We start from the raw sequence: 144,179 nt of genomic DNA on the forward strand, positions 1-144,179 counted from the left end.
AAAAACAATATTTCTATTATCTTATGTACATTTAAACTTTTCCTTCAGGGTTCTTAACCATTCATGTCTTAGATGAGCAATTCTGAGTATTTTATCCTCCTGGGCTCAGAAACTGTTCCTTGGATAAGGCAAACACACAATTCCCACCTGTAGGACTCACTAAAAATACCTTAGCCTCCACAAAAATTTTTAAGTCATTTACATGACTCCCCAACTCCTCCTCTTACCCAACCCCTGTTCTGGGAATCATTGTCTAAGACCACTTTTTATCTTTCCTTTGCTTCTTGCTGCTTTTATTCTGGTTTGAAGAGGTAATTACCCATTTCCATTTTTCTATTCTGTCAATTGAAAAAACAAATGTACAACCTTAAAGTTGAGAGTTATGTTTTATTTGAGGACATTAGGGCTTCCCTGGTGGCACAAATGGTAAAGCATCTGCCTGCAATGCAGGAGACCTGGGTTCGATTCCTGGATTGGGAAGGTCCCCTGGAGAAGGAAATGGCAATCCACTCCAGCACTCTTGCCTGGAAAATCCCATGGACGGACGAGCCTGATAGGCTACAGTCCATGCGGTCGAAAAGAGTCGGACATGACTGAGCGACTTCACTTTACTGAAGACTATACCTTGGGAAGACAGCCTCTCAGATGACTCTGAGGAAACTGCTCCAAAGAGGTAAAGAAGGAACCAAGATATATAAGAGTTTTTGTTGGAAAAAAATATATGTAGTTTAACATCAAATGACACTGCTAATTACCAAAACAACAACAACAACAAACAGCCTCAAGTGAATGATTTTAGTGCTTTTCCATATCATGGAAAGATACAAGAGTCTGGGCTTATTGAAATATTCCTTTGATATGCTTCTTAACTATGTAGGGCCAGTATCCTGTTTTTCTCCATCCTGAGTTTCACTCAGAGTGCATCATCGGGCACGACTGTAGTGACTGATGGCTTGATGGATGGCAATATCCCTTGTTTACCTGAACGGCAGACAACATTCTTTGTAATGATCCTATCTATGCTTGGAATATACTGTGCAATATTCCAAGGAATCCAATAATTCCCTTTAATACCCTTTCTTTTCTAACATTCCAACAGATTAAATTCAGACTTGTGCTTTTCTTCTAGATTGTATCTTTGAATGTGACAATTACTGTCCTTGCCATCTCAAAATCTTAGTGATTTGATGAAGCCACAGGCCACAGTTGGTCTCACAGTTCTTTTCCAAATGTTGATTTAAGGAAGCTCCACTCTCAGAATTCTTTGCGTACAGTCTTGGGGAAATGAAAAGAGTGCGTAAAATTTTTTGAAGAGACATTTAAGGCGCTAGGTCTGGAAGTGGCAAAATGACTTCAGTCCACATCATAGTTCAGTTCAATTCAGTTCAGTTCAGTCTCTCAGTCGTGTCCGACTCTTTGCGACCCCGTGAATCGAAGCACATCCTAGTTACTAGTCTGCAAACCTAAACGAACCTAGGAAACAATAATCAAGCAAAAAATGTTTGTCTGGGATCAAAGGATTGCAATTCTGGGCACACAGATACATAGATACACTGACTCAATCCAAAGAGTGTCCACTAGGGAACAAAAGTCAGGAGCTTTTAAAGGCAAAGAAGGGAGATTTGCATTACAAAGAATTTTAATTGGAGTTAGAGGTAGCAACTAGTCATGACTGAGTGCTAAGGCTATCCTTCTGTACATGCTTAAACACTTCAGTCACATCTGACTCTGTGCGACCCTATGGACTGTAGCTTGCCAGGATCCTCTGTCCATGGGATTCTCCATGCAAGATTACTGGAGGAGGTTGTCGTGCCCTCCTCCAGGGGATCTTCCTGACCCAGAGATTGAACCCAAGTCTCTTTTATCTAACCTGCTTTGGCAGGCAGTTTCTTTACCACTAGGAAGATGGAAAAGTTTATTATTGTGACAAGTTGTAGGCATTCTTGCAGAGTCCTTGCAATATTAGTAGATTGGCTCAGTTCAGAATTCCATGGCTCCATCCAATGGGACATGTATAAAGTCTACCTTATTTATGGCCTCCAAATTCCATTTTAAAACCCCTTGACATAAGTGACTCCGTTTTGTTTCATATTTCACAAGTTACATTGTAAGTGAAAGTAGGGTCTGGGTGCCAGGTTAGTAGAAAGGAAGGTTTGCTTTACTTTGGATGCCAGCAATCTCAAGGGAGGGCAGATTCCTGTTCAAAGACTGACTCCCTCCACTGACAATTGTGAGCTAGAGGCTGGGGGAGGGGCTTACGTGCAGAAACAGCACAGTCAGCTCTGACAGTTATCTTGAAATTGGTCTTTGGTGGTCTGACTAGCATCATCTTGATTGTTTAAGTACAGTTAATCTTCAATTCCAACATCAGTTTGTTTCCAGTTTTTGAGGCCAGTTCTTAGAATTGTAGTGGCCAATGACATGGCTACAGTCTGGACATCATGGAGTTAACCTCTCCACCTAGTAGGGGTTTCAGTCTCCATAAGACAGCTCACAGCATATGGCTCAGAATATTACCTATAGACCCTGAGAAGGAACTAGAGGTCCTTGACTATGCTTAATGACTAAACTATTATTATTTGGTCTCCTTTGAGTGTTTTCACCTTTGTTTCTGCATGTTCTCACTTCTCTGATTAAACTTATTCTTTGGCTGAAGTTTTTCCGCAGCTAAAAGGCAGGTAGAGGACATGGGGGATGAGGACCATAGAGTCTTGGTCCATTTCATTTTGAAAGCAAATCCTAAGGGGCATTCTTAGTTACACTGCTTATTGTGGTAATGAACCAGGGAGTTTGTAACTTAACCTATCTCATAGGGAGGGATCAAAATTAGGAGTGGAGGAGCCAAGTCTCACAAATCCTGCTTTTGGGGGGAACAAATCATGAGGAATGATAATCAGCAACTAGAAGGCAAATGCTGAGAAAAATAAGCAAGACCTTATAGTTCCAACATGATCAGACAACAAGAGTTAGCTTGTTCATCTGTCTTCAGTCATTTTTGCAACTGTAGAATCGTTTTGAAATACAGTGTATCTAGACATTCACTTGAAATAACCAGAGAAAATAAGCATAATTATGATGAAAATAAAAAGGAAAGCAGCATCATATTCATTTATAGAGTGAATATAAATCAATTTACCATAATTATCCATCTTCCTAGGTAATCTTTCTGAACCTATTCCTTCTCAATTCAATTAGTCAAAGAAATAAGTAACCTACCCTTCACTATTTAGAAGATGAAAAAAAAAGATGACAGTTGAATTGTAATCGTCATCTCTGAGTAATACAATAGCTTTTCCTTCCTCAAATGGTAATGTCTATCATTCCTCACCACACACACACAAAAACCCCACACACTCCTCTTTTAAAATTTTTTGAAGCATTTTAATCAGCAGCTGAAGACATTCTTCAGATTCCCTGAGATGTAAAGTTGGCAGTTTTCCATATGACAAACTTTCATTACACCATCAACTAAGAAGCAGTCAGTGATGTTAAAACACATTAAATATAATTAGATGTTCTACAGGGAAGCATAATATCCTCTTAATATTCACATGCAACAGTTAAGAAAATATTATTTCATCTATTTTCTCTAATAGGCTATGCTATAGACTCCATTGCAATCTTTTCCTCTTGTGATTTTTCAAAGGAACCAAGACAAAAGAATGTAGAGGAGAAGGTAAATCCAAGACAAAAAATTTTGAGAGGCACTGATTTCCAAAGATAATCCTCATTCAGGATCATGGATGATAGTTAAAGAAAGATAAAATGAAAGCTTCAATTGAAGTAATTTCTAATGATAACATATTAAAATCCATGAATGCAATTTAAGCCCCACGTTACACCAATTAACAAGATAATTGCAAAGGAATTCCCACTATGAGAAAATCATCATGTTTGTCACATGGAAATGTGAAGTTTTCAATGAACATAATACATTATGTTCTTTTTAAAAGTATTTTTTTTACATTTGTTTACTGATATATGTAGATGTGTCAGAGGTTTATAGCTTATCTTATCATTTGCTAAACTAAAACAGAATTAAAATATAGCTACTATGATACTTATTATCTTCCACTTATCCCAGGAAGACTTTATAAGAGAAGGGGTCTTCAGAAGCCTGAGAATTCCACATGCTCATGCTCAGATAGCACTGGTTTTCTTATGCTCTCAAATTACCCCAGGTCCCATACCTCAGCTTCTATAATTTATTATCCCTTTTTGATGATTAAGTGCACAAAATTGAATTAATCATCTTCTCCTAACTTTCATTTTACATTATCAGCAAGTGTCTCTTATTTTTCCTACTTTTGTTTCACTATTTTTCCATTCATCATGGATTACTGTCCTCATCTCTCTTCTACCCTTGTATGTAATATTAAAATATATGCTTTTCCATGTTTATTTAGATAGACATGTATCCTTAAAAAGAAATACAGTTTTGCTTTCTGAGTATGTGCATTTAATCTCCTTGAAAGGTATTCTTTTGTAAATTTTATAGTTTGTTTTTTTCTACTTGCCATGATATTTTAAGATCCACTGACCTATAAACTAATTTAGAACATTAATTCTGGATACTGTTATATGTACATGATATACATAATAACTATATTATGTAATTATCTCTCACTTCTCATTTCATAGGCATCTAGGCTTCTTCCATTCTGATTATTACACCCAGTGCTATAAAAAATATTCTTAGGGACATGTGCAAGGGATCTAGGATATAATTGCTATGCATCTGCCTGCAATGCAGGAGACCCAGGTTCGATCCCTGGGTCGGGAAGATCCCCTGGAGAAGGAAATGGCAACCCACCCCAGTACCGTTGCCTAGAAAATTCCATGGATGGAGGAGCCTGGTGGGCTATAGTCCATGGGGTCGCAAAGAGTCGGACACGACTGAGCGACTTCACTTTCACTTTCATAGAGAGTATAAGCAATATGATGTACCAAGGACTTGCAGGTTGCTCTCTGGAATGGTTGCACCAGCTTACTTTCTTTCAGGCTTTATGGGATAATTCTTGTTTCTCAACATCCTCACTTTTACTTGATCTTATCAGGTTTCTGACTGATGTTTCAATTTGCATCTCTCTTATTACTTGCAAGGTGAAATAACTCATTTGCTTATCAGCCATATGTATTTCCAAGTTTGTTTCTCTGTTTATTTTCTATTTCAATAGCAGAACTTCATGGGTGGTGTTATTTATTGCATCCTTTCCTTTTTCCCTGATTAGTTTTTAAAAATATTTGTTTATTTGGCTCTGCTAGGTATTAGCTTCTGCATGCAGGTTCTTTCGTTGTGGCATGTGAATTCTTAGTTTTGGCATGTGGGATCTAGTTTCCTTACCAGGGACTGAACCCGGGCCCCTTGCATTGGGAACATGGATCTTAGCCACTGAACCACCAGGGAAGTTTCTCCTGATTAGTTTTATCAGAAACTGGTCTAATCAACCTTTTACAGGAAAAAAAAAGAAAACAGCAATTCGGATTTTTACAGTAATGCCTAGCACACAGATGTGCAATATATATCATATGAATGATGAATATATTAATAAGTGAGAAAGGAATGTCTTTTGCTACATAACAAACAACTGAAAAATTCAATGAATAAAAGTTAATTTCTCACTCATGGGTATGCAGACTGTTCTGAAGGAAGTTGTGGCTCTGCTCACATCTACTGGGCCTGATAGCAGCCTGCAGTCTGCAATAAGAAGAAACTATCCTTAAAGGTTTTGTTGTTGTTGTTTTAACTTTGCTTAATAGGTTTCATGTTTTAAACCACCTTTCCTTAAAACATAGGAAACAAAATGATACATGATATTCATAACCCCCAAAACTTAGTAAAAACCTTTGTAAGATGACTAGTCAGGAAAATATCTTGAGTAAGATATTTTTGATTATTCTCTCTCCTTTATTACAACTTAATGTCCCCTATGTAATTTTTCTGACTTGCAATATCAGAAGATAAGGCTCTCCAACATGTCAAATTGTTTTACTACAGACACAGTTTCCACCTCTCAGGAAAATAACATCTACCCAAGGTTTGCTTTAAAAAACAAGTTAAGCATGGTTAAGAAAATTGCATAGCATTATCAGACTTGAAGGAACATCTGCCAGGGTACACGATCATACTGACTGTTAAAATTTTGAACTATGTGGTATCTGCTGGGAAATAGAAGCTGCCCTGAGCCCCATTCCCATGCCTCCCCACTGCCCCAGCCCGCCCCACGTGTACTCCTAATCTCCAAGTGAAGAGCGAGGTAGGAGCCTCCTGGAATCTGCTCCAGCCCTTTGATGTCTGCTCTGAGTGGTCAGTGCTTCATGCTGTACCAGATGCTTGGTTTTCTTTTTATATAATTTATTTATTTGGCCGGTCCAGGTCTTAGCTGAGGCTCACAGTTTCTTCGTTCTTTGTTGTGGCATTCAGGATCTTTGGTTGCAGTGTGTGGGATCTAGTTTCCTGATGAGGGATGGAACCTGGGCCCCCTGCATTGGAAGTGTGGACTCTTAGACACTGGACCACCAGAAAAGTTCCCGTACTGGATGCTATATATTTTAAATATAATTTGTGATTATGGGAAATTGTACATATTTACATGTACAACCTGTAAATAAATTCATGGGCGGTTTTTTTGGCCTCTGTTCCTCCAGCAAATGCACACATATACAAACGACATGTGTCACACGTCTGTATACTCTATAAAATCTCTGAGGTAAAGAAAGAAGTCCAATCTTGTCTATCCCTCTTGTTTTAAAGACCCTCTGGAGGCTTCTGATCCAAGTGTAAGTGCTTCTCCCATACTTTCCGCATTGACTACATTACCTCTTGGAGTCATTCTTTTTCTTGCCCAGACACTTCCTCCCACAATGCTTTCAAACAGGATCTTTCTGTGGCAGCCTTCTCAAGTTTTGTGTACCTTTCAATAACGTATTTCAGATTCATTCTTACATAAAATTAATTAGATTAAAAAATGCTAACTTGATATTTTCCTGTTTCAGCACTTTCTCTGACTGCTTTCCATTTAGATAGTAATATCATTCTTAATTTTTGCAAAAATCTGTCAGTATGTCTTAACCTTTTTCTCATTTTTTAAAAAGGTATTTATTTTATTTATTTTTTGGCTACTGGGTCTTACTTGTGACATGTAGGATCTTTACTTGTGGCATGGGAACTCTTAGTATTGGCATGTGGGATGTAGTTCCCTGACCAGGGATCAAACCTGGGCCCCTGGCATTGGGAGCGAGAGTCTCAGCCATGGGACCACCAGGAAAGTCCTTTCTTTCAGTTGTTTAGTACCACTTCATCTTTACCCAATTCCTTCAGAAATGTTCATTGACCTGATCTTTCATTTACTAATTTATTTTTCAAATTAGTAAATTATTGAGATAAATAGTATCCACAAAACAGTAGTAAGGTGTTTCTGATACAGTTCTTACTACACAATTTCATCTGGTAGATTTTTCATATTCAATGAATCCAATTGGTCCTTCATACCTGATTTTCCTGATTCATGCTTCCAATTTCTTCCATTACCTTTCTAATGTTATTTAGTATGTTTTTTTTTTTTAAATTTCTTGTTTGGCCTGGTCCATTCATTTGACTTCCACTAAAGATCTCTCAGCTTGCTTACTTTCTTCTCATAGTACTTGCATTCTTTCTACTTTGTTATTTTCTCTTACGTCCCTTAGGATCTGGAGTAATGCCCAAATGATTTAATAAGCAGACTGCATGGACTAATCTTAATAGAATGTTGAACTCATTTGAGCAGATGGATTCCCACTGCAATGACCCTATATGGGCTCAATACTGAATGTCAGCTTAATCTGAGACTATCAGCTACCTTTGCTAGTTATAAGTGCTACTATATTCCTGGTTAATAGCCCCAGATTACAAAGTTCTTGTACGAAAAATATCCTGCCTAGTGTCCCAATGCTGATTTTGATTTTCTTTAAAATTGCTTGGTAGCATATTTTCTAAACCTCCTTGCAACAGTTAAAATATAATTTGGCATTTTCTTAAGAACAATAAGATTTTTAAGGTCATAAAATATTTAAGATGTTAAGAAGAAATGCTTTCAAGATAAGGCCTGTATTTACAAATATTCTGTTTATCATCCCCAAAGAATTTTCATTTCCAAATTAGATGACTTGGCACAATATCAAATTACAGTCATGGATTATTTTACATAGCATTTTAATTTATACCAAAATTTAATAGAACAGTGGTCAGGTTTATTTGATGCTGTAAATACTAACTGTTCTCTTTTTTTAATATAAATTTATTTATTTTAATTGGAGGCTAATTACTTTACAATATTGTATTGGTTTTACCATACATTGACATGAATCCGCCACGGGTATACATGTGTTCCCCATCCTGAACCCCCTTCCCACCTCCCTCCCCATACCATCCCTCTGCGTCATCCCAGTGCACCAGCCCCGAGCATCCTGTATCATGCATCTAACCTGGACTCTTTTTAAAATAATATTTCACTTTAGCATTCAAGTGTCAGAATATTTCTTGCTTTCAATTAACCTATCTTGCCACTAGGTGGAGAGTAATGACCGTTTAGGGACTTGTGGTAAACAGCTTTTGTGTTAAGTTGCTCAGTCATATCTGACTCTGTGCAACCCCATGGACCGTAACCCACCAGGCTCCCCTGTCCATGAGGATTCTCCAGGCAAGAATACTGGAGTGGGTTGCCATGCCCTTCTCCAGGGGATCTTCCTGACCCAGGAAACCAGGGTCTCGATTACATTGCAGGCAGATTCTTTACCAGCTGAACTACCAGGGAAGCCCTCAAACAACTTTTATGATAGCTATTTAATGCCTTTGTACAGAGTCTTGTCTTAATCTGGTGAAAAGTTAATATTCTAGTTTCAAAGGTGAATTTATAACAAGTTCTTCCCCTTCTAATTCACTAAATATTAATAAAACAAGCCATATCTTTAATGCCTTCACTAAATATCCCTATGTTTATTTTGGGAAGAAAAGAGAGGCTCTTTAACCTCAAGAACAGTAAGAAATCAATCAGTCAATCATTCAATCTCTTACCAATAGGGACAGAATAAAGGAACAAAGTGGGTGATTAGAGTTAATCCCACTAGGGGATTGTAAGTACAAAAAATATGGGAGACTCTGTAAGTTAATGATTGCTCAAGAAAGCAGGTTTGCTTAACTGCAAAACCAAGTAAGTAGCCTTGCTTAGCAACAAAACCAAGCAACAGAAGCATGAGACATGCCCCCAACCAATAAAACAATGGTGGCATGAGACACACAGCCTGTCCAGTGAGCTCAGTAGGTTAATGATCCCTGGGACATGCTCTCTGCACACACAAAAAACAATAATCTGTGGACCTAGCTTGACCACACAGGGACAAGAAAATTCCCCTGCCCAATCTGGAGGAGGAGCTGATGCTGGAAGCATGATGACTACTCCAGAAAAAGAAGCTCTTCTTCTCTTCCCTGCTTTTCCTTTCCTTATAAAATTATAGCCCAGGAAATTCTCAAGGTATGGCACTCTCTCGCTTGCCCACTTGAAAGCCTCATAAGCGTCCTCTTCTGATGAATCACTTCTTATCTATTGCTTTGTCTCTTGCTCAATTATTTTCTGTGCTGAGACATAAAGGACTCTGGTACCAGGAGCTCTTTGGAGCCCCCAGAAACGACACCAAAATTTTCACTACCATTTCAGAGTGCATGCTGTACATGCTACCTGCTGGAAGAAACTGACATGGGAACTTGTGTCCTGACAGCCCAAGGGTTCCCAGGGAATTCATCAAGCCACAATAAATCACAGAAGGGTAGTCACTCTGTCAGTGGATTCTAGCTGATGGAATGACCTTGGGCCTTTCAGACCTCCCTGAGCTATACAGTGCTTCCTCACAGAGCTTCCCTCCTTCCATGGTTCTTACTGTAAATGGCAAGAATTGCAGAGCCTGGACATGTAACCCACAGATTTCATAAAATTCTGAGATATATATACTCATAATTATACTTATATATATATATGTATATATGGCAGTCGAGTGGTTGAGACCCCATACTCCCAATGCAGGGGGCCCAGCTTCAATCCCTGGTCACAACCTGCAACCAAGAGTTTGCATGCTGCAGGTAAAAGACCCTGCATGCTGCAACAAAGATCAAAGATTCAGCATGCTACAACTAAGACCCCACACAGCCAAATAAATAAATATTAAAGCGAAAAAATCATATTGATAGATACTCAGTTCAGTTCAGTTCAGTTCAGTTCAGTTCAGTCGCTCAGTCGTGTCCGACTCTCTGCGACCCCATGAATCACAGCACGCCAGGCCTCCCTGTCCAGCACCATCTTCCGGAGTTCACTCAGACTCACGTCCATTGAGTCCGTGATGCCATCCAGCCATCTCATCCTGGGTCGTCCCCTTCTCCTCCTGCCCCCAATCTCTCCCAGCATCAGAGTCTTTTCCAGTGAGTCAGCTCTTCGCATGAGGTGGCCAAAGTACTGGAGCTTCAGCTTTAGCATCATTCCTTCCAAAGAAATCCCAGGGTTGATCTCCTTCAGAATGGACTGGTTGGATCTCCTTGCAGTCCAAGGGACTCTCAAGAGTCTTCTCCAACACCACAGTTCAAAAACATCAATTCTTCGGCACTCAGCCTTCTTCACAGTCCAACTCCCACATCCATACATGACCACTGGAAAAACCATAGACTTGCCTAGATGGCTCAGAGGTTAAAAGCGTCTGCCTGCAAGGTGGGAGACACGGGTTCAATCCCTGGGTCGGGAAGATCCCCTGGAGAAGGAAATGGCAACCCACTCCAGTATTCTTGCCTGGAGAATCCCATGGACAGAGGAGCCTGGTAGGTTACAGTCCATGGGGTCGCAAAGAGTCAGACATGACTGAGCGACTTCACTTCACTTTTCTCTTGACTAGATGGACCTTAGTCGGCAAAGTAATGTCTCTGCTTTTGAATATGCTATGTAGGTTGGTCATAACTTCTCTTCCAATGAGTAAACGTCTTTTAATTTCATGGCTGCAGTGATTTTGGAGCCTCCAAAAATAAAGTCTGACACTGTTTCCACTGTTTCCCCATCTATTTCCCATGAAGTGATGGAACCAGATGCCATGATCTTTGTTTTCTGAATGTTGAGCTTTAAGCCAACTTTTTCGCTCTCCTCTTTCACTTTCATCAAGAGGCTTTTTAGCTCCTCTTCACTTTCTGCCTTAAGGGTGGTGTCATCTGCATATCTGAGGTTATTGCTATTTCTCCTGGCAATCTTGATTCCAGCTTGTGTTTCTTCCAGTCCAGCGTTTCTCATGATGTACTCTGCATAGAAGTTAAATAAGCAGGGTGACCATATACAGCCTTGACGTACTCCTTTTCCTATCTGGAACCAGTTTGTTGTTCCATGCCCTGTTCTAACTGTTGCTTCCTGACCTGCATACAGATTTCTCAAGAGCCAGGTAAGGTGGTCTGGTATTTCCATCTCTTTTAGAATTTTCCACAGTTTATTGTGATCCACACAGTCAAAGGCTTTGGCATAGTCAATAAAGCAGAAATAGATGTACTTCTGGAACTCTCTTGCTTTTTCCATGATCTAGTGGATGTTGGCAATTTAATCTCTGGTTCCTCTGCCTTTTCTAAAACCAGCTTGAACATCAGGGAGTTCACGGTTCACATATTGCTGAAGCCTGGCTTGGAGAATTTTGAGCATTACTTTACTAGCATGTGAGATGAGTGCAATTGTGCTGTAGTTCGAGCATTCTTTGGCATTGCCTTTCTTTGGGATTGGAATGAAAACTGACCTTTTGCAGTCCTGTGGCCACTGCTGAGTTTTCCAAATTTGCTGGCATCTTGAGTGCAGCACTTTCACAGCATCATCTTTCAGGATTTGAAATAGCTCAACTGGAATGCCATCACCTCCACTAGCTTTGTTTGTAGTGATGCTTTCTAAGGCCCACTTGACTTCACATTCCAAGATGTCTGGTTCTAGATTAGTGATCACATCATCATGGTTATCTGGGTCGTGAAGATCTTTTTTATACAGTTCTTCCGTGTATTCTTGCCACCTCTTCTTAATATCTTCTGCTTCTGTTAGGTCCATACAATTTCTGTCCTTTATCGAGCCCATCTTGGCATGAAATGTTCCCTTGGTATCTCTAATTTTCTTGAAGAGGTCTCTAGTCTTTCCCATTTGTTCTTTTCCTCTATTTCTTTGCATTGACCTCTGAAGAAGGCTTTCTTATCTCTTCTTGCTATTCTTTGGAACTCTGCATTCAGATGCTTGTATCTTTCCTTTTCTCCTTTGCTTTTCGCCTCTCTTCTTTTCATAGCTATTTGTAAGGCCTCCCCAGACAGCCATTTTGCTTTTTTGCATTTCTTTTCCATGGGGATGGTCTTGATCCCTGTCTCCTGTACAATGTCACGAACCTCATTCCATAGTTCATCAGGCACTCTATCTATCAGATCTAGGCCCTTAAATCTGTTTCTCACTTTCACTGTATAGTCATAAGGGATCTGATTTAGTTCATACCTGAATGGTCTAGCGGTTTTCCCTACTTTCTTCAATTTGAGTCTGAATTTGGTAATAAGGAGTTCATGATCTGAGCCACAGTCAGCTCCTGGTCTTGTTTTTGTTGACTGTATAGAGCTTCTCCATCTTTGGCTGCAAAGAATATAATCAATCTGATTTCGGTGTTGACCATCTGGTGATTTCCACGTGTAGAGTCTTCTCTTGCGTTGTTGGAAGAGTGTGTTTGCTATGACCAGTGCATTTTCTTGGCAAAACTCTATTAGTCTTTGCCCTGCTTCATTCCGCATTCCAAGGCCAAATTTGCCTGTTACCCCAGGTGTTTCTTGACTTCCTACATTTGCATTCCAGTCCCCTATAATGAAAAGGACATCTTTTTTGGGTGTTAGTTCTAAAAGGTCTTGTAGGTCTTCATAAAACCATTCAACTTCAGCATAGATACTCAGATGCTTACAATTCAAGTCTATTATTTGTACCTAAAGTGGTTTTATCATAATCAAGTTGTGATCTACAGGCTTTGTGTGAAAGTCGCTCAGTCATGTCCAACTCTTTGAGACCCCATGAACTATAGAGTCCATGGAATTCTCCAGGCCAGAATACTGGAGTGAGTAGCCTCTCCCTTCTCCAGGTGATCTTCCAAACACCTGGATAGAACCCAGGTCTCCTGCATTGCAAGCGGATTCTTTACCAGATGAACCACAAGGGAAGCCCAAGAATACTGGAGTGGGTAGCCTATCCCACTGAGAAATACTGGGGTAATTGGTAGTCTAAGGACTTCATTGTGCTTCACCTACAGTAAGAACTAAAATGTTCAAACTTACTAGCAAAAAATTAGAAATTTTAAAATGATGTGTCATTTTCCTTTTTAAAGGAAATTAAATTACACTAATTGCGATTGACAATATGGAACAGGACGGTTGGAAAGAATATAAACTGGTATAAATTTTCAAGAGGGGAATTTTGCAATAATTATAAAATCTTGAAAAGTATACCATTTGAGATTCTACTTAGAGGAATTTATTTATTTACCAAAGAGAAAAATATGTAACAACCTTAAAGTCTAAAATTTCAGGAATTTAAGTAAATCATAACAAAGTTCTACTTGCATTCCTGTCTGCTTCTAGTATTCTTTCTGTGCCTTCGAAGTTGGAAAGTAAAAACTACATTTCCCAGATACCCTAGCTGTTGGCGTTGGGATGGGTTTAGGACCTGCCACTCAGAGACCAGAGATCAGTGAACGCCGGAGCGCAGTGGGAGCGCAGCCGAAGCTGGTTTTGATGCTGCGAACGCTGGCGGAGCCTGTATTGTTCTGAACCCCATACAACCTCGCGCTTTGGTGGTTTCCTAATGGCAATGCTACTTGGGAGTAAGGGTTGTAGGTGTGGTTCTGGTGAGTGGAAGTCCTTCCCGGAAGCTCCCGGATGCCAGAGTTTAAGCCACCTAACACCGGGTAATAAATTTCTCCTACTTGGGTCAGATAGAATGGTATGCAACCATGGCTAATAGCTCATTCATACGATGGAATACGACACACATCAATTTAAAAATTACGTGGTCAAAATTTGATCACATAGGAGTAAATTCTGTAATTTTATTTTTAGGGCTCAATCGTTCAGTTTTTATAGCTTAATCATTTGCCTCATAAACTGTTTACTTAAAGGCCCTCTGTTGCTGCTGCTGCTGCTAAGTCGCTTCAGTCGTGTCCGACTCTGTGCGACCCCATAGACGGCAGCCCACCATGCTCCGCCATCCCTGGGATTCTCCCTCTATAATAGCTTTAAGAGCTAACAATTGAACGTGGTTGTAGGAAAATTAAAAATGATTTTTTTTAACAAAGCACTTTAAAAGAGTTCCCTTCTGCTTTTCAGCTAAGCCACGATTCTGTTGCTGTACCACTCACTTTCCAACAAAAGCATTTGTTTTTAGGTATCTGTCTGTCCTGTATCATTCAAACAAATTTGGCTAAAATCCACATAAGTGGTAGAAATCCTGCTCTCCTCCATGTTGTTTTTGCTCATCTAATTCTTGGGAGAGAAGGAATGTGGAGGGTAGGTTTAATTTTGTTCTGAACAATTTATCGGTGTTTTTTCTGCTTGTTCTCTTGTGTTAAATTAATTAAACAAGGTGACGGTTACATGTGTTAGTGTGTGAGTCACTCAGTTGTGTCTATAACTCATTGTGACCCCATGGACTGTAGCCTACCAAGTTCCTCTGTCCATAGGATTCTCCAGGCAAGAATTCAGGAGTGGGTTGCCAGTCCCTTCTCCAGGGGATATTCCCAACCCAGGAATCAAACCTGGTTCTCGCACATTTCAGGCAGATTCTCTACCGTCTAAGCCAACAGGGAAGTATGTCCTACTCTTCTTCCCTCTAAAAAATAGCCTTTCAGAAAGGCTGGCACAATTTAAGTCCAAACTTACCCAACTGAAAACTGTCCCAGTAACTGTCATTACTACTGTCAGTAACGACAAGAACAACAACAATAAGGACTTCCATTTTTTTTAAGTGCTTACTTCTGTAAGGCCACATATGCTTTACTTGCTAAATCTGCAAGTCTTTGAGGCGGATACTGTATTCTGATTCCCATATAACCTCAACATTAGGACACAGAACAGAAAGGGGTTAATTTAATCAATAGCCACGTGGCAGAGTCTGGATTATAACAGAGAGCCTGATTCCAGAGTTTTTAAAGAGAGGAAAATTTATAGACTCATGCCTGTCGAAAACCAAATTACTAGATGCATAGAGAAGTTGATAGAGTTATCATATTTAAAATGATCCAATCATGTTATTCCTATCAGTCACTCAAGATGCCTGTTAAAATTTCAAGTTCCCAGGTTTATAACAATCCCCTGAATCTGATTTCTGGGTTCAAGGCCAGGAATCTACATTTTCAATAAATTTTCCTTATGAATCCTATGCACAGTATACTTTGAGAACTCTAGATCAAGAGGGTCAAGTTCAGACTCTGTATTTTGGGACAAAAACCAATGTCTTGGGCAGTACTTGCTGTGTAACAGATGTACAATAAATACTTTTGGGAGAAACCCAAAGGGGCAAGAAGGGGAGGAAGTAGGTTCGGCTACTTAAGTTTTGGATAAAACTAAGGCTTAAAATGGAGATAGGAAGACAGAATAGATTTCTTGCAGAAATCCTGTACATATTCCAGGATTTGTTTTCTGTCTTGTTCTTTTTTCTCCAAAAGATGGTAGCCCTTGAAAAACAAATGCATTAACTTAAGCATAAATGTAACTACTTACCTTTTAAATGCTTGTCATTCTATTCCTCTTTATCTCCCCCTTCTCTGCTTGCACTGACATGCAAACTGGTTGTTCCGGTCAAATGAGTCAGTTTGGATGGAAGCAATGATGTACAGGAGCACAGCTTGTGTTGACACCCCCGTCAGACATTTACGAAAGTAGTGACTGCAGTCACTACTAGACTGTAGTGCAGTCACTACAACGAGAACAGTAGGTCTATTCTAGTTCGTCCACGGAATTTCTAAAATGTTCCCGGAAATTTGACCTGAAAGGTGTTTCAGAAAGGCTGGCACAATTTAAGTCCAAACTTACCCAACTAAAAACTGTCCCAGCTATCTTAAGACTTTATTATTATTATTTTTTAAATATTTATTTGGCTGTACTGGGTCTTAGTTGCAGCATGTGGGATCCATTTCCCTAACCAGGGATCAAACCTGGGCCCCCTGCTTTGGCAGCATGGAGTCTTAGCCGCTGGGCCACCAGGGAAGTCCCTAAGATGACATTACTATTTTTTAGAATAGTTTTAAGGACTGCAAGGAGATCCAACCAGTCCATTCTGAAGGAGATCAGCCCTGGGATTTCTTTGGAGGGAATGATGCTGAAGCTGAAACTCCAGTACTTTGGCCACCTCATGCGAAGAGTTGACTCATTGGAAAAGACTCTGATGCTGGGAGGGATTGGGGGCAGGAGGAGAAGGGGACGACCCAGGATGAGATGGCTGGATGGCATCACGGACTCAATGGACGTGAGTCTGAGTGAACTCCGGGAGTTGGTGCTGGACAGGGAGGCCTGGTGTGCTGCGATTCATGGGGTCGCAAAGAGTTGGACACGACTGAGCGACTGAACTGACTGACTGACTGAGGTGCATAGCAAAATTGAGAGGGAGGTATAGACATTTCTGTTAACCCCTGCCCACACACATGCATAGCATTTCCCATTATTAACATTCTCCACCAGAGTGGTAATTGTTATAATTGATGAATCTATACTGAAGCATCATAATCACTCAAAGTCCAAAGTTTATCTTAAGCACATCTTCAGTGTTGTACATACTTTGGGTTTGGACAAATATATAAGGACATGTATCCATCGTTATAGTTTCAGACAGAGTAATTTCACTGCCCTAAAAATCCTCTCTGATCCACCGATTCATCCTTTCCCTGCCTTCAACCCCAGATAGCCACTGATCTTTTTATGATCTTATTGTCTCCATAGTTTTCTTTTCCATACAGTAGATAGTCTTTTCAGATTAGCTTCTTTCACTTACTAACACGCATTTAAGATTCCTCTGTATCTTTTCATGCTTAATAGCTCATCTTTTTACAGTGCTGATTAATAATATCCATTGTCTGGAGTACCATAGTTTGTTCATCCATTTACTTACTGAGGAATATCTTGTTTGCTTTCACATGTTGGCAATTATGAATAAAGTTACTATAAACATCCATGTGCAGGTTTTTCCTTGGGCATAAACTGTCAACTCCTTTGGGTAAAAGCCAAGAAGGATGATTGCTGGACCCTATAGTAAGAGTATGTTTAATTTTGTAGGAAATAGCCCAACTGCCTTCCAATGGCTGTACTCTTTTGCCTTGTCACCAATGTAAAAAGATAAACTGAGGCAAATTAAAAATCCTGTTTGTTTGAGCAAAAAATAGATTCAAACTGCAAGTAGTTAGGAGCACTTGACTGAAAAGAGTCAGGGGAAAGACTTTATATAAGAAAGCACAGAAGCAAAGAAAGGAAAATATTTGACTGGCTATAGCTTAAGGCCTAGATGGTTATTTGTGATGTGTTGCACTTAGTGGTTTGATTTCGTAGCCTTGAGACATTTACAGGTTTAGGATTTGGTTTGCTTACATCAGCCCCTATGGTGTTAGAGCCATCTAAGAATAATGGCTTCCTTATTTAATTAATTTCACAAAGGTAAGATTATCTGTCCAAATGCAAGGATAAAATGCAGCCAAGTCTCAGAAAGAATTGCAGCTGAAAACTAGAATGCTGTAAGACAACCACAATGGGTATTTTCCTTTTCTGCTTCCCCTTTGCATTTCTTCCTTACTAGAAGATCAGTCTTACCTGCTACTCAGTCCACATTGTGGTGATTAGTTCAAATATTCAAGTGTTAATTATAGCTCAGTCACACAAAGAAAATGATCCTTGGTCTTAATTCACTCCTAAATCCTGCATTACTCGCATCACCTGCGGCCAGGAGCGACCATGACATTATACAGATATAGCCACTGGGAGCTGTATATGTGAGCGCAGTGGTTTGCTGGAACTGGCTTATAATGACTTGTGTGCGTGTGCTCAGTCACTCAGTCATGGCCAACTCTTTGCAACGCTATGGACTGTAGCCTTCCAGGTTCCTCTATCCATGGAGTTTTCCAGGCAAGAAAACTACAATGGGTTGCCATTTCCCACTCCAGGGAATCTTCCTGACCCAGGGATTGAACCTGCATCCCTTGCATTGGCAGGCAGATTTTTTACCACTGAGCCACCTGGGAAGCCCTATACAAGACCTAATTGTAAATTTTCAGAAATTTTGCAAGCTGGTTGTTAATGGGATTATTTAAAATTAGATTATATATGGAGTCCATCAAGTATATTATCACCATGTTTATTTAACTTTATGCAGAGAACATCATGCGAAATGTCAGGCTGGATGAATCACAACCTGGAATCAAGATTGCTAGGAGAAATATCAACAACCTCAGATATGCAGACAATAGCACTCTCATGGCAGAAAGTGAAAGGAACTGAAGAGCCTCTTGATGAGGGTCAAAGAGGAGAGTGAAAAAGCTGGCTTAAAACTCAACATTCAAAAAACTAAGATTAGGGCATCAGGTCCCATCGCTTCATGGCAAATAGAAGGGGAAAAAGTAGAAGCAATGACAGATTTTATTTTCTTTGGCTCCAAAATCACTGTGGAAGGTGACTTCCTGCCATGAAATTAAATATACTTACTCCTTGGAAGAAAAGCTTATGACAAACCTAAACAGCATATTAAAAAGCAGAGACATCACTTCGCCGCCAAAGGTCTGTTTAGTCAAAGCTATGTTTTTCCAGTAGTCACATACAGATGTGAGAGTTGGACCATAAAGAAGACTGAGTGCCAAAGAATTGATGCTTTCGAGTTGTGCTGGAGAAGACTCTTGAGAGTCCCTTGGACAACAAGGAGATCAAACGCATCAATCCTAAAGGAAATCAACCCTAAATATTCATTTGAAGGACTGATGCTGAAGCTCCAGTACTCTGGCTACCTGATGTGAGAAACTGACTCAATGGCAAAGACCCTGATGCTGGGAAAGATTGAGGGCAGGAGGACAAGGGCCAGTAGAGGATGAGATGGTTGGATGGCATCACCAACTCAATGAACTTGAGTTTGAGCACACTCCGGGAGACAGTGAAAGGGAAGCCGCCTGGCATGCTGCAGTCCATGGGGTCACAAAGAGTTGGAGACAATTTATCAATACTGAACAAAAAAGTTGTAAATAGATTGTTTTAAAAACAAAAGTAATAAATTTCAAAACTCACCACTTTAATTCTTTCAACTAAAAGTTAATGCTGTCTCTGTTCTTGAGCTTATTTATATTTTCATCGATTGCATCTGTGTTGTGAAAATACTACACAATTGTGTTACTGCACACTTTTCAACGGAACATATCAGTTTATTCATGATATGGTCTTACTTTGGTAGCTTGAAATAGGTCATCATGGAATTATCTATACCATAGAAACTGGCAAACATTATAAAGATAGTTTTCCCTTCTGGAGAGCTGGTTGTTAAATATCTACCAGCTCACCACCAATTAAAGGAATCAAAACCCTTTATTATCTCCTTCCATTGTACTAGAAGACAAGTTCCTTCAAACTAACTGTAACACAATTGATAATACAATTTATGCTTCTACAGTTTTTTAAATTATTTTTTTAATTGAAGTATAAAGTGAAGTTGCTCAGTCATGTCCGACTCTTTGTGAACTCATGGACTGTAGCCTGCCAGAATCCTCTGTCCGTGGGATTTTCCAGGCAAGAATACTGGAGTGGGTTGCCACTTCCTTCTTCAGGGGATCTTCCTGACCCAGGAATCAAACCCAGGTCTCCTGCACTGCAGGCACTCTTTACCTTCTGAGCCAGCAAGGAAGCCCCAAAATTGAAAATAAATTGAGGTATAGTTGGTTCAAAAAATAAGATGGTAGTTTTAAGATTATTACTGCTAAGAGATGACTATGAGTTTGGATAGCTAGATAGCAGTTTGCATAGCCATGTTCACAAGTAACCACAATGAGAACAGCAAGTGTCATGGGACTACAGGGTAGACAGTGATTACCTGAGACAGGCTGGATGATATATTAAAAAAGAAAAAAAAGGAATATATAAATGTTTGTGCTCAGATGCTCAGTCATGTCCAACTCTTTGGGACCCCATGAATCATAGCCTGCCAGGCTCATCTGTTTATGGGATTCTCCAGGCAGGAATACTGGAGTGGGGTGCCATTTCTTCCCCAGGGAATCTTCCTTCCCCAGGAATTGAACCAGTGTCTCTTTTGTCTCTTGCATTAGCAGGTGGATTCTTTACCAGTAGTGCCACCTGGGAAGCCCAATATACAAATAAATACATAGTTTTCCTTTATAGAGTTACATTTCCTGGTGGCTGAGATGGTAAAGAATCTGCCTGCAATGCAGGAGACCCAGGTTTAATTCTGGGTCAGAAAGATTCCCTGCAGGAGGGCATGGCAACCCTCTCCAATATTCTTGCTTGGAGAATCCCATGGACAGAGGAGTCTGTTGGGCTACTTCAGTCATAGTTGGACATGACTGAAGCAACTTAGCACACACACATACATGTATACTATGAAATGATTCCTGCAATCAAGTTAATATACATCTCTATCCGTTTACATAGTTATAGTAACTGTTTTTCCCCCTTTGGTGTGGTGAGAATACTTAAGATCTACCCTCTAAGAAAATCACAAGCATGTGTAAAATGAACTATGAACTAGTCACCATGCTGTACATTAGATCCTAGAACTTAGTCATCTTAAAGCTGTTGTGAAAGTGAAAGTGAAGTCGCTCAGTCGTGTCCGACTCTTTTCGACCCCGTGGACTGTAGCCCACCAGACTCCTCTGTCCATGGGGTTCTCCAGGCAAGAATACTGGAATGGGTTGCGATTTCCTTCTCCAGGGGATCTTCCCAACCCAGGAATTGAACCCACGTCTCCCGCATTGCAGGCAGACACTTTAACCTCTGAGCCACCAGGCTCTCCTGATATTATATTCTCTTATTTTATTAAACTTATTTTTTAAAATATTTGTGTATGTATGTGTGTTAGTAACTCAGTTGTGTCTGACTTTTTGCTGCCTCATGGACTATTTAGCCCACCAGGCTCCTCTGCCCATGAAACTCTCTAGGCTAGAATACTGGAGTGGGTATCCATTCCCTTCTCCAGGGGATCTTCCCAACCCAGGGATTGAACCCAGGTCTCCTGCATTGCAGGCAGATTCCTAACCATCTCAGCCACCAAGGAAGTCTCTTTTTAAATAGATGTATATGTTTGTATTTAGCTGCGTCAGGTTTTAATTGCATCACGAGAGATCTTTCGATGAGGTGTACAGGTTCAGTGGTTGTGGCTCACTGGGTTTAGTTGCTCCTCATAATGTGGGATCTAGTTCCCCAACCAGGGATAGAACCCAGGTCCCCTGCACTGCAAGGAGGATTCTTAACTAGTGGGCCACTAGGGAAGTCTCTGTTATACTAAACTTTTTGATGTTATTATTTTATAAAGATACTTCATCCTTACCAGGCATAGGTGAAGATGGGAAAATAGAGAGGCAGGAGCATCACATCAGGTCCTATTAAATTAGCTCACATAGTACTTTACAGAGGCACTCAGGCTGGCAGTAAATAGAAAAGAGGGTGGAAGGTGAAGGCACGCTAGCCTTTACGCATCTGGAAGTCCAGATAAGCATTTCAGTAAAAGATACAGACTCCTATCTCTTGCTCTCCTCTCACCTACATGCACTCGCTTAGAAATAGGAAATGTCCTCGTCTGCATCAAACTCTTCAGAATGAGCAGATACAAGGCCTCTAGTGGAAAAGGCCACAGACAATGAGAGTGGGCCCTCGGCTTCTTTACTACTGCCTTGAGCAACTAGTTTAAACACAATTGCATGCTGCTCAATGTTAAGTTCAATTCAGAGATTTGCCTAAAATTCTTCATATGTAATTTTTAAAAATGAAATATTTCAAAGACACTGAAGACAGTAACATAACCCTCATATTAATGTATTAATAATTAATACTTAATGTAACATGTATTAGTGTAATTGCTTTGGCATGTATTTCACTTCTTTCTTATCTTTAAATAAAGCATATCTGATGAGCATTAACTCCTCCTTGTACCCCTTCTCAGTTCTATTCCTTCCTCACGTCCCATAATTTTGTATTTTTCATACATTATTTCTGTATAAAATAATACATTACATTTTATGTGTTTTTAACATTTAAACAATATTACGATAGCAATCTGAAAGCTCCTGTTTCAAGTAACAGAATGTTTTTGAAATTCAGCCATGTTTTAAATGTAGCTCTTGTTCATTTTTAATGCTGTATTATGTAACTGTGTATGAATATAACACAAATTATCTATACATTTAATGCTGTATTCCATGCCTAGGTATGATTATATCATACTTTCAGTTCAGTTGAATTCAGTCGCTCAGTCATGTCTGACTCTTTGCCACCCCATGAATTGCAGCATGCCAGGCCTCCCTGTCCATCACCAACTCCCGGAGTTCACTCAGACTCACATCCATCGAGTCGGTGATGCCATCCAGCCATCTCATCCTCTGTTGGCCCCTTTTCGTTCTTCCCCCAATCCCTCCCAGCATCAGAGTCTTTTTCCAATGAGTCAGCTCTGCGAATGAGGTGGCCAAAGTGCTGGAGTTTCAGCTTTAGCATCATTCCTTCTAAAGAACACCCAGGGCTGATCTCCTTTAGAATAGACTGGTTGGATCTCCTTGCAGTTCAAGGGAGTCTTCTCCAACACCACAGTTTAAAAGCATCAATTCTTCAGCTCTCAGCCTTCTTCACAGTCCAACTCTCACATCCATACTTGACCAATGGAAAAAGCATAGCCTTGACTAAACGGACCTTTGTTGGCAAAGTAAGATCTCTGCTTTTCAATATGCTATCTAGGTTGGTCGTAACTTTTCTTCCAAGGAGTAAGCGTCTTTTAATTTCATGGCTGCAATCACCATCTGCAGTGATTTTGGAGCCCCCCCAAATAAAGTCTGACACTGTTTCCACTGTTTCCCCATCTATTTCCCATGAAGTGATGGGACCAGATGCCATGATCTTCATTTTCTGAATGTTGAGCTTTAAGCCAACTTTTTCACTCTCCTCTTTCACTTTCATCAAGAGGCTTTTTAGTTCCTCTTCACTTTCTGCCATAAGGGTGGTGTCATCTGCATATCTGAGGTTATTGCTATTTCTCCTGGCAATCTTGATTCCAGCTTGTGCTTCTTCCAGCCCAGCGTTTCTCATGATGTATTCTGCATATAAGTTAAATAAGCGGGGTGACAATATACAGCCTTGACATACTCCTTTTCCTATTTGGAACCAGACTGATCTATTAATCTGTCTTACTTTACCACACTGTGTTACTGTAGTTTTATGATAAGTGTTGAAGTCAGGTAGTGCTAATCCTCCAAATTGTTCTTGTTTTCCTAAATTATTTTGACTCTTCTAGACCCTTTTCACTTCCCTACAAATTTAATTTCACCTTGTCAATTTCTTTTAAGAAACTCCACTGGGATTTTGAATGAGATTGCTTTGAATTTATAGATCAATTCATGGAGGGTTGACATCAATAGTGAGTCCTTCAATGCATGATGAGTATCTTTTCATTTATTTAGGTCTTCTTTAATTTTCTGTCTACACTGTTTTATAGTTTTCAGAATTCCTAAGTATCTTATATTTTCAATGCTATTGTAAATGTTTTTAAATTTTATTTTCCAATTGTGTGTTGCTATATTTAGAAATACAATTGATTTTAACATATGGCATTTTATATTACTTCTCTAAGTGCCATGTAACAACATACCCCCAAGTTTAGTGGTTTCAAGAACAACCTTTATTATCTTTTGTCATTTCTGTGGGTCAGGAATTTCAGAACCACTTAGCTGGGTAGTTCTGGCTCAGGAAATTGAGGTCAGATTAGGGCTGCAGTCATATGAAGGCTAATCACCTTGAACTTCTGTAGGTTGCATATTTATGTTTTTTAATCTTTTCCAATATTCAAGACTCAACTTCCACATTTTGTTTCCTCTTGTGGCTAATTCTGGGCCTTGGTTTTAGTCTTTCTGTTATACAAATTAGCAACCATCAATAACTACTGTCTTGATCTGTTATCATTCATGGTTATAAAATGATGATGTCCTAACTTCTAACATTGCTTCACCCTGGACACATATTAACTTGAATACCTCCCTAAAGAGAAACTTTCTTTCATCAACTACTTGCCTGGTAACCATGAGATACAGTTCTAATTTGAAAGACAGGTTAAATGATGACTTCTCTTGTTTACCATTTTTCAAAATAATGAACTGGTTCCCTAGCATCACCCAAAGGGAACTGATAGATTTTTTTGAACTATGATGAATTCAAGGATTTAAACATATTTGGTATATTTCGGTCCACTGCAATTTTATCTTTACAGCTGCTCAAAATGCCTCATAGTTTGATAGGGCCCTAGCATTCTCTCGCCTGGAAAATCCTATGGATGGAGGAGCCTAGTAGGCTGCAGTCCATGGCGTCACGAAGAGTCGGACACGACTGGGCAACTTCACTTTGACTTTTCACTTTCATGCATTGTAAAGGAAATGACAACCCACTCCAGTGTTCTTGCCTGGAGATTCCCAGGGACAGGAGAGCCTGGTGGGCTGCCATTTATGGGTCACACAGAGTCAGACACAACTGAAGCGACTTAGAAGCAGCAGCAGCAGCAGCATTCTCTTAATGACAAGATGTTCTAGGTTCATATTGTATATTCCCTTTATTGATATTATCTAAGACTCTGTACTGAGTTTACTTTACTCTTCACTCTATATAACCTTCCCAGGGCAACAGAATCCAACTACCTTTTTTTTTTTTTCCTGAATCCACACACTTCATTGATACACACTTCAGTCAGTAACATTGGACAAAGGTAAGGCAGTTGAGAGGGATGGTGGAGGAAGCGTCTTACTGGAAAGTGCCTGCCCCAATTAAAGGAATTAAGCTTCAGTAAAAGCACACAAACACTGATGGTTCAAGATGTCTTAGGTTAGCAGGTACCAGTTTGCAACCTGTTCTATAGGACCTGGCCCTGGTCTGATTTAATAGTAAACATTGCAGAAAATGTTTCAGAGATGTTTAAGATTTTGCTGTTTTCCTGTTAGATGTGCTGCTCATCTTGAACTTGTGTTGGCTTATTTTCACATTTTATAGGTGTGGATCTGTGGAAAGCCAAAGGTGTTTTCCATCTCCCTCCAGTGGGCTCACCCCTGAAATTATTTCTCCCTGTAGATACTGAGCTGCTTTTGTTTTCGGTTGGGTTCTGATTAGGCCCTTATTGTGGGCTGTCTCAAACATTATCTCAGCCACTTGCTCTCTCACTCATTATCTGGATGGTAGCTCAGTGAAGTTCTTTGTGGATCCTTGACCACACCAAGGTCTCTTTCCTTATCAGAGCCTTTGGGTGTGCTGGTCTCTGCTAGAAGACCCTTATCTCCACCTTTTTCTGGGTATCAGTCTCAACTTCATCTCCTCAGGACTTTATATAAAAAGCCTTCACCTATCCCCCCTGCCTTGCCATATTAGCTTTTTCTTTCATACAATTCATGATTTTTAATTTTTTACTTATGCTTTGTCTTCCTCAGTAGAACATAAACTAACTCCTTAAAGAGAGAAACCAATCAAGGTCAAAGAACAAGGCAGCATAGATCCTGTCTTTCTTTAAATTTGTCATTAGTTTGATTTTATATCTTAACAATGTTAACTTTTTTTTTTTTTTTGCGTTCAGATTTTCTTTCCCTTGTAAACTCAGTTATGGAACAGTGAAGCAGAACTACATTTTCATCCCTAAGACAATGAACTTAAAGCAAGTGTCCTCGAAGATCTTACTCTATCATATAAAATGATTTTTGGTCACTTTCGTAGTTTTCATTTCTTAAGTCTGTTTAACTCAACTGTGTACCCTAGAAGCTCGATACATGTTTAAGTCAAATTTATGTGACTTACAAAGCTATTTTAAAATACAATATAATTCCTTTCCCCAGTAAAAAACAAAACTAGTAGGCTTTTGTTACAAGTGTGCTGATCGCATCCTGAGCTGCCTTTCGGTAAGCCTTCAGCACCAAATTAGAAAGTACATCCTGTACTTAGTGGAGAAAGTGGTGGCCACACAGGGACTGGCCCAGACTTGTGCTAAATAAGCCTTCAATTTTCAGAACTGAATCAGGTGTCCCGCGGAGAGACAGGAAGCATTTTTGCCTTGAGGCTGGAAGGTACTTTAATAGGCGCTTCAGGTGACAAAACCTGGGAGTACGCAGGATAGCATGTAACTCGAAATACTTAATCACTAGAAATGAAACTCATTCCAGAGACTTCCGGGGTGCGGGGGGCGGCACGACGTGCGGACGTTACGTCACGTTCTCTTGCGTCCCGCCTCCTCGTCCCTCTCCGCACTGTGACGTTCCCAGGGAGGAACGTAGCGTAAACAGCGCAGGGCACTTCGGGAGCTGGATTGTTTCACGCAGGAAGCAGGCTCCATTTTAGCGCCGCCCGCCGTCGCCATCTGTTTCCCTCCCCCCAACCCCCCGCCTTCCCCCCCGCCTCGCGTCTTTAAGCCCCAACGGGAAGGCTGGGCCTAAGCTGCGGGTGGCTAGAGTGAAAGGAGGGAAGGGGAAAAGAGAGAAAGGGAAGAAGCGGGGAGAAAGGGTGAATCGGGAAGGCTAAGTGTAGAGGCCACGGTGCGGAGCGCGCAGCCCAGCGGACGGACTGACGGACGCGCCTGTTTTGCTGCCGCGCCTGCGGCACCCGCGCGAGTCGCCTCGAAGCGGCCCCGGCGGTAGCAGCAGCAGCGGAAACAAGAGGGGAGCAATGGCGGCCGACAGCCGAGAGGAGAAAGGTTAGTGCGGAGAAAGGTGACGAGCGGAGTCGGGGCTCTGGAGTGGGCGCCCGAACCGTGGTCGTCATTGTGAGTTGGGGGTTGAGGAGGTTAGCTTACTCCGCGCGGAGCCGGTCTCCTCAAGGACCAGGCCTGCCCTTTCGTCCTCGGTCTCCACATGACCTAACGCTTCATCTAGCCTTGGATTTTTTCTTTGATCCTAATTTTCTTCTTCACGTAACGTTTATGCGTCCTGGGCGCGGCTGAGAGAAGGCCTCTTCTGAGTTGCAGGCCCTTGGGTTTATTTCCTGGTAGTATTATGCGGAGGTAATGCGTATTTTCAGAACAATCTTTTCTGTTAGGCTGAATTTCCGAAAACCCTTAATGCCACGATTAAAGCTGGTAGTCTAGTAAGTAAAGATGTTTAAGACGTGGAATAGATAGATGATTAGTCCGGGGAAATGTCGACAAGTAATTTCTGGCTGTTCCTGTTAAGTAGGCAGTGGCAGGAATGGCCTATTTGGTTACATATTTACTTACTATGGGAAAGGTAATGTTTGAAAAGATGATTATGTGGTTCAGGCCAGGCAGAAAAAATCTTGGCCCCTCTTCTGAAAGACACACGTTTTGCGTAGTTCCTGGAGGGTAACTAGGAACAAATGTAAGTTATAGAGTCGGAGGGATACAATTTCTTTGAAATTTGGGAGGAACTGATGTTGCCAGAATGAAATATCAGGTCTTTTGAAATACTGGCCTTCCTGGCCTAGAAATGTTAATGTAGATCCAGAATCAATACAAGTCTGAAGAGTAGTCTAGATTGGGTGGTGCGTTAAGGTTTTTTACAACCCAAAGATTACTGTAATAGTTTTGGGAAGGATATAGCTGATTATTAAAAAATGTATGCATAGATGGCCAGCTGCTGCCCTGTGTTTCTCGGATCTACCCTTTTGTGTGGCTAATTAACTTGGCGAGGGGAGCAATTTGTTAAATGGACTGTAGAGTCAAGTTCCATTAGATATGTGATCTCTAATATTGCTCCTTAAAAGAAGAAAGAGTCAGTGAACTGGAAAAATCAGTGAACTGTTCTAGGGATACGGACAACCTTGGGAAATGGACTAGGTGGGAATATGTTTAAGATAACTGCTCCTGGTTTAAGCAGGAGACGGTGACTGGGTTTAGTAGTTGAATTTTCCTTCCTTAAATGAGTCCTAAAAGTCCTCTCCCCTCCTTTTTAGCAATCCAGAAGGAATGCAATCATAGGATTGATTAGGTTTTAGTAGTTGAATTTTCCTTCCTTAATGAGCCCTAAAAATCCTCTCCCCTCCTTTTGAGAAATCCAGAAGGAATGTGATCATAAGATTGCATGATGTTAGTAAATAAAACAAACTGCTTTTAATTAGAAGTATAGTAGTATTAAATAGATGATTTTAATCAGTAAGAATTAACTCAGTCAACAATTGTTTCAAGAGTGTAATCTATGAGCTATGTGTGTGGGGTGGCGGTTGTGGTATGTGAGATGAGCTAGATAAAAAATGAGTAAAACTTGGTACTTCTCAAGAGTTACTTGTCTCAAGATGAACATAGTTGTAAGTCAGTTATGGAGTAGACACAGTTGTACACGAGGAAAAAGAGTAGGTGCTATATTGAATTTTTTGCTTTAGAAATGGATTTAGAGGTGAAAATGTCTAACTACATGAATACTTAGGATAAATTGTCCAGCTTTTGAAAGGCTTCACATTTATGTAGTTTTTAAAAACTTAATTTTCATAATTGAGCTTATTTCAAAATTTATGATAAAAGTGCTTATCTTATAGTTTAAGATTGTCTATAATTTACTGGGAAAGCTAGCAGATACATACCTACTGGAGTTGCTTATTTAATTTTGAAATGGAAAGATTTCTAGAATAGCCTACTTTGCAAATAAGTAAACTGAGGCCTAGGGTGTCTTACTTTCTTGATATTTGTCAAACAGCTGGAAAATAGCTAGAATTAGAATTAATACTTGACTTTATTTTCACATTGAACAAGGAAAAATGAGCAGCTCAGTACTTACTGTCATCAGTTGTCTTGAATGAAACGTTAAGAAATTATAAAGATAAGCCCTGTAAGAATCTTAGACATGGCACAAACCTTAGGCCTTTCTTTAAAGATTCTATAAGTGGTGTAAGATCTTGATAAGAAATGAGTTTAGGTTGCAAAAATTGCTGTAAAAGAACAGTTCAACTTTTGGTCATAAACCCCTTGTATTATTGGGCTTTGTACATTTGCTACATAATAAGCAGACATTAGCTTGTATAAATGCTTCTGTAATACCTGTACCTGAAAGCTCAAGCCTGTAATTGGAGAAATTGCCCGCTTAATTCCTGTCGTGATATCCAAAGTGGAGATTTGGAAGATGTTGAAATGTTGGTGGTATTATCGAATGTTATTTGCTGCTTTTCTGTATAAACATCTTTGCATTTTATTTAAGTTCTTAAAAAGTTCTTTCTGGAGAACAGTTACACAAGTTTAATATATCTAAAATGTGGATAATGAGGTACCAGTTTAAAAAGTAACATTTTTTTTTTTGCGTGTTACCCAACTGGAAGCTCCATGAGGGCCAGGAATATGTCTGTCTTATTTACCCTATTCCTGGTGTACAGTAATTGTCTCAGTACCTTGAATAAATGATTTAGAAAATTGTAGTTAGTTAGTTCAAGGTTGGACTTCATTAAAAACTGATTAGTTATATGATATTTGTTATTTATGTCTAAAGTTGAGTTTCTCAGTTTATACATAACACACGTTCATGCAAGTACATATAAATATGTGCATTTGGTAACATACATGCACACACAAGTCCTCACTCTAGTAAGTCCTTAGGGCTAGATAGTGTTCGTTCACTTTAGTTAGGCCTTTATAAAGCATGGATTATGTTTAATATTCCAGTGTATTTGTTTTATCCATGCTAGACGTAGGACAGAAAGCTACAAATGCTCTCCGTAGACTTCAGTTGTTTGTTTTTTGAAAGACAGGAAGTTTGGATGGGATGGGAAATCCAAGTCTCTTTGAGAGGAGTGACAATTTTGAATGACAAAAAAATAACTGAGAGACTCGGCTAATCTAAAACAAAACAGAATGGGAGGCTCCAGGAAATGTTGCTCCATTGCCAAACCCCGCTATAACTATATTAACTGAATTAAAATAACAACCGTAATGTATTGGTGCCCTGTGTTAGACACAAAAAGCACAATATATTTAACTGCTCAGGTTTTTTTGATTGTTTTTCCTCCCTTTAAATACTTAAGGTCTTAGTCTGAACCTGGATCCTGAAATAAATAGTACTCTGTATCTCCTGATCCAGAAGCTTCCAGAATCCAAAAAAACAACGAACCATTTCTCAGATAAAGATTATTTTCGACACTGATATCCCTGGAGTTAAGGACTGTGGCCTTTCAGGCCAGGAATTTCAAGGTTGAGGTGTAATTCTGGTAGAGTGGAAAGAGTACTAAGTTGCAAAAATTTGCTGTAAATAACAGAACAGTTAAACTTTGGTCATAAACCCCTTGTATTATTGGGCTTTGCACATTTGCTACGTAATAAGCAGACATTACCTTGTATAAATGCTTCTGTAATACCTGTACCTGAAAGCTCAAGCCTGTAATTGGAGAAATTGCCTGCTTAATTCCTGTGGTGATTGGATTCAGAACTGTGAGATTTTATTCACAGTACTTGAATTCATTGGGCTTTTTGGAATACTTGTTCCATACATAACCTTCTAAAGGTTAAAAACTACTTTGAAAGCCAGTTAGATTTTAAAGTTCCTGTGCTTATCTTATCCAAACAAATACTCCCATCTACAGAAGACAAGCCTTGTTGACCAACACAGTTTTGAACAGGTTCTCTAAAAACAGTGATTTTTTTCTTTGTTTTGTTTGTTGTATTGTGGATCTGTATATTTATCTCAAAACTCAGTTTGTTAATAGTTTGTGATGGTAACATATGATGATGCTTGCTTAACCAGTGATGATAATGAAGTCCATGTATGAACATCATATATTGCATATGCAAAGCATTCACAGATGATTGTATTTCCATAAGGGAATCAAGCTAGCAGCAGCGTGCTTTGTTTTGTTTTAAATCAAGAAGTATTTGAAAGACAATTCAAGTAGAAATCTGAATTTGGAAATCCTCTTGAAAATTTATAAGCTCTGACAGGGTACTTGCATTTCACTTAAGACAGTGAATCCACTGGAGTTGAGTAGGGTTGTCCCCTTTAGCATTCCTACTCTTTCACAAGATATCTTGTGTACTAAAAGTGTATATGTTTGGTGTTCCTGTTACCTCAGTGTCTTGAGTTGAACCTTAAATTTTTTTGTAGTTACTTAATATCAGTGTTGCTCAAGAGTTATGGGTATATGCATTCTAGGGTCAGGCAGATAAAATGCTTTTTTAATAGAGTGTGTGTTGGCAAATAGATGGAGAAACAGTGGAAACAGTGGCAGACTTTATTTTCTTGGGCTCCAAAATCATTGCAGATGGTGATTGCAGCCATGAAATTAAAAGATTCTTGCTCCTTGGAAGAAAAGCTATGACCAGCTTACACAGTATTAAAAAGCAGAGACATTACTGATAAAGGTCAGTACAGACAAAGCTATGACTCTTTCAGTAGTCATGTATGGATGTGAGAGTTGGATTATAAAGAAAGCTGAGCGGCGACGAATTGATGCTTTTGAACTGTGGTGTTGGAGAAGACTCTTAAGAGTCCTTTGGACTCCAAGGAGATCCAACCAGTCCATCCTAAAGGAAATCAGTTCTGAATGTTCATTGGAAGGACTGATGTTGAATCTGAAACTCCAATATTTTGGCCACCTGATGAGAAGAACTGACTCACTGGAAAAGACCCTGATGCTAGGAAAGATTGAAGGCAGGAGGAGAAGGGGACGACAGAGAATGAGATGGTTGGATGGCATCACTGACTCAGTGGACATGAGTTTGAGTAAACTCCGGGAGTTGGTAATGGACAGGGAGGCCTGGCGTGCTGCAGTCCATGGGGGTCGCAGAGAGTCGGATACTACTGAGTGAGTGAACTGAACTGTGTGTGTCTTAGTCACTCAGTTGTGTCTGACTCTTTGTGACCCCATGGACTGTAGCCCACCAGCTCCTCTGTCCATGGGGATTCTCCAGGCAAGAATACTGGAGTGGATTGCCATGCCTTCCTCCAGGGGATCTTCCCAACTCTGGTCGAACCCAGGTCTTCCATATTGTTGGCAGATTCTTTACCATCTGAGCCACCAGGGAAGCCCTATGTAATACAATAGGTAATGGCAAGGGATAAGTATGGTCTATGTTCAGGAAGTATTGGTAAATACCCTGATGAAACATAAAGCTAGATTGTCTCATGCACAGCTTTGACATAAATTACCTTGTCTGTGTCTTTACCAAAGACTCTCAGGACTGCTCCATCTGGTGGTTTTCAGGTAAGAATCTGGGCCCCTAGTGATCAAATAGTCTTTTATTAAAATGTAGAATTTATGTTTTTACTTTAAACCCTTGGAGCTTTCAGAAACAAACCGTCTAAGAGCTAAATTCATTCTACAGGCTCTTACTGTATAAGTTTGAATAGATTTGAACTTTAACTATAAATGGGAATACTGTTTGTGTTTCATTTGAGTTACTTTGTTGCGTCGACACATTGTGAAAAATTCATTTTTTGCTGTGGCTTTAAAAGGGTCTTTTTTTTTTTAAAGACTTTATATAGATTTCTCAAAAAATAAAGCACTTTAAATACTGCATTTGAGGGGCTTCCTTGGTGGTCCAGTGGTTAAGAGTCCACCTTGCAATGTAAGGGACTTGGGTTCGATCCTTGGTTGGGGAAGATCCCACATGCCACAGAGCAGCTAAGCCCATGCGCCATAACTGTTGAGCCTGTGCTCTAGAGCCCAGGAGTCTCAACTGCTGAGCCCATGTGTTGCAGCTGCTGAAGCCCTCGCACCCTTCTGCTCTGCAGCAAGAGACGCTACCGCAATGAGAAGCCCATGTGCCATCACTCCTGAGCCCAAATTCTAGAGCCTGTGCAATGAGAAGCCACCACAATGAGAAACTCAAGCACCACAAAATAGCTTTTGTGCAGTGAAGACTCACCACAGCCAAAAAATAAAAATAAATATATCTTTAAATAAATAAATTCATCTAAAAATCCTATTAGGAAATGCTGCATTTGAGTTATATTTTATATAGAATTCTTAACCAGGCATCTGCTAACCTTTGTTCATTTTATTGCTAATATTCTTATGGTGCTGCTGTCAAACTACTGTGATGAAATTGAACATGTGCATATCACTGTGCAGAATAATGTTAAATTTCAGGATAAAATGAGTGATTTAAAGCATAAAATAAGTCACACTGGAGAACCAGTGGTTGTTACTTTCTCTCTTCTTCCCCAAAAGGATGTACCAGGGGTAGGTTAATCTTTCATAGTAGTAACTTCTGAGATTACTAAAATAATTCTTTATAGCTAATTCATTTTAAATTAAAAACATGAATTAAAATACATACAAAGTGTACATTTTCTGGCCAATGAATGGTCATAGGAAGCAGTTAGCTTTATAACCTAATACTCTCATTATTTTAAGAATACATCTTACATTTATAATTAAATAAGCAAAACTAAGCAAGTGGTGATAGTTTGGATAACACCTTCCAAGTATTTGGAACATTTCTTCCACAGTAGTTGGAGTCCCTGGCTCCTCTCTTTGAACCTGAGTAGACTTTTATGATTGTCTTGGAGTAAAATAACTATGGCCCTTTTTCTTTTGGGCTGTATTATCTTTAGAGCTCTAAACCACCATGAAAGAGGTTGACCTATGCTGAAGCTGTCATGGTAGAGGGTGCCATTTGAAAAGCATGGCCTAGGAGCCCCAGCTGTGTTGAATCTATCCAGCCAGTGTGAATAAGCAAGCCTTCAGATGGTTTTAGCCATCCTTTAACTACAGCCACCTGCGAGACGTTAGTTGAGCTTCAGAACCATAAGCAGTAATAATAAATAACTGTATTGTTTTAAGTCACCAAGTTTTGGGATAGCATGTTAAATTTACTGCAATAGTCAGAATATTTATATATTTGTGTTATTGAGGAAAGAAGATTTTGTTTTATATTCAGGACTATATTTTGTGTATCATGTACCCTAGTCGTTATTAATGCAAGGTTCAGGAGGGTCAAATACCTGCCCCCCCCCCCCGCCCCTCCCCATCCCCACCCCAAACAGTGATCCTTTTATTCTAAATACCTCTTATCAGAGGTGAAGAAACTGGAGCTCAGATTGGGACTTCCCCAAAGATACCTAGCTCTTGAATGATGACCTGGATTTTCTTCCTTTCAAACACAAATCTCATCTGTATCATATTTCAGCAAATAAAAGATTTCAGTGGTGGAGAAAAGTAACAAATACAATCTTTTATATCAGGGAGTCAGAAAATAATATTTTAGGCTCTGTAGGCCTCATAAGGTCTTTGTCGTATATTCTTTTCTCTTTTAAAAGCACAGTCTTAAAAATGTCGAAACCATTCTTGTCTTGCCAGTCAAAAATAGGCCGTGGGCTGAATTTTGTCCTGCAGGTCTTAGTTTTTCAATTTTGTGATAAAATCAATCACATTTTTGTTGTCCTAGAGTATAAAGTAGGTAAACATTTGTAGACATCAAATGAGGATATTATAGTTGAACTTAAAGTAAATTTAAGATGCTGCAGTGTTTGGGATACAGGGCTTTGTAATGCACTAATTTGAAATTAATTACTAGTGCACCCAACCTTTCAGTGATGCTTTGTGGTTTTTTCTTACACTTTGTTTAAGGGGACTTCTATTGTTTATGTGTAATTTAACCATATATTTAGAAAGCCTGAACTCTAGACAAGTGAGTTTTTGTAACTTCAACTTCTGAGCTTCTTATTTCTTTATCTGCAAAGTAGTCTATCTAAATATACTTTATGTGTATCATGTATGATATGTATGAAAGTGATAAAATGTTGGAAAAGCAAGTATTGGTTAGTATTTTAAAAATTTGTAAATACTTTCTAAAACTGCAACTAATCTTTGGGTTTGTCTAATACAATTATTTATTGAAGTTTTTAAAGAGTATAGTACTCTTTTTGTAGGGAAACCATAGTTTAGGCGTGTCTAAAATTTAAATTGATATAATCAGCTTCACAGTATTTTTTTCTGTGTTAGATTTAGCGTGTATAAAAGTATATAATTTCATGTGACTTCAAGCTTTTGGGTGGATATTTCTAATCAAGAACTAGCAATTTCTTGTAAAGATTTAGGTAGCACTGTATTAATTGTCTTATTTGCTTTCATGTCATAGTTTTTTTTTTTTTTTCTTTTGGTTCTACAGATGTCTTATCTTTCAGGATTTGTTGGACCCACTTTTTTACTGACTAGAGAACTTCAACCCAAAGATTGCTTAATATCTGAAAAACATGGATTTCTAAAAATCAAATTATCTTTTTATTCTTTATTTATAATATAAATGGCAACCCAGTCGAGTACTCTTGCCTGGAAAATCCCATGGACAGAGGAGCTGGGTAGGCTGCAGTCCATGGGGTCGCTAGGAGTCGCTAGGCATGACTGAGTGACTTCACTTTCACTTTTCACTTTCATGCATTGGAGAAGGAAATGGCAACCCACTCCAGTGTTCTTGCCTGCAGAATCCTGGGGATGGGGGAGCCTGGTGGGCTGCCGTCTCTGGGGTCACAGAGTTGGACACGACTGAAGCAACCTAGCAGTAGCATCCAAAGATTGTATTTGCACTGTTCAGGTTTCGAGGGGATTGTCTTCAGTGAAAATATGAACCCATAGCATGCGAGAAACCATTTTGGTTTACATATCTTGATTTTCAGTAACATTAAAAAAAAAAAGGAAGCCGTCCATATAGTATATATTCATTTTAGAAAAATAGTAAAGTACAGGGAAGCATTTTTATGGCTCAAAGAAATCAGTTACTTTGCTGTTTCAGGCATACGTAATTTTCAGTGTTCTAAGTAGCAACTGTGGCTCCAAGTACAGAAGATTTGTTTTCTGTATCCTGTGTCACCTTGCCTTTCCTCTTATTTTACCTACATTATCTGCTTTAGTTCTCTTCAGTCCCTGATTTCTATTCCTCTTTGGGGAAGTTTGAGTTATATCTAACCTGTTCAAAGACCTCAGGTTAATAAACCTTGTTACACTTTGAGTGGACTTTGCTTTTCGGCTAGAGCCATGGGTACAGTTGTCCTGTCTCATCAGTTTTTATGATTTTATACCTCTTGTTATGACACCTTAAATTTGGAAAGATATTTTTGATGCTTGTATGCTTAGTGTTTAAAACGTTAACCATTAGCTTAGTGCCTTATTTGAGGGAAAAATCAGTTTAAAGTAGTAAATACATAATTGCATATATTTCTAAGAATTTTTTTGTCCTGTTAGACAGGATGGGGGTGGTATGAAGGGGGGTGGGATGATGAAACTGAGTTGTAAGTTTTCATGGTCATTGGAAGTATCAGTTATAGTCAATGGTTCCTTTGTCTGGACAAGTTATACTTTTTATAGTCCAAACCAGCAGCCTCAAATGTTTTTGGTTATGTACCCCATCACTAATATCCTTCTTTTAACCTGCTTTGACTTTATTTCAGACAACAGGATAGCTGTAGCAATAGTACAAAGATTTTTTATGCTTTTCAACCACATTTCACATGTTAACATTTTTTTACCATATTGGTCTTTCTAATTCATTCACACTCCATCTTTTGTCTGTTGCAGACAGGATGCTTCTTTGGTCCTAAATACTTACGTATGTATTTTCTAAAAAGTAGAATTCTCTTTTACTTAACAGTAGTACTATCAAAATCAGGAAGTTAACATTGATACTTGCAGTCTGCAGACCTTACTTAGATTTCACTAGTTTTTCCAGTTAAGTCTCAGATCATGTGCTGTATCACATGTCTTTTAGTCTCCTTTAATTGCAGTGTTTTCCTACTGTTTGTATTTCATGATATTGATGTTTTGGGATGCCTCTAAATTTGGGTTGGTTTTGTATTTGTTTCTTTATGTATAGGTTTAGGTTTTGTATTTTGCATAGGAATATTGCAGAATTGTTCCATGAGTAATGTGTCATACCAGGGTCCATGATACCGCTTTGACCCACTGTGGGTGATGTTAACTTTGATTACTTGTTTAAGCTGCAGTCTAGCAGAGTTTCTGAATTGTAAAATGGTAATCAGTAAGTATTTTCCCAAAATACACAATCTTTGATAAATACGCATGCTGTCTCTTCAGTTGTGCCTGATGCTCTGTGACCCCATGGACTGTAGCCTGTCAGGCTCTTCTTCATGGGATTCTACAGGCAAGAATGCTTGAGTGGGTTGCTGTGCCCTTCCCCCAGGGATCTTCCAGACCCAGGGATCAAACACATCTCTTCACATCTCCTGCATTGGCAGGCGGGTTCTTTACCACTAGCACCACCTGGGAATCCCTTTGATAGATATGTTTATTTAAAAGTTACGCACCTGTATTGTTGTTTTTTTCATTGTGTACAGTTTAAAGCAGTTGACAAAAACTAGAGATGAAAGGATGATGCACAAATAAGTTCTCACTTTTTCTTTTTGTACTCCAGTATATCCTTTCATACCCTATGTGATATATACTCTAGGCTTTGTAGACCAGGGCTCTGTATCGTATCCTCAACTTTGTATGGTTTTATAGGAATTATTCTTGTGTCTTGATCCTGAAATAAAAGCTCCTTAAAGGTTATGTTCTCATACTTAAATAGCTTTACAGTAAGTACTCAAAAATAAATACTTAATGATTTTTCCCCATTACTTTTTAATTTCCTTGCTTTCAGATGGAGAACTTAATGTTCTAGATGATATTTTGACTGAAGTACCAGAACAGGATGATGAACTCTATAATCCAGAGAGTGAACAAGATAAAAATGAGAAAAAGGGTAAGATTTCTGTTTATTTTGTTAAAATAACAGTGTACATAGAGATAAATATCTTAAGTCTTTGCTTTTGTACTTGTTCCTTGAGGCTCTTAACACCAAAAACACAATCATAACAAGCACTGGTACCAATTCCACATGAAAGAGAGTAATAAATATTTTTTCAAACATGTGAAATGTCTCAGATAAGTGAATTTATTCCAGTATTTGAAAGCTGTGTTTTCTTTATGATTAACTTTGGAGTACAAATATTTCAGAAGGCATTTTAAAGAAATGAGGCTCTTTTTTCTCTCTGATATATTTACTTGTTGAACTTTGGTGAAATAAGTCTTAATACCCAGACTTTTTTTTTTTTTGGTATTTTCAAGGTTCAAAAAGGAAAAGTGACCGAATGGAATCTGCTGACACAAAGCGACAAAAGCCTTCTGTTCATTCAAGACAGTTGATTTCTAAGCCACTGAGCTCATCAGTTAACAACAACAAAAGAATGGTTAGTACAAAAGGAAAATCAGTCACAGAGTATAAAAATGAGGAATATCAAAGATCTGAAAGAAACAAGCGGTTAGAAGCTGATCGGAAGATTCGTTTGTCAAGCAGTGCCTCCAGAGAACCTTATAAGAGTCAACCAGACAAAACTTGTCTGCGGAAAAGGGATCCTGAAAGGAGGGTCAAATCCCCTACACCAGATGATTCTGAGGTAGTAAATATTATTGCAGATATAATAACAGAAAGCAATTCTTTCAATTCTGTTTGAGGCTAGAACTGTTTATTCATTCTGACCTTGTCTGTTGTATGACTGCTGATTCCCTTTTTCTTTAAACATCAGAGAATTGGGCTTGAAGTGGATAGACGTGCAAGCAGATCCAGCCAGTCTTCTAAGGAGGAAGTGAACTCTGAAGAATATGGCTCTGACCACGAGACTGGCAGCAGTGGTTCTTCTGATGAGCAAGGCAACAACACTGAGAATGAGGAGGAGGGGGTGGAAGATGTGGAAGAAGACGAAGAGGTAGAAGAAGATGCAGAGGAAGATGAAGAGGTGGATGAAGATGGAGAGGAGGAGGAGGAGGAAGAGGAGGAGGAGGAGGAGGAAGAAGAGGAGGAAGAGGAGGAAGAAGAATATGAACAGGATGAGAGAGACCAGAAGGAAGAGGGAAACGATTATGACACTAGAAGTGAGGCTAGCGACTCTGATTCCGAATCTGTTACCTTCACGGATGGGTCTGTCAGATCTGGTTCAGGAACAGATGGATCAGGTACTAACTTTTATATATAAAAGTTTTTTAATTGACCTGATGTTTTTCTTGAATATTTTAAAATTGAATTATGAAATTTGAGGCACTGTGGGATGTTAGTAAGACTGTCCTGTGTTTTTGTTCTTTTTTTAAAAAAATATGGTGTGTTTTGGGATGTATTATGCACTTGAATAAGATTTACATTTCTTAGTAAAGGTGTTTCTCAGCTCCAAATTGATTGTATTGCAAATGCACATTACTTTATTTGTTACTCAAATAAGGAAATACATCTGAGGTTAGATTTACATACTAGTTGACACCAGCTTTTTTAAACACTGCTCTACTTAAAGTATATTCATATGGAACCTATCTGCTAGGTATTACAGTATTTTCATGTTAAATGCCTCTAGATTTCCATAATGTGGCAACGGAAATCAAAATAACTTTGTTTTTCTCTTGGGAGCATAAAGTTTTATTTTTATACCTTTGGGTTGACTGACTGGGGCAATGCCTCCAGAGGGCTGGGTGTAAAAGGTATTAGGTGGAAAATAAGAGTATAAAATTCTTATGAGAGACTAGGAAAGAATACTAGATGCTTTGCCACTTTCTCTGACCCAGGAGACTTAAAGTAGGAATAGTAGATAGTTGTAGTCAGTAGGCTGAAGGGACCCTCTTTGGGGGAGAAATTCAGAAGGTAGAGCAAGGAGAGGTCAGGGTCCTTAAAGAACATTGGCCACTAATGATGATTTGGCTGTCTTAATGTAAAGGTGCAATCAGATCTGCTACATAGGCCAAATGTAACAAACATTGGAAGACAAGAAAAGTTCTATTCTTTTGATATATGTGATAGTTACAATGTCATTATGGAATTTTATCATTTTAGTAGTACATTGCTGGTTAATCATATTCTTAATAGTGTAAATGTTAGAGCAGATGGCCAGGTATTCTCCATTTGGCAGCTGAAGTAGTGCTAGCCTTTTACTCACCAGAGTCTAGGTTTGGGAGGTAGGTTTTTGAAGGTGGTTAAAGAGTTAAACTGAACAGATGGGTAGTTGGGTTTAATACAAAAAAAACTTGTGGAATCTGTTACTATTATTCCATCATACTTTGCATAGACTGATGGGATATGCATTTATAATTTATGATAATGGGTGGAGAACACAAATTGCATTGGAAGTATGAATGAGTGTTTTTTTATTGTGGAGAATGTGTGAAAATGTAGAAGTAGGGGACATTTTATTGTAGGAATCTTCTTTTTGGTCTCTACATTAGGAATGATATTTCTTAGACTTGAATGTTTCTTATTTAAGTTAAATAGGGGAGACTTATTTGGAGAAGGTAATGGCTGGCTACACATCCCAGTATTCTTGCCTAGAGAATCTATGGACAGTAGAGCCTGGCAGGCTACAGTCCATTGGGTTGCAATGAGTCGGACACGACTGAGCGAGTAAACACGCACACCAAGGAGATTGTATAAATAGATCAGACCTGAAATCAAGTGTATTTTTAATAAGCTCCTAGATGCTAATACTTAGCAAGATACTTATTCATACTTTTATGTTTTTTGTAGATTAGATATTTTGTATTGAATACTAGCCAATGGTTTTTAGAAAACCTGGGTATTAAAACTGTTAAAGAGATTTATTGTTAGAGATACCTGGAACTCTTACTTTCCTTATTAAAGGAAGCTTTGTGATTTTCTTTGGAAGAACTCTTACATGGAACATGTTTTAAAGACTGTTTAGTATGCAGGATATTATTATTTTTATCACGGAGCAGTTTCTATTACTGTGAAAGAAAAAGAACCTGAAACTCTTGAAAAGAATACAAAGGATGACAGTTTAGTTTCCTTGTCATGAATTTTCTAGACTCTGGTTTATTTTACCTTATTTTTTCCTCAGAACTTTAGCAACTTCCTTTTATAATAAAAGTGACACAGTTGGTGCTTGTTAAAGGTTATTTTTTAGGTGAACTGTTTTTTTGATCTGAGAATAATAGGAGAGGGGATCATAAACTTAAGATCAGTGAAAGTTAGTTGTACAAAAAAGATAAAAACTCCTTGGAGATTTTTCATGGTAATAGAATATTTAACGTTATATAAAAATTGTTGGGCAAGATCTGCTTCTCTTATTTTTCCTGCATTATCTTAGTTGAGATTCTTTTAGTACTTAGAATCATAAAGTATTATTTTTAAATAGCAATAGGAGTTGTATTATTTTTTGTGATCAATTTGTAATGTTTGGAAATGTTAGTCACTCAGTTGTGTCCAAATCTTTGCAACCCCATGGACTGTAGCACCCCAGGCTCCTCTGTCCGTGGAATTTTCCAGGAGAGAATACTGGAGTGGATCACCATTCCTTTCTCCAGAGGATCTTCCCGATCCAGGGTTGAACTTGGGTGTCCTGCATTGCAGGCAGATTCTTGACCATCTGAGCCACCAGGGAAACCCTGTAATGCTTAGATTCCCTAGCTGTTCAAATAGGAAAAAGTAAAAGAAACATGTTAGACGTTTTGAAAGAAATAATTTAGAATGATTTTTTTAAAACAAAGTTTATTTTTCTAGTCTCCTTCATGTGCATGTTAATTGATTGAATGAATTCAGTTCCTTCTGTATGCTAGACGCTATATAAGAATGTGTAGTCAGTGAACAAAACAGACATGATGAGAAAGAGATTTGGGATGTGACAAAAACTCCTGTTTCTCATCTGTTCGGTTGAGGTTTTCAGTTATTTTGTACCAAAACTTCAGTTTAATTTCTTTTGAAGTCTTAACAGTTTACCCCAAGGGAGAGGATTTTAAAACTTGAAAGTTAGGCCTCATTCAAAGCTGGCAAGCCTAGGAATACTTCTTTCTATAGCTAATTACATGAATATCATCAGTATGTTCCCTATGGGGTCGCACAGAGTCGAACATGACTGAAGCGACTTAGCAGCAGCAGCAGCAGCAGTATGTTCCCCAGTTGCTAGCTTTAAATGGGCTTGGTTTTGAAATTGTGTCAGTATGTACTGCCTTGCTTTTCCTGTTTGCCAGAGTTAGAAACATCAGCATCATTTATAAACTTCTTGTTAACAGTCTTATTTAGAGAAGGTATTAGTAGTAAATTACAAGGGGGAGAAATGCTTACTTAAAAGGAACTTATTACCTTGTAGTTTTCCCTCTTTAAACTAGCTTAAACTTAGAATCCACTTTCAAGAACAGTAGTAAAATATCTTTTCTATTCTCTTAATAAGAATAGAGCTCTGGGCTTGTACTTTCAAGTTAGAAACTAGGATCTGCCACTCAGAAACCATGGGACCCTGCCCAAGTTTCCTAACCACACCACTAAGTTGAGGTTTCCTTTTCTATAAGTGAGAATAATGGTATTATGTATCTCACGAGTTTGTTTTAAGGATTAAGGGAGATAATCTACTTAAAGCTTTTAAAATAGAAGTTTATATGAAAGATTATTGATTATCATTTCAACATTCTCTTATTTTTATAAAAATAAGTATATGTGTTTTCTCCCATCATATTTGTTTTTTTTAGCTGTAAAGGTGCTTATCATGATGCAATTAAAATACTGATAAACAGTGACAGGAAAGCCTAATTCCATTTTATGTCTTCATTTATATGCTTATAAAGTTCCAAATTAAGCTTGAAGTTGTTTTTATAAGTAATACAAACCTTTTCTATTAAAGATTCCCAGCTTTTTAACAGCACTATACAGACTATCACTGAGATTTTTAGAGATAAATTTTGAATTGAATTTGAAAATAAGCAGTAATTCAGGAAGGAAATGGTCAAAAAGAATGTATTTGAAGACACAGAAGCAAGCAGTAGCGACCCGAAGGGAGTTACTAATTTAGTGTAATTTTTTTTTTTGAACAGTTGAAAACCTTTGAGTTCTGGGGTTCATTGGACATCTCGAATCAGACTTGGAATTTTGCTGAAGAATGATAGTAAACTTTTTAAAAAGAGGACTTAAAACAGTGATACTTGGTGCATAGAAGGGAACATTGTAATTTTTTTTTTAACTTTATTTTTTATTGGGGTATAGCTGATTAGCAGTGTTGTGCTAGTTTCAGGTGAACAAGGAAGGGACTCAGCCATAAATACACATGTATCCATTCTCCCCCAAATTCCCCTCTCATCCAGGCTGCCGAATAACATTGATCAGAATACCTACTCTGCTATACAGTTGGTCCTTGTTGGTTACCCATTTTAAATACAGCAGTATGTACGTATCAATCCCAAGCTCCCTAACTATCCTTTCCGCTCATTCCCACCTCCCCACCCCCAACCATAGGTTGGTTCTTGAAGTCTGTGTGTCTGTTTCTGTTTTGTAAGTTTGTTTGTATCATTTCTTTTTAGATTCCACATATAAGGGATGTCATAAGATATTTTTCTAGGTCTGATTTCATTCAGTATGACACTCCCTAGGTCCATCCCTGTTGCTGTAAATGGCATTATCTCATTCTTTTTAATGGCTGAGTAATACTCTGTTGTATATATGTATCACATATTCTTAATTTATTCCTCTGTTGATGGACTGTATGTTGCTTCCATGGCTTGGCTGTTGTAAACAGTGCTGTGGTGAACATTGGGGTGTATGTATCTTTTTCAATCATATATATGCCCGGGAGTGGGATTCAGGGTCATACAGGCTGAATGCTCTTTAAGGAACATCCATACTGTTCTCCATAGTGGCTGTGTCAATTTGCATTCCCAACAAAAGTGTAGGAGGGTTCTTTTCTCCCCACACCCTCTCCAGCATTTATTATTTGTGGATTTTTTGATGACAGCCATTCTGGCTGGTGTGAGGAAACACCATAAATTTAATTGAAAGAAAAGTAGTGTTTGCTTTGCAGAATTTTTTTTTCCCCCCTTTCAAAACTTTTAAGACTTTCTTTTATATATAGGGTAAGTAGTTTTTAATTAATGGCTGTGCATTTTTATTTGATTCAAATTGGTAGGAGAAATAAAAAATGTGCTTAGCTTTTGAACAGTGTCTGAATTGGAACACTTTCTTCTGAGGAAGTTAAGTAGGTCAGGAGAGGTTAGTAATGAATAATACTTATGGAAAATCCAGACATGATGATACATTCTTATTTGATTAACTTACATTGTAATGTTTTTAAAAATCTTGTCTTAATTCTTTCTTAGATGAGAAAAAGAAGGAAAGAAAGAGAGCTAGAGGCATATCTCCTATTATTTTTGATAGAAGTGGAAGCTCTGCATCGGAGTCATATGCAGGTATTCTCATTTACTCTTATTTGTGATCATATCTGACTGATTCTAATGTAATCTGCTGTAAAAAGTGTGGAGGCTGTAGTTTAGCGTGAACTTGTTGATGTTCATTAGTATTGATTTCTGGCATGTTCAGTGTAATAATTCTAGAAGAAACTAAGCTTTTTCTTATTATTTTAATCCTGTTCTGTTACTGCTTAAGTGGAATTTCACTTTTTTTTTTTTTCTTGGAAGATGATGATTCAGTGACTAGTTTTCTGAGTGAGAAATTGTTCAAATATTTTTAAAAACATCCAAACAACCCAAAAAGCAAAACACTCGTACACATTGAGAAGTATTTTTTTTGTGTGTGTGGGTGCGCCAGGAAGAATAATTTGTCTTGAATGAGAACTTTATGTGACAAGACTGTAGAAATTTTGTCTTATCTCTATTAAAGCCCAATCTGAACAAATGTACTTTGGCTAAATACAGGTTCAGAAAAGAAGCATGAGAAATTATCATCTTCCGTTCGTGCTGTCCGAAAAGGTATCATTTAAATTTGAAATTGTTTTCATTGCATGCTGCTTTAAAGTCATTATTTTGCCTTATTGGTTCTCCATTAATAGTTGGTTTTAATGTAGTAATGTTCTGATATATTGCATTAAGGGGGGAAAAATAATGTCTTACACAGAGCTCCATATTCACTTTTTTCTGCCATATCTTTTAGAAAAATAGCAAACATCTTCAGCTATCTTAGTTTCTGGACAGAGTGGATGGGGTGTGTGTGTAAAATATATATATATTTTTAATAGCATAAGAATTTATTAACAATTTTAAATGATTAATGTGATAAAAATCCATAAAATTTATAGCTATTTTCACACAAAATATGGATCTGATATATCAGAACATTACTATATTAGGTTTGCCTTCTTGCAAAATGCTGGTGTCTTTTCTTAGCTTTGCTTTACTACGTGTTGTGGCTTAGCTTTTCAGGTTGAATGGGTGATTATGAATTTTAAAAGTTTAGCTGGGTTGCGGAGGGCTAATTTCAGTTAGTACAACTTAAATTCCTCTGTGTGATAATGGCCTCTGGTTAATCAGTTTGGATTTCTTTTTTTCAGATCAAACCAGTAAACTCAAATATGTTCTACAGGATGCAAGATTTTTTCTCATAAAGAGTAACAACCATGAGAATGTGTCCCTTGCCAAAGCTAAGGTATTAGCATCAGTTCTGTTGAAACTATTCTAACCTTGAAAATTTTAACTGTGAAGGTGGACTTAAGTATCACTTGAGTACATGAGATACCGTAATATTCATTAAAGCTTTAAAGCTCTTTCCCCCAGTTGCCCTGCAGGGTCTGCTTTTTTTGACTGGTTAAGCAACCCAAGTAGTAACTTTAAGTTTTCTTGTAAATTTTCTGAAGATGAGTTTAGAAGTAAAATTACTCAATATTTGAAGAATATATTTCATTATACATTGTACTGCAGAAGTGGTTCAAGTTTTGTGTTGCTTTATTCAAGTTGCTAGCTTATTATACCAACACTTTTTAAAAAGATTCTTTAGTCAGCCAGTTTTTGTTTTATGTTACTGCTTGTTTTCCACCTTGAGGTTTTCTTGGAAAGAAGGTGTTCCTCTATGGAGAATCTCAAAAGTAAGATCACTTGGATTTCAAAGAAAAGAGAAGACTCAGTTTATAGGCCTACCCTAGCCTTTACAAAAGGGATGTACCTGGTTGCTGTCAGATGTTGTAACATTAATTTTTTTCTAATGTCTTTGCTGTAAACTACATCTACTTTTTATACAAAGTATTACAGTATTTTCATATTTTTGGTTTAAGACAGTTTCCACTGACTTCAAGAAAGGTAAAACTAAACATTTTTTTTTTTTAAGACATTTCTGTCAGTATTAATGATCCTGTATTTCTGATTTGAGGTTAACCCATTAAATTTTACAGATGGAAGGAATAATATGCCAGATAACTATAATGGAAATTTATTCTGTTCCTTAGCTGAAGTGGATTTAGGCAAAAGTATTTAAGCATCTAATGTGAATGAGATCTAGTATGTATCAGCAGATCAAACTGAATTGGAGCTTTTGCTTTACTTTACCATTCTGCTTCTTAATCTTTCATGAAGAAAGAATTGATTAAAATGTTTTGGAAATGGTAGCTGTGTTCCAGCTCTACATAAAACACAAGTCTTCAAACTATTGGTATATGAAAATTTGAACTTAAATTGAAAAGAGAAATGATTCAAACTTAATAGAAATTCTTCCCTGTGGTTTACTAACATATTTTTTCATCATTAGGCAGTTTTTATTTTACTTATTTTTATTTTATTTTTTAAATTAAAATTTTTTTTTGCCCTGATGCACTGCATGTGGGATCTTAGTTCTCTGACCAGGGATTGAACCTGTGTACCCTGCAGTGGAAATGCAGAGTCCTAACCACTGGACCACTAGGAAAGTCCCTGAGCAAGTTTTGTTTTTGTTTTTTTAAATTATGAAACTAGGATAACACATTTATTGGAAAATTTCCACTACAGATTACAGTTAACTTTTTAAGGAGATGAATTAAGATTTTTTTGTTGGAGTTTCAGTATTAAACTCTAAAATTAATAGAGTGAATATACAAAAGTAGAATGGTATAGTAGACATGAAAAGCACTATGAACCAATTCAACATAATTAAGATTTATACAGTTTTCACACAATAGCAGGGTACAAATTCTATTCATGTTCCCATAGACTATAATCCAGGAGATAATTGGAACATATCCAAGGATGTAAAACAAAGTGAAAAATTTCATGGTCTAAAGGTATTGAAATCGTACAGTCTGTTCTCTTATCATTGTGGAATTATGTTAGAAATCAGTGTCAAGAGATATTTGGAAATAACACACATATTTTCAAGTGCATTTTTTGTGACATTTACCAAAAGAGATCTCTGACTTAGCCATTGAAAGTCTAGACACAATTTTTAAAGAAGAAATGTACACATTGTGATTCACTTTCAAACAAAATTTTTTCTGGTAGTAAATGGTTCTAATTTAGAGTAACTGTTGGTGATTGTTTTTATTGTATAAAATTCTAGCTCATATGTTTTGGTCACCTCCTGCCCTCATGTGTTTTCACTCGTAGTTTTAATATTTTTGTTAAGTTTGGTTAATTTTCTCCATATTTTTCCCGAGTATTATATTATTTTGACTGCTGATAAATAGGACCTTTATTCATAATAGCTTATTGGTAGCCTTGGTCTTTTGCAAATATAATTGGAAACATAAAAGATTTATATTAATTTCAATCTGTGATCTTCACGTCATTTATATAGGGTGTATGGTCTACACTGCCTGTAAATGAGAAGAAATTGAATGTTGCATTCAGATCTGCAAGGAGTGTTATCTTAATATTTTCTGTGAGAGAGAGTGGAAAATTTCAAGGTAAAATTTCAGTGTTAATTTTTCAAGGGAAATTTCAAGGTAAAAATAATTTGGATATGTAAAAACATTAATTATATTTGCATGAATACATTATAATTTATTCCCTTAGGATTTGCAAGACTTTCTTCAGAATCACATCATGGAGGATCTCCTATACATTGGGTACTTCCAGCAGGAATGAGTGCTAAAATGCTGGGAGGTGTCTTTAAAATAGATTGGATTTGCAGGTAAATTATACACTTCACTGTAGATAATTAAAATTGCCCTTGTTTTGAGTGGGCTACCAGTTGATAATGTTAACAAAATTGCCCTTGTTTTGAGTGGGCTACCAGTTGATAATGTTAACATTGCAGTTATGTAGTTGTAATTTATTATCCTAATTATTCTCCCCTTTTTTGGTCTTACTCCTAATCTGATTGGGATCTGTGGGGTTTATTCAACAATGTTGAAAGTAAAAATAATATTATATACTTTATCACTTTTATCATCTAAGGTGAATAGGGCAAAGATTTAGTCAAGAGTTTTATGTATTTCATTGGTTCTCTGTGTTAGTAACATAGCAGAAATTTATGAACCAGACAACTGCTTGGAATGTTATTTAACATTTATATTTAGTGGTTTAACTTGACATTTTATTACTGTAAAGTGGGAAAATAGTCATTCTTTGGCGTGCCTAAATAACATTTTGGAGGTGACTAATTTAGTTGTGAACGAGTAGTGTTTTTTAAGGAAATTAGCAAAGTCATGTTAGTAAGCATTGTGATCCTTGAAACTGAAATAATTAAGATTTAAATGTTTGTTATAAAAATAGACTTATTTTGAACTTAGAGTTATTTACTACTTTTTTTGACTTTACTGAATGATTATACATTATTTAAAAGAAAATGATTGAAGCAGTCAGTTTAGATAATGCAAAAAAACTTAATACTTCAGGAGATGGACAGTTTGTTGTCTAGAACTGCCAGCTGGGGTGAAAGGAGAAAGCTTTTATAGGATAAATAGTAATGAACAAGAAAGATACTAATAAGAGATCATTTGATTGGGTGGGGTAACATTGTCAGCGTTGCTTGGGATGAGGAAGCCCAGAGCTGTCTTCGTGTTTGGGGATTGGCTGACAGGACATACTGCATTTCTGGTCAAATGGAGCATTTATAGGGACATGAAAGTTACCTAAATTTCAGTTTGCTGGTTTGGCACCTTGGGCAGGAGTGACTCCATCTTGGGCCTAAAAAGGTATTTCAGCAGTCTGAAAAGCTAGTTATTTAAGTGATCTTGGCATGCACAAATCTACTACTTGTAAAATTAATTTTAGTTAAATAAGAGTTATCTGAAAGGGACCATATGGAGTTTTTGGTATTATAAGTTGACTTAGGTGGATTTTGAGGGGGATAGAGGAATTAGATAAGAAGGAAAAATAGCTATTCGTTTTCAGGAAGGCAAACTAACACACAGGAGAACTAACACAGAGAAGAACCATGAAATCAGAAACCTTGGGGGTGGGAGGTGGGGTATGTTGGGAGCCACCTTTTTAATGAAGCAAAGTCAGCAAAGAGAACAACAAAAGGCAAAAATTATTATTAATGTGGGTCAGCCTAAGGAGTTAAACTTTTACTTTGGGACAGTGAAGAACTAAGAAAATGCACGGGCAGTGATACAGCAAACTATGTTGATATTTAATAGAGTAGCGAAATGCTAGATGCATACAAATATATCACCATTACTTTCTATAGGGAGAAATTAGAAGCAATCTAAATTCTCCTGTATAGGAAATTGGTTATGTAAATTATGGTTTGTAAGGTAATACGGGTAACATGGAAAGACTTAACAGATGAAAGGATACATAATTACATTGAAATGCATTGTTAGCATGGTGAGACTATAGATAATATTCCCATACTCCATTGTACCCAGGGTTTTAAAATGTAGTTCTTTATTTCTAAAATTAATCAATCAAAATTACAAAGTTTAGAAATCTGGTGGTAGTTTATAAGGAAGATAAGTTAGTTTTTGGAGATAAGACATTTTTACTTATAATTTTTTTGATAGATAAAGGCCAAAGGAAAGGCTTGCTAAGTCTATGGTTTTATGACTAGAGACATTATTGGTGTTACGGAAAGATATTTGGAGATGATGCTTTCTTAGGAATAGAAGAAAAGTAATTACCCAGTTTTAGATTGGTGGTAGCAAATTTTATTTTGGATGTTACTTGCCTAACTTTTATTTTCAAATTATTGATAAGGAAATTTCTCAGTTTTGGAATATTAATTTATACACAGATTATTGTCTCATTTTCTTCCTCATTGACTTACTGGCAGTTTTACTATCTTATTTATATTAGCAACAGAAGAGGTAAAAATTCAAATAGTCCATCCTTCTAGCACTTTGTGCAAAATTTTAGGTAGTAATTCTTATTTTTAAGTAAGTTTTAAAGTTTACCTGAAAAGAATATTTTTAAATTGGAAAAATTACAGCTTTAAAAAGAAAAATTCACAAGTATGTTCAAGAGTAATTTTATAGTACTTGAAAGTTCTGAGGAGGCACATGATGTTATTACATTGATACTTCCTTGGGTAAGTAACTTGAACTATTCTCCACATGAAATGAGAATTACTTTTAACTGTTGGTGTTAAAAGGATTCAGTTAAGTCACTCAATCGTGTCCAACTCTTTGCGACCCCATGAACCACAGCATGCCAGGCCTCCCTGTCCATCACCAACTCCCAGAGCCTATCCAAACTCATGTCCATTGAGTCAGCGATGCCATCCAACTGTCTGATCCTGTCGTCCCCTTCTCCTCCTGCCCTCAATCTTTTCCAGCATCAGGGTCTTTGCCAATGAGTCATCTTCACATCAGGTGGCCAAAGGATTGGAGTTTCAGCTTCAACATCAGTCCTTCCAATGGACACCCAGGACTGATCTCCTTTAGGATGGACTGGTTGGATCTCCCTGCAGTCCAGGAGACCTCAAGCATCTCCAACACCACAGTTTAAAAGCATTAGTTCTTCGGCAGTCAGCTTTCTTTATAGTCCAATTCTCACATCCATACATGACTACTGGAAAAACCATAGCCTTAACTAGACAGACCTTTGTTGGCAAAGTAATGTGTCTGCTTTTCAATATGCTATCTAGGTTGATCATAACTTTCCTTCCAAGGAGTAAGTGTCTTTTAATTTCATGGCTGCAGTCACCATCTGCAGTGATTTTGGAGCCCCCAAAAATAAAGTCAGCCAGTTTCCACTGTTTCCCCATGTATCTGCCATGAAGTGGTGGGACTGGATGCCATGATCTTAGTTTTCTGAATGTTGAGTTTTAAGCCCACTTTTTCACTCTGCTCTTTCACTTCCATCAAGAGGCTCTTTAGTTCTTCACTTTCTGCCATAAGGGTGGTGTCATCTGCATATCTGAGGTTACTGATATTTCTCCCGGCAATCTCGATTCCAGCTTGTGCTTCCTCCAGCCCAGCGTTTCTCATGATGTATGTAGTCTGCATAGAAGTTAAATAAGCAAGGTGACAATATACAGCCTTGACGTACTCCGTTTTCCTATTTGGAACCAGTCTGTTGTTCCGTGTCCAGTTCTAACTGTTGCTTCCTGACCAGCATACAGATTTCTCAAGAGGCAGGTCAGGTGGTCTGATAGTCCCATCTCTTTCAGAATTCTCCACAGTTTATTGTGATCCACACAGTCAAAGGCTTTGGCATCATCAGTAAAGCAGAACTAGATGTTTTTCTGGAATTCTCTTGCTTTTTCGATGATCCAGTTTAAAAGGATTAAACTTTAATAAATATAAATCAGATATTATAGTTACTAGAGTTTTATTTAAGTGCCTTTTGGATTTAATAACTGGCTCTGAGTTTTTTTTAGATGTGGTCCTTGGATCACTTTCATCAGTAGTATCTGATTATTAGAATGTAGGATCCTGACATGCGCCTCAAACCTGTATGCACACACTCATGGTCACTCACTCAGTTGTGTCTAACTCTTTGTAACCTTTTGGACTTTAGCCCGCCAGACTCCTCTGTCCACAGGATTATTTTCAAGCAAGAATACTGGAGTGGGTTACCATTTCCTCCAGGGAATCTTCCCAACATGGGGATAAAACCTGAGTCTCCTAAATCTAGTGTATCTTCTGATTTGCAGGTGGATTCTTTACCGCTGAGCCATCGGAGAAGCCCTGTAGGCACACTTGAGTTTTTAAGACTAGATGGTGCATGGTAGCACATGAGGAAGGAAGCATGCATAAAAAGTCATTCATTTAAGTTGCCACTGGGAGTTAGATCAAAATAAGACTAAAATTATAAAATATTATTCAACCAGAATTATATCTGTGTTTTAGCGTCACCCGTATCATGTCCATTCCAAATAACCCATTTCTCTTTTCTTTCATGGTTTCTCTGCTGTTCCTATTAGCTTTAATGACCACCTATTATTTAGTACATGCAGTGTTTGTACAGTTCATGTTCTTTTTTTAAATATGTCACATTTACTAAGCTCCTCAAAGTAGAGAATCACTGCCATTTTACCTAGAATACGCACAGTAGAGATAATCATATGTAGGCCTCTTCATTACATGTCTGCTCAAAAGCTAGTTTTTAGGATGCCTGCTCTATAATCGTGATAACCACAGATGTACCGTTTCTCTTAGTTTTAACCTGAGCCCTGTTTTACTTAAGGTTGTGATATTCAGGCTGAGATTAACTAATTTGTCAAAACAATGGGCACATATCTCTGGAATCCAGTTAGAACCAGTGCCATCAAAGAGCCACTGAAGAATTTTAACCCCAAGTGACTCAACCAGCTCAACATAAAGCCTTTTTTTGGGACCAAGAGTAATCCATGGCTAATGTTTAAATAACAGTGACAATTCTGTGCAATAATAGCTTGAAAGCTTCCTTTGCTTTGGTAGTTGAAAGTGAAAGTGTTAGTTGTTCTGTTGTATCTAACTCTTTGTAACCCCATGTATTGTAGCCCTCCAGGCTCCTCTGTCCATGGAACTCCAGGCAAGAATACTGGAGTAGGTTGCCATTCCCTTCTGCAGGGGATCTTCCTAACCCAGGGATAGAACCCAACTGGGTCTCCTGCATTGCAGGTGGACTCAACCATCTGAGCCACCAGGGAAGGTTGTAGGTTATTCCTTTCTGTAACTTATTAACTGGCAATTTAGAAGAAAAATATAAGAAACTATTAAAACACAGTTTTTAACTATAGATCTGTGTCTGGATGTTCTAGGCTTTGGTATAGATTTAGTCTAGCTTAATGATGATCTCTTTCCTCCCAGCCCTCCCTGAAGTGGCGGGGTGGGGATGTGTGTGTATATATATATATGTACATACATATTTTTATTTGTATACATTCTTGAACCACTCTTGATGTGTGAGGTAAGATGTCTTTTAGATGAAGATTGCTGCTGCTACTGTCGCCAAGTTGCTTCAGTCATGTTCGACTCTTTGTGACCCCATAGACAGCAGCCCACTAGGCTCCCCTGTCCCTGGGATTCTCCAGGCAAGAGTACTGGAGTGGGTTGCCATTGCCTTCTCCAGGGCATGCAAGTGAAAAGTGAAAGTGAAGTTGCTCTGCTGCTGCTGCCGCCAAGTCACTTCAGTCGCTCTAGTGGGCATTTATTTTCACCACTCATTGCTCACTTCTGCCATACATTGACATCACCACCACAACAGATCATGCCACTTTGTAACTTTAATCTTTTCCTGTAGATGTTAAAAATATTTTCTGAGGTTTAAAAAAGTCCAAACTTTGAGCATTTAATATTCATCTTTAAAAAAGTTCGCATAAGGCTAGAAGTAAATGGTTGTATAGCTTGTCCATTGGACCAGGTCATTTGCTTGTAATTTTTCTTCTCCGTTATGTCTTCCCTCAGGTCCTTTTCATTGCTTCAGAAGTATCTCTGCTTTACTTTTCTACCTATGACTTTTCCCAAGTCACTTTTCTTTCAGGCTTCTCCCTTAGGCCACCTTTACCACGAAGCATTTCTATTTGTTTGTTTCTTGCTTGCCAAGATAAATATGACCATTCACATTAAAAGCAAAAGTTCTATACTCTGTTCGTGGTATTCATTCTTTTTACAAAATACTTGTGTGTGCTTATTTATTGTTTGGTGAAAGCTGTTTAAAAAAGGTTAGGAATTAAAGCTTTTTATCTTACTCATCTTTGTATGTCTTTTGAGCAGTTTTACTTGTAGATATAGTTCTTTAATTAAAGCATTTATTTAATTTACTTTATACACAAATAGATGAAACATTATTGAATGATGTTAATTTCTGATTTTTTTGGCAACAGGTATTTATTACATGTCATGTTTATGTTCATTGTTGTGCTATAAAAATGCAGGGTATCTTTTTTTTTTTTCCTAAACTTGCTGAGACTATTTTGCCCTGTGGCTCAGAAACTGGAGCCTATAATACAGAGTGAAGTAAGTCAGAAAGAGAAACACCAATACAGTATATTAATGCATATATATGTAATTTAGAAAGACAGTAACGACGATCCTATATGCAAGACAGCAAAAGATGCAGCAATGTAAAGAATAGACTTTTGGTTGGTCTGTGTTGCAGAAGGCGAGGGCAGGATGATTTGAAAGAATAGCCTTAAAAACATGTATATTACCATATGTAAAATAGAGGACATGAAGCAGGGTACTCAAAGCAAGTGCTCTGGGACCACCCGAAAGAGGGTGGGTTGGGGTGGGAAGGGAGGTGGCAGTGGGGGTTCAGGCTGGGAGGACATGTACATTCATGGCTGATTCATGTCGATGTATGGCAAAAGCTACCACAATATTGTGAAGTAATTAGTCTCCAATTAATAATTAAATAAATGAAGTATAGCATTGTAGTGTAAGAGGAGAGGTAGTGCATAATTAATACATGTGAATATGTAAATTTATAATATAAAATTTTGTATTATCAAGAGCTATTCTATGTGTGATAGAGAATATTGCTTTAGCAAAAGGGGAGGATAATTGAATTTGGGAAAGCAGTCTTGAACCAAGGGTAGGGAATGTGTATTCATGTGGTATTAACTACCTGGTTAAAGTTCATCTCTTTATTGATCAGTTATTAAAATATACAAGGTTTTTAGTATATAGATGTAAGATGTAAACATTTGATGTGTTATTTCATTTGCAAGCTACCTAAAACAAGTTTGAAGAGAGTGGCGCTATCCTTATAAGATGAAGAAACTCTGGCTCAGAAAAGTTGAGAGAGACCAAACTGTCTTGGTGTCTTAGCTCATGTTTTTAAGCATATTTAGCTTTTGTTTTTTGTTTTTGTTTTTTTTTCCATTTTGAGAATATAGGAGAATGTGAAAAGTGTGTCTCTGAATGTGGCTTTGTTTCTGGGAAGTAATCTCTATCAATCTTAGTCGCATTTAAGTCATGATTAACAGGAACTCACTACTAAAGTAGTATAAGGTCTTTAAAAGATTCTGCAAAATAATATAATTGATATCACTTTGTGTTTAGGCGTGAATTACCCTTTACTAAGTCAGCTCATCTCACCAATCCTTGGAATGAACATAAGCCAGTAAAGATTGGACGTGATGGACAGGTTTGTTGTTTTAATTGAGTCTAAAAAACATATTTAATCACTCTTCTAGAAGTCTTTATTGAAAGTTACTTTAAAACCATTTTTGAATGAATTTCTGGAAATGATTGGGGAAAATATTCTTATTTGGAGTTTGTGATTACTGTAATTATGACTGATTGAATGACTTCCATTAATGTAGAAAGGTAGATTTATGTGCTACTTGATTTATACAATTAAAGGAAAAGTTCTTGAAGAGAACTGGCATGATTTTAAAAACCTTTTAGGTTTAGGTTTTTCATTGTATTATTACTGTTTAACAGATTCTGATACATTTTATAAATGGCACTTAACATCTTTACTGAAGTTTTCTGAATAGAAAGAAAGTTTATTAAAAGGAGATGAATGTGTGTATATGCAGGTTGTCTAGTCTGTAGATGAAATTAAAAATGTGCTGTGATTTAAAATAAACGTAGGCCTGTGACCCTTAGTTTTCTAAATGTAATTTTGAACCAAGTTTTTATTGCTCATAAGTGAAAATGTTGGTACTTTAAAATAAAAATTATACAAAGCCCATAGGTTAATTTGCCCTTGTTAATATATTTCAGTGCATTTTGCAGTTCATAAACATGGAAATTGTTGACACACACTAAACATTTTTTCTCCATTGTATTTAGATGGATGACTTCGTCCTGATATTTAATGTATTTGGCACAAAGAAATATTCCTTTGTTAACAGAGGGTGACTGTCACAGATTCTGTAGTTAACCTTGCAGATTCTGTGCTGTGCTTAGTCGTTCAGTTGTGTCTGACTCATTGCAGCCTCATGGACTGTAGCCCATCAGGCTCCTCTGTCCATGGGAATTCTCCAGGCAAGAATACTGGAATGGGTTGCCATGCTCTCCTCCAGGGTATTTTCCCAACCCAGGGATCAAACCCTGGTCTCCCACATTGCAGACCGATTCTTTACTGTCTGAGCCACCAGGGAAACCATTTTTCCCCTTACATAAATACATGAAACACTTTTGAAAAGTTTTTTTTTAATCATTCAAGGAAGTTGATTGGAATATCATGTGATCATCAACCTTGGGAAGGAAACCTCCAAGTCAGCCTGTTTTTGTTCTGTACATCAGGAAAATAGAACAAGTCTATCAGACGTTTCTCCCTTCTTTCATTTTGTAAATTACTGCTTTCTTATTCCAGGAAATTGAACTTGAATGTGGAACCCAGCTTTGTCTTCTATTTCCCCCTGATGAAAGTATTGACTTGTATCAGGTCATTCATAAAATGCGTCACAAGAGAAGAATGCATTCTCAGCCCCGATCAAGAGGACGACCATCCCGTCGAGAACCAGTCCGGGATGTGGGAAGGTTAGAAACGTTCTTTGGACTGATAATAGGCACATATATCAGAATAACATGATGGAGGAATGTGATTCGTCAAAAGTTTGTCCTGCGGTAAAGAAGAAAGAGAAAATCCTCAAATCAAGCTGCATGGACTAGTTTGTGGCTTCATTGAGGATTTCAGATGGTCACCTTGGTCTCAGTCATTTTTCAAGAGGAAAATGGGGATCTTTCCTTATGCAGAAAAAATTATCTGCTAAAGAGTGATAACCAGTTTAGATTAGATAGTAATCTGATAATCCAATGTATATCATTGAAATGAGGTAGGCCTTTGTTGCTAAGAACAGGCTAGAAAGGAGGAAGAGGAGGAAGTCTTTATTTGCAAAAATTGTTAATATTTTGTAAAAAGCCTTTTCTTTCAGGTGTGTCTCTGGATAAACCTTATCAGATATGGGACTTTTATAAAGGATCACTATTATTTTTTCAGAAGATGACGCCTCATTTGTTAGAGGATAAAATATTTTAAGTTATTTTGATATTCAAGAGGAGCATTGTTGGGACTATTTCAGATTTTACCATCGTGATGTGTTAACCCCATTCTCAATATTGTCTAACATGTACCCCGTGAATTCACACATCTTGCTGAGCTTCTGAAAACAATAGGTTCTTTCCAAAGGGGATCAAGTGGCCCTGGGAGACCCGGCAACAAACCAAAAAGAAGGGCTGTTGCTGTGTCTGTTTACAGCTTTTCCAGATGCTGGCAGTACCTGTGGACTTAAAAGTGTTTTTTAGAGGATCGCCATGGTTGTTGATCACTACTTTATGAACTAAACAGCATTTTCCAGGAAAAGGGGTTTTAACTTGTTACAGAATTGGAGAAGTCTTTGCAAAGGACTGATTTAAGCCCTTCACCCAACACCTTACCCTGAGTAGATTTGCATACAGCTAAATCTAAAATATTCTGCTAAAGACTGTTGGATGTGTGGTTGATGGGATGAAACCTTTGGTTAAGTTTCCTTTTGGTGGAAACATCCTGTGGTAGGTACAGATAATCCAACAAGAGTCCCCATTTCTTTGAGCTTAAGAAGGACACTGTCAAGTAGGTAGGAGGAAACCTGGCAGAGCCCCCTTACTTTTGGCCTAAAAGGACTGATCACCAAGATGTCTTTTGAAGTTTTAAGCTAAGAGATTTCCAGTGCAATACAGTACATACAAGTGAAGTTTTTACCTCAGATTTGCAATGGACTGTAAACTATACTTATTACACCACTACTCCTCTCAAGCCTGCCAGGGCCTCCATATTTGTATGTGGCTTACAGCTTAAAGTCAGTAGTTGGACTACTTTATGAACTGTTACTATCATGTTTTATACCGGTCGTAAATGCACTCCCCAAACTACAGGAAAGCGGTATGTTTATTTTTTAAACCAGTTTTTAATTTTCTTAGTCTTATTTATTGTAGATGCAACTGTTTTATTATGTTGGGGGGCTTGGGTTTATTGCAGCTTTGTAGTTTGAGTGAACTTGTGTTGCAGAAGTTTATGAAAGCAGTAAACATTCAGAAATAACTGGAAAGCTAGTGATGCCCAGGTTATTACAGAGATTTTGACAATAAGGGTAAAAAGATATATTTATTATTACCTTAAAAAACTTGAAATTTTGTTTTTTCTTTTGTGTAGCTCTTTATTAAATGCTAAGTAAAATGAAGTGTATTTCATGATGTATATACATTAACCTTAATGGTTACATTAACCGTTGAGATTTATGGAAGATCATGAAGAGCAGCCTGCTGCAGATAGTAAAGTTTCACCTTCTAAAGAATACATTTTGAATTTGTATTATGAAACTCTGTTAAAACTCTGCCCCATTATTTTCCAGTTTATTTTAAGGCATTGTTTCTGGGAAAAAAATTCCCATAATTTGTAAATGTTATTAACTTTAAAAATTAGTTTTTCAAAGTATTTAAACATTTTTAAAACTTTCCTGTAAAATAGCTTTTAATAAGTATCAAATTTTCTGTATGATCATGTGAAAAGTATAATTTTGTACAAAGCAGAAGAAAAATATTTAAGAAATACATAATTTTTAGATTTAACCTAAAATGACATTAATAAGTTTAAATATATAGATTTTAGGGTTACCTGTTGTGTAATGATGAGAAGTTTTTTCCCCTTTATTTTACCTGAATGAAGAGTTTATTCAGAAAAGTGTTTTAATTGTTAAACTGGATATTTATATTAGCTTTAGGGTAGCTCATTTACTTTTGTTTAGATAACTAAAATGTGATTTACGTATTTTGAGCAGATTACTTTTAAGTGTCTGATTATAGCACAAGGATTAGAGAATATGTTTCTTTCTAGCAGTACATCTAAGGATTGATGTATAATAATTTGAGGAATTAAAATTTAGAGATTTTAAGATGTTTGTCCACCAAAGACAAGGCTGTTATTTTAAAGGAAATAATGAGCTTTTCTTTGTACTTATTTCTGTCAGAAACTCTTGCTTTGCTGTTTGTTCTCCTAGCAGTTTTTGGTTTAATTTCTAATGTGTCTAATTTATGTAGGCGTCGACCAGAAGATTATGATATTCATAACAGCAGAAAGAAACCAAGGATTGACTATGCCCCTGAGTTTCATCAGAGACCAGGTTAATATTTTATAATCCTGCAGATATTTGACTTGAAATTATTAAAAGCAACAACAGCACAGAATCTTCTATCATGACCCTATAGTTTTAAAAGTGAGAAAACTTTAGGATAGCTATTAATGACCTGAAATTGTAGGAAATGGAAACTGCACTTGTGTTTTAAGTGTTTTAAGATTAAGTGTAGTTAGGGAAAGCAATGAACTTATATTCTTATTAGGATTTTTATTCTCTTTGATACTTAGTATTTCCTGTGGTAGAAAGCTTTACTTGGAAACTGAAATTATGCTATATTTTTCTAAGTACATCTTTGATTTTCATATTTTTAGAGAGGAATGGAAAATGCTTGGTTTGTAATCTAAAAGCAGTTTTTCAGTTAACCTTTCCCTTACTGGAGTTGAAAAAGGCACACTATAGTTAAGAGAACATATTTATTTAAAACAGTCATGGACACACTTAGAAAAATCAGACCATTTGGAAGTTGGTGTTAGTGAGCATTACAGCATTGTTACATGACAGGTGGCTTGATAAGCCTCATTCTTCTCCAAAATGGGATATTCTGAAGAAGTAAAATTTCCCCAGTAACTTGGCCACTTAAACTTTTTCACATTTTAATTTACTAAGTTCTTAGGAGAAGAAGAGGGGAGAATATTTCTCTGATTACTGTGGTTCTTTCATTTAAAATGTATATATTTTAATTTTTGCAACTTTTGTTAATTTTGTTTTTCTCCCCTTAAGTTTGCATTTTTTAAAGCTTTGGTTGACTTAGCAAGGCTTATGTATACTCAAGGTGGAAGGTAAACATTTGTTTTAAGGAAGACCTATTACAGTGTCCTCAAGATAATTCCTCTGTCCTTACCTTCCTGTGGTGCAGCATGAAGAAATTTCTGTCTAGCAAGAATTGGGGTGTGGATTTAGAAGATCCATATGCAAACCTCTCTAACAGTTTATAATTCTGTGATATCAGTAAGTTATTTAGTTACTTTCTAATTATGTAATCTGAGAAGAAAATTTGAAAATGGAATAGTATGATAATAGTATCATTTAATAGCTTCACTATTATATCATGGGAAGAATTGAAATGAGTGGTAAGGAAGGTTTAATTATGATGCCGTAATAAAAAATATGTTTGATATACTAAAATGCTTGATGTTTGAACAGGGTATTTAAAGGATCCACGATACCAGGAAGTAGATAGGTAAGTTGGGTTCATTTTTGTTCAGTTTTGAATTACATTCTTGGAACTAGTTTATGAACCACCTGAATTTAGTTTCACAAATCTTATTCCCAACAGACGGTTTTCAGGAGTTCGCCGAGATGTATTTTTAAATGGGGTAAGCATTTCTTTTTTTAAATTTAATGCACATAATAAAATCAGTATCTGCTTGATTTTGTAAGTTCTGGGTTTTTTATTTATTGACATTATCATCTTTCATTTTAGTCCTACAATGATTATGTGAGGGAATTTCATAACATGGGACCACCACCACCTTGGCAAGGAATGGTTTGTATTAATTCTGTTTTTGCAAGTTATATAATTTCATTTGCAGTTCCATACATTTTGAATGCTTACTTGGAGTATGATTGTTATAGTTATCCATTAAGAGACATAAAATAATGTCTGGTGATAAGTAAAATTGCATGCTCTTTTTAAGGTAAAGGCTGATGAATGATTGAATTTGTATTAACAGTGGAGGCTTAGTTGATAAATGTTATGATTTATTATTGTGGTGGCTAGTAGTATAAACTCTTCAGGGTTCAAATACCTTCCCTTCTCAACTCTGATTTTAGATAAGTTTCATAATACATTTTTGTCTTAATTTTCCTTATCTGTGAAATTTGGATATCCATTCATTCTTTGGCTCATCAAACTGTTTAGTACCTACTCTGCAGAACACTGTTTGCTCTTGGTGTACATTGGTGAATAAGTTGGACAGTATGCCTATGCTTGTATAGTTTAAAATTTAATGGAATAGTGTCAACCTCGTAGGATTGTCAAGAAGCTAAGTTTGCAAAATACATGTTAAGTTTAGCATAGTACCTGACCCTGATACTTAGTAAATTCTCTATGTTAAATAAGGTTAACTAAATCTTGTTCCTAAACTTTTTTTTCTTTCTCTAAGACAATTAAATGTTCTTCTTAGAGTATATTTTAAAGTATTAAAGATACCTGAAGCATTAATTCCTAATAAAATAAAACAGCTTGGAAGTTTAATTTGTTCTGATTGTTTCTTACCTTTTTATCTTGAAATGCTTCCTGTAATGTGGCGTTTTCATCTGACTTTTGTTTCACTTAAGGTACTGTATATAGACAGATAAATTATTTCTTTCCTTTAGAGTATGAAACTAAAAAGATATTTAATAGTAATATCTTGGCCCTAACTAGGAGGAGAACTACCTTGATTTTTCCATCATTCATTTTATAATTGCATTTAAAAGTTCATTAGCTCTTTAAATACATTTGTGCCTAGTATTAACATGACTGATTCTAGAGTCAGAATGTCTGATGTTGTGTCTAACTTCTACCCCCTTTAGTAGCAGTGTGAATTTGAGCAAGTGACCTAACCATTTGGAGCCTCAGTTTCCCTTTTTGTAAACTAGGATCACATAATAATACTATTGGCTATAATTCTATTAGTACCTATCTGTAGGGTTGCTGTGGGGATTAAATGAGACTTGTAAAGTGCTTAGGACAGTGCCTGGACAATAGTAATCACTGTGTAGGAGGCTTTTGATTTCTAGTGGTATTTTATGGTATGTAAGTATAAATGTTAACGTGTTAGATGATGGAGTTTAAATATTCAGAAGTTTTATTACACACATTTTTTTTTCAACAAGCAAATCAAGAGGGTATTTTAAAGAATGCTAATGTCATCAAAGTAAATGGCTTCAACAGAGTAAATTCTTTGGGATGGGTGGTTTGGATAGGGGGATTCTAAGAATGGTTTGTTACCAAGGATGTTTTTTAGATGCTTATGGAAATGGTTTTCTTTTTTTAGACTCCTTATCCTGGAATGGAACAACCTCCACACCATCCTTACTATCAGCACCATGCTCCACCTCCTCAAGCTCATCCCCCTTATTCAGGACATCACCCAGTACCACATGAAGCAAGATACAGAGATAAACGAGTAGTAAGTGCACAAGAAGGCAAAAGCGTGAGGGAACTACTTAGAATTCTGTAGATAATTTAAATGTGGGGGACACCGACTTACTGGAAAAGACCCTGATGTTGGGAAGGATTGAAGGCAAGAGAAAAAGGGCGACAGAGGATGAGATAGTTGGATGGCATCCCAACTCAGTGGTCATGAGTGAGATAGTGAAGATAGTGAAGGGAGATAGTGAAGTACAGGGAAGCCTAGTGTGCTGCAGTCCATGGGGTCAAAAAGAGTCTGACATGACTTAGTGACTGAACAACAACCAGATTATGTTGATTAATAGATAATGGTTTCATATTCCTATTGCAGATTGTTTAGGCTAATCCCTTTGATTATTTCAGTGGATTATTTTTGAGTTAATATTTCTGGGTCTTCAATATAATAGTTGGGCTGAGTTTGTTTATTAAATGCTGCACACATGATGACTCTGCTGGGCCACATAAACTTCTTCTTATCTTCCCACATGATAAAGAACATGCATGTCTGAGAACCAGTCAGAGCGGTAGTTTCCTATATTTGAGATACTTTCATCTGTCATTTATTTCCTTATCTCATGAAGTTATTAATCCTTCAAAATAAAGTCACACTAGGACCATTAATATTTAGTAAAACAATCTGAGAATTCTAACAAACAGACTTTTGGAGAAGGAAATGGCAACCCCCTCCAGTATTGTTGCCTGGAAAAGCCTGTAGACAGAGGATCTTGGCAGGCTGCATTGCAGTTCATGGAGTCACAGAAAGAGTCGGACATGACTTCACAACTGAACAGCAGTAGACTTTTAGTAGTTTTTTTTTTTTTTTCCCAATCACTCAAAGAAGTATACAGCCAATGTACGATGAAATCTTAGTTGAATAGCTAGGTTGTGGTGTTTTTAAAAATGCCTTTTTTAAATGATCAGATTATTTTCAAAAAAGTAAGTTTTTCTGAGACTCTTACCAAAATATTCTTGTTCTTTTTAACAGGTGGTGCTTCATGCACCATTATATAGTAGCTTTCTGGCTAATATATATGTGTAATGTATTTTGTATTTACTTAATCACTTTTTTTTTTAATACATGAAAGGTAGTGTGAAAATTTGAATCTTATAAGCTGACTTTTGAAGAAACAAAGTTCAGTAAGTAAAGATGAGTTGAGAACTGAAAGAGGAACTCTAGAGCAGGGGTCAAGCTTAGTAGTAGCCACAGTGACAACCTTGCACCTCACTTACTTGCTTATCTTACCCTTCACTGTCCTCTTCAGCCTTATGTGTATTATTAGCTCTGTATGAAATAGACTTCACAGTATTACTGCAGTACATATTTTTAAAAAATTCTGTCAAATTCCATAAATTGTTAACAGTGATTTAGTTTGAAAGAAAATCAGGAATGGAAGAATTCCCAATTTCACCTTTAGAGGGCAGAGTTGGTTTGCTTTAGTTTGTAGACTCAAAGGAGGAAAAATTAAGTAGAATCCACCTGTTGAAGAAAAACATTGACATTTAGCATAGGTGGCCCCATGTATTGATGCTATTGATCATGTGTTTGGAGGTCATCATTAGATGATTATTTTGGCATAAATCTTATAAAAGAGATTGGGTAGAGAAATTAAAAACTGACTACAAAAAATGCTTTTTTTAATGAGGTCTGAGTAAATCATTTGTTGTGTCTAATTAGTAAGACATCAGAATCCTTTTTATAAACTGTCAAAATTGCTTTCTGTGAATTAATACATTAGGGTATTTCTTTAGATTCTTCTCTCTACTAGACAATAATTACCATAAATGGACTCATAAATTACATTTGATTTTTGACATACCTTATCCATTTCTTACCTTTTCTAGCATGATTATGATATGAGGGTGGATGATTTCCTTCGTCGAACACAGGCTGTTGTCAGTGGCCGGAGAAGTAGACCCCGTGAAAGAGATCGGGAGCGAGAACGAGACCGACCTAGAGATAACAGAAGAGACAGAGAGCGAGATAGAGGACGTGATAGAGAAAGAGAAAGAGAGCGATTATGTGATCGGGACAGAGACCGAGGGGAGAGAGGTAGATATAGGAGATAATGCGCTTTTGGAAGCACTGATTGTTTAAAGATACAGAATCTTGTATTTTTCTTTTTGTGTGTGTTTACAAGTAGTAAATTTATTTTCAACTGTCTACTTAAAAGTTCATTGTGTAGAAGGATTTATTATGACCCTCTTTGTTCCAAGCATGCAGTATAATAAGAACTGGAAAAACTCAAATCCTCCAAAAATGCACAGTTGACAATTTGAGTTGATACTTTTATTGGGACAGAATGGAACAGTCCAAGAATGTAGATACTGATTCAGTCTCTGTAAATCTTCATCTGCTTATAGGGTGTTCATCCTAGAGTTATTTTTTGTTCATTTTCTTTCTTTTGGATCTTGATTGATGACTGCCATGATATTTTGCTTTGATGTATTTCTACATGTAGTTGCACACGGTTCAGTAAAAATAATGCTGCTATCAAGTATGCAAATATTGAAGTATGATGGTTTGACTCTATGGCAGTGTTGTAGCAGCCTCTTGGTTTCTCCCTTTCCCTCTTTTTTTTAATCTTAAAAAAGTCACTTTTTATTTTTCTTCGTCTTCAATGATGAGAGCAATATTAAGAAGACATTGCTATCTAATTTTTAATCTTTTTAGATAGGAAAACTTCTTATGTTCAGTAGCATGGTTGATGCTATTGGTTTAGCCTTCTCCTCCAAACTGTATACATTGGCTTGGAATGTTCACAATTTGCGTGTGTGGCAGCAGAAGATAATTCCCATATTCTACATTGCTACTGTTTTGTATAAAATAAATTGGTAAAGATTGACACTTATCTCTTGTGTTTCTTTCTTGTCTGAATCAAGTTTGTTTTCTTGTGTATGATGTATGGGTTGGCCAAAAAGTTCATTTGGGTGTTCCATATGATGTTATGGAAAGACCCAAATGAACTTTTTGACCAACCTATTCGTGGACATAAAAGAATGCTTTGTGCTTAGAAATTGTGGGAACCCCATTTGTCTTTTTTGCGTATTTTATCAAAAATGATTAACCTAGGTCAATTATATATAAATGCTTACTTTTGTTTCTAATGTAAGAACTAATGATACACAGTGGAATTTTATTGATATTTTGGTTAAGGTATTCATTTGGTAGCATTTTGGGATCTATTTTGGTTGCAGGATTATTTTGTTTTTTCAGGTTTTGTGTTTATCTTTGATAAGTTAGATATTTCCTATTTTACTTTTAAAATACACCTTTAAAATTGATCCTCATAGAGTTACTTAAGTTGATCATTAATCCCTCTCAGTAGTAGCAAGCTATATAAAATATAGTTTATAAGAGATTTTAATTTTTTTTCATGAATCCACACGTTTATTTATTTACTTTTTAGTAAGTTTAAATACTTCAAGGGTGCAACATCACACAGGTTCTGTGTCCAGTAGCAGGAAGGTTGCTTTGAAATTGGGCATGAACCATGCCACTGTCTGTGAGCGTGAGTTATCTTTTTCCAGATTACTCTGGTTTTGTTAGGTTATCTGCCAGGATTTACTGTGGTGTTCTCTGCTTTGTGCACATAAGCAGATCTCTTGCCTAGATAGAATTCATCCGAAGCATATACACCTTCAGTTTTCAGCAGAGCTGTGTGTTCCCTCTGGTTCCATAGACCCCGCTTTAAGCCAGTAAAAATGGCCTTGTACCACAGCCTTCCAGACATATCTGTCATTTTAGACATCCTGCTCCCAGCAGGCCTCTGCAGGATCCAAGATGGCTGAAAGAGCTGTATTTTAAGTTACCATTTTGGCCTTTGTTATGTTGAATATTTAAATGTTTGTGATACTTGATGTTTGACACTGTTGTAATTCTATACTAGATCATGTTTATAATTTTAGTGTCAAAAGAAAACAAGAACTTCACTGCTGAATGATTTTTAAAACCTTTAGTTTACTGCTTTCATATTCTTATTGACATTTAGAATATTTTCCCATGTGCTCCCAATTAGTGTTTAGGTTGATACAAAAGTAATTGTGGTTTTGCATTGTTGAACTTTGTCGTTTGATATTGAAATATATTCTTAAATAAATGTTATGTTTACATCATTTTAGCACATTTCTTTATGTTTTTGCTGAAGATTTATAGCTGTTTAATTTAGACTAGAGAAATGATATTAGACAAAAAGCAAAATCAAGCAATTTTCTAATCCGAGTTCAAAATGGCTTTTATGCGACAACCAGCTCTGGTTGGACCAAGAAGCTCCAAAACACTTCCCAAAGCCAAACTTGCACGCCCAAAAGGTCATGGTTACTGGTGGTCTGTTATCAGTCTGGTCCACTACAGCTTTCTGGATCCTGGCAAAACCATTACATCCAAGAAGTATGCTCAGCAGATCGATGAGCTGCACTGAAAAGGCCCAGTTCTTCTCCACAACAGTATCTAATCACTCAACCAGTGCTTCATAAGTTGAAAAAATTGGGCTATGAAATTTTGCCTCATCCACTGTATTTACCTGTCCTCTTGCCAACTACCACCTCTTCAAGCATTTTACAACTTTTTGCAGGGAAAATGCTTCTACAACCAGCAGGAGGTAGAAAATGCTTTCCAAGAGTTCATTGAATCCTGAAGCATAGATTTTTGTGCTACAGGAATAAGCAAACTTGTTTCTCATTGGGAAAAATGTGTTGATTGCAGTGGTTCCTATTTTGATTAATAAAGATGTGTTTGAGTCTAGTTACAATGATGTAAAATTCACAGTCCAAAACCACAATTAACATTTGTACCAGCCTAATAGATAATATTTTGTTCAGTTGCTCAGTTGTGTCTAGCTCTTTGTGACCCCATGGACTGCAGCACATCAGGCCTCCTTGTCCTTCACCATCTCTCGGAGCTTTCTCAAAAACTCATGTCCATTGAGTCGCTAATGCAATCCATTCATCTTGTTCTCTGTTGTCCCCTTCTCCTCCTGCCTTTCAATCTTTCAAAAAAAGGATTTATTTTAAATCTCTGCAGTGGGGTTGAGAAGAATGAACACTTATGTATTAAGAAACCTGGATTCGGAATCAGCGTTGCCTTTGATTAAACCAACTGGTAATAAATTTCACTAACATTTTGTTTATATTCATGAGTACATTTTACAAGTTAATATCAGTTTAGTTGCTCAGTCATGTCTGACTCTTCGCGACCTCATGGACTGCAGTATGCCAGGCCTCCCTGTCCATCACCAACTCCCGTAGTTTACTCAAACTCATGTCCATTGAGTTGGTCATGCCATCCAACCATTTATTCTTCTGTTGTCCCCTTTTCCTCCCTCCTTCAATTTTTCTGAGCATCAGGATATATGTACATATATTTAATTCATTGACCCAGCCATCATAAAAAAATTTTGCTTTTTTCCATATCAGCTGTATTTTTTTATCTCAATCCCTCCACTGAGGAACTGTGACCACTATCTTTTGCTTTAGAAAAAGCTTTGCTTGTCTCTTCATCTTCCTTTACTGCAGATTCTCTTATTTCTCACTTTGCCAGCACTTTGGCTGTCCTAAATTGCTAGTCTGATGGGATGACATGAACCTTGACCCTCAAACTACCTTACCCTTGTCAGTTCGTGGTTATCACTAGCACTGGGTTCTACCCCCCTAAATTTTAGGCACCCTTCTGCATCCTCGGGCTTCCCAGGTGGTGATGCTGCCTGCTGCTGCTAAATCGCTTCAGTCGTGTCTGACTGACTGTGACCCCGGAGACGGCAGCCCACCAGGCTCCCCCGTCCCTGGGATTCTCAAGGCAAGAACACAAGTGGGTTGCCATTTTCTTCTCCAGTGCATGAAAGTGAAAAGTGAAAGTGAAGTCTCAATCGTGTCCGACTCCTAGTGACCCCATGGACTGCAGCCTACCTGCTCCTCCATCCATGGGATTTTCCAGGCAAGAGTACTGGAGTGGGTTGCCATTGCCTTCTCCGCAGGTGCTGCTAGTGGTTAAGAACTTACCTGCCAATGCAGGAGATAGAAGAGACTTAGGTTTGATCCCTGGGTCAGGAAGATACCCTGGAGAAAGGTGTGGCAGCCTATTCCAGTATTCTTGCCTAGAGAATCTCTTGGACAGAGGACTTTGGTGGGCTATAGTCCATGAAGTTGCAAAGAGTCAGACATGACTGATAGACTTTAGCACACAGCATAGCACATTGCATCCTGAGTCTCAGATTAATCCCTTCTTTCCCTGTCACGTAACTATGATCCTATCTCCTGACCTGGATCAGGGTCCGTTGTCCACTCTAACAGTTACTGTTTTCTTTGCCACCGAGTCACTGGTATGAAGAGTCCAAAATGAGATATTCATAGCTTTATGTTCATTGGTGAGTTTACTGTGACCCTTGATAGAACTGCCTTCACTACTGTACCCCCAGAAGCAGAACCTAGAAGAACCTGGGTATTGAGCATTTTCAGGCTTACTCCCCCAACCCAGGTTTCAAGAGTTCCCCATTTTTCTATCCAGACCCTGACTTTCGTTGGAAAACTGTTGAGGTTGTGAATTGAATCTTTGTAGACTTCGATCTTCGCAATTATATTCTAAATCTAGTTTTTTCAGCTGCGGAAGAAAGAGGCCAAACACTGCCAAGGAGAACTTCTGACTTGCACAGCGTATTTTGATTTGACGTCTACTTAAACTGAGTTTGTCATTTACAAGACTTCTAAAACTTTCTGTTTTTTAAAAAAAACCATGTCACTCTGTAAACTGTATTATTACCAGTAGTAATTTCCACATAGGCATTATCTGGTCACTCAGATGGTAAAGAATCTGTAATGCAGGAGACCCGGGTTCCATTCCTGGGTCGGGAAGATCCCTTGGAAAAGGGAATGTCTACCCACTCCAGTATTCTTGCCTGGAGAATTCCATGGGCAAACGAGCCTGGCAGGCTATGGTCCATGGGTTGCAAAGAGTTGGATATGACTGAGTAACTAACGCTTTCACAGTGTACTGTCCATAAATGAATACTTTTTATCTTCTCCACATACCTCACTGGTTGTATGATTCTTATAAATTGTAATGTTGCCAAATGGTAGGAGCTCTCAGTGTTGCACATGTCATCAGGAGTGAGATTGTTATTGCTAGTTATCAATGAGTTGGCCAGTTCCCACATCTTACCGTGCAGGTCTGTTTTCTAGAGCCAGTTCTGGTACAGCCTATCCCAATATATTCTCAGAAAACAGAGTCTGAGATAAGGATCAGAAAGCAGTAGTTTATTTTGAGAAACCCTAGGGTACAGGAGTAGGGAACAGGAAAGGATGAGACAGGAAGCGAGGAAAGTTAGTACACATTACGAAGCTAATGAGCAAGTGGAATCTAAGTCCACTGGGCCCCAGTAAGAAGCCATGTATAATATACTCACAAATGACCACCTGAACGATGGGAGAGGGCTCCTATTCAACATTCTGCTAGATTATGCTTGTGTGAGATGAGTTCCTTCAGCAGTTTCATGCAGTGGTGTTGAAGCTCTTGTGTAGAAAGTGAGAGATCTGTACTATCCAATTATAACTGCAGAAGCTCCTTGGCACAGCAAAAGCTAGTGAGCAAAATGGGTTAAAAAGGTAGGAGGTAGGACATAAGAGGTGTGAAATACACAAGAGCCCTCCCTTTTTCCTCATTTCATTTTGCAGTAATTATGAATGAAATATTTTTGACTGCCTCTGAGGTTACTAAATAAGGTTAAACTTTAGTTTTTAAAATTCTCATTTGTTCATTATGTTTATTCTGGTATGTGCGTGTGTGTGTGTGTGTGTTGTGTGTGCTGGCCTTAATCTGCCATTTTATAAGCTATCCATAAATGTTTTCTGATCTTTGCTTGTCTCTTTGTATTTAAGAATGAGCAATAGATCAAGTAAATCACTGGGATTGCTCTGTACCTGTAAAGGATTTGTTAACTGGCTTTGATTTTTATGCTGAGTGTGTATTATTAGACATTACTCAGGGGACCCATACATGTCAGAACGAGAAAGGATTTACTTTGATGTGTTACACTGATTTTAGGTACTTTATTTCTCCCTGGACAATTTTTCAATTTCTATACAACAGAACTCTAATTTTGGGAGTTGTGGGGTAGGTAGAATGTAGAAACCACAGTATAACAGTCTAGCTATAGATTTTCCTATTCTCTAACTTTTTCTGCACCAGGATCCAATCCAGGTTCATAGATTGCATTTAGTTGTCATATCATCTTAGTCTTTCTTAATCTTAGATAATTAATCTTTTAATCTTAGCATTTAGTTGTCATGTCATTCAGTTTAGTTCCTCAGTCGTGCCTGACTCTGCAGCCCCATGAACCGCAGCACGCCAGGCCTTCTTGGCCATCACCAACTCCCAGAGTCCACCCAAACCCATGTCCATTGAGTTGAAGATGCCATTGAACCATCTCATCCTTTGTTGTTCCCTTCTCCTGCCTTCAATCTTTCCCAGCCTCAGGGTCTTTTCAAATGAGTCAGCTCTTTGCATCAGGTGGCCAAAGTATTGGAGTTTCAGCTTCAATATCAGTCCTTCCAATGAATACCCAGGACTGATCTTTAGGATGGACTGGTTCGATCTCCTTGCAATCCAAGGGACTCAAGTCTTCTCCAACACCTCAGTTCAAAAACATCAATTCTTCAGCGCTCAGCTTTCTTTATAGTCCAGCTCTCACATCCATACATGACCACTGGAAAAACCATAGCCTTGACTAGACGGATCTTTGTTGACAAAGTAGTCTCTGCTTTTGAATATGCTGTCTAGGTTGGTCATAACTTTCCTTCCAAGAAGTAAGTGTCTTTTAATTTCAGTCTGCAATCACTATCTGCAATGATTTTGGAGCCCAGAAAAATAAAGTCAGCCACTGTTTCCACTGTTTCTCCATCTATTTGCCATGAAGTGATGGGACCGGATGCCATGATCTTAGTTTTCTGAATGTTGAGGTTTAAGCCAACTTTTTCACTCTCCTCTCTCACTTTCATCAAGAGGCTCTTTAGTTCTTCTTCACTTTCTGCCATAAGGGTGGTGTCCTCTGCATATCTGAGGTTATTAATATTTCTCCTGGCAATCTTGATTCCAGCTTGTGCTTCCTCCAGCCCAGCGTTTCTCATGATGTACTCTGCATAGAAGTTGAATAAGCAGAGTGACCATATACAGCCTTGATGTACTCCTTTTCCTATGTGGAACCAGTCTGTTGTTCCATGTCCAGTTCGAACTGTTGCTTCCTGACCTGCATACAGGTTTCTCAAGATGCAGGTCAGGTGGTCTGGTATTCCCATCTCTTTCAGAATTTTCCGCAGTTTATTGTGATCCACACAGTCAAAGGCTTTGGCATAGTCAAAGCAGAAATAGATGTTTTTCTGGAACTCTTTTCTTTTTGATTACTTAAGATTATGTATATATTATTAAACATACATTCCAAACAAAAATTGATGTCATACTATTAATTTCAAACAAGCAGAATGAAAAATGAAAAGCAAAATGTGATAAACATTTCTATGGGTAGAACTAACTGATTAAGAACATGTAAAAATTGTGATATTTTAATGTTCTCTTGGAAACTGATAGATCAAGCAAACAAAAATTAGTATGAAACTTGATTGTTTTGGGAAAACAAGTTTCATCTGTTGAGTTCTGTAGCTCCATATAGAGTATATACATTCTTTTCAAGAGCACACACATGAAACATTTGATACGATTGACCTTGGACAGGGTCACAAATGAAATCTCAACGAATTCTGAAGTATTTATAGAAACATCTCTGACTTGAATAAAATTTAAAAAATAATTAAAAGGGAATGTCTTATCTGAAAATGCTGTAATTTGAAACGATACAATCACTGCAATATTCATAGCAGCACTATTTAGCAAAGACAAAGAAGCAACCTAAATGACCACTGGTGGATGAATGGATGAAAAAGATGTGTTGTGTGCACGCGCACACACACACACACACGTAAATATAGTGGAATATTACTCAGCCATAAGTGCATGCATGCTCAGTCGTATCCTACTCTTTGTGACCCCATCATCTGTAGCCTGCCAAGTTCCTTAGTCCATGGAATTTTCCGGGCAAGAATATTGGAGTGGGTTGCCATTTCCTACTCCAAGGGATCTTCCCAATCCAGGGGTTGAATCTAAGTCTCCTGAAGTGGCAGCGAGATTCTCTTACCACTGAGCCACCTGGAAAGCCCCACTCAACCATAAAAAGAATGAAATAATGCCATTTGCAACAACATGGATGGACCTCGAGATTATTGTACGAGGTGAAGTAAGTCTCATAAATATACTGTTTATATGTGGAATCTAAAAAAATAATACAAATTTACTTACAAAAACAAACAGACTCACATAGAAAACAAATCTATGGTTACCAAAGTAGAAGTGAGGGAAAGGATAAATTAGGATTTGGGGATTGGCAGATACAAACTACAAACTGCTATGTATAAAATAGATAATAACTAGGTCCTACTATATATAGTACAGGGAGCTGTATTCAGTATCTTCTAATAAACTATAATGGAAAAGAATATATATGTGTATATATATAAATCACTTTGCTGTACACCAGAAATTAACATTGTAAATCAACTGTATGTCAATAAGTTTTTTTATTTAAAAAGCATGTTTAGACTGTTCAGAGATGAAAATGCAGGTAAGAATGGGTTGGGGTGGGAAGTTGACTATAAAAATTCTAGAAATCAGAAATATATTCATTGATTATATGAACTATAATGGAACTGAATGGATGAACAGAAAAATGAATATGATAAATTGTAGAGAGAATTAGTGAATTTTCTGTTTTTCTGACCGAACCTTAACAGAGCCTCTAGACCTGAAGGCTCTAGGAGTTTTCAGTAAACTGATTAGAATATGTGTTTGTTTGCTAATACGTTACATCAGAGCTCTCCTGATTATCTGTGGTGCTTTTACAGTTCTCGTGTTTCTAAGTGTTTTCCTGGCCATACTTACCCATCCTGTGCTACATTGCATTATTTGTAATCTGATTCAGTGTGTTTGCTTTCCTTTTTATTTCATTCTTTCCTGGCTCATGTAACTTGCATGTCCTCATTATGACTGATCAACCCTGCTCCAAAGCTCAACTTCTCTGACCTTGAATTTCTGGTTAATTTTTACCAGTTAATCTGTCTTTTGTGAATCTTGTTTCTTTGCCAGTCACTCTCAGTCATGGTCATCCATGACTCTGGGATTCTAGATTTTTTGTTTTTACAAATGACAAATTGACCTTTCATACCTTCTCTAAGCCAAGGAAGAGTCAGTGGAAAAGCACCACAATAGAAAAGGAGTTCGGTACATACAAAAAAGAGTCTTGAATGGATAAAAAACAACAACAAACCAAAACCACCATACAAAAAAATGGGTGATCATGTTAACAGAGATTTGCCAGTTAAATCAATAAAATACTATATTTCTATATATTTTGCATTATTTGATTTAATATCCATCATAGAGGAGACCCCAATTACCTGGTCACTCTAGGGCTGGTTTGATGGATGTTTGAACAGATTGGTGATGGGTTCAGAGATGAAAGCTTATGTGGGCTTTTAGGGGAGGAAAACTTTCCTTCTCTTTTGGGTTCATTGTCTGATCTTATAATTAAATTTGCATAATACAGATAAACAAGGAAAAACATTTAATTTTGTATATATGAGAGCCCATAAAAATATGAGACTCAAAGAAATGACCAACCAGGCAGATTTTATACCTTTTAGACAAAGAATACCTTGATGAAGAATTGACAAGGTAAAGGGGTTTGCCCTTTGCATAGCAAATTCATGAAAAAGTAGCAAGTTTTGTTTAAATAGTCTTCTCAGCCCTAAATTCCTTATCTCTGTTGATAAGGATGCCTTCTACTCTCTTGGAATAGAGGGTAACTAACTGGGCGATTTATTTCTTGCTATCAGTGGGGATAGAGGAAAGTCAGAGTATCCTTACACCAGTTTTCTCCTAAGTAACTTTACTTTCCTAAGTATTTAATTCAAAGTAACATGCCAAAGTATCATAGTTTGGGATGGCATATTTGGCTTAGACTGAGCTAGCTATTACTTACATAGAAAATCTAGTCTATTCTACCATACATTTGAACAGTAAAGAAGTGACCACGAGGGGTGCTGCAGACCCAAGGGGACCTACTTATATTCATGTTTGTCAGTTCTGTCTACTACCACTTTTATGAACTTCATTTTACAGACAAGCTGTGCCTTTTGTTTGGCTTCCCAGGTGGCACAGTGGAAAAGAATCTGCCTGCCAATGCAGAAGGTACAGGTTTATTCCCTGGATCAGGAAGATCCCCTGGAGAAGGAAATGGCAACCCACTCCAGTATTCTTGCTTAGGAAATCCCATGGTCAGAGGAACCTGGCGGACTACAGTCCTTTGGATCACAGAGTCGTACATAACTGAGCACCTACACATGCCTCTATTCACCTGAATTTTATTATGATGCTGGGCTCAAGGATGCAAAAACCTTTGGGATGTTAATGAATGAAAAATTTGAAGTACTATTGTCTGTTATACCAGTTTTCAATTTATTGTTTCAACTCCAAATTCAGCTTTGTGATAGAGACATATCTTATTGTGTTTTGCTTTATTATTTATTTATTAATCTGTTTGCTGTAGGTGTGTCATACTACTAAGTCACTTCAGTCGTGTCCGACTCTGTGCAACCCCATAGATGGCAGCCCACCAGGCTCCACTGTCCATGGGATTCTCCAGGCAAGAACACTGGAGTGGGTTGCCAGTTCCTTCGCCAATGCATGAAAGTGAAAAGTGGAAGTGAAGTCGCTCAGTCGTCATCAGTTCAGTTCAGTCACTCAGTCGTGTCCGACTCTTTGCGACACCATGAATCGCAGCACACCAGGCCTCCCTGTCTTATCACCAAATCCCGGAGTTCACTCAGACTCACGTCCATTGAGTCCCTGATGCCATCCAGCCATCTCATCCTCTGTCGTCCCCTTCTCCTGCCCCCAGTCCCTCCCAGAATCAGAGTCTTTTCCAATGAGTCAACTCTTCGTATGAGGTGGCCAAAGTACTGGAGTTTCAGCTTTAGCATCATTCCTTCCAAAGAAATCCCAGGGCTGATCTTCAGAATGGACTGGTTGGATCTCCTTGCAGTCCAAGGGACTCTCAAGAGTCTTCTCCAACACCACAGTTCAAAACCATCAATTCTTTGGCTCTCAGCCTTCTTCACAGTCCAACTCTCACATCCATACATGACTACTGGAAAAACCATAGCCTTGACTAGATGGACCTTAGTTGGCAAAGTAATGTCTCTGCTTTTGAATACGGTGTCTATGTTGGTCATAACTTTTCTTCCAAGGAGTAAGCATCTTTTAATTTCATCGCTGCAATCGCCATCTGCAGTGATTTTGGCCTTGATTGTGTTGAATATGCTCAGTTGCTCAGTTGTGTCTGACTCTTTTTGCTACCCCCCGGACTATAGCCTGCCAGGCTCCTCTGTTCATGGGACTTTCTCGGCATGACTACTAAAGTAGGTTGCTATTCCTTCTTCTAGTGGATCTTCCTGACCCAGTGTTCCATCCCGTGTGTCCTGTGTCTCCTGCATTGCAGGCTGATTTTTTATCCGTGAGTCACTGGGGAAGCCCCTATGTTGAAATATGTTTCCTCTGTACCCACTTTGATGAGAGTTTTTGTCATGAATAGATACTGAATTTTATCACATTGGTGATATTTGTGTGATTTTTACCTTGCCTTTCGTTACTGTAGTGTATCACATTGATTGACTTGCATATGTTGAACCATCTTTGTAATCTTAGAATAAATCCAAATTGATCATGGTGTGTGATTCTTTTTATGTATAATTGAGTTCAGTTGGCTAATTTTTTTGTTAGCTAATATTTTAAAAGGATTTTTGCATCAATATTCATCAAAGATATTCACCTGTAATTTTATTTTTTATTGTAAAATTATACATAAATCAGCATTTTAAAAAGTAGAATTAATTACTGAAAGATACATGAAATTAGAATTTTAAATTGACTATAATCCACCTTATATTTTTAGGTACCATTTTTCTTTGGTTTGATGAACAGAACTGATCATTTCAAGAGGAATATTTTAAGTGTTTATCAAGAAATACACAGGATTATTTTCATCCTTAGAGTTGAGTGGATTAACTAACACAATATATTCAGTCAAGATTAACATTTGGGGTAAAACAGGAAGACACAGTTCTTGTCAAATATGGAGGAAAATCTCGTCACAGCTTGGTCCATAGTGGTTGAATTAAATGGAATAACACTATCTATCCTGTCTGCTAGCCTGAGATCTCACAGTCTACTCCCTCTTTTTCTTCTCTCCTGTCTTAACAAACTTGATAGCAAAGCAAGCAACCTTTTATGGCAAGGAAAATAACAGTTGTCATACAGGCCAGCAGGAACCCAGTCACATCCAGAGAGTGGTACTGGAAGCAGGTGAGGTAGGCAGCTGGCCACAGGTGCTTGGGCTCCTTTGTGGCACATGACAAACTCGATCCAGAAGACTGCTCAGTCCAGGGGCTTCATAGGCTGATCACGTAGAATGGTTCATAACCTCAACACATTCTTTGTATACCTAAAGGAAAACCAGAGAGAGATTAATTTATACAATGAACCAGAAAAGATAAATCTGTGAAATTTTCATGCAGTTAGTATAAATGAATGCCACATAAAAGAAGGAAAATATATTATTTTCCTTCAGTTCAGTTCAGTTGCTCAGTCGTGTCCGACTCTTTGCGACCCCATGAATTGCAGCACACCAGGCCTCCCTGTCCATCACCATCTCCCGGAGTTCACTCAGACTCAGGTCAATCGAGTCCGTGATGCCATCCAGTCATCTCATCCTCTGTCGTCCCCTTCTCCTCCTGCCCCCAATCCCTCCCAGCATCAGAGTCTTTTCCAATGAGTCAACTCTTCGCATGAGGTGGCCAAAGTACTGGAGTTTCAACTTTAGCATCATTCTCTCCAAAGAAATCCCAGGGCTGATCTCCTCTAGAATGGATTGGGTGGATCTCCTTGCAGTCTAAGGGACTCTCAAGATTCTTCTCCAACACCACAGTTCAAAAGCATCAATTCTTCGGCGCTCAGCCTTCTTCACAGTCCAACTCTTACATCTATACCTGACCACTGGAAAAACCATAGCCTTGACTAGATGGACCTCAGTCGGCAAAGTAATGTCTCTGCTTTTGAATATGCTATCTAGGTTGGTCATAACTTTTCTTCCAAGGAGTAAACGTCTTTTAATTTCATGGCTGCAGTCACCATCTGCAGTGATTTTGGAGCCCCAAAAAATAAAGTCTGACACTGTTTCCACTGTTTCCCCATCCTTTTCCCATGAAGTGATGGGACTGGATGCCATGATCTTCGTTTTCTGAATGTTGAGCCTTAAGCCAACTTTTTCGCTCTCCTCTTTCACTTTCATCAAGAGGCTTTTAAGCTCCTCTTCACTCTCCTTAGGGACAATTAAAGAGAGCTTATGGGCTAGAATTTGTTAAATGAATAGAATTTGAAGCTATGAAAGAGAAAAGATGGGGAAGGAGAAACATCAAAGTCTAAAGAGTTGAATGAGTTAAGTCCCTAAGGCAAAGAAAGAGAAAAAAGAGAAGAAATAAATACATGATTTGAGTGTTCAAAACTTGAATCATCCAGTAAAGAATTTTTAATAGATAAGTTTTGAAATGCTGTCATAACCCAGGGATAGCTGGTATATCTATGATGAGGTTCAGAGACACATCCAGGCAGGGATGAGTAGGAGTAGCCCAGAAATTGATATTGACTTTTATTAGTGAAGTAACAGTTAAAAGTGTGGAAGTGAATTGCCTTGGTTTGAATCCTGACTCTGACTCTTATTTGCTGCCTGTTTTTCATTCTTCCTAGTTCACAGTTTTTTTATTGTTAAATGGAATGAATGGAAATAGTACCTTATCTGATTATTTTGAGGAATAATGTATTGATTCTTAGAGGCATTCCTAGCATAAAGTAAGCTCTCAGCAAATGTTTGCTAGTATTGTTGTTTTTAGTATTAGTTGTTTGAGAATCTGGAGAAGGCTCAACATTTCACTTCCAGGCTTTGCAGTTACATTTATTTCTACAGTTGAAATGATGCTGGACTAACAGTCAAGAAAGAAGGAGGAATAAAGAAATATGACTCAGGAGCTCTGAATCACAAAGTGGTACAACATGGCAGTGTAGCGATAATTATTGAGGCAACTTCTCTCCCTGTTCTGTACAAAACAGGTGGGGAGCACTGGGTTTTTTGAGAAAAGGTCAGTAATCCAGACACATTTTTGTTATACTCTAGGGAAAGACTTTAATGAAAAAGTTACTTAGTATGTGCAAAAAGACTTAGTACACCTTGTAGAGTTTCATAAACATTCCGTACATATCAGGTAATAAATTATTTTCATTTTTGGACAGCAGCTTTACAGTACTAAAGATTAAGAAATGTATAAAGATACTAGAGAGATGTACTTTTACATAAAAACCAGCAGTTGAAGCCTGTAGCTCAAAAAAGAAGAAAATGTGATTCTTATGGTACTCATTCACTGTATTTGTGCTAAAATAAAAATACTACTACTTTTAAAACAAAAGTGTCCACTGTCACTGTGCTATTATTACCAATATATTCTCAAAATGTTTTCTTTCCAAAGTTACCATGAAGCAAAAGGGGAAAATATATATATCATAGTTATGATATTAATAATATCATTGAAATGGATGCTTATCCTGAAATAATTTGGAAATCAAATATTCCTGGTTTTAGAAAATTCGGTTTTTCTACAGGAATATCCCAATGTATATCTTCTAAATCAATTATGTTATGATTTTACATTCTTCTAAATAACATAACTAAACTAAGAATATACCTATATTTATAAGTGGTATCTACATAGTTGAAATTGGGTAAATTAGAAGGTTCTGATTGTTTACTGTTTATCAGTGATGGGGTCAAAATATAAGCATAGAAAATTTGGAAATTATTAAGTGTAATTGGAATTTAAGCTGGATTATGTCACACTGGTTTCCTGAAAATAAACCATTTTAGAAGAGTTCCAAAACATTTGTGGAGTTTACACAGTGAAAGAAAGTGTTAACTGTCAGGTGAATAATCTTGTAACATTCATAGGCCCTACTCTTACTCTGTTCTGGATGCTTCTTCTTAATCCTTCTGTTACCATTTCAGTGATTCCTCTCATTCTAATGAGTAGCTCTTCCAAAATTGCTCCACTATCCCTAAACCTGAGATAAACATTTTCCCTAAAAACCACAGAGAAAAAACTCAACATGACACTCAAAATGGTTACTGATGACTGTTTTCAAAGTTTTGAACAATCTTACTCCTCATTGTGTTTATATGAAGTCTCATTTGTCTTTATATGAGAACTTCTCTAGGAAGAGTATCTAGAAAAACAAAACTATACTTAAAAAGGATTATTAATGACTTGCTTCAAAGTATTGAGAAAATCTGTTCTTAACATTGTTTTCAAGTCCAATCTGACGGCTCCTCCCTTGGCCTTCATATGAGTGATGTTATCATGTTGATCAGCAAACAAAGGAAGGCCCACCATAGGGATCCCATGGTTGATCACCTTGTAAATGCTGTTCGTTGCACCACGAGTTATGAAAGCTTTGGTTTTTGGATGGCCTAGGGTTGAGTGAATTTCAGTAGAATTATCAACTTTAAGTCTTAGAAATAAAATGAAAAATGGGCATTATAAGGCACTGAAAGAAGCAGTGTCTTTTAGATAACAGATGATGATGATACAGGGGAAACTTCATTTAAACTGCTTTCAGAACTCAGAGCAAGAATCCATTAAGTCTGCTGAAGAGGTAAGTGAAAACTTCCTGAAAGAAGTGCTTTGTCACATTAATTCCACTAGTGAATCCAGGATTGGCAGGTGAACAAATGGAAAGAACAGTCTGGATAAAAGGAAGCACATGAACAAAAAAACCAGGGAAGGGTATGTCAGAAATATATTCTCTTACTGGAGAAGGAAATGGCAACCCACTCCAGTATTCTTGTCTGGAGAATCCCAGGGATGGGGGAGCCCGCTGGGCTGCTGTCTATGGGGTCGCACAGAGTCGGACACGACTGAAGCGACTTAGCAGCAGCAGCAGCAAAGAAATAGTGAAGCTATTTATTCAGATAAGAAGGGAGTCAAGGCAACAGGAAGCATAATTGTAGTGGAACTGCAAGCAGAGGGAGGAAAAACCAAATTTTATCATGAAATGTGACATGGAATTCCCACATTTTATGTACTTATTACTGTTTCTATGCAGCCATGACCTTTCACACATAATAGCATAGACAAATGAGATTTTCAATGACAAGTATAAATATTTGAGAAATCATTAGGTGGTCTTCAGTCTAGTGCAAAACAGTCACAGATTACTAATAACTTACAATTTACTTTATTCGTATACTAGCTCTCAAATTTAATAGTTACTGGTTTATTTCTTTTTGAGTGTTATAGAAGGGAGCTAACATATCCACTTAATATAACTCATTATTTTATTAGAGTTTTTATTTTTTTGTTTACAGAAAGGAAAGTACATACAATCATGCATGCAATGAGAAATATTTTTACAAATTGATGTAATTGTGTCCAATTCTTTGTGACTCCATGGACTGTAGCCTGCCAGTCTCCTCTGTCCATGGGATCCTCCCAGCAAGAATTCTGGAATGGATTGCCATTTCCTTCTCCAGGGTATCTTCCTGACCCAGGGATCGAATCCAGGTCTTCTGCATTGCAGGCAGATTCTTCACCATCTGAGCTATAGGGAAGTCTCTAACTTATCAATAATCAATCTACCTTATGCTGCCTAGGAAGTATAAGTTCTTTTAGATTGCAAATTGTTAAGCCAACAAAAATGGCGACTTGTAGTATCTCACATGAATCCAGAGTATTAGCACTATTACAAGTTTCAAAACTGTTGAATTTAGAAAAAAAAACCATGTTACTACTTATTAATATCAATAAGGCTGTTAAAAAAGTTCCAAAATGATGTTGCTAAAATTTGTCGAATCAATCCTGAACATTTTGACAATGAGGCACAAAGCATTGACAGCATTGAAAATGTGGTTTGCTTGCCCAGTACCAAGATAAGATAACCAACTTTGATTCCCAAGCAATTCCTTTAACTGTATTTTAATTTACTAGCGTTTGACTTCTACTTGTCATGTGAATGTAAAATAACTAAGTTCTCAGGAAAAAATCAGTGTAGGTGCTTAGAAGAAGACTATAAAATCAGATGGCAAACTAAAAAGTAGTTCACAAATTTCCAAAATGATATTTTACATAGTAGAAAATAACACCCAAGGGTATTTTACATAGTAGAAAATAGATTACTACTATATTTTATGGAGGAGGAGGCAACTCAATCTTTTCCATGCCAGTCTTCCTCAACTTGACATCTTCTTACAGTCTCTTTTCCTTCCTCAATTTGGAGGACAAACAGAGTCCACTAGGAGTCAGACTTAACAATGGGCAGGGTTCATTCTAAGGGCAGGACCCCATCTTCACACTTTGATCTGACAGGGCCCAGTCAACCAGGGATGCTGATGTTTCTTTTTTTCTAAATCACTGTGGCTGGTTGGATGTCTGGAAGCAGTTTGGGGAGCCCTGACCATCCTTTCTCTACTAGGTAGCTCCCTGAAAAGCACGCTGAATAGCGTACCAACATTTAGAGGAAATAAAAGGGGCCAGGATTACCTGGCAAGTACAAATTGCATGGCACATTTCTGGATTTTATCACAATTAACATTATTGTGCTACTATGCTTACTGGATCATCAAAAAAGCAAGAGAGTTCCAGAAAAACATCTATTTCTGCTTTATTGACTATGCCAATGCCTTTGACTGTTTGGATTACAATAAACTGCGGAATATTCTGAAAGAGATAGAAATAGTAGACCATCTGACCTGCCTCTTGTGAAACCTGTATGCAGGTCAGGAAGCAACAGTAAGAACTGGACATGGACCAGGTTCGATGCATGATACTGGAGGCTTGGGGCTGGTGCACTGGGATGACTCAGAGGGATGGTATGGGGAGGGAAGAGGGAGAGGGGTTCAGGATGGGGAACATGTGTATACCTGTGGCAGATTCATGTTGATGTATGGCAAAGCCAATTCAATACTGTAGAGTAATTAAATTCAATTAAAATAAATAAATTTATATTAAAAAATGTAAAAAAAAAAAAAAAAGAAGTGGACGTGGAACAATAGACTGGTTCCAAATAGGAAAAGGAGTACGTAAAGGCTGTATATTGTCACCCTGCTTACTTAACATATGCAGAGTACATCGTGAGAAACCCTGGGCTGGAGGAAGATAAACTAGAATCAAGATTGCCAGGAGAAATATCATTCTTAGATAAGCAGATGATACCACCCATATGGCAGAAAGTGAAGAAGAACTAAAGAGCCCCTTGATGAACGTGAAAGAGCAGAGTGAGAAAGTTGGCTTAAAGCTCAACATTCAGAAAACTAAGATCATGGCATCCGGTCCCATCACTTCATGGCAAATAGATGGAGAAACAGTGGCTGACTTTATTTTTCTGGGCTCCAAAATCACTGCAGATGGTGATTGCAGACATGAAATTAAAAGACGCTTACTCCTTGGAAGGAAAGTTATGACCAACCTAGTTCAGTTCAGTTCCGTTCAGTCGCTCAGTCGTGTCTGACTCTTTGCGACCTCATGAATTGCAGCACACCAGGCCTCCCTGTCCATCACCATCTCTGGAGTTCACTCAGACTCACGTCCATCAAGTCCGTGATGCCATCCAGCCATCTCATCCTTGGTTGTCCCCTTTTCCTCCTGCCCCCAATCCTTCCCAGCATCAGGGACTTTTCCAATGAGTCAACTCTTCGCATGAGGTGGCCAAAGTACTGGAGCTTCAGCTTTAGCATCATTCCCTCCAAAGAAATCCCAGGGTTGATCTCCTTCAGAATGGACTGGTTGGATCTCCTTGCAGTCCAAGGGACTCTCAAGAGTCTTCTCCAACACTGCAGTTCAAAAGCACCAATTTTTCAGTGCTCAGCCTTCTTCACAGTCCAACTCTCACATCCATACATGACCACAGGAAAAAACAGAGCCTTGACTAGATGGACCTTAGTTGGCAAAGTAATGTCTCTGCTTTTGAATACACTGTCTAGGTTGGTCATAACTTTTCTTCCAAGGAGTAAGCGTCTTTTAATTTCATGGCTGCAATCACCATCTGCAGTGATTTTGGAGCCCCCCAAAATAAAGTCTGACACCGTTTCCACTGTTTCCCCATCTATTTCCCATGAAGTGATGGGACCGGATGCCATGATCTTCGTTTTCTGAATGTTGAGCTTTAAGCCAACTTTTTCGCTCTCCTCTTTCACTTTCATCAAGAGGCTTTTTAGCTCCTCTTCACTTTCTGCCATAAAGGTGGTGTCATCAGCATATCTGAGGTTATTGATATTTCTCCTGGCAATCTTGATTCCAGCTTGTGTTTCTTCCAGTCCAGCGTTTCTCATGATGTACTCTGCATAGAAGTTAAATAAGCAGGGTGACAATATACAGCCTTGACGGACTCCTTTTCCTATTTGGAACCAGTCTGTTGTTCCATGTCCTATTCTAACTGTTGCTTCCTGACCTGCATACAGATTTCTCAAGAGCCAGGTCAGGTGGTCTGGTACTTCCATCTCTTTTAGAATTTTCCACAGCTTATTGTGATCCACACAGTCAAAGGCTTTGGCATAGTCAATAAAGCAGAAACAGATATTTTTCTGGAACTCTTTTGCTTTTTTCATGATCCAGCGGATGTTGGCAATTTGATCTCTGGTTCCTCTGCCTTTTCTAAAACCAGCTTGAACATCAGGGAGTTCACGGTTCACGTATGGCTGAAGCCTGGCTTGGAGAATTTTGAGCATTACTTTACTAGCGTGTGAGATGAGTGCAATTGTGCAGTAGTTAGAGCATTCTTTGGCATTGCCTTTGTTCGGAATTGAAATGAAAACTGACCTTTTGCAGTCCTGTGGCCACTGCTGAGTTTTCCAAATTTGCTGGCATATTGAGTGCAGCACATTCACAGCATCATCTTTCAGGATTTGAAATAGCTCAACTGGAATGCCATCACCTCCACTAGCTTTTTTCGTAGTGATGCTTCCTAAGGCTCACTAGACTTCACATTCCAAGATGTCTGGCTCTAGATTAGTGATCACCTCATCATGGTTATCTGTGTTGTGAAGATCTTTTTTGTACAGTTCTTCCGTGTATTCTTGCCATCTCTTCTTAATATCTTCTGCTTCTGTTAGGTCCAGACCATTTCTGTCCTTTGTTGAGCCCATCTTTGCATGAAATGTTCCCTTGGTATCTTCTTGAAGAGATCTCTAGTCTTTCCCATTTTGTTCTTTTCCTCTAGTTCTTTGCATTGATCACTGAAGAAGGCTTTCTTATCTCTTCTTGCTATTCTTTGGAACTCTGCATTCAGATGCTTGTATCTTTCCTTTTCTCCTTTTCTTTTTGCCTCTCTTCTTTTCATAGCTATTTGTAAGGCCTCCCCAGACAGCCATTTTGCTTTTTTGCATTTCTTTTCCATGGGGATGGTCTTGATCCCTGTCTCCTGTACAATGTCATGAACCTCATTCCATAGTTCATCAGGCACTCTATCTATCAGATCTAGGCCCTTAAATCTATTTCTCACTTCCACTGTATAATCATAAGGGATTTGATTTAGGTCATACCTGAATGGTCTAGCGGTTTTCCCTACTTTCTTCAATTTGAGTCTGAATTTGGTAATAAGGAGTTCATGATCTGAGCCACAGTCAGCTCCTGGTCTTGTTTTTGTTGACTGTATAGAGATTCTCCATCTTTGGCTCCAAAGAATATAATCAATCTGATTTCAGTGTTGACCATCTGGTGATGTCCATGTGTAGAGTCTTCTCTTGCGTTGTTGGAAGAGGGTGTTTGCTATGACCAGTGCATTTTCTTGGCAAAACTCTGTTAGTCTTTGCCCTGCTTCATTCCACATTCCAAGACAGCATATTAAAAAGCAGAGACATTACTTTGTCAACAAATGTCTGTCTAGTTGAGACTATGGTTTTTCCAGTAGTCATGTATGGATGTGAGAGTTGGACTATAAAGAAAGCTGAACGCTGAAGAATGGATGCTTTTGAACTGAGGTGGAGAAGACTCTTGAGAGTCCCTTGGACTGCAAGGAGATCCAACCAGTCCATCCTAAAGGAGATCAGTCCTGGGTGTTCATTGGAAGGATTGATGTTGAAGCTGAAACTCCAATATTTTGGCCATCTGATACAAAGAGCTGACTCATTTGAAAAGACCCTGATGTTGGGAAATATTGAAGACAGGAGGAGAAGGGGATGACAGAGGATGAGACGGTTGGAAGGCATCACTGACTCAATGGACATGGGTTTGGGTGGACTCTGGGAATTGGTGATGGACAGGGAGGCCTGGCATGCTGCAGTTCATGGGTTGCAAAGAGACACAAGTGAGCGACTGAATTGACTGACTGATGTTTACTGTTAAAATTTAACTCCTGAGAACATCTGTATGTTTACTGTATCCTCAGGAATTCTTGAATGTAAAGGGTAAATGACAGGCATAATTTGGCAATTTCTGTACCTGCCCACACTACTATCATAATATCAGAATTCACAATGCATCTCTTAAATATACTTCTTTTTTATCAGAATATTACTTCAAAATTCTCATCAATCAAAGACACCTGTGCTTCTTTAGCACCTGCTGTGTATATTTTGGTTTTTATCTGAGGGGCTTCCATGCTGGCTCAATGGTAAAGAATCCGCTTGCAATGCAGGAGACACAGTTCAGTCCCTCGGTTGGGAAGATCCTCTGAAGAAGAAAATGGCAGTCCACTTCAGTATTCTTGCCTGGGAAATCCCACAAACAGAGAAGCCTGGCAGGCTTCGGTCCATGGGGCCACAAAAGAGTCAGATACAACTTAGTTACTAAGCAATAGCAACAACATGAATATTTGAGATAAGCTGAAGCTATTAAAATGGTTTACCTTTATTACAGAAGATGTCTAAAATCTGACCTTTTATAGAGTGTAACCAACTTGTTAAATATTAATAACTGTCCACTATTAAGTTCTTGTGCATATCTTTTGTGGAATCTGGGCAAGGGCTGATGCAATAATACTAGCTCTTTCTTCTGACATATTAGTGACAATTGACCCCAAAGAAAACACCACAATAGCATTTTCTCCAGAGCTCTGCACAAGCTCTTCCATTTCCTGTTAAAAAAAGCAGTTGCTCCATCACAAAAGAGCAACAGCGTAGCAAACATTTGTTGAAGAATGACTGCAAACAGTTAAAGAGAAAATCTGATATTTTGAGGAATTATTATAATTGTGGCTGTTTTTCAAAATATTGTGGTAAAATACATAAAACATAAAGCTTGCCACGTTAACTACTCCTAAGTGTATAGCTTAGTAAAGTATATTCATATTCTGCAACCAATCTCCAGAACTTTCTCATCTGGCGAAAGTGGTAGTCTATGTCCATTAAGAAACTCCATTTTCCTCTTCCCCCAGCCCCTGGCAACCTTCATTCTTCTCTATGTTTCTACAAATTTGACTAGTCTGGATACCTCATATCAGTTGAATTTTGCAGTATTTGTTTTTTTGTGTGTGATTTACTTATTTCACTCATGTAAGATTCTTCATTGTGACAAATGTCAAATCTTTTAAAACCTGAGTAATATTTCATTGTTTGTAGATATCACATTTTGTTTATGGATTATCTGTTGATGGACACTTTGGTTCCTTCAGCCTCTTGGCTCTTGTGAATAGTGCTTTCGTGAATGTGGTGTGCAAATAGATCTTGGGATTCTAATATCAATTCTTTTGGATACATGCCCAGAAGAGGAATTTCTGGACTATGATTATATTTTCAAATTTTTGAAGAATATCCAAATTGTCTTCAGTAATAGCTGTCTTTTAAGACTTCACTCCTTAGGTCCTTGAGAAGGATATGTGTGATTTGAGGACAGTTTTTTCTATTAGGTATATTTGTGGGAATGTCTGTGTATGTGTGTGTGTTTGTGTATCTGTGTGTGTGTGTAAGCAAGAAATGAGATAGAACCAGTACACATAGTAATGAGGGGATAATATAATCTTGATAACATGATTATGCTTAGACTCTTTATCAGTAATGTAATCAATTACTAACAGATTCTTAGCAGGAGGGATGACCACAGGATCTTAAGTCACCTTTAATTCTTTATTGTTGTAGTTCTACTACATTATCTGTTTACTCCAGTCAGACTTTCTAGGGAATTATTTTAGCTTAGTCATTACTGTTTCACTTCTCTGACTATGAGCACTAAGAAAGAATTATAATATAAATGATTTTATCAGTTGGTCAGCTCTGTAATTTTTATGCCTTACTTTAAACTTTTTCAGAATTTCTAAAACACTCTATCTAAATTACTAATCACTGACATTGAAGAGTCTGGTATTATGGTTTGGAAGTTCTGTAAAGCAATCCTTTGAGTCCTATTTATATATGACCCAGAGATATGCCTATGTGATTACATATTTCGGTAACCATATTGCTGGGTTTGTTTACGTATTACACCCTTTGCCCTGAGCTCATATTGTATGATCAATGTCACAGTAGGCTGTGCTATGTGCAACTGCTGTGAAGGACTCTTGCTATCATCTCAATGGGTACCCCAGAGAGCATCTGCTCCCCAGTGGGACAGCATTATCCTGATACAAAATAAATAGGAACATTACAATAAAAAACCATAAGACAATATCCAGGATGAATATACATGCAAAAATTCTCATCCAAATAGAAACCAAATTCAAGAATACATTAAGAGGGCCATAGAGCATGACTAAGACAGATTTATCCCTGAGATGAAAGGATGGTTCAACATACCAAAATCAAACACAATACTTTATACCAATAGAATACAAGACAAAATAAATTGATCATCTCAGTAGATGCAGAAAATGCATTTGACAAGACAAAAAAATCCTTTTATGATTAAAAACCCTCAACATACTGGATATAGAAAGAACATACCTCAGTAATAACAGCCATATATGACAAATCCAAAGGTAACATTATACACAATGGTGAAAAGTTAAAGGTTTTTATCTAAGATCAGGAATAAGACAAGGAGGGCCACTCCCACACTTTGTCAGTTTAACCTAGAAGTTCTGGCTAGAACAACGACGTAAGACAAAGGAATCAAAGGATCCAAATCAAAAAGGAATAATAGAAATTATCACTTTTGCAGATGACAAATTTTTTTTGTATAGAAAATCCCAGACAGTCAACCATAAAACTGAACTAATCAACAAATTAAGTAAAGTTGCAAGATAAATGGAGAAGGCAATGGCACCCCACTCCAGTACTCTTGCCTGGAAAATCCCATGGACAGAGGAGCCTGGTAGGCTGCAGTCCATGGGGTCACTAAAACTCGGACACGACTGAGTGACTTCCCTTTCACTTTTCACTTTCATGCACTGGAGAAGGAAATGGCAACCCACTCCAGTATTCTTGCCTGGAGAATCCCAGGGATGAGGGAGCCTGATGGGCTGCTGTCTATGGAGTCGCAGAGTCGGACATGACTGAAGCCAGTTAGCAGCAGCAGCAGTAGCAAGATATAAAATCAACATACAGAAATCAGTTGTATTTCTGTATACTAGAAGCTCTATACAGTCAACAAAAACAAGACCAGGAGCTGACTGTGGCTCAGATCATGAACTCCTTATTACCAAATTCAGACTCAAATTGAAGAAAGTAGGGAAAACCGCTAGACCATTCAGGTATGACCTAAATCAAATCCCTTATGATTATACAGTGGAAGTGAGAAATAGATTTAAGGGCCTAGATCTGATAGATACAGTGCCTGATGAACTATGGAATGAGGTTCGTGACATTGTACAGGAGACAGGGATCAAGACCATCCCCATGGAAAAGAAATGCAAAAAAGCAAAATGGCTGTCTGGGGAGGCCTTACAAATAGCTATGAAAAGAAGAGAGGCGAAAAGCAAAGGAGAAAAGGAAAGATACAAGCATCTGAATGCAGAGTTCCAAAGAATAGCAAGAAGAGATAAGAAAGCCTTCTTCCGCGATCAATGCAAAGAAATAGAGAAAAATAACAGAATGGGAAAGACTAGAGATCTCTTCAAGAAAATTAGAGATACCAAGGGAACATTTCATGCCAAGATGGGCACAATTAAAGACAGAAATGGTCTGGACCTAACAGAAGCAGAAGATATTAAGAAGAGGTGGCAAGAATACACAGAAGAACTGTACAAAGAAGATCTTCATGACCCAGATAATCATGATGGTGTGATCACTAATCTAGAGCCAGACATCTTGGAATGTGAAGTCAAGTGGGCCTTGGAAAGCATCGCTATGAACAAAGCTAGTGAAGGTGATGGAATTCCAGTTGAGCTATTTCAAATCCTGAAAGATGATGCTGTGAAAGTGCTGCACTCAATATGCCAGCAAATTTGGAAAACTCAGCGGTGGCCACAGGACTGGCAAAGGTCTGTTTTCATTCCAATTCCAAAGAAAGGTATGCCAAAGAATGCTCGAACTACTGCACAATTGCACTCATCTCACATGCTAGTAAAGTAATGCTCAAAATTCTCTAAGCCAGGCTTCAGCAATACGTGAACCGTGAACTTCCTGATGTTCAAGCTGGTTTTAGAAAAGGCAGAGGAACCAGAGATCAAATTGCCAACATCCGCTGGATCATGAAAAAAGCAAGAGAGTTCCAGAAAAACATCTATTTCTGCTTTATTGACTATGTCAAAGCCTTTGACTGTGTGAATCACAATAAGCTGTGGAAAATTCTGAAAGAGATGGGAATACTAGACCACCTGACCTGGCTCTTGAGAAATCTGTATGCAGGTCAGGAAGCAACAGTTAGAATAGGACATGGAACGACAGACTGGTTCCAAATAGGAAAAGGAGTACGTCAAGGCTGTATATGGTCACCCTGCTTATTTAACTTCTATGCAGAGTACATCATGAGAAACGCTGGACTGGAAGAAACACAAGCTGGAATCAAGATTGCCAGGAGAAATATCAATAACCTCAGATATGCTGATGACACCACCTTTATGGCAGAAAGTGAAGAGGAGCTAAAAAGCCTCTTGATGAAAGTGAAAGAGGAGAGTGAAAAAGTTGGCCTAAAGCTCAACATTCAGAAAATGAAGATCCTGGTATCCGGTCCCATCACTTCATGGGAAATAGATGGGGAAACAGTGGAAACAGTGTCAGGCTTTATTTTTTTGGGCTTCAAAATCACTGCAGATGGTGATTGCAGCCATGAAATTAAGACGCTTACTCCTTGGAAGAAAAGTTATGACCAACCTAGACAGTATATTCAAAAGCAGAGACATTACTTTGCTGACTAAGGTCCATCTAGTCAAAGCTCTGGTTTTTCCTGTGGTCATGTATGGATGTGAGAGTTGGCCTGTGAAGAAGGCTGAGGGCCGAAGAATTGATCCTGTTGAACTGTGGTGTTGGAGAAGACTCTTGAGAGTCCCTTGGACTGCAAGGAGATCCAACCAGTCCATTCTGAAGGAGATCAGCCCTGGGATTTCTTTGGAGGGAATGATGCTAAAGCTGAAACTCCAGTACTTTGGCCACCTCATGCAAAGAGTTGACTCATTGGAAAAGACTCTGATGCTGGGAGGGATTGGGGACAGGAGAGGGGGACGACCGAGGATGAGATGGTTGGATGGCATCACGGACTCGATGGACGTGAGTCTGGGTGAACTCCGTGAGTTGGTGATGGACAGGGAGGCCTGGTGTGCTGTGATTCATGGGGTCACAAAGAGTCGGACAGGACTGAGTGACTGAACTGAACTGAACTGAAGAATGAAACATCTGAAAAAAAACTATCCCATTCACAATAGCATCAAGAATAGGAAAATAACTATAAATTAATTTAACCAATGAAGTGAAAGATTTGTACAATGATAACTAAAAGACTTTGTTGAAAGAAATAGAATAAAACACAAAGAAATGGAAAGACATCTTGTTTTTATGGATCAGAAGAATTAATAGTTAAAGTGTCCACACTCTCCAAAGCCAAAGATAACACACCTCTCAATTTCAAATTATACTGCAGATTACAGTATTTTAGACAATAAAGTGTTGGCCTAAAAATGGAAACATAAGACAATGAAACAGAATATAGGATCCAGAATTAAACCCTTGCATGTACAGTAACCTAATATTCACAATGAAGGCAAGAACATCCAATCTTGAAAGAATAGTCTCTTCTTTCTCTTCTGAGGAAACTAGATTAACACATGCAAAAAAAAAAAAAAAAAAAAAAAGAATGAAATAAGACCCCTAACTTACACCACTCACAAAAATTATTTGAAAATGGATCAATGGTTTAATATAAGACCAAAAATAATAACATTCCTAAAAGAAGCTCCTATTTTTGTTTTCTTTTTTTTTGGATATGACACCAAAATCACAACAAAAGAAAAAGAAATCAACTAATTGGGACTAAATCAAACTTAAAAGTTTCTACACAGCAAAAGAAAGAGTAAGATAAAAATGCAACCTACAGTATAGGAGAAAAATATTGCAAACCACACATAAAAAGAGGCATTAACATCATAATATATTATATATAACTCATACATCTCAATAATCAAAAAATTCATTGCAATTGGCAGATAGACAAGATAGACATTTTTCCAAAGATACCCAAATGGCCAGCAGGTATCTGAAAAGATGTTTACCATCGTTGATACTCAGGGCAATGGAAATCAAAACCTCAATGAGATACCATCTCACACCTGTTAGAAAGTTTAAGAATATAAGCGATATGTGTTGATGAGAATGTGGAGAAAAGGAAATGTAAATTGGTTGAGTGTCTGTGGAAAACAAAATGTAGTTTTCTACAAAATTAGAAAGAAGTCTATTATGTGATCCAGAAATTTCACTTCTTGGTATATACCTGAAGAAAACAAAAGCAGTGTGGTAAAGAAATATTTGTTCCAGCTGGTTTTAGAAAAGGCAGAGAACCAGAGATCAAATTGCCAACATCCGCTGGATCATGGAAAAAGCAAGAGAGTTCCATAAAAACATCTATTTCTGCTTTATTGACTATGCCAAAGCCTTTGACTGTGTGGATCACAATAAGCTGTGGAAAATTCTGAAAGAGATGGAAATACCAGATCACCTGACCTGGCTCTTGAGAAATCTGTATGCAGGTCAGGAAGCAACAGTTAGAACAGGACATGGAACAACAGACTGGTTCCAAATAGGAAAAGGAGTACGTCAAGGCTGTATATGGTCACCCTGCTTATTTAACTTCTATGCAGAGTACATATATCATGAGAAAAGCTGGGCTGGAGGAAGCACAAGCTGGAATCGAGAAATATCAATAACCTCAGATATGCAGATATGCAGATGACACCACCCTTATGGCAGAAAGTGAAGAGGAGCTAAAAAGCCTCTTGATGAAAGTGAAAGAGGAGAGTGAAAAAGTTGGCTTAAAGCTCAACATTCAGAAAACGAAGATCATGGCATCCGGTCCCATCACTTCATGGGAAATAGATGGGGAAACAGTGGAAACAGTGTCAGACTTTATTTTTGGGGGCTCCAAAATCACTGCAGATGGTGATTGCAGCCATGAAATTAAGACGCTTTCTCCTTGGAAGAAAAGTTATGACCAACCTAGAGAGCATATTCAAAAGCAGAGACATTACTTTGCTGACTAAGGTCCATCTAGTCAAGGCTCTGGTTTTTCCAGTGGTCATGTATGGATGTGAGAGTTGGACTGTGAAGAAGGCTGAGTGCCGAAGAATTGATGCGTTTGAACTGCGGTGTTGGAGAAGACTCCTGAGAGTCCCTTGGACTGCAAGGAGATCCAACCAGTCCATTCTGAAGGAGATCAACCCTGGGATTTCTTTGGAAGGAATGATGCTAAAGCTGAAGCTCCAGTACTTTGGCCACCTCATGCGAAGAACTGCCTCATTGGAAAAGACTCTGATACTGGGAGGGATTGGGGGCAGGAGGAGAAGGGGACGACAGAGGATGAGATGGCTGGATGTCATCACGGACTCGATGGACGTGAGTCTGGGTGAACTCCGGGAGATGGTGATGGACAGGAAGGCCTGGTGTGCTGTGATTCATGGGGTCGCAAAGAGTCGGACATGACTGAGTGACTGAACTGAACTGAACTGATTCATGGAGCCAAGGGGAAAATTCCAGTCCCTTATAATGAAAAAGCAAAATGGCTGTCTGAGTAGGCCTTACAAATAGCTGTGAAAAGAAAAGAAGCAAAAAGCAAAGGAAAAAAATAAAGATATACCCATTTGAATGCAGAGTTCCAAAGAAGAGCAAGGAGAGATAAGCAAGCCTTCCTTAGTGATCAGTGCAAAGAAATAGAGGAAAACAATCGAATGGGAAAGACTAGAGATCTCGTCAAGAAAATTAGAGATAGCAAGGGAATATTTCATGCAAAGATGGGCTCAATAAAGGACAGAAATGTTATGGAACTAACAGAAGCAGAAGATATTAAGAAGAGGTGGCAAGAGTACACGAAAGAACTGTACAAAAAAGATCTCACAACACAGATAATCACAATGGTGTGATCACTCACCTAGAACCAGACTTCCTGGAATGCAAAGTCAGGTGGCATTTAGGAAACATCGTTATGAACAAAGCTAATGGAGGTGATGGCATTCCAGTTGAGCTATTTCAAATCCTGAAAGATGATGCTGTGAAAGTGCTGCACTCAATATGCCAGCAAATTTGGAAAACTCAGCAGTAGCCATAGGACTGAAAAAGGTCAGTTTTCATTCTAATCCCTAAGAAAGGCAATGCCAAAGAATGCTTAAACTACCACACAGTTGCACTCATCTCACACACTAGTAAAATAATGCTCAAAATTCTCCAAGCCAGGCTTCAACAGTAGGTGACCCGTGAACTTCCAGATGTTCAAGCTGGTTTTAGAAAAGGCAGAGAACCAGAGATCAAACTGCCAACATCCTCTGGATCATGGAAAAAGCAAGAGAGTTCCAGGAAAACATCTGTTTCTGCTTTATTGACTATGCCAAAGCCTTTGACTGTGTGAATCAGAAAAAACTGTGGGAAATTCTGAGAGAGATGGGAATACCAGACCGCCTGACCTGGCTCTTGAGAAATCTGTATTCAGGTCAAGAAGCAACAGTTAGAACTGGACATGGAACAACAGACTGGTTCCAAATAGGAAAAGGAGTACGTCAAGGCTGTATATTGTCACCCTGCTTATTTAACCTACATGCCGAGTACATCATGAGAAACCCTGGGCTGGATGAAGCACAAGCTGGAATCAAGATTGCCCGGAGAAATATCTATAACCTTAGATATGCAGATGACACCACCCTTATGGCAGAAAGTGAAGAACTAAAGAGCCTTTTGATGAAAGTGAAAGAGGGGAGTGAAGAAATTGGCTTAAAGCTAAACATTCAGAAAAATAAGATCATGGCATATGTTCCCATCACTTCATGGCAAATAGATGGAGAAACAGTGGACCAGTAACAGACTTTATTCTTTTGGGCTCCAAAATCACTGTAGATGGTGACTACAACCATGAAATTAAAAGATGCTTACTCCTTGGAAGAAAAGTATGACCAACCTAGACAGCATATTAAAAAGCAGAGACATTACTTTGCCAACAAAGGTCTGTCTATTTAAGGCTACGCTTTTCCAGTAGTCACGTATGGAATTGAGAGTTGGACTGGAAAGAAAGCTGAGTGCCAAAGAATTGATGCTTTTGAACTGTTGGTGAAGACTCTTGAGAGTTCCTTGGACTACAAGGAGATCCAACCAGTCCATCCTAAAGGAAAACAGTCCTGAATGTTCATTGGAAGGTCTGATGTTGAATCTGAAACTCCGAACTTCAGCTACCTGATTTGAAGAACTGACTCATTGGAAAAGACCCTGAGGCTTGGAAAGATTGAAGGCGGGAGGATTAGGGGACAACAGAGGATGAGATGGTTGGATGGCGTCACCGACTCAATGGACATTAGTTTGAGTAAACTCTGGGAGTTGGTGATGGACAGGGAGGCCTGGCATGCTGCAGGCCATGGGGTTGCAAAGAATTGGACACTACTGAGTGACTGAACTCTACTGAACCGAAGGGAAAAAACCTAAGTGCCGATCACTTAATGAATGCATAAAGAAGATCTGATACACACAGGCACAGACATAGAATATATGCATCCATGGGAACGGAATTCTGTCATATTTGATAACATGGATGAACTTTGACAAGATTATACTAGAATTTGTACGTTCATTCTAATCTTTTATCTACGTCTATAATTAAATATACATTATGACATATATTTTGAAAATTGTAACTAACATACTCTTTTTTATCCTACAAAAAAATTATGATCTTATTATGTTTGTTATTTTCCACTTGTTTCCAAATAAGTCTTATATGTAGATGATTTAGGGTAATGAAGTTTTCTTTGATAGTTCAATTATAATGGTGTAATGTGCACATTGATACATTGTTTAATCATTGCTTAATATTGGATATTTATATTGCTTCCTGTGTTGACTCTTATGAATTACTGCCCATAATATTGTTTTTGCACATCTTGATTATTTTTTTCTGTATCATTCCATAGGAGTATATTGCAAAACCAAAGGCTATAAGCATTTTTAAGATTCTGGATACATTTTGCCAAACATCTTGTTTCTTCAAAATGTACAGAAATTTTCTGAAAACCTAATAGTTAATGGAAAATGTGGTAGTTTGAAAGAACAGTTTCTCTGTATAATAAAATTTTCACAGTCATTGACTTGGATTCAAATCTTGTTTCTCCAACTTAATAAAAATACATATTATTACTAATTATTGTGATTTACTGCTATTCATCTTTCTCTTTTACCTTCTTCTTCTCCTGCTAATCTCTTCTCCTATTAACATTGTCACTTTCCTGAAATGAGGATGGGGAAATCTTTTAAAAAATGGAGTTAGGTAGCACCGAACTTTCACTAATCTTATCTCAGCTTTTGGACACTCTGAAAGTTAACAGAGATAACCCAAGCTTTTGTAATCAAAAGTGATATTGTGTTTTACCTTTGAAAAAGATGTTCTATTTTTCCACCAATAAGAGATAAGAAGAATTTCTTAAGAGATCACAAAATAGTTCACAGATTAAATTCTTGCTTTCCTTCACATGGACTGTCATCCTAAACCAAAAAGAATTTTTATAATTTGAAAATATGGGCAATTTTCAGATTCATGTATGAATAATTATTTGGTCCTCTTCACATGTGCAGAATTTATGGTTCTGATGTATGCAGTGTAAATTCTATCAGGCAGCTATGGTGTTAAGACCTACATTCTTTTAAGGGAGCTTTTCTGATGTTTTCTTTAGGCTTACTATAGGCAGAAAACACCTGGTCATTAGAATAAATGAGAATAAATTCTTCCTTTTATGTTGTAAGATGTAAAACCCTGGATTTTTTAATGAGGAATGGTTTAAACGCTGGTGTGAAGGTGAGGAAATGTTGGATTTTGTTGCAAAAATTGTTAGGTCATACATTTCATACATTTATATTGTTGAATAATATTTTTTTAAGCTAAAGCATTGGTGAAAACCTCAACCCTTACAAAAAAAAACTATAGCATTTTATCTTGCTCATCTGTTTGCCAAAACCTTAAAAAATTCTTAACATTATAATTTTAAATTGAATATACTCATTAGACTTTTGAGAGTGCCTTGGACTGCAAGGAGATCCAATCAGTCCATCCTAAAGGAGATCAGTCCTGAGTGTTCACTGGAAGGACTGACGCTGAAGCTGAAACTCCAATACTCTGGCCACCTGATGTGAAGAACTGACTCATTTTAAAAGACCCTGATGCTGGGAAAGATTGAAACAGGAGGAGAAGGGGACAACAGAGGATAAGATTGTTGGATGGCATCACCGACTCAATGGAGATGAGTTTGAGTAAACTCTGGGAGTTGGTGATGGACAGGGAGGCCTGGCATGCTGTGGTCCATGGGGTCGCAAAGAGTCATCTGAGTAACTGAACTGAACTGAACTGATTATATTTCATTTAACTTAATTTTATTAAATGTATTAAATTTTTGATTACCTTTATATTTTAACAAAAACATTAAAAAATTTACTTTTAAACAACTCCCTAGGATATCTACTCTCTAGGACTTTATTGGATTATATAATCTTTATGTATTGGAAAATTGATTTCTAAATATCAGTTCACAAATAAAATCCAAGTGGCGATGTACGTACATTGGGTTATTGATAGTATGTTATAGTAACAAAATTACAATAATGACAATAGTTAATATTTCTTCTGGATCACTGAGTATGTGTCAGAAACATTTTAGGTGCTGCATACCTACTAAAATTTTTTTTCCTAAAAGACAATATGAGGTTGGTACTATTGTTATGTTAGTGTGCTTATATCTCTATGAACATTGTAGTCTAGTTTTCCATCATTGTTGTCTGTATCTTGCCTACTAAGTGATGGCCATTTCCACTCTAGCCCCTTTACAATCCAACACAGTGACTAAATCTTGTGTTTCTTTTTAAATGTGATCATCTCTCTCCCTTTCTTAACCTTTTAAATTTTCTCCATAGTGCTCCTACTAGATGTTTCAAACTCCTTATAATTATCTGTCTCCAACTTACCTCTCTAGCATCATCTGCTTTTTCACTCAGCCTCGTCCTGTTTAGACCAAACTTAGACTTCTTGGGAACTGTCATTACTACTCCACCGGTTTTTCTTTCCTGTCTTCCTCCGCACATGCCCTATCCCTTCTGTTTATTCCTAAATATCCTTTAGATCTCACCTTAATAACAGTGCCTCAGAGATAATTTCTAGGATTCACCCTGGAAATTTCCTTAGTCTTGTGGTCTTTTCTTATAATAATTTTCACACAATTTTTGTGTGCTGTTATTCAATCTTTTACTTCCCTGGTGGCTCAGAGAATAAAGTGTCTGCCTGCAATGCGGGAGACCTGGGTTCAATCCCTGGGTCGAGAAGATCCCCTGGAGAAGGAAACGACAACCCACTCCAGTATTCATGCCTGGTCCCATAGACAGAGGAGCCTGGTAGGCTACAGTCCACAGGGTTGCAAAGAGTTGGACATGACTGAATGACTTTACTTTCCCATTCTATCTTTCCACATAGAGTATCAGGCGGCAGAAACTGTGCCTACACCGTATCTCTGCATTATAGCACTTATTTCTGGAATATGCTAGTCACCATTATAATTTTTTGAATGAATGTCTGATGCTTTATTATGTGTTCAATAATGAACTCATGATTTGATCAACATATTCTCAAAGTCTCATGGGTTTCTCATTTCTCCAGGATACCCTCCTTCCCAGTTTACTCTTTAATGATAGTAAAATCCAGATACTGTGTTGGCATAGAAATAAATGAGTTTTTAGTTGGCAGATCACTTTTGTAAGCTTTCTACATCTCACTCATTGAAATCAAATATTCTAAATAAAGCAAACAGACTTATTGAAAATGCAAAGGAAACAAAACAAAGCAAATAAGAATATGCCACCTTAGGCAGGGGTTTGGCAGGTTTGCAGTGGAGGCCTCCAACAAATTCAAAATTTTGTAGCAGAAGGCAAGGGAATTCAAAATTACAGTAGGTTCAAATGAGCCACATCTCAGCTTTCCCCATTGTCTCTGATAATGTAGTAGGTCTTCTTGAAAGGAAAAACAAGAACAAAAGCAAGAAGGAAGATTAGACAAAATGAGAATGCTACCATGTGAATATTTTAAGTAATTTTTAGAAAGGAGCTTAGAGTGATACAGCCAGAGATGTTTGAAAGTGTCTGTTCTTTGATAAAGCCATTAGATACGGGTATAATGTAATACGCATGTGTGTTCAGTCTCTCAGTCATGTCCAGCTCTTTGAGATCCCATGGACTGTAGCCTGCCAGGCTCCTCTGTCCATGGGATTCTGCAGGCAAGAATAATAGAGTGGGTTGCTGCATCCTCCTCCAGGGAATCTTCCCAACCCAGGGATCAAACCTGGGTCTCTTGCATCTCCTGCATTGGCAGGCAGATTCTTTACCACCAAGCCACTTGGGAAACCCTATAATATAATAACATAGCAATAGAATAATATTATATTATAATATAATATGGGCTTCCCTTATTGTTCAGCTGGTAAAGAATCCACCTGCAATGCGGGAGACCTAGGTTCTATCCCTAGGTTGGGAAGATCCCCTGGAGAAGGGAAAGGCTACCCACTCCAGTACTCTGGCCTGGAGAATTCCATGAACTGTATAGTCCATGGGGTCGCAAAGAGTTGGACACGAATAATACAGTATAGAAACTGAGATAACCAAATAAGAAGAATTTTTAAATCCTATCTAGATACTAGTGCTCCAAATACGTGTGTCATTTCTCAATTTAAATGACTTCATCTATCAAGAAATTTTATGGGGTTTCCAGTGATTTTTTTTTAAATTAAAAAAAAATTTAGTAAGTTGGATATATAATTGCTTGGAGAATTTCCAAGTTCTTCAGTTTGTGGCTTGTTGCTTCCTGAAATGTTCTGTGTTAGTGATGGTCCACAGGGTTCTACTATCAGTTCAGTTCAGTTCAGTTCAGTTTCTCAGTTGTGTTCAACTCTTTGTGACCCCATGGACTGCAGCATGCCAGGTCTCCCTGTCCATCAGCAACTCCCAGAGCTTACTAAAATTCATGTCCATTGAGTCAGTGATGCCATCCAACCATCTCATCCTCTGTCATCCCCTTCTCTTCCCACCTTCAGTCTCTCCCAGCATCAGGGTCTTTTCAAATGAGTCAGCTCTTCGCATTAGGTGGCCAAAGTATTGGAGTTTCAGCTTCAGCATCAGTCCTTCCAATGAATATTCAGAACTGATTTCCTTTAGAACTGACTGGTTATATCTCCTTGCTATCCAAGGGACTCTCAAGAGTTTTCTCCAAGACCACAATTCAAATTGTTAATTCTTCAGTGCTCAGAGTCCAACTCTCACATCCATACATGACTACTGGAAAAACCATAGCTTTGACTAGATGAACCTTTGTTGGCAAAGTTGTCTCTGCTGTACAATATGCTGTCTAGGTCATAACTTTTCTTTTAAGGAGCAAGCGTTTTTTAATTTCATGAATGCAGTCACCATGTACAGTGATTTTGGAGCCCAAGAAAATGAAGTCTTCATTGTTTCCACTGTTTCCCCATCTATTTGCCATGAAGTGATGGGACCGGATGTCATGATCTTAGTTTTCTGAATGTTGAGGTTTAAGCCAACTTTTTCACTCTCCTCTTTCACTTTCATCAAGAGGCTGTTTAGTTCTTCACTTTCTGCCATAAGGGTGATGTCATCCAAATATCTGAGGTTATTGATATTTCCCCCAGCAATCTTGATTCCAGCTTGTACTTTATCCAGCCTGGCATTTCTCATGATGTACTCTGCATATAAGTTCAATAGTTCAGTTCAGTTCAGTTGCTCAGTCGTGTCCGACTCTTTGCGACTCCATGAACCGCAGCACACCTGGCCTCCCTGCCCATCACCAACTCCCTGAGTTTACCCAAACTCATGTCCATTGAGTCAGTGATGTCATCTAACCATTTCATCCTCTGTCGTCCCCTTCTCCTCCTGCCTTCAATCTTTTCCGACACCAAGGTCTTTTCAAGTAAGTCAGCTCTTTGCATCAGGTGGCCAAAATATTGGAGTTTCAGCTTCAACATCAGTCCTTCTAAATAAGCAGGGTGAAAATATACAACTTTGATGTACTCCTTTCCCTATTTGGAACCAGTCTGTTGTTCCATATCCACTTCTAACTATTGCTTCTTGACATGCATACAAGTTTCTCAGGAGGCAGGTAAGGTGGTCTGGTATTCTCATCTCTTTAAGAATTTTCCAGTTTGTGGTCATCCACAGTCAAAGGCTTTGGTATAGTCGATAAAGCAGAAGCAGATATTTTTCTGGAACTCTCTTGCTTTTTTGATGACCCAACAGATGTTGGAAATTTGATCTCTGGTTCCACTTTGCCGTATAATTTAAGTGTTTCTGTATTATTTATGAGATCAGTGGATTATTTTATATTTTCACTTCATCTTTACACTTATAGGAGAAAAATTCTTGGAACTTTATACAAACACACTTTCTGAGGCACCAGAAAAGTTAGGGCTCATCCTAAAAACTAAAAGATAACTTACCTAAGCACTTCGCTGTAAAACAGATTCCATTTGTTTGCACTAAGTGCCTGGAAACAGAAGTCAAAATAAAGTATATATATCATATTTTTTAGCCTTTCCATGAATGTCATATGGTCATTTAGTTCTGACATAATAACAGGTATCTAGGATGGTGGAAATGGAATTTTTCCACTATATTTTTCAATTGAATAACCAGGGTGAAACAAAGACTGTACATTAAAGGCATTTTAAATATCTCAGCCAGCAACTCACCACAAGTCCAATGGCATCTGCAAGAACGACCTTGAACTTTGATTCCTGCAGCTTTGTCGTAAGTTTCTTGTTTGAAACATCTTCTCAAAACTTCATAGTAGTATCAAAATATTCCAAAATTGCATTTTTCAGCATTGAGAAATGTGTCCAAAATGAGTGTTTTGACACATTCATCCACACATCTTGACAAAATGCTTGATAAAATTTTTGTAATCATCGTTAGCTAAAGACGCATGGAAAAGCCTCAGACTTAATAGCAGATGGTTTGTTGGGATCAATAAGAATGGAAACTGAAGATGTCAAAACAGTCAGATCATGACCCCTTGTGAAAAGTTGATCCAGAATCATCTTCATGTTAATCCAATGACTATATTCCACTGGCCATGCCAGCACATTTCCACAACTTCCACAGCTAAAGTAGCAAGTCAGCCTTAGCAGCAACAGAAATGACAGACAGTTCGTAGACATCTTATTCGTATGCAAAAATTGCTGAATCCTTTTGCCATTGCTCATGCTTATATCTCCTCATGCTTATGAGGAGGTACCCCATGTCCAAGGTCAGAGAAACCCCAGTAAGAGGATAGGTGCTGGAGTGGCAGCTGCGCAGCGCTGAAGTGGCTGTAAGGAGGTACCCCATGACCCAGGGCAAAGGGGAAGCCCCAGAAAGATGGAAGGAGGGGTGAATTCGCATTTAGAATCAAATCCCATTCCCTCTAGAGATGCTCAGAGGGCTCAGACAAACCTTGTGTGCACCAGGACCCAGGGACCCTACAGAGACAGAGCTATGTTGAGCATCTCCTGTGGAGGTATGGGTCAGCAGTGGACTGCCACAGAGACAGGGACTCTGGGTGAAGCAGACTTGGGTATGGCATAAACCTTCTTGGAGGAGGTCACTATTAACCCCACCATAGAGCTGCCAGAACTTACACAGGACTGGGAAATAGATTCTTGGAGGGCACAAACAGAACCTTGTGTGCTCCAGGACCCAGGAGAAAGGAGCAGCGACCCCACAAGAGACTGACCCAGACTTGCCTGGAAGTGTCCAGGAGTCTCCAGTGGAGGCGTGGGTCGGTTGTGGCCTGCTGCAAGGTTGGGGGCAGTGGGTGTAGCAGTACATGCATGGGATCTTTCGAAGGCGGTCCCATTAGCTTCATTACCTCCACCATAGTTTGGCCCCAGGTAACAGGGAGGGAACACAGCTCCACCCATCAACAGAAAATTGGATTACAGATTTACTGAATATGGCCCCATCCATGAGAACAAGACCCAGTTTCACCCTCATTCAGTCTCTCTCATCAGGAAGCTTCCATAAGCCTTGTATCCTTCTCTATGAGAGGGCAGACAGAATGAAACCACAATCACAGAAAACTAACCAATCTGATCACATGGACCACAGCCTTGTCTAACTCAGTGAAACTATGAGCCATGCCATGTAGGGTCACCCAAGACAGACGGGTCATGGTGGAGAGATCTGACAAAATGAGGTCCACTCCACTGGAGAAGGGAATGGCAAACCACTTCAGTTTTCTTGCCTTGAGAACCCCAGGAACACTATTGAAAGGCAAAAAGATAGGACACTGCAAGATGAACTCCCCAGGTCAGTAGATGCCCAAATACTACTGGAAATCAGTGAAGAAATAACTCCAGAAAGAATGAAGAGACAGAGCCAAAGCAAAAACAACACCCAGTTGTGGATGTGACTGGTGATAGAAGCAAAGTCTGATGTTATAAAGAGCAATATTGCATAGGAACCTGGAATGTTAGGTCCATGAATCAAGGCAAATTGGAAGTGGTCAAACAGGAGATGGCAAGAGTGAACATCGACGTTTTAGGATCACTGATTAGTTCACTGATTCCTAAATGGACTGGAATAGGTGAATTTAACTCAGACGACCATTATATCAACGACTGTGAGCAAGAATCCCTTAGAAGAAATGGAATAGCCATCATAGTCAAGAAAAGAGTCTGAAATACAGTTCTTGGATGCAATCTCAAAAACGACAGAATGACATCTGTTCGTTTCCAAGGCAAACCATTCAATATCATAGTAATCCAAGTCTATGCCCTAACCAGTAATACTGAAGAAGTTGAAGTTCAATGGTTTTATGAAGACCTACAAGACCTTCTAGAACTAACACCCAAAAAAGATGTCATTTTCATTATAGGGGACTGGAATGCAAAAGTAGGAAGTCAAGAAACACCTGGGGTAACAGGCAAATTTGGACTGGAGTATGGAATGAAGCAGGGCAAAGGCTGATGGAGTTTTGCCAAGAGAGGGCACTCGTCATAGCAAATATCCTCTTCCAACAACACAAGAGAACTCTACACATGGACATCACCAGATGGTCAACAATTAAATTAGATTGATTATGTTCTTTTCAGCCAAAGATGAAGAAGTTCTATATAGTAAGCAAATCAAGAGTGGAAACCGACTGTGGCTCAGATCATGAACTCCTTATTGCCAAATTCAGACTTAAATTGAAGAAAGTAGGGAAAACCTCTAGACCATTCAGGTATGATCTAAATCAAATCCCTTGTGATTATGCTGTGGAAGTGAGAAATAGATTTAAGGGACTAGTCTGATAGACAGGGTGCCTGATGAACTATGGATGGAGGTTTGTGACATTGTACAGGAGACAGGGATCAAGACCATCCTTAAGGAAAAAAAAAAATCCAAAAAGCAAAATGGTTGTCTGAGGAGGCCTTACAAATAGCTGTGAAAAGAAAAGAAGCAAAAAGCAAAGGAGAAAAGGAAGATAAACCCATTTGAATGCAGAGTTCTAAGGAATAGCAAGGAGAGATAAGAAAGACTTCCTCAGTGATCAGTGCAAAGAAATAGAGGAAAACAATAGAATGGAAATACTAGAGATCTCTTCAAGAAAATTAGAGATACCAAGGGAATATTTCATGCAAAGATGGGCTCAATATAGGAAAGAAATGGTATTGACCTAACAGAAGCAGAACATTTTAAGAAGAGGTGGCAAGAAAACACAGAAGATATATGCAGAAAAGATCTTCAGGACCCAGATAATCACGATGGTGTGATCACTCACTGGTGCCAGACATCCTGGAATATGAAGTCAAGTGGGCCTTAGAAAGTATCACTATGAACAAAGCTAGCGGAGGTGATGGAATTCCAGTTGAGCTATTTCAAATCCTGAAAGATGATGCTGTGAAATTGCTGCATTCAATATGCCAGCAAATTTGGAAAACTCAGCAGTGGCCACAGGACTGGAAAAGGCCAGTTTTCATTTCAATCCCAAAGAAAGGCAATGCCAAAGAATGCTCAAACTACCGAACAATTGCACTCATCTCACACTCTAGTAAAATAATGCTCAAAATTCTCCAAGCCAGGCTTCAACAGTAGGTGAACCATGAACTAGATGTTCAAGATGGTTCCAGAAAATGCCAAGGAAACAGAATTCAAGTTGCCAACATCCTCTGGATCAAAAAAGCAAGAGAGTTCCAGAAAAACATCTATTTCTGCTTTATTGACTATGCCAAAGCCTTTGACTCTGTGGATCACAATAAACTGTGGGAAATTCTGAAAGAAATAGGAATATCACTCCACCTTACTTGCCTTGAGAAATCTGTATTCAGGACAAGAAGCAAAAGTTAGAACTAGACATGGAACAACAGACCGTTTCCAAATAGGTAAACGAGTATGTTAAAGATGTGTATTTTCATCCTGTGATGTTTGGATGTCATCACCAACTCAATGGAGATGAGTTTGAGTAAACTCTGGAAGTTGGTGATGGACAGGGAGGTCTGGTGTGCTGTAGTTCATGGGGTCACAAAGTGTTGGACACAACTGAGTGACTGAACCAAACTGATGCTTATATCCAAAGAGAAATCAGTCAGGAAGTTAAATTATAACAGCTCCACCTCAAGTAAATATATAAATAGCAGATGTGGAAAGCAACTGAAAGGGCAAAGTGTAGAACACTTCCAGATTATACAGTGTGTTTAATATTGATTTGTCAGTCATCACACATTTAAATATAAGTTAAATAAGCAGGGTGACAATATACAGCCTTGATGTACTCCTTTTCCTATTTGGAACCAGTCTGTTGTTCCATGTCCTGTTCTAACTGTTGCTTCCTGACCTGCATACAGATTTCTCAAGAGACAGGTCAGGTGGTCTGGTATTCCCATCTCTTGAAGAATTTTCCACAGTTTATTGTGATCCACACAGTCAAAGGCTTTGGCATAGTCAATAAAGCAGAAACAGATGTTTTCCTGGAACTCTCTTGCTTTTTCCATGATCCAGCGGATGTTGGCAATTTGATCTCTGGTTCCTCTGCCTTTTCTAAAACCAGCTTGAACATCAGGGAGTTTATGGTTCACATACTGTTGAAGCCTGGCTTGGAGAATTTTGAGCATTACTTTACTAGCATGTGAGATGAATGCAGTTGTTCAGTAGTTTGAGCATTCTTTGGCATTGCCTTTCTTTGGGATTGGAATGAAAACTGACCTTTTCCAGTCCTGTGGCCACTGCTGAGTTTTCCAAATTTGCTGGCATATTGAGTGCAGCACTTTCACAGCATCATCTTTCAGGATTTGAAATAGCTCAACTGGAATTCCATCACCTCCACTAGCTTTGTTCGTAGTGATGCTTTCTAAGGCCCACTTGACTTCACATTCCAAGATGTCTGGCTCTAGATGAGTGATCACACCATCGTGATTATCCGGATCGCGAAGATCTTTTTTGTACAGTTCTTCTGTGTATTCTTGCCACCTCTTCTTAATATCTTCTGCTTCTGTTAGGTCCATACCATTTCTGTCCTTTATCGAGCCCATCTTGGCATGAAATATTCCCTTGGTATCTCTAATTTTCTTGAAAAGATCTCTAGTCTTTCCCATTCTTCTCTTTTCCTCTATTTGGAAGAAACACAAGCTGGAATCAAGATTGCTGGGAGAAATATCAATAACCTCAGATATGCAGATGACACCACCCTTATGGCAGAAAGTGAAGAGAAACTAAAAAGCCTCTGATGAAAGTGAAAGAGGAGAGCGAAAAAGTTGGCTTAAAGCTCAACATTCAGAAAACGAAGATCATGGCATCCGGTCCCATCACTTCATGGGAAATAGATGGGGAAACAGTGGAAACAGTGTCAGACTTAATTTTTTGGGGCTCCAAAATCACTGTAGATGGTGACTGCAGCCATGAAATTAAAAGATGCTTACTCCTTGGAAGAAAAGTTATGACCAACCTAGAGAGCATATTCAAAAGCAGAGGCATTACTTTGCCGACTAAGGTCCGTCTAGTCAAGGCTCTGGTTTTTCCTGTGGTCATGTATGGATGTGAGAGTTGGACTGTGAAGAAGGCTGAGCGCAGAAGAATTGATGCGTTTGAACTGTGGTGTTGGAGAAGACTCCTGAGAGTCCCTTGGACTGCAAGGAGATCCAACCAGTCAATTCTGAAGGAGATCAGCCCTGGGATTTCTTTGGAAGGAATGATGCTAAAGCTGAAACTCCAGCACTTTGGCCACCTCATGTGAAGAGTTGACTCATTGGAAAAGACTCTGATGCTGGGAGGGATTGGGGGCAGGAGGAGAAGGGGACGACAGAGGCTGAAATGGCTGGATGGCAACACAGACTCGATGGACGTGAGTCTGAGTGAACTCCTGGAGTTGGTGATGGACAGGGAGGCCTGGCGTGCTGCGATTCATGGGGTCTCAAAGAGTAGGACACGACTGAGCGACTAAATTGAACTGAACATAGTTAAATACTGATGCCCTTGCACAGAACGTCAACTATATCTTGGAAGGAATGAAAAGTGTAAAAATAATAGCAAGTGAGAGGTCTTGTGACTGCAGCCCCTTTGACACAGAATTAGAAATAAAGTGACATCAGCAAGTTGGAGGGTTAAGAGGGTCCCAATACTTGTATCCCACATAAAATCCACAAAAACAATAAATGCACAATTAGGAACCATTGAAAAATATTTAGAACTAAAATTTAAATTCTCTTCCTTGGAAATTCAGTGTATTCTTTAAGATAATTTTCTCTGTGATACATAAATTTACATATATTTACATATGTTTCATTTTATGTCCAAAGAAGAATGTCATGCTTATTTTTTGTAATTTTTGCAACTTGTTATTTACTTAGTAATGTGACATGGACAGTATTCAACAATATTGTCCATAATCCATCTGTTTTCTCTCATGCTGTACAACTATGTTGTAAGTTAGTTAGTGTGTTCATAAACTGATAACAATTTAAGTGCTAGTGGGAATTCAGTATATAATTATGAACCCTACTACCAATGCAGGAAACATAAAAGATGTGGGTTTGGAAAATCCCCTGGAGGAGGGCATGGCAAGCCACTGCAGTATTCTTGTCTAGAGAATCCATGGACAAAAGAGCCTGGCAGGTTACAGTCCATGGGGTGGCAGGAAGTCAGACACGACCTAAGTGACTTAGCATGCATGAACACATGCAAGTCTTTCTGAATGACAGATAACCAAGATGTAGAGTTGCAGTGTTAAACAGTACATTTAAATTTTATTTTCAAAGGGTATCTCCACATTATACATACAGAAAAATAGTTCTCCCATATTATTTGTTCTGAAAATTATTTTTGGAAAATAGTTTGCTTTAAACAAATTTTAAATTATGAAAATATGATAACACATTTATAGAAGACTTGGAAAATGCAGTTACATATAGTTCCCTGTATATTACAATTTTTAGGTAGATAAGATTTTTAGTTAGAATTTCAATATCAAACTCTCAGAAATTAATAGAATGCATCTATAGAGAAGTAGAAGAATATAGTAGACCTGAAAAGCATCATGAATCAATTCAACATACTAAAATTTATGCATTTTTTACATAACCTTAGGACACAAATTCTACTCAAGTTCCTATAGACTATAAACTAGGAGATACTGAAACATATCCAGAGACATAAGTGACTTAATTTCCATTTCCCAAAGCACCAGTGACCTTTGTCCCTTTTTATATGTCATTGGCCATTTCACTTCTGTGACTTTCTTATTCATCTTCATCTATTTTCATATTGGACTGTTTGACTTTTTTGTGGGGATTTGGAGTAATTCTCACTGTACAATAATGACAAACCCTTTTTTTGTTACAAGTGTTGCAGGATAGATTTATGGAAAATTATTTAGAGCTATATATGTGATTTAATAATATTATCTACTATGGTACCATAGTAATTCTGTCTTTTTAAAACATGGTAATTATGTTGAGAGGCAGTATGGAAAATTCTATGGTACATTTTTCCTATCATTCCCTAAGCATCAATTTACTTTTAAATAATTTGAATAAATTATGCCTTAGACTGATGAATGTTTGTTATATGACTTAAATGGTCCTCTTGGTCAATAAGACCCATTTCCTCACCTGGACCACCTTGATTATAAACTGCTTTCCTATGTGCAGTTTACAAAAGTGACTTCAGATTGCTGTCATTTGATTTACCAATTTTCCATAAACTTTATGTCATTTTTGTATTCTGTCCATTGTTATCTGATTATGTCAGTCAGAGGTGTCTGTGCACACCATGTGAAACACTGTTATAACATATTCAATGATTTTTTAGTAAAACTTCTGATTTAAAATAATAAATTTCAATATTTACGCATTTACTTTTATATAATTTTCACCAGCTGTCATCTTGGTATAACATTTTTCTAAATCTTAAACCATTAAAACATTCCTTGTAAACAAATTTTGAAAGGAGGTGCTGAACTGTGAAAAGCCATTTTGTCACAGGAAGATAGGAGCCTTTTCATAACTCCTTCCTGTTGGAATAAGCTGGAAGAATTCCACCTATGGGGCATTTCTGCTTTGGGACCCAAATACAGCTATTCCCTTTTCCTCTTCATTCCTGTTTCAGCAAATTTTCGGCAACAGAACAGAAAACATTTTGTGATGACAAATACAGCAGCCGCCACACAGGCCAGCAGGAACCCGATCACGTCCAGAGAGTGGTACTGGAACCAGGTGAGATTGTGGGCGGCAGGTCGCAGGTACTTGGCTCCTTTGTGGCGCATGACAAATTCGATCCAGAAGACTGCTCGGTCAAGGGGCTTTATAGGCTGATCACGTTGAATGGTTGATAACCACATAGCATTCCGTTTATACCTGAAGGAAAATCAAAGAGACATCAATTTATAGAATGAACTAGAAAAGTTAAATATGTGAAATTTCCATGCAAAGAGAGGAAATGAGTGCCACATAGAGTGGAAGAACAATTGATTGTTTTTCTAAGAGATAATTATAGAGATCTAAGCTCATCGGCCTGGAGAAGGAAATGGCAACCCACTCCAGTATTGTTGGTGGAGAATTTCATGGACAGAGAATCCTGGCAGGCTACAGTCCATGGGGTTGCAAAGACTTGGATATGACTAAGCAACTGAACACACATACAGGAGCTTATGGGCTAGAATTTGTTGAATGCATAGGATTTCAAGCTATGAAGAAAAAAGACAAGAGAGAAGCATCTGTAGCTTGAGAATGGAATAAGTTAAATTGTGAAGGTGAAAAGAAAAGAAATACATGACTTGAGCTATCCAGTAAGGAATTGTTAAGAGATCTGGCAGAGAAGCTTTGAAACACTATCATAATCCAGAGATAGGAGGTAAATACATCGTGAGCTTCAGAGACATGGCTAGACAGCACTGGCCAGGAGGTGGTGTTGACCTTGTATTAGTGAAGCATTGGTTAAAGTGTGGAAGTGAATTGCCTTCGTTTGAATTCTGATTCTGACACTTACCTTGCTGCCTGCTTTTTAAACTCCCGTTCTCAGTTTTTCATTGTTAAATGGAATGAATAACAATAGTATCCTATCTGACTATTTGGAGGAATAATATATTGATCCTTAGATTTATTATATACAGTATACTCAGTAAATTTTTCCTAATATTATTGTTTTCCCTGCTAGTTATTTTAGAATACAGAGTGTGCCAAACATTTCACCTTCAGGCTTTCGAGTTTTATTTGTTTTTACTGTTGAAATGATGATGGACTAACAGACAAGGAAGGAGGAATAAAGCGATATGATGCATGAACTTTAAATAACAGTGTGGTAACAATGGAGGTAACTTCTCTCCCTGTTCTGTAAAAAACTCAGGGGGAACATTGGGTATTTGAGAAGAGGATAGTAGTTCAGAAATACTTTTAATAGAGTAGGGAAAGTTTATAATGAAGAAGTTACTTAATATGTATAATGGACTTAGTACAATGTGTGCCATTTCATAAACAGTCAATATATATCAAGCAGTACATTATCTTTGTTTGTTGATGCTAGCTTTACATTATTAAAAATTAAAAAAATACACAAAGATACTACACAGAGTTGCTTTTACATAAAACTGCCTACTGAAACATATATTTCTTTAAAAAAGAAAGAAAACATTCTTCTTATGGCAGTCATTTAGTGTAATATTTGTGCTAAAATTAAAATTAAATAACACTGTTTTTAAAGCACAAATGACCATTGTCCTATTATTACCAATATAGTCTCAAAATGTTTTTTTCCAAAGTCATCATAAAACAATAGGGGGAAAATACATGCATCATATTTGTGATATTAGTTGTAATAATATTATTCAAGTTAAACCATGAAACAATTTGAAAACAAAATGTTCCTGGTTTCAGAAAATTTGTTTTTTACATAGGAATATCCCAACATGTCTTTTCAAAGTCAGTTACTTTTTGATTTTACAGTTCTTCAAAACAAGACAAAAACAACCTAAAGAAGAACTAAGAATGTACCTACATTTGAGCTTCACAGGTGGCACTGGTGGTAAAAAAATAAATAGTCTCAAAATAGTTGTAATTAGAGAGTTAATTAGATAGTTCTAGATGTTTATCTTTCATCTTTTATGGAATATTAGCACAGAAAATTTGAAAAGTGCTCAATGTAATGAGAATTTGAGATGGATCATGTCATGGTGATTTACTAAAATTAGACCATTTTAGAAGAGTCTAATGGAGAAGGCAATGGCACTGCACTCCAGTACTCTTGCCTGGAGGATCCCATGGGTGGAGGAGTCTGGTGGACGGCAGTCCATGGGGTCGCGAAGAGTAGGACATGACTGAACGACTTCACTTTTACTTTCCTGCGTTGGAGAAGGAAATGGCAACCCACTCCAGTGTTCTTGCCTGGAGAATCCCAGGGACGGGGGGAGCCTGGTGGGCTGACGCCTATTGGGTCACACAGAGTCAGACACTGAAGCGACAGCAGCAGCAGCAGCAGCAGAAGAGTCTAACACATTTGAGGAATCCATATGCTGAAGGAAGGTCCTAAGTATGCAGATGAGTGCTTAAAGAGTTCATAGTTTGCGACTTCTACTTTGTTCTCAGTGCTTCCTCTTAATGTTTGTTACCGCTGAGGGATTCTTCTCATTCTAATGAGGAGCTCTTTCAAAATTTCTCCACCATCCTTAAGCCTCTGACAAATCTTTCCTCTAAAGCCACTGAAAACACATAATGTGACCCAATAGGTTACTAATGACTATTTTCAAAGCATTGAGCAAATCTTACTCCTCATTGTTTTTACTGAAGACTCCTTGCTGCCTCTTGTGTCTTCCTATGAGAATGCCTCTAGAAATAATATGTGGTAAAAAATATATGTTTATATATATATACTCACGAAGGATTGTTAATGACTTGCTTCAGTGCATTGAGAAAATCTGTTTTTGACATTGTTTCCAAGTCCAGTCTGACAGCTGCTCCCTTGGCCTTCACTCGGTTGATGTTATCAGGTTGCTCAGCAAACAAAGGAAGGCCCACCATAGGGACCCCGTGGTAGATGGCCTCATAAATGCCGTTGGTTCCACCATGAGTTATAAAGGCCTTGGTTTTTGGATGACCTAGGATTGTGTGAATTTCAGTAAAATTATTAATTAAAAGTCTTAAAAATGAGATAAGGGCATTAGAAGACACTGAAAGAAAGCAATGTTTTTCTTTCTTTCTTTCTTTCTTTTTTTAATATAACCCTTGATTACACATAGGAAACTGCATTTAAATTGCTTTCAGAACTCAGTGCAAGAATCCACTAAGTCTGCTGGAGAGGTAAGTGAAGACTTCATGAAAGAAGTACTTTACCTTTTGAATGTCATAAATGAATTCAAGATCGGCAGGTGAATAGCTTGAAAGAATAGTCTGCGTAAAATAAAGCGGATGAACAAAAATACCAGAGGAGGGCATGTCAGAAATATATTCTCTTAAAGAAACAGTAAAGTCATTCAGTCCGATAGAAAGGGTGACAAGGCCACAGGAAGGGTAATGGGAGTTGTTCTGGAGCCAGAGGAAGGAAAAGCTACATTACCATAAAATGTGTAATTGCCTCAAGGAAATGATTGCAGAATTTTTCCTACAGAAAATGAAGGGTCATTGGCAATAAAAGAGGAGCCGGTATTTTTCAGTGGAACTTTTTTTTTTTTTTTTAGTGGAACTTAAAATATCTCTATGGGGGGAAAAGATAGAGAATTCAAAGACAGAACAACAGTCCATGAAGTTATTTAAAAGTTCATGGCTAGAAATGATTACAGCTAAAATAAGACACTTTGATTCTAACTATAAGGGACATCACTATGTTAAATAAAGTGACAGTTGCTATATTTTCTATTTTCACCTAGAGCTGGAAATAAAAATAAAGGAGTAAAGTTTTCTTTTTGAGTGTTTCAATAATAAATGCTCAGTAAGTTTGTTTCCTGTTGAAGTACGATCACTCTGCTCAGCTGTTACCCATGCTTTCAATTGCTCTACCAAGTCTCACCAAGAAGGTCATTCTGGGGGACCCACTTATACAGCCGAGTATTGGGTCCTAAGGTGTCTGGTTTCTTGCCATCGTGTCTCCATAGAACCTGTTAAAGTAAAGAAAATATTCCATAAGTTGAACTTCAAGTTTATAGGGATAGAATTCTAAAGAGATTGAAGACATCTAGCTAAATGTCTTCCATATGACACTTTGTCATATTCCATATGACATTCAGCTGAAGCTGAAACTCCAATACTTTGGCCACCTGATGTAAATAACTAATTTTTTAGAAAAGACCCTGATGCTGGGAAAGATTGAAGGGAGGAGGAGAAGGGAACGACAGAGGATGAAATTGTTGGACGGCATCACCAACTCAATGGACTTGAGTTTGAGTAGCCTCTGGGAGTTGGTGATAGACAGGGAAGCCTGGTGTGCTGCAGTCCATGGGGTCGCAAACAGTCAGACATGACTGAGTGACTGAGCTGAACTGAGCTGAACTGATGACAGTTAAGGAAACAAGGACATGAGCTCTTAAGTAATAATATCTACTAATACACTGCCATCAATAGGAAGACCCACATTTTATGAACTTATTCAACCAGGTGTGGTATGCACTAATGACACCTTACACATGATGCCATAGAGAAATGAGATCTTGAATAGCAAATTTATATATTTAAGAAATTGCTATGTGGTATCCATTCTATTAAAAAAAGTAGCAAGTTATTAATAACATACATTTATTTTGCTTTATGTCATACACTAGCTCTTATTTTTAAATTTAATTGTCTCTTACTGATTCCTTTTGGATTCATAGTAGGGACTTTACTTATCTACACTTACTCATATGGCTTAATTATTTTTACTAGAGTTTTATATGTTTTGGTTTACAAAAAGGAATACATTCAATCAGCCACTTATGACAATTAATATTTCTGCCTATTTAGTAATTTATTAATAGCAAGTTAATTAATGCTGTTTAGGAAGATAGCTTCTTGTAGATTACAAACTGTTAAACACTACTTCCAAGAAAAGTGTCTATTAGCAATTTTTGACATGAATCCAGCGTATTACCACTTTTCTAGGTTAGGAAATTCTTTAACTTTAGAAAAGAAGAGTCTGTTAGCAATTTGTAAAACTATTTTTTTTCTATACTCAGAGGTTTTTATTTTTATTTTAAAATATAAATTTATTTATTTTAATTGGAGGTTAATTACTTTACAACACTGTATTGGTTTTACCATACATCAACATGAATCTACAAAACAGCTGTTGGTAAAGTTCAAAAACTGTGGTGCTAAATTAGTACCAAGCAATCTTCATAAACTGGATTATAATTTTTAGTTGTTTAACTTCTACTTGCTATCTGAACGTAAAGTAGGTTTCCAGCGAAAAATTAGCATGTGTGGTTAGGAGAATACTACAATATCAAATAGTAAACTAAAAGAGTAGTTCACAAACATCCAAAGACCCTTGGTGTATTTTATACATTAGAAAATAAGTTACTACTCTATTTTATGGAAAAGGAGGCAGCTGATCCTTTTCCATGCCAGTCTTTCTCATGCTTGACTCCTTCTTACAGCCTCTTTTCTTTCTTCAATTCAGAATAGTAATAGAAGCAGAGTCCATTAAGGACCAGACTTTACAATGCACCGGGTTCACCCAAGGGGCAGGACCCCACCTTCACCCTTTCTCTTTGCTCTTCCTGCCTCAGACTTTGGCAGGACCCAGTCAACCAAGGTGGCTGATGTTTCTCTTTCTCTGAATCACTCTGGCTATATGGATATCTGGCAGCAGCTTGCGGTTCCCTGACCATCCTTTCTCTGTGTAGCAACCAGAAAAGGACACTGAAGAAGGCTGTTTCAACATTTAGGAGAAGGAAAGGGGTTGGGATTTCCTGGCAGGTAGAAATTGCATGGCACATTTCAGATTTTTGTCAATATTGCTTAACATTATTGTATTATTGGGCTTCCCTGGTGGCTCAGATGGTAAAGAGTCTGCCTGCAGTGCTGGAGACCTGGGTTTGATCTCTGGGTTGAGAAGATCCCCTCAAGAAGGAAATGGCAACCCATTCCATTATTCTTGCCTGGAAAATCCCATGGACAGAGGAGTCTGGCTACAGTCCACAGGTTTGCAAAGAGTCGGTATTATGCCTACTGTTAAAATTTAACCTCTGAGAACACCTGTATATATATATTGTGTTCTCAGGAGCCCTTCAAGGTAAAGGAGTAAACTACATAACAGAATCTGAGATTTCTTTTCCCACCTACAACACTATTATAATATCAAAATTTATACTGCTGCTGCTGCTGCTGCTAAGTCGCTTCAGTCGAGTCCGACTCTGTGTGACCCCAGAGACGGCAGCCCATCAGGGTCCCCCGTCCCTGGGATTCTCTTAAATATATCTCTTCTTGATTACAATGTTAGTCCAAAGCTACTGTCAATCAAAACCACTCTATACCACACTAGCATCTGCCATGTATATTTTGGTTTTTTATAAATATCTCAGATAAGTTGGAGCTGTCATAGTAGTTTACCTTTCTTGCAAAAATTTTCTGTAATTAGACTTTTTATAGAGTTTAACAGACTCATTAGTTGCTGCTGTCATTCAGTCGCTAAGCTGTGTCCACTGCTTCGCGACACCACGGACTGTAGCCCACAGGGCTTCTTTGTCCATGGGGTTTTCTAGGCAAGCCACTGGAGTGGCTTGCCATCTCCTTATCCAAACGATCTTCTCAACCCAAGGATCAAGCCTGAGTCTCCTGCACTGACAGGCATACTCTTATACTGAGCCACCAGAGAAGCCCAACTTGTTAAATAGTTGTCCACTATTAAGCTACTGTGTGTACCTTTTGTGGAATCTCGGCAAGAGCTGATGCAATCATATTGGCTCTTTCTTCTGTCATGTTAGTGACCATTGATCCCAAAGTAAACACCACAATACCATGTTCTCCAGAGCTCTGCACAAACTCTTCTATTTCCTGTGAAAAAAACATTTGCTCCATCACAAAAGAGCAACAGCATAGCAAACATTAACTGAAGGGTGGCTACAAACACTATAGTTAGGAATTAATAGTGACTTTTAAAAAAAATGGTAAAATATCCATAAGATAAAATTTACCATCTTCATCATTTCTAAGTGTATAGTTCAGTAGTGTTAAGTATATTCGTCTTGTGGAACCAATCTCTAGACATTTTTCATCTCAAAACTAGACGTCTATGTCCATTAAGAAGCACCATTTCTTCTTTGCCCAGACCCGGAGACCTTCATTCTACTCTACGTTTCTACAAACTTGAGAGTCTAACAATCTCATAAAAACTGAATTGTACAGTATTTGTATCTTTGTGATGGATTATTTCACTTAGCCTAAGGTTCATCCATGTTTTGCCTTGTTTCATATTTCCTTTTAAAGGCTGAGTAATATTTCATTGTTTGCAGACACCACTTTTTTTTTTTTTTTTGGCTTTATCTGTCGATGGATGCTTGGGTTTCTTGAACCTCTTGGCTCTTGTGAAGAGTGCTTTCATGAACATGGTGTGTAAATATCTCATCCTAATTTCATAACTAATTTCAATTTTTTATATATATCCCCAGAAGGAGAATTGTTGACCTATTGAGAGTCCCTTGGACTGCAAGGAGATCCAACCAGTCCATTCTGAAGGAGATCAGCCCTGGGATTTCTTTGGAAGGAATGATGTTAAAGCTGAAACTCCAGTACTTTGGCCATCTCATGCAAAGAGTTGACTCATTGGAAAAGACTTTGATGCTGGGAGGGATTGGGGGCAGGAGAAGAAGGGGACGACAGAGGATGAGATGGCTGGATGGCATCACTGACTCTATGGACGCAAGTCTGAGTAAACTCTGGGAGTTGGTGAGGGACAGGGAGGCCTGGCATGCTGCGATTCATGGGGTCGCAAAGAGTCAGACATGACTGAGCGACTGAACTGAACTGAACTGATGGTAATTCTATTTTTTATTTTTTGAGGAATCTCCATAGGGTTTTCATTAATAGCTCTCTTTTAAACAGATGTTATCCCTGAGAACCTTGGGAAGGAGATATGTAATATGAGGTTAATTTCTTCTAATATGTGTAATTGTGTAAATGTGTATGTGTATAAAAGCAAGAAAAAGACTAGTGAGGAGATACTATTAAACAATGCTACACTCAGATTCTTCATGAGTAACGTCATTGATTACTAACATAGATTATTGGAAAAATTTGCTTCCCTTGTGGCTCAGTTGGCGAAGAATCCACTTGCAATGTGGGAGACCTGTGTTTGATCCCTCGGTTGGGAAGGTCCCCTGAAGAAGGGAACGGCAACCCACTCCAGTATTCTGGCCTGGAGAATTGCATGGACTGTATAGTCCACAGGGTCACAGAGAAAGAACTGGAAACAACTGAGCAACTTTCTGTTTCACTTTTTGCTTCATCTTAATTATTTATTATTATAATCCTACTAAATCATTTATTTATTCCATACATTCTGGTGAGTTATTTTAGTTTCATCATTTGTATTTTATTTCCCTGACTATTAGTACTAAGAAAAAGATGATTCTAATGACTTTCTCATTCTTTCAGCTCTGTAATCCTTATACCTTACCTTTAACTTTGTCAATATTTCCCAGACTCTCTCTCTAAATTACTAATCACTGACAATGAGGAGTCTGGTATTGCTGTTTGTATGTTGTACGAAAGAGTCTTATGAGTCCTATATGTAGAACCCAGAGATATATCTGTGTATTTATATATTTGAGTGATCATATTGCTGAGTTTGTTTCAGTTCAGTTCAGTTGCTCAGTCGTGTCTGGCTCTTTGCGACCCCATGAACCGCAGCATACCAGGTCTCCCTGTCCATCACCAACTCCTGGAGTCCACCCAGACTCATGTCCATTGAGTCGGTGATGCCATCGAACTATCTCATCCTCTGTCGTCCCCTTCTCCTCCTGCCCTCGATCTTTCCCAACATCAGGGTCTTTTCAAATGAGTCAGCTCTTCACATCAGGTGGCCAAAGTATTGAAGTTTCAGCTTCAACATCAGTCCTTCCAATGAATATTCAGGACTAATCTCCTTTAGGATGGACTGGTTGAATCTCCTTGCAATCCAAGGAACTCTCAAGAGTCTTCTCCAACACCACAGTTCAAAAGCATCAATTCTTCAGTGCTCATCTCTCTTTATAGTCCAACTCTCACAACCATACATGACCACTGGAAAAACCATAGCCTTAACTAGATGGACCTTTGTTGGCAAAGCAATGTCTCTGCTTTTCAATATGCTATCTAGGTTGGTCATAACTTTCCTTCCAAAGAGTAAGTGTTTTTTAACTTCGTGGCTGCAATTGCCATCTGCAGTGATTTTGGAGCCCCCCAAATTAAAATCTGACACTGTTTCCATTGTTTCCCTATCTATTTCCCATGAAGTGATGGGACCAGATACCAGGATCTTCGTTTTCTGAATGTTGAGCTTTAAGCCAACTTTTTCACTCTCCTCTTTCACTTTCATCAAGAGGCTCTTTAGTTCTTCACTTCTGCCATAAGGGTGTTGTCATCTGCATATCTGAGGTTATTGATATTTCTCCGGGCAATCTTGATTCCAGCTTGTGCTTCTTCCAGCCCAGTGTTTCTCATGATGTACTCTGCATAGAAGTTAAATAAGCAGGGTGACCACATACAGCCTTGACGTACTCCTTTTCCTATTTGGAACCAGTCTGTTTTTCCATGTCCAGTTCAAACTGTTGCTTCCTGACCTGCTTACAGGTTTCTCAAGAGTCAAGTCAGGTGGTCTGGTATTCCCATCTCTTTCAGAATTTTCCACAGTTTATTGTGATTCACACAGTCAAGGGCTTTGGTATAGTCAATGAAGCAGAAATAGAGGGTTTCCTGGAACTTTCTTGCTTTTTACATGATCCAGAGGATATTGGCAATTTGATCTCTGGTTCCTCTGCCTTTTCTAAAACCAGCTTGAACATCTGGAAGTTCACGGTTCACGTATTGCTGAAGCCTGGCTTGGAGAATTTTGAGCATTATTTTACTAGCATGTGAGATGAGTGCAATTGTGTGGTAGTTTGAGCATTCTTTGGCATTGCCTTTCTTTGGGGTTGGAATGAAACCTGACCTTTCCCAGTCCTGTGGCCACTGCTGAGTTTTCCAAATTTGCTGGCATATTGAGGGCAGCACTTTCACAGCATCATCTTTTAGGATTTGAAATAGCTCAACTGGAATTCCATCGCCTCCACTAGCTTTGTTCATAGTGATGCTTTCTAAGGCCCACTTGATTTCACATTCCAGGATGTCTGGATCTAGGTGAGTGATCATACCATCATGATTATCTTGGTCTTGAAGATCTTTTTTGTACAGTTCTTTTGTGTATTCTTGCCACCTCTTCTTAATATCTTCTGCTTCTGTTAGGTCCATACCATTTCCGTACTTTATTGAGTTTGTTTGCACTTTCTTAATGTCACAGTAGGAGGTACTATGCGTAACTGCTGTGAATGTGTAGTTCACATCAAACTAAAGAAAGCTACTGGTGAAGCTGTCTTTGCTGGAATTCTTTTAGAGTTATTCTATTGAGTAAACCCAGATCCTCATCAGTTCAAAGTAATTTTGTCACTAATATACTAGAATAAATCCACATTCCTCAATGTACTCTCCTAAAAAAATTGTATGCTTGGAATTATATCAGAATTATTTTGTCTTGTAGTGCTTTATACTTTCCAATATAAATTTTTTATCTTCTATATTAGAATAATTCCACATTCCTCGCTGTGCTCTATTACAAAAAAAATGCAGAGAAGCAGGTTTCCTGAATAGCTAGTGAAAATGATGTACGTCTCTTTTAAACTTCTTTCCTCTTTTTTGTTTTCAATTTATTATTTTTCTCTTCTGGAGAATAATGACTCAACCCTTCCATCATAAAATGTATATTTTTTGACCCTACTTATGATCACAAAACATTTTTTAACCTATTTTTAACAGAGAAAAAAGAAAATGGAATCTTTTTTCAAACTTTAACCTTGCAGATTACATTGTGTAGAAAATTCTTTAAAGATGTAATTTCACCCTGATGATATCAGTCTCAATATGAAGGTAAGTGAACTTTCCTATGACTAACATGGTGTGTGCATACTCAGTTGTGTCAGTTATGTCCTAGTCTTTGCGACCCTGTAGGACTGTAACTTACTAGTCTCCTCTGTCCATGGGATTCTCCAGGCAAGAATACTGGAGTGGGTTGCCATGCCTTCCTGCAGGGAATCTTCCTGACCCAGGGATTGAACACACATCTCCTTTGGCTCCTGCATTACAGGTGGATTCTTTACCACTGAGCCATCAGGAATGACTGACTCACATGGTACATCCAGGTCATAGGTATATTTCCAGTGACCTTTAGCAGTATTTAAAGTTACGTGTCTTCAGCATTTTGTCTCATTGTCTTATTACTCAAAGCTGATTTTTCTCTCCTCTGGAAGATTCATCTCTATCATACTGTAATACAGCCTTTCTTTAAAAATTAATCACTGATGTGGACTGATTATTCTCCTTCTCTGACATCTTTATGAAAATAACACAAGCTTACGGCAAAAGCATGCAGAATACAAAAAGTTATAAAAATGAAATAAGGTATACTACTGAGTAAGGATATCCTTAGTTTAAAATTCATACACTTTTTTAAAAGAATAAAATATATATGACATAAAGCATTATGTAACTTAAGGCATATAATGTATTGATTTGATACATTTATATATTGTAATAGGTTTGCCATTTTAATGATGTGTGCATCTCCATAATGTCACACAATTATATTTTCTTTTTCTGTGATTGTAATAACTAAGATCTAGTCTCAGAATGATTGATGATTGATGATTATAATATTGTTGTCTACATTCATTGGTCTGTATCCTATATCTCTAGCACTTATTTACTCTGAAATGCAAGTTTGTACCCTTAAAAGCATCTCTTTATTTCTCTCAGCTCTTAGCCCCTGGTAACCACTACCATATCACTCTCTTTTATTAAAAGTCTGACCTTTTTTAGTTTCCTCAAACAAGGGATGGGTGTGTGTGCTTAGTCACTTAGTTGTGTCTGACTCTTTGCAACCCCATGAACTGTAGCCTGCCAGGCTCTGCTGCTGATGGGAATTCTCCAGGCAAGAATACTGGAGTGGGTTTCCATGCCCTCCTCGTACAAGGGATATCATACAGTATTTGTCTTTGTCTTTTCAAAAAGATAAACAAAAATGACAAACTTTAGCTAGAGTAACAAGGGAAAGAAGACTCATAAATGAAGTTAGAAATAAGAGAGAAGACATTAAACTGATATCACAAAAATACATAGGGTCATAAGTTACTGCTGTGTAGAATTATATACCAACAAATTACGTACCACAAAGAATAGATAAAGTCCTAGAAATACATAATAAGTCAAGACAGAATCAGGAAGAATTAGAAAATTTGAATAATTATAATGAGTAAAGATATTGAACCAGTAATCAAAAATCTCCCAACACAGAAAACACCAGGACTAGAAGTCTTCACTGACAAATTCTATAAAATATTAATATTTTCTGTTTCTGTTGTTGAGTCACTAAGTTGTGTCTGACTCTTTGCAACTCCATGGCCAGTAGCATGCCAGGCTCCATGGGGTTTTCCAGTCAAGAATACTGAAATGGATTGCCATTTTCTTCTCCAGGGGATCTTCCCAGATCAGGGATTGAAAGTGTGTCCCCTACATTGGCAGGCAAATTCTTTACCACTGAGCCAACAGGGAAACCAAATTATACATTCTTTTTTTCCTCCCTATTTGTGTATGTATTGTAAATTCTCAATAATCTTAGTTTAACTTAGAATAAAATTTATTTCCTGGTCCATAGGTCCTGGTCCATAGAAATATGTGAATTTCAGAATTTGGAGGAAAGAATTCTGAAAACTTTGGAGGAATTTGATGCTGGTGACAAAGTCTAAAAAAAAAAAATCTAAAATATTCCTTCAAGGTCAGGGAACTGCATCCACCATGACACACAAGGAAATGGTCATCACTGCATTGTTGTCCAGGCTCTTTAACTTGGAGAGCCCCATGTCCACACTGACTTCTGAGCCCGTTCTCAGGTCTTCTTTGGAGGCCGCAAGCAAAGTTATATAAACAAGGGGAAAGACTATATGACCAAAAATGCCCCCTACCCAAGGGGTTCTCTCCTAAGATAATTTTCCCAGGATTTAGAAATGGCTTCTAAATTGCAAGGTTCTTTCTTATTTTGGGTTTCAGGAACCCTAGGTATCCACTGGTTGTAACTCAAAGATTAATCTTAAACTCCCCTGTGGTAGGGACATTTAACATGCATATGCGTGATTTTTTTTTCTTCTACCGAAGTATAAACATTATAAGAATCAAAATAATATTAAAGGGAGATTTTCATCTCTGTACATCAAAGAACTGTAAGTACCATTAGTTCAAATATGGTTGAAGAAAATTGTATGAAACTTATCATGAAGTCTTTCATTAGAAAAGTCAGTAAGTTAATATCATTTTTGCTTTTTCAACCTGAATCTCTTTAGTTCTCCCACCTGATTCACTTGTCGTCTTTTAGGAGTTTCACAGTTACATTTCAGAGACTGCTTAAACAGTATGGACCTCATATTGTAAACAATGTTATGACTCTCTGAAGAGAATACAAATTTCTCCTCCAAATATGTCTATGTAAACTTGTAATATAGTTTAAAAAGCCAAAGAAAGGAAAGTAGTAATTCTGAGAGTATGAAGCTCCATAGAGACTAAAGTGGGATCTCTGTCAGTCCCTCAGACATATCCCCTCATAGCATGAAGCTCATGCTCAGTACTTACTCCAAGGGCTGAGAATCATTGCTTCAAAAACTTTTCCTAAAAAATTAAACAGGAGAGAAGGAACATTTCTAAACTCATTCTACAAGGCCAATATTGCACCTTGATATCAAATACACAAGAAGATTATAAGTAAAGAAAACTATATGCCAATATCCATGGTAAATATATATGCAAAAATTCTCATCCAAATATCAGGAAACCAAATTCAACAACACATTAAAATAATTATATACCATGACCAAGCAGAATTTATCCATAGGATGCAAAGATGGTTCAACATCCAAATCAATAGATGTAATACATAGCATTAATAAAATAAAAGGTAAAATAACTTGATTATCTCAAGAGATGGAGAATAACATTTGACAAGATAACATCCTTTCCTGATAAAACCTCCTATATGTTGGGTGTAGAAGGAACATACTTCAACATAATAAAGACCGTATATGATAAACCCAAAGCTAACATGATCAACAATGAAAATTTGAAAACTTTTTCTCTAAGATCGGGAACAAGACATGGATGGCCTCTCACACTCATTCAACATAGTATTAGAAGTCCTAGCTAGAGAAATGAGGCAAGACAAAAAAATAAAAAGTATCCAAATCAGAAAGGAAGAAGTAAAATTGTCACTCTTTTTTTTTTGGATGACATAATTTTTTTGTACAGATAATTCCAAAGGTTAAACCAAAAACTTGAACTAATCTACAAATTCAGTAAAGTTATAGTATAAAAAATCAACATAGAGAAATTAGTTGCATTTTTCTATACTAATAATGAAACATCTAAAAAGTTATGCTATTTACTATATGATCAAAGATAATAAAATAACTAGAAATAAACTTAACCAATGAAGTGAAAACTCTGCACAATTATAAGACTTTGTTGGAAGAAATAGCAGAAAAAACAAATAAATGGAAAAACACAATGTTTTCATGGATCATAAGAGATAATACTGTTGAAATATCCACGCTACTCAATGCCAGCCAGAGCATCACTCCTACCAATTTCAAATTCTACTACAAAGCTATAATATTTAAGACAATATGATATTGGCCTAAAGATAGACAAATAGAACAGTGAAAGAGAATGCAAGGTCCAGAATTAAAACTGCATTTATAGTCAATATTTGACAAGGAAGACAAGAACACCTAATTGGGAAATGTTAGTCTATTCTTTGTCTTCTGAGAAAACTAAGCACATGCAAAAAAGTGAAAGAAAATCCCTATTGTACACATTTCACAAAAATGAATCAAAGACTTCACATAAGACTAGACAGCATAGTAGTCTTTAAAAAAAAAGTGGAGACAAGCTTCCTTAATATTGGCTTTGAAAATGATGTTTTTGAATATGACACCAAAATCATGATAGAAGAAAAAATCCGATAGGACCATATCAAACTCGAAAGCTTCTTCACAGCAAAAGAGACAATCAACAAAATGAAAATACAAGCTACAGAATGGGAGAAAAGTTTTTCAAATCACATACTCAATGAGGAATTGATATCAAAACTATTGATGCATTTTGCCAAAAGTCAATTCTTTAAAAAGTAATGAAAATTTCTGAGAACCTAATAATTAATAAAAAAGTTATTGTTTGAAGGAATAGTTTTTCTATATAATGAAATCTTCACAGTAATTGGCTTGGATTCAAATCTTGTTTTACAACTTAATAACAACAGCTACATTTACTGATTATTATCATCCTACTGTTCATCTTTCCTTGTCATTCTCCCTTTCCTTCCAACCTCCCTTCGTACTAACACTATCATGTTCCTGAAATGAGAATGGTGAAATCTTTCAAAATACATAGTTAGGCAGTGAAGAACTGTCACTAATCTTATTTCACCCTTTGGACACTATGAAAATTACCATAGATAACTCAAACAATTTGCAGTCCAAAGAGCTTTCCCTTTGAAAAAGATACCAGTTTAATTTTTCCACCAATAATGAGTAGACAAAAGGATCTTTTAAGAGATCACAAAATAGTTTGCTGAAGATTATTTGCTTCCTATTTAAGTTTTAACTAAATTTAAAATGGATCATTTTAATTTGTAACATTATATTCTTGCTTTCCTTCATTAGAAATAGAGCCCTATGAACTGAAGAAATTTTATAATTGGACAGTTTTCAGATTCAAGTGGCACAAATTGTTTGGTCTTTATCATAATCTGCAGAATTTATGATTCCTATATAGGCAGTGTGCCTTTTCACTGTGTTCATTCTGTCAGGCCGCTATGATGTTGAGACCTACACTCCTTAAGAGAGTTTTGCTGAGGTTTTTGTATAAGGTCAAGGTAAGCAGAAAACACTTGGCCTAATAGATGAAGTTATTCTTTTTATGCTGTAAGCTATAAAACCCTGGGATTTCAAATGAGGACTGGTTTAAAAGCTAATGTGAAGGCAAGGAAATGTTGTATTTGGCTGAAAAAATTGTTAGGGCATACATTTATGTTGTCGAAAAATAATTTTCATTTTGTCTAGAGCACAGGTGAACAGAGTCAATCCTCAGAAAATAATTCTACCTTTTCATCTTGCTCATTTAATTGCTGAAACCTTAAGAAAATCTTAACATTAAAATTTTAAATTGTTATTAAATTATATTTTATTAAATTACTTTTATTAACTTAATTTTTTTCTAATAAAAAAACTTTAAAAATTTATTTTTAAATCGCTTCATGGGATATCTGCTTTCTAGGATTTTGCTGGAGAGCATGATCTTGATGTGTTAGGAAACCAGTCTTGATTCAATTAGAAATTGAATCCAGGTGGCTGGCACACATTGGGCTATTGATAGTATGTAATAGCAGATGGGGAAACAGTGTCAGATTTTATTTTGGGCGGCTCCAAAATCACTGCAGATGGTGACTGCAGCCATGAAATTAAAAGACACTTACTCCTTGGAAGAAAAGTTATGACCAACGTAGATAGCATATTCGAAAGCAGAGACATGACTTTGCCGACTAAGGTCCGTCTAGTCAAGGCTATGTTTTTTCCTGTGGTCATGTATGGATGTGAGAGTTGGACTGTGAAGAAGGCTGAGCGCTGAAGAATTGATGCTTTTGAACTGTGGTGTTGGAGAAGACTCTTGAGAGTCCTGGGACTGCAAGGAGATCCAACCAGTCCATTCTGAAGGAAATCAGCCCTGGGATTTCTTTGGAATGAATGATGCTAAAGCTGAAACTCCAGTACTTTGGCCACCTCATGAGAAGAGTTGACTCATTGGAAAAGACTCTGATGCTGGGAGGGATTGGGGGCAGGAGGAGAAGGGGACGACAGAGGATGAGATGGCTGGATGGCATCACTGACTCGATGGATGTGAGTCTGAGTGAACTCCGGGAGATGGTGATGGACAGGGAGGCCTGGTGTGCTGCGATTCATGGGGTCGCGAAGAGTCAGACACAACTGAGCGACTGAACTGAACTGAGCTGAATAGCAGCACAATAACAATACTTAATATTTCTTCTAGACCACTGAGTTTGTGTCAGGGACATTTTGGATGTTTCATATGTACAGTTTTTTTTCCCCGCAGGAACAATATGAGGTTGGTACTATTATCATGACTTAGTGTGGTCATATCGTTACCGTCCTTGTTTCCTTTATTTCATAGCAACTTGCTAAATGGTGTCCCTTTCTACTCTTCCTCCTTCACAATCCAACCCAGTGACTATATCTTATGTAGGTTTATTTTTTTTAATGTGATCAAATCTCTCCCTTGACCCTTTTAAAGTTCTACTGAACACCTTTACTAGATGCTTCAAACTCCTCATAATTATCTGTCTACAACTTACCTCTTCAGCATCATCTGACTCAGCTTCTTCCTGTTTTGATGGAACTTGGACTTCTTGGCTACTATTATTGCTACTCAACCTGCTTTCCTTTTGTATCCACTTCTGCCCTCAGTTCAGTTCAGTTCAGTTCAGTCGCTCAGTCGTGTCTGACTCTTTGCGACCCCATGAACTGCAGCAAGCCAGGCCTCCCTGTCCATCACCAACTCCCAGAGTTCACTCAGATTCATGTCCATCGAGTCAGTGATGCCATCCAGCCATCTCATCCTCTGTTGTCCCCTTTTCCTCCTGCCCCCAATCCCTTCCAGCATCAGAGTCTTTTCCAATGAGTCAACTCTTTCCATGAGGTGGCCAAAGTACTGGAGTTTCAGCTTTAGCATCATTCCTTCCAAAGAAATCCCAGGACTGATCTCCTTCAGAATGGATTGGTTGGATCTCCTTGCAGTCCAAGGGACTCTCAAGAGTCTTCTCCAACACCACAGTTCAACAGCATCAATTCTTCGGTGCTATACCTTCAATTATTCCTGAATGTCCTTTGGATCTCACCTTAATTATTAAAGTCTCAGAGATATTTCTGTGATTGCTGCTAGATGTTTCCTTATCATTGTGGTCTTTCCATATTGTAAAAATTAACACACAAGTTTTATTACTTGTTTGTATTCTGTCTTTCCAGGTAAAGTGTCAAGTGGCAGAAACTGGGTCTCTGCCATTTCTCTGCATATTATCACTTACTTCTGGAATATGCTAGTCACTTTATAATTATTTTTAATGAGTGTCTGATGCTTTATTATGCATTAAATGATGAAATCATAATTTAACTGACATATTCTCAAAATCTTCCAGGTATCCCTCTTTTATTCTGTAATGTTAATGAAATTCAGATACTTGTATTGGTGTGGGATATGAGTTTCTAATTGGAAGTCACTTTAGTTTCCTATGTCACTTTCACTATATTAAACATTATAAATAAAGAATGCAAAATTATTCCTACTGAAAATGCAAAGTTAAAGAAGCACAATAGATAAGAGTAGGTGACCTTAGGCAGAGGTTTGGCAGGTTTGCAGTGGTGGCCTCCAATAAATTCAACATTTGATAGTAGTGGGCAAGGATATTCAAAATCCCAGTAGGATCGAAAGAGCCAAAATTCAGCTTTCTCCATTGTCTCTAATAATGTAGTCGGTCTTCCTGGAAGGAAGGAAAAAAAAAACAAACAAAAAACAAGACTCAGATCAAATGAGAATATTGCCATATATATATATATATATATATATATAATGTAAGTTTTGGAAAAGAGATTGGAATGATGTAGCCAAAGATGTTTGAATGTTTCTATTCTTTGATAAAGCCAATATATATGTATGTGTATAATATATATTAAATATAAAATATCTGAAAACTGAACTACATAAATAAAAAAAATTAATGCTACCTAGAAGCTTATGTTACAAATATGTGTGTAACTCTTCAATCTATGTGTCTTCATTTATTAAGACATTTTATGAGTTTTCTAGTGACTTTTTTCAAGTTAAAAAAGAAGTTTAGTAAGATGGATATACAAATTCTTAGAGAAGTTCTAAGTGTTTCAATTTGTGGTTTATGACTTCCTGGAGTGTCCTGTACTAATAATGGACCATAAGATTATATCTTACCCTATCATTTAATGTTTCTATACTATTTATGAGATTGTTGGAACATTTTATATTTTCTTTTCATCATTTTACTTATAATAGACAAATTCCTGTGACTTCATACAAACTTTTATTCCAAGGAAAGTTAGGACTTCATGCCACCAACTAAAAACCTGACTTACCTAGTACTTCACTGTAAAACTGGTCCCACTTCTTCTCATTTAACATCTGGAAGTAAAAGTCAAAATAAAGTACATATATCATATTTTTGACCCTCTCCATGAATGTCATGTGATCACTTAATTCAGACAATATAACAGGCACGTAGGATGGTGAGTATGGAAGTTTCCCACTCTTCCTTTCAATTGAATAACCGGGAGTGAAGCGGACACTGTACACTAATGGTACTTTAAGTATCTCAGCCAGCAGCTCTCCACAGGGTCCAACGGTATCTGCAAGGACAACATCAAACCTTGATTCATGTAGTTTTGTCATAAGTTTCTTGTTTGAAACAAGTTCTTTACAGATCGTTAGAGTAAGATCAGAATAGTCCTCAAATAAGCTTTGCAGTAACAAAGGAAATGTCCAAAATGAATTTGTCAGTTCTGTCCATTTCCTGACAAAATGCTTCAAAGCATTCTCAAAATCATCTTTAGTTAAAGATACTGAGAAATTCTCAAATTTGATGGCAGATGATTTGTTGAGATCAATAAAAATGGAAGCTGAAGATGTTAAAACAGTCACCTCATGACCCCTCATGGCAAGTTCATCCAGAATTATCTTCATATTCATCCAGTGACTATATTCCACTGGCCACACCAGCACCTTTCCACAACTCCCAGAGCTAAAGTAACAAGTCAGCTGTAGCAGCAGCAGAAGCGAGAGCCATTTCATAGACATCATGTTCATATGCAGTACTTCTTTAAAATAACTGTATCCTTTTGCCATTGCTCAAGCTTATAGCCAAAGAGAAATCAATCTGGAAGTTAAATTATAACTCCTACATTTCAAGTCAATACATGATATGAACAGTCAGCAGGTGTGGCAAGCAGTGAAAGGGCAAAGTGTAGAACACTTCCAGATAACAGTGTGTCTAATGTACTGTTTTGCCAGTGCTATCACTCATCTGAAAGTCAAGCATCTTGTACAACAAATTCACTATGTTATGTAAGAGATAAGACTAGTGTAAAAACAGTAGGAATGAGAGGCATTTTTATTTGCAGTCTCCTTGACACAGAATTTGAAATAAGGTGATATCTTCAAGATGGAGGTCTAGGAGGTCCCAACACTTGTATCCCTCACAAAAACAACAAAAGTAATAAATGAACAAGTACAAACCAATGTAAATTATTTGGGGAAAGTTCTATTATAAAGAAGGAGTAGAAACCCTGAAGAAGGCAAAGCGAAAACTGAAGATGTCCATGTAAAAAACCATGGAAAAGAATTTACATACATAACAACATCCTTCAGTTCAGACCAGCTTGGCAGCATTAAGGATCCCTCCAACAGGATCTTCCCCATGGAAAGAAAGAGAGCAGAATTCCAAAGAGCATCACCTCTGTAAGCATCTGCAGCCTTTGTTATTGAGGACTTCCACAGTCTTCACCGGCACTGATTCCATTTGACAGAACTGCCAAAAGTCCCTGCTGCTGTGTCTTTCCTGAGATTGGAAATGTCACTGTGGTGAAAGCTGAGCTTGAGGCCCCATCACTCCTGTACCTTGCTTTCCTTGGTTGAGATGTTACAGTGCCTTGCCATCTATGAGACTGAAGCTGCTGCTCTGTGTTCTGGCCCCAGGTTCTAAGTCAGTGCTTTTCTTGCCATAACTGGGGCCATTCTGCTGTTTCCTTGGACATCACTCTGTATTCCTGGGGGTTCCTGGGTAGTGCTAGTGGTAAAGAACTCACCTGTCAATGCAGATTATATGTAAGAAGCTCGAGTTCGATCCCTGAGTCTAGAAGATGCCTTGAGGAAGTCCACGACAACTCACTCCAGTATTCTTGCCTGGAGAACCCCATGGACAGAAGAGCCTGATAGGCTGCAGTCCATGGGGTCACACATAGTTGTACATGACAGAAACAACTTAGTACAGCACTCTGTATCCTTAATTGTGACTTTGACTGGCCATACCTAGGCTGAGCTGCTGCTGGTCGACATAGCCTCTCTGTATCCTAAGTCACAGCTTTAATCTATCATGCTGTACCACTGCAGCAACAGCTACCCATCTAATATTAATATATTAACTATATTATAAAGTGTTTAACAATATAACTATATGCTTGATTTACATGCTTGCATTTTATATTTATTTGTTAAGGGAAGAAAGGAGAAGAAATGTGTTTTTGCTGTTCAGTTACTCAGTCATATCCGACTCTTTGTGACCAGATGGACTGTGGCATGCCAGGCTTCCCTGTCCTTCACTATCTCTGAGAGTTTGCTCATATTCATGTCCATTGAGCCAGTGATTCCATCCATCTCTTCCTCTGTCATCCCCTTCTTCTCCTGCCTTCAATCTTCCCAGCATCAGGGTCTTTTCCGATGAGTCAGCTCTTCAGTCAGGTAGCCAAAGTACTGGAGCTTCAGCTTTAGCATCAGTCCTTCCAATGACTATTCAGGACTAATTTCCTTCAGGATTGACTGGTTTGATCTCCATGCAGTCCAAGGGACTCTCAAGAGTCTTCTCCAGAACCACAGTGTGTTTGTATTATCTTGTATAATTCCTTAGTTATCTTCACCAGTGCTCTTTGGTTGATTATGGTGATTAGAATTATAGTTTGGGTTTATTTTCTTTAGCCTGAAAACCTCTCTTTGGCTTTTCCTATATGTCAGAATTCATAGCAAAGAATTCTTTCTGGGGTGGGTTATAGAGAAATGTATGTATTTTGCCCTCAGTTTTGAAAGATAGCTTTGTTTGACAGAATTTTTGGCTGACAGTTTTGACTTTGAGCACTTTGAACATGACATCCCACTGCCAGAGAGCATCCATTGTTTTTGATGAAAAATAAGCAGTATCTTATTGGAGTTTGCTTTTATGGATGAATAATTTTTCTCTTAATGCTTCAAGATTTTCTGTCCTTGGCTTTCAACATTTCGCTTATGTCTTTGTATGGCTCTCCTGTGTTTATCCTACTTGAAATTGATTGAGCAAATGCAGTGTGTAGATTAATATTTTTCATCACAATTGGGATGTTTTCAGGCATAATTTTTTGAAGATTTTGCTTTTGCATTTTTCTTCTGGCACTCCCTTTTTGTGTGTGTTATTGTTGTTGTATTAGTCACTGAGTCTTGCCAGGCTCCTCTGTCCATGGGATTTTCCAGGCAAGAATACTGGAGTTGGTTGCCATTTCCTTCTCCAGGGGACCTCCCAGAGATTGAACCTATGGCTTCTTTCATATGCCCTGCATTACAGGCAGATTTTTTCCTACTGAATCACAGGGTCAACCCCTTGTGTAGGTATTGTGCTTAATTATGTTCTACAATTACCTACCCTTCTGTTTATTTTTCTTTGCTCTTTTTTTTCTCTCTGTTCTTTGGATTATATTGTTGATCTATCTTAAGTTTTCTGGCTTTTTCATCAGTTCTTCAAATCTGCTGTTAAATACCTCCCACCTTAGTGAATTTTTCATTTCAGATATTTCAATTTTCTACTTCAAAATTTTCATTTGTTACTTCATAAAATATGATTTCTATTTATTATTTGTAGACTCTATTAGGTAGGACATTTTTATTACACCTTTCTTCTTTAAGCATAGTTTCCTGAGGATGGGTTGTATACTTCCAAGAATGTATCCATTTCTTCTAAATTCTCCAATTTGTAGGAATAATACTATTCCCAATAGTTTCTTATGATCATTTATATTCTTTATTTTAGTTTCTTATTTTACATATTTCAGTGTTTTGTCTGTTTTTTTGGTAATTTCCTTTGGGTCATTGAGCCCATTGACATTAGCTAATTTGAAGTTTTTCCTGTTAAAGCCAACCATTAGTACCTCTAACAAGAAGTTTGTTTTGCCTGCTTTTTCTCCATGTAGGTCACATATTCATTTTTTTTTAATATATGTTGTGAAGTTATTGTTAAACTTTGCATTTAGACAATAGAGTGTAGCTACTCTGGATACTGGCCCTTTTCAGCTCCGTGTATCATTACTGGTATTTATTTAGTGACTACATGGGCTATTTTAGTGAAGTCTTTTTCCCCTACTGTGTTAAGGCTCTGATATGGTTTCTTGGAGGATGCAGCCTTGGGTATATTCACATTACTGGGCAGCAGTGATTTTAGTAGGGTGCTCCTTTTAACTGCCTCTTTTCTTACTTTTAGCTTTCACTGATTGTTGGGTGCTGAGTAATATTTTCTGATAATATATTGCAGGCATACTCTTTGAAGTCAGCATATCAGGTGGATTTTTACCTCAGGAAGGCTCTTCATAGCTGTGTCCTTGATAAACTTGTTTGTCAATGGTTTGACCTCTATCTATTATGAGGCAACCAGATTTCTCTTAATTGCTTACCAAATTATCTTTCATAGTTTGTGGGCATTCTTAGGTTTTAACTTTATTTTCAAAATAAAGTGAGTTTCTTATTGAATAGCTTAGAGTTCTGTGTTTATGTCCTGAGTCTCCCTCTGGTCAAATTCTCTGAACCTTGGCCTCCAGAGCTGGGGAATAATAGTGGCATACTTCTTTCTGAGTGATATCCCCACTTTAGCAGTAAGACCGTGGCCTCTATTTTTAGTTTGCGTGTTTCCTCATGGAAACTCCATCCTATGAATGACCTGGGGCAATGAGTACTTGGAATTTAGTATTCTCAATATGTTGCACATTAATGGAGCTTCTTCCTATCAGTGGGGCTAAGGGAATAAGGGAGATCCCTCTCAGCAACATTTGTCTGAACTTTGTCTCTAACACATAACTGTGTGTGTGAGAGAGATATAGAAAGTCAAGCAGCTTGATCCTTCCAAGAAGATACCACGGCACTCAAAAGGGAGTTGTGGGGAGTGAGAACCTCGTGCTCTTTCTGAACCTACCTGGAATAGAGTCTCTCACTCTGAGTAAAGAGGGTGAGAGAGGGAGCAAATTGAGGTTAAAATGCCACAGGCTATCACTCATTTTACTGTTAGTGTATTTCTGGAATAAATGTATCTTTATTTGCTGTATGTCTTTAGGGTAATTTCTTTAAAAGACACTTTAAATAGTTGTCTTTAAAATACTTTTCACTTGTGATGCTTGTTTCATGTGGGAGCTAGTCTGTGGAGCATGCCATACTGCCACTCAGAAATTGGGAGGTTCAAAGTGTTCTTGAAAAGTTTCTCTATATTCTAATGCTTTGACACATTCTGTGTTCTTGTATACATTCAATAAAAGAACAATCAAGGAATTAATAGTACATTTTAATCCATCAGATAATTTTAATTTAGGAACCAAGAAAATATGTGAAAAGTACAGAAAGAAGCTTGGTTAAAGTTTTAGTCTTGCATTTTTTTTTTGTTTGTTTTCTGGTATTACTTAAATGCTGCACGGTGATGAAACCACAAGGCTTACTTGTTAGGGCCTGGGATTGGGTGAATGGGAAATAACTATCTAAAGGCTATAGAGTTTAAATACTCTGGATCTAGATACAGGTGATAGTTGCACATCATTGTACATTCATTAACTTAACACAGAATTATACAATTTATTACAGTTAAAAAGGTGAATTTCCTATAACATGAATTTTACCTCAATGGAAAAACGCAAATGGCTACCAATAGTTAGGTCAGAGGCCATGGTTTTGCAGCCCTTAATTTGTACATATACATATTTGCTTGCTTATTTATGTTAGCTGATTTATAATTTTTTTGTTAGTTTCTCATGTTCAGTGAAATGATTCAGTATTTTTGTAGATTATATTTCATTATAGTTTACTATTAGATATTTGGTATAATTCCCCTTGTGAGTGAGTGAGTGAGTGAGTGAAAGTCACTCAGTCATGTCTGACTCTTTGTGACCCCTTGGACTACCAGTCCATGGAATTCTTCAGGCTTGAATACTGGAGTGGGTAGCTGTTCCCTTCTTCAGGGGATCTTCCCAACCCAGGGATTAAACCGGGGTCTCCTGCATTGCAGGTGGATTCTTTACCACCTGAGCTCTCAGGGAAGCCTATAATTCCCCTTGCTATATGGTAAATACTTGTTTCTTTTATATATAGTGGTTTGTTTTGGTTATACTGTATTCTTAATTTGTCCTTTCCCCTTTCCCAGGTAACCGTAAATTCATTATCTATGTCTGTGAGTCTGTTTCTGCTTTGTATATAGATTCAACTTGTGTTAATTTTTAGATTCAACGTATAATTTATATCTTACAGTATGTGTCTTTTTCTGACTGATTTATATCACTTAGCTCAATATTCTCTAGGCCCATCTGCATTGTTACAAATAACATTATTTCATTCTTGCTTATGACTAATATTTCACTGTACACATATCCCACATTTTCCTAAGACTGGGCACTTAAGTGGCTTCTGTGTTTTGGCTATTGTACTGCTATGAACATCAGGGTGGATTGTATCATTTTGAATTACAGTTTTCTATTTTTTTGGATATATACTTAGGCATGGAATTGCTAGATATTGTGGTAATTGTATTATGACTTTTTAAGGAAACTCTATACTGTTTACCATAATGGTTGCTTCAATTTATATTTCCAGGAAGAGTATATGAAAGTTCTGTTTCTCCACATCTTCTTCAGTGTTTATTATTTATAAACTTTTTGATGTTAGTCATTCTAAACAGTGTGAAGTGATACCTCATTGTGGTTTTGATTTCTATTTCTCTGATAATTCAATGTTGAACAACTTTTCATGTGTTGTTTAGACATCTGTATGTCCTCTTTGGAAAAGAAGATCTTTTTTTTGGGTGTTCTGCCCATTTTTGATTAGGTTTGCTTTTTGATATTGAATTGTATGATATTGAATTGTATTGAACTGAATTATATTTGGGATGTTAACCACTTGTATTTTCTTTTTTTCTGCTAAATTTGGTCTTTCTTTCTTCTTTTTTTTTTTCTTTCTTTTCTCTAATTGTTTTGGAAGGTAGGTTACATTTGGAATTTTTCTTGTTTCTTGAGGAAGGCTTACATCATTATGACCTTCCTTCTTAAAACTGTTTTTGCTACACCCCATAGATTTTGTAGAACTGTGATTTCGTTTTCAATTGCTTGTGGTGTTTTCCCATTTATTCTTTGATTTCATTGTTGACCCATTGTTTTTTTTTAGAAGCATGCTGAATAGTGTTAATGTGTTAATTCTTTCCATCTTTTTCTTTTTTGTAGGGGATTTCTAGTTTCATACCATTGTGATTTAAACAATGCTTCATATAATTTCTAGTTTTTGCATGTCTGAGAAATTCTTTTTCTTTCCTTCTATTCTAAATGATAATCTTGCTGGTCAGAGTATCCTAGGTTTCAAGGTTTTCCCATTCAGGACTTTGTCTATAGCAGCACTCTCTGTATGGCTTGCAAAATTTGTCTCAATAAATCAGCTGATAGACTTAGGAGGGTTCTTTTGAAAATATATTTTTTTCTTGCTTCCTTAAATTATGTCTTTATCATTAACTTTTGCATATTAATTATATATTTTGTTGTGTCTCTATTTGGGTTTATTTTGTTTTTTATCCTTTGTGTTTTCTGTGCCTGGAAATCTGTCTTTTTTTCCTAGGTTTGGGAAGTTTCCATCCATAATTTTTCAAATACATTTTTAATCCATTTCTCTATCTCTTCTTCTTCTACAACCTTTATAATGCATAAATTGGCACATTTTATATCATCCCCTGGGCCTCCTATTTGCCTTCATTTTTAAAAATTTCTTTTTCTGTTTGCTGTTCTGATTAAGTCATTTCCATTATTCTGTCTTCCAGATCATTTATTCATTTTTCTGTGTCATTTAGTCAATTATTCATTGCTTCTAGATTGCTCTTTGTCTCAGAAATTGTTCCTTTTTGATCAGTTGAACTTTAAAATTTCTAATTCTTTGTTACAGTGATCTGTGTTTATGTCTATAATTTTTCTTAATTCAGTTAGTATGTTTATTACCCCCTTTTTGAACTCAGTGTCTGATAGACTGGTGTCTGTGTTTCTTTCTTTATTCTTTCAGGGGATGTCTCTTGCTCTTCTATTGGGGAATATTTTCTCCAGCTTTCCATTTCACTTAACTTTCTTTGTCTCCATGAATTTAGGAGAAATAGTTCTCTATCATGGTCATGAAATGGCGATTTTATGTGGGAGTGTCCCTGTATAGACTGCCTGTTTCCAGTTTGTTTTTGTTGTGAGCAGTGGTTTAGAAATGAATGTCAGTCACAAATTTTATCAGTGTGCACTGGGCATTACCGCCTTGATAGGGGATGTTGTTGTGGTCAGAGTGTCTAAAGCCTGTGCAGGTTGGGAGGCAGGACTTCCTCTCTGCTACATGGCTTTCTGAACTGAACTGAACAGGGCTTTCACTGCCCTGTCAGAGGTAGGATCTGATCTTTGCTTTTTGGAGTAGAAGCTCTGGGGTCAGACTCAGTTTAGTCACTCAGTCATGTCCAACTCCTTGTGACCACATGGACTACAGCACCCCAGGCCTCCCTGTCCATCACCAACTCCTGGAGCTTGTTCAAACTCATGTCCATCAAGTGGGTAATGCCATCTGACCATCTCATCCTCTATCATCCCCTTTTCCTCTTGCCTTCAATCTTTCCCAGCATCAGTAAATACTGGGGGTGGGTCTGGTAAGAACTTTACAACCTTGAGACATTTGTTTGATTTATGGTAATAACCAATTGAAAAAGTATATAGCCCCCTTGCTAAAACTAGCAAGGAGGGTACTCTCCATCCCCCTTCTGATATCAATGTCAGAAGCTTTCTCTGTCCTTTTTCACTTTAATAAAACTCTGCTACACAAAAGCTCTTGAGTGACCAAGCTTGGTCCCTGATCCCAAAGCTGAATCTTCTTCGGATATCATGAATTATACATCATTCACCATAAGCTATCATTGTGTTTCTTGTCCTAAGGGTGGGGAGTGCTGAAGCAATGAGGTCTGTGTGCTCACAGATGTCCTATATACAACCTGTGTAGTCATCTGTGGCTCTGCTCACATGCAACTTGAGTTCAATTCATGCCACTTCCTTTGTTGTGGTTGTCCCAGGTGTAATGTAAGGCTATGGTATGAAGTGGATGGGGCCAGAGTCTTTGGTAGATGGACCATGGTATGCTGACAGTGGTGACTCTTGAAACACTGCCTAATAAGTGCCAGTATTGACATGACTTCCCACCTGGACCATACCCAAAGCCCCCAGATTTCTATGTATAGTCAGTCTGGGTCTTTTCCCAGTTGATATGTGAAATGAACAGGCCTGGGATGTTTGTGCTGCTTGGATTCAGGAGCATGGTGAAGTGACAGCTGCTGGTGTGGAGCTTCTCCTTACTGTTTGTTAGTAAGCCAGCCACTTCTGCACTTTTTGAGAGCAGCATCTAGTCATTTGCACCCTTGATGTTTGTTTCAGTAGTTTCCCAGCGACCATGTAGGACCCCAGGATGGGCTGTCTGATCAGTAGTTCTGCTTGCTAGCTCTCCAGGATGAGGGTCCACCTGTGAGGGAGTTCTCTTTTTTTTTTTTTCTGATCTCTCTAAGGGGCTAGGGGCTCAGGTTCCAGTTCTATGCCTTTTTTTCTGTCCTACTAGATTACAAGGCTTCGTGGGTAACTCAGCTGATAAAGAATCTGCCTGGAATGCAGGAGACCCCTGTTCGATTCCTGGGTCAAGAAGTTCCACTGGAGAAAGGATTGGCTACCCATTCCAGTATTTTGGGACTTCCCTGGTGACTGAGATGATAAAGAATCCACCTGCAGTGCAGGAGACCTGGATTTGATCCCTGGGTTGGGAACATCCCCTGGAGGAGGGGATGGCAACCCACTCCAGTATTGTTGCTTGGAGAATTTGCATGGACAGAGGAGCCTGGCGGGTCTACAGTCCATGGGGTCGCAAAGAGTAAGACGACCAAATGACTAAGCACTCGATCACAAGGAAATGTTTCCTGTAGCTATATATTTATAGGAGTTTTGCCAGTTTCCAGTTAGTTTTCTCTGTGAATTGTTACACATGAAGATGTATTTTTGATGTGTTTGCAGGGAGAAGGGGTTTGACATCCTCATACACCATCATCTTGTCAGATTTTAAACCATTACGTTTAATTCCTACATATTTCTCAGTAAATTATCATTTTGTTGTTGTTGTTGTTCAGTCACTAGGTCATGTCTGACTCTTTGCAACCTCATGGACTGCAGCACGCCAGGTTTCCCTGTCCTTTACTATTTCCTGGAGTTTACTCAAATTCATGTCCACTAAGTTGGTGATGCTATCCAACCATCTCATCTTCTACCGCTCCCCCACCTTTTCCTTTTGCCTTCAGTCTTTCCCAGCATTAGGGTCTTTCCGATGAGTCAGCTCTTTGCATCAGGTGGCCAAAGTATTGAAGCTTCAGCTTAGTATCAAACTTTCCAATGAATATTCAAGGTTGATTTCCTTTAGGGTTGACTGATTTGATCTTCTTATTGTCATTTACACGTTACATTAAAATATATCAAGTCAAAGTGAAGACTAAAGTCATTGTGGAAATTTTCTATGCATTTAAATGAGAATGTGCTTAATTGTTCAGTCATGTCGGACTCTTTGCAACCCCATGGACTGTAGCCCACCAGGCTCCTCTGTCCATGGGGATTCTCCAGGCAAGAATACTGGAGTGGGTTGCCATGCTCTCCTCCAGGGGATGTTCCCAACCCAGGGATAGAATCCAGGTCTCCTGCATTGCAGGTGGATTCTTTACCATCTGAGCCACCAGGGAATAGTCAATGCAAATTACATTTTACTATATACAACAACTATTCAGTGCTTTACAATATTAATATATTTAGACTTTTAACAACCTATGAAATAGGTGATACTGTTACTTTATCTGCATTCCACTGATGAGGCAGCGGAGGCATAGGGAGGTTGAGCATCTGATCCAAACCCATGTAACTCTGTAGTTGTTTCATGGTGACTTATGGATATACTGTGTTCAAAATGCAGCCTTTTAAACAGTATGTTATGGTGGCTACACTTTCTGTGTTATAGTTATCTTCAAAATGAAATATTAAGTTTCCCATTAAGATATGTCATAATTGTAATATTATTACAGAAGTATAAATATTGTTCAGTTATATATTAGTGCACAAAAACTGCCCTTAAATGAAGGGACTTAGAACTCATAGTTCTGGGTGTTGCTGGGATCAGCTAAATTGTTCTTATAGGAAGTTGCTCAGGTGGTTACTGTCTTGTGGTGGCTGGGATTGTAATCATCTGAACATACCTGGTGATTGGTTTATGAAGACTCAAAGTGCTGGGGGGCTGGAACTAGGAGGAATTGTTCAGTTCAGTTCAGTTCAGTTACTTAGTCATGTACGACTCTTTGCGACCCCAGGAACCACAGCATGCCAGGCCTCCCTGTCTATCACCAACTCCCAGAGTCCACCCAAACCCATGTCCATTGTGTCCGTGATGCCATCCAGCCATCTCATCCTCTGTTGTCCACCTCTCCTCCCGCCCTCAATCTTTCCCAGCCTCAGGGTCTTCCCAAATGAGTCAGCTCTCTGCATGAGGTGGCCAAAGCATTGGAGTTTCAGCTTCAACATCAGTCCCTCCAATGAACACCCAGGACTGATCTCCTTTAGGATGGACTGGTTGGATCTCCTTGCAGTCCAAGGGACTCTCAAGACTCTTCTCCAACACCACAGTTCAAAAGCATCAATTCTTCGGCACTCAGATTTCTTTATAATCCAACTCTCACATCCATATATGACTACTGGAAAAACCATAGCCTTGACTAGACAGACCTTTGTTGGCAAAGTAATGTCTCTGCTTTTCAATATGCTGTCTAGGTTGGTCATAACTTTCCTTCCAAGCAGCAAGCGTCTTTTAATTTCATGGCTGCAATCACCATCTGCAGTGATTTTGGAGCCCAGAAAAATAAAGTCAGCCACTGTTTCCTCATCTATTTGCTATGCAGTGATAGGACTGGATGCCATGATCTTAGTTTTCTGAATGTTGAGCTTTTATGCATGTCTATTTTGTTGTTTAGTCACTCAGTCATGTCTGACTCTTTGTGACCCCATGGACTTCAGCATGCCTGGCCTCCCTATCCCTCACCATCTCCCAAAGTTTGCCCAAGTTTATGTCCATTGCATTGGTGATACCATCCAGCCATCTCATCCTCTGATACTGTCTTCTCTTTCCACCCACCCTCAATCTTTCCTAGCATCAGGGACTTTTCCAATGAGTCACATCAGATGACCAAAATGCTGGAGCTTCAACTTCAGCATCAGTCTTTCAAATGAGTATTCAGTGTTGATTTCCCTTAAGATCGACTGATTTGATCTCCTTGCTGTCCCAGGGGCTCTCAGAAGTCTTCTCCAGGACCACAGTTGAAAGCCATCAACTCTTTGGTGCATTGGCTTCTTGATGGTCCAGCTCTCACAACCATATGTGACCACTGGGAAAACCATATCTATCTACAAATGGTCTTTAATCACAGGTATTTCCACACTATACTTCCAGAAAAATAGTCCTCCCATATAATTTGTTTTACAAATCATCTATAGGAAAGTAGTTTATTGACTTAATTTCCATTACATAAAGAATCAGTGACCATTGATACCTTTTATATGTCACTGGCTAGTTAACTTCTGTGAAATTCCTGTTCATATACTTCATATATTCATATTCATATTGGGCTGGTTGGCTTTTCTTTGGAGATTTGTAGTAGTTCTCATTGTACAGTGGACTACCAGTCCTTTTTCTGTTACATGTGTTGCAGGATGGATTTGAGAAAAATTATTTAAACCTATATGTGTGATTGAACAATACTATCTACTAAGGCACCATATTAGTTCTGTTTTTCTTTAAAAATGTGTCAATTATTTAGGCAGCTTTCATGGAAAATTCAGTGGTAAATTTTTCTTATAATTCTCCAAGTGTCAATGCTTTATTTTATTTTTAAAATAAATTATGCCTCAGGTTGATAAATGTTTGCCATATGGCATGGATAGTAATCCTCTTGACCAATAAGACAGGTATACTTTCCTCAGCTGGGCCACTTTGATTATACACTGCTTTCCTGATGTTCAGTTTTCAGGAGTGTCTTAAGATTGCTTTCATTTGATTTATCAATTTCCATGAAATTTATGTAATTTTTGTATTCTGCTCATTGTTATTATGTCCTTCATAATGTGCCTAGGTTTATATACATATATATTCATGTGCATTTTGAGAAAATGAAAATTCAGTAAGACCATTTATTATATTATCTTAATATACAGTTGAGACCTACATCCATTATTGAAGGCTGAATATCGAAGCAAAAGAGATAAGGTGATTATTTTTAAAGATGATGAGGAAAAAATAATTAGGTCAAAATATCAAAGATTTTCCCAAATATCTCAGTTTTTTTTTTCAATAGGAATCAGGTAGCAGAGTCTATGTTTCTAATTCCACAAGCATTCCACTGGGAAATGAGTTAAACTGGATGAAGGCAAATATTACATCATGGCTTTAGGTAAGAAGTAATGGTGAGGCTGGATGCACAGTTAAAAAGCAAGAAGTGTTACTGGTCTCACAAATGAAACAAAAAGGTGAATCAACACAATTCTGATTATTGTACAGTTTCTGTAGCAAGATAAAACTATAAAATTCTGCATCAAAATGAAATTAAACTATTCTGGATATCTACAAAATAACATGGATACTATGCGTAAACTTGTTGCTGTGCACAATATGTGAAACATTGTTATATTCAATAATTTTTTGTATAATGTTTGAATTAAAATCAAAATTAATAAAATAAAACTATGAATTTCAATATATAGTCATAGAGTTTTATTTTTATTTGACTTCCTCTGGCATGACAGATTTCTACTCTTAAGCACAGAAAATCCCTTAAAAACTAATTTTGATCTGAGGTGCTAAACTGAGACCAGCCATTTTGTCACAGGAGGATGGGAGCCTTAATTCCTTCCTGTTGGAATTAGCTAGAAGAGTTCCAGCTATGGGGCATATTTGCTTCAGGCCTCACATCCAGCTACTCCCTCTTCTTCTTTCCTGTTTTAAGAAACTTTCGGTAACAAAATAGATAACATTTTGTGATGACAAATGCAGCAGTTGCCACACATGCTAGCAGGAACCCAATCACATCCAGAGAGTGGTACTGGTACCAGGTGAAGTTGTGGGCGGCTGACCGCAGGTGCTTAGCTCCTTTGTGGCGCATGACAAACTCAATCCAGAAGACTGCTCTGTCAAGGGGCTTCATAGGCTGATCATGTTGAATGGTTGATAACCACATCACATTCTCTTTGTATCTGAAGAAAAATAAAATAGACATCAGTTTATAGAATGAACTAGAAAAGATAAGTATGTCACATTTTCTAGATGGTAAAATTGAATGCTTCATAGAGTGGAAGAAATACAGATTGTTTCCCTCAGAGTTGATTAGAGACCTTAGCTTATGTAATACGATTTATAAAATGCATAGGATTTCAATCTATGAAAAAAGAAAATTGAAAAGAGAAGTATTTATAACTTAAGGAATGAATGAATTAAATCCCAAAGGCCAGAAAAGAGAAAGGAAATACATATTTTGAGTGTTCAAAGTTTGAGCTATCCAGTAAGGAGTTGATAATAGCTTCAGTGGGTAGATTTTAAAATACTATTATAATCCAGAAATAGGAGACATATCCATGATGAGATTCAGGGACACGTCCAGGCAGTGCTGGTCAGGAGTTGATGTTGACGTCATATTAGTGGAGTAATATTTAGAAGTGTGGAAGTGAAGTGCCTTGGTTTGAATCTTAACTCTGCCTGCTTTTTTCATTGTCAAATGGAATGTTAGGAATAGTATCTTTTCTGATTATCTGGAGGAATAACACATTGATTCTTAGGGGTATTCCTGGGCTTCCCTCATAGCTCAGTTGGTAAAGAGTCTGCCCTGGTTCGGTTCCTGGGTCAGGAAGATCCTCTGGAGAAGGGATAGGCTACCCACTCCAGTATTTGACCCACTCCAGTATTCTTGGGCTTCCCATGTGGCTCAGCTGGTAAAGAATCTGCCTGCAAAGTGAGAGACCTGGGTTTGATCCCTGGGTTGGGAAGATCCCCTGGAGAGGGAAAGGCTACAGGGAGCCTAGAGTGTGAAATCAGGTGGGCTTTAGGAAGCATTACTATGAATAAAGCTAGTGGAGATAATAGAATTTCAGCTGAACTATTTAAAATCCTAAAAGATGATGCT

At 37.9% G+C, this 144,179-nt stretch overlaps 3 protein-coding genes and 2 pseudogenes across 9 annotated transcripts in view; 1 reads left to right on the forward strand and 4 right to left on the reverse strand.

Moving 5' to 3' along the window:
* YTHDC1 (YTH domain containing 1) lies at positions 26,530-65,252 on the forward strand. Of its 5 annotated transcripts, none has more exons than XM_018049516.1 (17): positions 26,530-26,939; positions 37,773-37,874; positions 38,240-38,568; positions 38,698-39,124; positions 44,246-44,335; positions 44,801-44,854; positions 45,433-45,527; positions 47,640-47,748; positions 47,858-47,975; positions 55,222-55,306; positions 56,486-56,652; positions 59,188-59,270; positions 60,429-60,465; positions 60,562-60,601; positions 60,709-60,771; positions 62,267-62,401; positions 64,246-65,252. In XM_018049516.1, the coding sequence occupies exons 1-17, from the start codon at positions 26,912-26,914 to the stop codon at positions 64,468-64,470; spliced, it is 2,187 nt and encodes a 728-aa protein (XP_017905005.1). In that variant the 5' UTR covers positions 26,530-26,911; the 3' UTR covers positions 64,471-65,252. The 5 variants fall into 5 exon arrangements, with proteins under 5 accessions (XP_017905005.1, XP_017905007.1, XP_017905008.1 ...); XM_018049519.1 differs by having other exon boundaries at positions 26,591-26,939; positions 38,240-38,361; positions 60,538-60,601; XM_018049515.1 differs by having other exon boundaries at positions 26,592-26,939; positions 60,538-60,601.
* Positions 65,012-66,458, reverse strand: LOC102186572 (annotated as a pseudogene).
* On the reverse strand, positions 76,660-102,334 carry LOC102187470 (annotated as a pseudogene).
* On the reverse strand, positions 108,370-129,901 carry LOC102186850 (UDP-glucuronosyltransferase 2B31). 3 transcript variants are annotated; one of them, XM_013964670.2, is made up of 7 exons: positions 129,602-129,775; positions 129,040-129,085; positions 128,266-128,414; positions 116,456-116,587; positions 113,625-113,712; positions 112,497-112,716; positions 108,370-109,984 (listed from the first exon to the last, which is right to left on the reverse strand). In XM_013964670.2, exons 1-7 carry the CDS (start codon positions 129,764-129,766, stop codon positions 109,705-109,707), a joined length of 1,080 nt encoding a protein of 359 aa, XP_013820124.2. In that variant the 5' UTR covers positions 129,767-129,775; the 3' UTR covers positions 108,370-109,704. The 3 variants fall into 3 exon arrangements, with proteins under 3 accessions (XP_013820124.2, XP_013820125.2, XP_005681722.3); XM_013964671.2 differs by having other exon boundaries at positions 129,040-129,309; positions 129,602-129,673; XM_005681665.3 differs by having other exon boundaries at positions 129,040-129,901.
* The window catches only part of LOC102175204 (UDP-glucuronosyltransferase 2B4), a 16,154-nt gene continuing 14,331 nt past the window's right edge, over positions 142,357-144,179 (reverse strand). Inside the window, exon 6 of the mRNA XM_005701520.3 lies at positions 142,357-143,256. Within this exon, the coding sequence (XP_005701577.1) occupies positions 142,980-143,256 (277 nt within the window). The 3' untranslated portion in view covers positions 142,357-142,979. The remainder of the gene's footprint in view (positions 143,257-144,179) is intronic.

Source organism: Capra hircus, chromosome 6, assembly GCF_001704415.2.
Source record: "Capra hircus breed San Clemente chromosome 6, ASM170441v1, whole genome shotgun sequence".
NCBI lineage: Eukaryota > Metazoa > Chordata > Mammalia > Artiodactyla > Bovidae > Capra > Capra hircus.

Excerpts from the sequence above, each read along its gene's own strand:
- YTHDC1 (XM_018049515.1), top strand. The coding sequence starts at position 26,912 with ATGGCGGCCGACAGCCGAGAGGAGAAAG. Across the intron at positions 37,875-38,239 it reads AGATAAAAATGAGAAAAAGG|GTTCAAAAAGGAAAAGTGAC; the intron begins GTAAGATTTCTG and ends GGTATTTTCAAG. Across the intron at positions 45,528-47,639 it reads TGTCCCTTGCCAAAGCTAAG|GGTGTATGGTCTACACTGCC; the intron begins GTATTAGCATCA and ends TCATTTATATAG.
- LOC102186850 (XM_005681665.3), bottom strand. The coding sequence starts at position 129,805 with ATGGCAAAAGGATACAGTTATTTTAAAGAAGTACTGCATATGAACATG. Across the intron at positions 116,588-128,265 it reads CTGCCAAACCTCTGCCTAAG|GAAATAGAAGAGTTTGTGCA; the intron begins GTCACCTACTCT and ends TTTTTTTCACAG. Across the intron at positions 113,713-116,455 it reads TTGCCGAGATTCCACAAAAG|GTTCTATGGAGACACGATGG; the intron begins GTACACACAGTA and ends TTACTTTAACAG.